Source organism: Rhinopithecus roxellana, chromosome 12 (genome assembly GCF_007565055.1).
Source record: "Rhinopithecus roxellana isolate Shanxi Qingling chromosome 12, ASM756505v1, whole genome shotgun sequence".
NCBI classification, from domain to species: domain Eukaryota; kingdom Metazoa; phylum Chordata; class Mammalia; order Primates; family Cercopithecidae; genus Rhinopithecus; species Rhinopithecus roxellana.
In genome coordinates this window covers 96,459,900-96,604,078 of record NC_044560.1, presented here as the reverse complement: position 1 = coordinate 96,604,078, position 144,179 = coordinate 96,459,900, and positions in this window count along the sequence as shown.

The following is a 144,179-nucleotide window of genomic DNA, read 5'->3' as shown; positions in this document are numbered from 1 at the left end:
TTGGAACCGTTTGATAACTCTGTTGTCGTGGATTCTGCAAAGGTATATTTCGGAGCACATTGAGGGCTATGGTGAAAAAGGAAATATCCTCATATAATAACTAAAGAGAAGCTTTCTGAGAAACTGCATTGCCATGTGTGAATGCAACTCACAGAATTACACGTTTCTCTTCAGTGATCAGTTTGTTAGCACAGTTTTCTGGAAACCTGCATTTAGATACTTCATAGCGCAATGAACCTTACGGTGACAAAGGAAATATCCACAGATGAAAACCAGAAAGAAGCTTTCTTAGAAATTTCTTGGTGATGTGTGAATTCATCTCACAGAATTACACTTATGTTTCGTGAAGCAGTCCATAAACATTGTCTTTGAGGAACCTGGGAAGGGCTTCCTTGGATCGCATTGAGGCCTACGCTGAGAAAGGAAATTTCATCCATTCAAAACGTGAAAGAAACTTTCTGAGAAACTACTTTCTGATCGGTGAGTTCATCTCAAAGACTTTTAACTAAGACATCAGGACATAGTTTGCTAACACTCTTTTCGTGGAATCTGCAAAGTGATATTTGGGAGCCTATAGGGGCCCAAGCTGAAAAAGGAAATATCCTCACATAATAACAACAGAAAAACTTTCTGAGAGATTGCTTTCTGATGTGTTACTTCATCACACAGAGTTCCACCCTTCCCTTCTGGGAACCGTTTGCTAACACTGTTTTCGTGGATCCGGCAAAGGTATATTTGGGAGCACATTGAGGGCTATGGTGAAAAAGGAAATATCCTCACATAATAAGTAAAGAGAAGCTTTCTGAGAAACTGCATTGCCATGTGTGAATGTAACTCACAGAGTTACACGTTTCTCTTCAGTGATCAGTTTGTTACCACAGTTTTCTGGAAATCTGCAATTCGATACTTCACAGCGCAATGAACCTTCCGGTGACAAAGGAAATATCCAAAGATGAAAACTAGAAAGAAGCTTTCTTAGAACCTTTTTGGTGGTGTGTGAATTCATCTCACAGAGATAAACTTATGTTTCGTGGAGCAGTCCATTAACACTGTCTTTGAGGAACCTGAGAAGGGCTTCCTTGGATCGCATTGATTCCGACGCTGATAAAGGAAATTTCCTCCGTTCAAAACGTGAAAGAAGCTTTCTGAGAAACTTCTTTCTGTTCTGTGTGTTCATCTCACAGACTTATAACTTAGACTTCAGGAAGCAGTTTGCTAACACTATTTTCGTGGAATCTGCAAAGTGATATTTGGGAGCCCATAGGGGCCCATGGTGAAAAAGGAAATATCCTCACATAATAACTACAGAGAAACTTTCTGAGAGATTGCTTTCTGATGTGTCACTTCATCACACATAGTTCCACCCTTCCCTTTTTGGAACCGTTTGCTAACACTGTTGTCGTGGATTCTGCAAAGGTATATTTGGGAGCACATAGAGGGCTATGGTGAAAAAGGAAATATCCTCACATAATAACTAAAGAGAAGCTTTCTGAGAAGCTGCATTACCATGTGTGAATGCAACTCACAGAGTTACACGTTTCTCTTCAGTGATCAGTTTGTTAGGACAGTTTTCCGGAAATCTGCAATTAGATACTTCATAGCGCAATGAACCTTACGGTGACAAAGGAAATATCCACAGATGAAAACTGCAAAGAAGCTTTCGTAAAAACTTCTTGGTGATGTGTGAACTCATCTCACAGAGTTACACTTATGTTTTGTAGAGCAGAGCATTAACACTGTCTTTGAGGAACCTGAGAAAGGCTTCCTTGGATCGCATTGAGGCCTAGGCTGATAAAGGAAATTTCATCCGTTCAAAACGTGAAAGATGCCTTCTGAGAAACTTCTTTCTGATCTGTGAGTTCATCTCACAGACTTATAACTTAGACTTCAGGAAGCAGTTTGCTAACACACTTTTCGTGGAATCTGGAAAGTGATATTTGGGTGACCATACGGTTCCATGTTGAAAAAGGAAATATCCTCACATAATAACTATGGAGAAACTTTCCGAGAGATTGCTTTCTGATGTGTTACTTCATCACACAGAGTTCCACCCTTCCCTTCTTGGAACAGTTTGCTAACACTGTTGTCGTGGATTCTGCAAAGGTGTATTTGGGAGCACATTGAGGGCTATGGTGGAAAAGGAAATATCCTCACATAATAACTAAAGAAAAGCTTTCTGAGAACCCGCATTGACATGTATGAATGCAACTCACAGAGTTACACGTTTCTCTTCAGTGATCAGTTTGTTAGCACAGTTTTCTGGAAATCTGCAATTAGATACTTCATAGCGCAATGAACCTGACGGTGACAAAGGAAATATCCACAGAGGAAAACCAGAAAGAAGCTTTCTTAGAAACTTCTTAGTGATGTATGAATTCATCTCACAGAGTTACACTTATGTTTCGTGGAGCAGTCCATTAACACTGTCTTTGAGGAACCTGAGAAGGGCTTCCTTAATCGCATTGAGGCCTACGCTGATAAAGGACATTTAATCCGTTCAAAACTTGAAAGAAGCTTTCTGAGAAACTTCTTTTTGATCTGTGAGTTCATCTCACAGACTTATAACTTAGACTTCAGGAAGCAGTTTGCGAACACTCTTTTCGTGGAATCTGCAAAGTGATATTTGGGAGACCATAGGGGTCCATGGTGAAAAAGGAAATATCGTCACATAATAACTATGGAGAAACTTTCTGAGAGATTGCTTTCTGATGTGTTACTTCATCACACAGAGTTCCACCCTTCCCAGCTTGGAAAAGTTTGCTAACACTGTTGTCGTGGATTCTGCACAGGTATATTTGGGAGCACATTGAGGGCTATGGTGAAAAAGGAAATATCCTCACATAATAACTATAGAGAAGATTTGTGAGAAACTGCATTGCCATGTGTGAATGCAACTCAGAGTTACACGTTTCTCTTCAGTGATCAGTTTGTTAGCACAGTTTTCTGGAAATCTGCAATTAGATACTTCATAGCGCCATGAACCTTACGGTGACAAAGGAAATATCCACAAATGAAAATCAGAAAGAAGCTTTCTTAGAAACTTCTTGGTGATGTGTGAATTCATCTCACAGAGTTACACTTATGTTTCGTGGAGCAGTGTATTTACACTGTCTTTGAGTAAAATGAGAAGGGCTTCCTTTGATCGCATTGAGTCCTACGCTGATAAAGGAAATTTCATCCGTTCAAAACATGAAAGAAGCTTTCATAGAAACTTCTTTCTTATCTGTGAGTTCATCTCACAGACTTATACCTTAGACTTCAGGAAGCAGTTTGCTAACACTCTTTTCGTGGAATCTGCAAAGTGATATTTGGGAGCCCATAGGGTCCCGTGGTGAAAAAGGAAATATCCTCACAAAATAACTACGGAGAAATTTTCTGAGAGATTGCTTTGTGATGTGTTACTTCATCACACAGAGTTCCACCCTTCCCTTCTTGGAACAGTTTGCTAACACTATTGTCGTGGATTCTGCAAAGGTGTATTTGTGAGCACTTTGAGGGCTATGGCGAAAAAGGAAATACCCTCACAAAATGAGTAAAGAGAAGCTTTCTGAGAAACTGCATTGCCATGTGTGAATGAAAATCACAGAGTTACATGTTTCTCTTCAGTGATCAGTTTGTTAGCACAGTTTTCTGGAAATCTGCAATTAGGTACTTCATAACGCTATGAACCTTACGGTGACAAAGGATATATCCACAGATGAAAACCAGAAAGAAGCTTTCTTAGAAAATTCTTGGTGATGTGTGAATTCATCTCACAGAGTTCACTTATGTTTCGTGGAGCAGTCCATTAACACTGTCTTTGAGGAACCTGAGAAGGGCTTGTTTGGATCACATTGAGGCCTACCCTGATAAAGAACAGTTCATCCGTTCAAAACGTGAAAGAAGCTTTCTGAGAATCTTCTTTCTGGTCTGTGTGTTCATCTCACAGACTTATAACTTAGACTTCAGGAAGCAGTTTGCTAACACTCTTTTAGTGGAATCTGGATGGTGATATTTGGGAGCCCATAGGGGCCCATGGTGAAAAAGGAAATATCCTCACATAATAACTACAGAGAAACTTTCTGAGAGATTGCTTTCTGATGTGTTACTTCATCACACAGAGTTCCACCCTTCCCTTCTTGGAACCGTTTGCTAACACTGTTGTCGTGTATTCTGTAAAGGTATAATTGGGAGGACATTGAGGGCTATGGTGAAAAAGAAAATATCCTCACATAATAACTAAAAAGAAGCTTTTTGAGAAACTGGATTGCCGTGTGTGAATGCAACTCACAGAGTTACACGTTTCTCCTCAGTGATCAGTTTGTTAGCACAGTTTTCTGAAAATTTGCAATTAGATACTTCATAGCGCCATGAACCTTATGGTGACAAAGGAAATATCCACAGAGGAAAACTAGAAAGAAGCCTTCTTAGAAACTTCTTGGTGATGTGTGAATTCATCTCAGAGAGTTACACTTAAGTTTCCTGGAGCAGTCCATTAACACTGTCTTTGAGGAACCTGAGAAGGGCTTCTTTGGATCACATTGAGGCCTACGCTGGTAAAGGAAATTTCATCCATTCCAAACGTGAAAAAAAATTTCTGAGAAACTTCTTTGTGATCTGTGAGTTAATCTCACAGACTTATAACTTAGACTTCAGGAAGCAGTTTGCTAACACTCTTTTCGTGGAATCTGGAAAGTGATATTTGGGAGCCCATAGGGGCCCATGGTTAAAAAGGAAATATCCTCACATTATAACAATGAGAAACTTTCTGAGAGATTGCTTTCTAATGTGTTACTTCATCACACAGAGTTCCACCCTTCCCTTCTTGAAACCGTTTGCTAACACTGTTGTCGTGGATTCTGCAAACGTATATTTGGGGGCACATTGAGTGCTATGGTGAAAAAAGGAAATATCCTCACATAATAACTAAAGATAAGTATTCTGAGATACTCCATTGCAATGTGTGAATGCAACTCACAGAGTTACACATTTCTCTTCAGTGATCAGTTAGTTAGCACAGTTATCTAGAAATCTGCAATTAGATAATTCATAGCGCAATGAACCTTACGGCGACCAAGGATATAGCCACAGATGAAAACTAGAAAGAAGCTTTCTTAGAAACTTCTTGGTGATGTGTGAATTCATCTCACAGAGTTACCCTTATGTTTCGTGGAGCAGTCCATTAACACTGTCTGTGAGGAACCTAAGAAGGGCTTCCTTGGATCGCATTGAGGCCTATGCTGAGAAAGGAAATTTCATCCGTTCAAAACGTGAAAGAAGCTTTCTGAGAAACTTCTTTCTGATTTGTGAGTTCATCTCAAAGACTTATAACTTAGACTTCAGGAAGCAGTTTGCTAACACTCTATTCGTGGAATCTGCAAAGTGATATTTGGGAGCCCTTAGGGTCCCATGGTGAAAAAGGAAATATTCTCACATAATAACTATGGAGAAACTTTCTGAGAGATTGCTTTCTGATGTGTTACTTCATCACACAGAGTTTCAACCTTCCCTTCTTGGAACCGTTTGCTAACACTGTTGTCGTGGATTCTGCAAAGGTATATTTGGGAGCACATGGAGGGCTATGGTGAAAAAGGAATTGTCCTCACATAATAACTAAAGATAAGGGATCTGAGAAACTCCATTGCCATGTGTGAATGCAGCTCACAGAGTTACATGTTTCTCTTCAGTGATCAGTTTGTTAGCCCAGTTTTCTGGAAATCTGCAATTAGATACTTCATAGCCCAAAGTACATTACAATGCCAAAGGAAATATACACAGATGAAAACTAGAAAGAAGCTTTCTTAGAACCTTTTTGGTAATGTGTGAATTCATCTCACAGAGTTACACTTATGCTTCATGGAGCAGTCCATTAACACTGTCTTTGAGGAACCTGAGAAGGGCTTCCTTGGATCGCATAGAGGCCTACGCTGAGAAAGGAAATTTCATCCGTTCAAAACGTGAAAGAAACTTTCTGAGAAACTTCTTTCTGATCGGTGTGTTCATCTCACAGACTTTTAACTTAGACTTCAGGAAAGAGTTTGCTAACAATATTTTCAAGGAATCTGCAAAGCGATATTTGGGAGACCATAGGGGCCCATGGTGAAAAAGGAAATATCCTCACATAATAACTACGGAGAAACTTTCTGAGAGATTGCTTTCTGATGTGTGACTTCATCACACAGAGTTCCACCCTTCCCTTCTTGGAACCGTTTGCTAACACTGTTGTCGTGGATTCTGCAAAGGTATATTTGGGAGCACATTGAGGGCTATGATGAAAAAGGAAATATCCTCACATAATAACTAAAGAGAAGGTTTCTGAGAAACTGCATTGCCATATGTGAATGCAACTCGCAGAGTTACACGTTTCTCTTCCATGATCAGTTTGTTAGAACAGTTTTCTGGAAATCTGCAAGTAGATACTTCATAGGGCAATGAACCTTACGGTGACAAAGGAAATATCCACAGATGAAAACTAGAAAGAAGCTTTCTTAGAAACTTCTTGGTGATGTATGAATTCAACTCACAGAGTTACACTTATGTTTCATGGAGCAGTCCATTAACACTGTGTTTGAGGAACCTGAGAAGGGCTTGTTTGGATCACATTCATTCCTACGCTGATAAAGGAAATTTCATCCGTTCAAAACGTGAAAGAAGCATTCTGAGAAACTTCTTTCTGATCTGTGAGTTCATCTCACAGACTTATAACTTAGACTTCAGGAAGCAGTTTGCTAACACTCTTTTCGTGGAATCTGCAAAGTGATATTTGGGAACCCATAGGGTCATATGGTGAAAAAGGAAATATCCTCACAAAAAACTATGGAGAAACTTTCTGAGAGATTGCTTTCTGATGTGTTACTTCATCACACAGCGTTCCACACTTCCCTTCTTGGAACCGTCTGCTAACACTGTTATCGTGGATTCTGCAAAGGTATAGTCGGGAGCACATTGAGGGGTATGGTGAAAAAGGAAATATCCTCACATAATAACTAATGATAAGCGATCTGAGAAACTCCATTGCCAAGTGTGAATGCAACTCACAGAATTGCACGTTTCTCTTCAGTGATCTGTTTGTAAGCACAGTTCTCTGGAAACCTGCATTTAGATACTTCATAGCGCAATGAACCTTACAATGACAAAGGAAATATCCACAGATGAAAACCTGAAAGAAGCTTTCTTAGAAACTTCTTGGTGATGTGTGAATTCATCTCACAGAATTACACTTATGTTTCGTGGAGCAGTCCATTAACACTGTCTTTGAGTAACCTGAGAAGGGCTTCCTTGGATCGCATTGAGGCCTACGCTGAGAAAGGAAATTTCATCCATTCAAAACGTGAAAGAAACTTTCTGAGGAACTACTTTCTGATCTGTGAGTTCATCTCACAGACTTATAACTTAGACTTCAGGAAGCAGTTTGCTAAAACTCTTTTCGTGGAATCTGCAAAGTGATATTTGGGAGCCCTTGGGGGCCCATGGTGAAAAAGGAAATATCCTCACATAATAACTATGGAGAAACTTTCTGAGAGAGTGCTTTCTGATGTGTTACTTCATCACACAGAGTTCCACCCTTCCCTTCTTGGAACCGTTTGCTAACACTGTTGTTGTGGATTCTGCAAAGGTATATTTGGGAGCACATTGAGGGCTATGGTGAGAAAGGAAATATCCTCACATAATAACTGAAGAGAAGCTCTCTGAGAAACTGCATTGCCTGTGTGAATGCAACTCACAGAGTTACACGTTTCTCTTCAGTGATCAGTTTGTTAGCACAGTTTTCTGGAAATCTGCAATGAGATAGTTCATAGCGCAATGAACCTTACGGAGACAAAGGAAATATCCACAGATGAAAATTAGAAAGAAGCTTTGTTAGAAACTTCTTGGTGATGTGTGAATTCATCTCACAGGGTTACACTTATATTTCGTGGAGCAGTCCATTAACACTGTCTTTGAGGACCCTGAGAATGGCTTCCTTGGATCGCATTGAGGCCTACGCTGAGAAAGGAAATTTCATCCGTTCAAAACGTGAAAGAAGCTTTCTGAGAGACTTCTTTCTGATCTGTGAGTTCATCTCACAGACTTGTAACTTAGACTTCAGGAAGCAGTTTGCTAACACTTTTCGTGGAATCTGCAAAGTGACATTTGGGAGCCCATAGGGTCCCATCGTGAAAAAGGAAATATCCTCACATAATAACTACAGAGAAACTATCTGAGAGATTGCTTTCTGATGTGTTACTTCATCACACAGAGTTCCACCCTTCCCTTCTTGCAACCGTGTGCTAACACTGTTGTCATGGTTTCTGCAAAGGTATATTTGGGAGCACATTGAGTGCTATGGTGAAAAAGGAAATATCCTCACATAATAACTAAAGAGAAGCTTTCTGAGAAACTGCATTGCCATGTGTGAATGCAACTCACCGAGTTACAAGTTTCTCTTCAGTGATCAATTTGTTAGCACAGTTTTCTGGAAATCTGCAATTAGATACTTCATAGCACAATGAACCTTACGGTGACAAAGGAAATATCCACAGATGAAAACTAGAAAGAAGCTTTCTTAGAAACTTGTTGGTGATGTGTGAATTCTTCTCACAGAGTTACAATTATGTTTCATGGAGCAGTCCATTAATACTGTCTTTAAGGAACCTGAGAAGGGCTTCTTTGGATCACATTGAGGCCTATGCCGATAAAGGAAATTTCATCCGTTGAAAACGTGAAAGAAACTTTCTGCGAAACTTCTTTCTGAACTGTGTGTTCTTCTCACAGACTTATAACTTACACTTCAGGAAGCAGTTTGCTAACACTCTTTTCGTGGAATCTGCTAATTGATATTTGGGAGAACATAGGGGCCCATGGTGAAAAGGGAAATATCCTCACATAATAACTACAGAGAAACGTTCTGAGAGATTGCTTTCTGATGTGCTACTTCATCACACAGAGTTCCACCCTTCCCTTCTTGGAACCGTTTGCTAACACTGTTGTCGTGGATTCTGCAAAGGTATGTTTGGGAGCACAATGAGGGCTATGGTGAAAAAGGAAATATCCTCACATAATAACTAAAGAGAAGCTTTCCGAGAAACTGCATTGCCATGTGTGAATGCAACTCACAGAGTTACACGTTTCTCTTCAGTGATCAGTTTGTTAGCACAGTTTTCTGGAAGTCTGCAATTAGATTCTTCATAGTGCAATGAACATTACAACGACAAAGGAAATATCCACAGATGAAAACCAGGAAGCAGCTTTTTTAGAAACTTCTTGGTGATGTGTGAATTCATCTCATAGAGTTACACTTATGTTTCATGGAGCAGTCCATGCACACTGTCTTTGAGGAACCTGAGTAGGGCTTCTTAGGATCACTTTCTTTCCCACGCTGATAAAGGAAATTTCATTAGTTCAAAACGTGAAAGAAACTTTCTGAGAAACTTCTTTCTGATCGGTGAGTTCATCTCACAGAACTGTAACTTAGAGTTCAGGAAGCAGTTTGCTAACACTCTTTTCGTGGAATCTGCAAAGTGATATTTGGAAGCCCATAAGGGCCCATGGTTAAAAGGGGAAATATCCTCACATAATAACTACCGAGAAACGTTCTGAGAGATTGCTTTCTGATGTGTTATTTCATCACACAGAGTTCCACCCTTCCCTTCTTGTAACGGTTTGCTAACACTGTTGTCGTGGATTCTGCAAAGGTATACTTGGGAGCACTTTGAGGGCTATGGTGAAAATGGAAGTATCCTCACATAATAACTAAAGAGAAGCTTTCTGAGAAATTGCATTGCCATTTGTGAATGCAACTCACAGAGTTACAGGTTTCTCTTCAGTGATCAGTTTGCTAGCACAGTTTTCTGGAAATCTGCAATTAGACACTTCATAGCGCAATGAACCTTACTGTGATAAAGGAAATATCCACAGATGAAAACTAGAAAGAAGCTTTCTTAGTAACTTCTTGGTGATGTGTGAATTCATCTCACAGAGTTAAGCTTATGTTTCGTGGAGCGGTCCATTAATACTGTCTTTGAGGAACCTGAGAAGGGTTTCCTTGGATCGCCTTGAGGTCTACGCTGCTAAAGGTAATTTCATCCGTTCAAAACGTGAAAGAAGCTTTCTGAGAAACTTCTTTCTGATCTGTGAGTTCATCTCACAGACTTGTAACTTAAACTTCAGGAAGCAGTTTGCTAACACTCTTTTCGTGGAATCTGCAAAGTGATATTTGGGAGCCCATAGGGGCCCATGGTGAAAAAGGAAATATCCTCACATAATAACTATGGAGAAACTTTCTGAGAGAGTGCTTTCTGGTGTGTTACTGCATCACACAGAGTTCCACCCTTTCCTTCTTGGACTTGTTTGCTAACAATGTTGTCGTGGATTCTGCAAAGGTATATTTGGGTGCACATTGATGGCTATGGTGAAAAAGGAAATATCCTCACATAATAACTAAAAATAAGCTTTCTGAGAAACTGCATTGCCATGTGTGAATGCAACTCACAGAGTTACAGGTTTCCCTTCAGTGATCAGTTTGTTAGTACAGTTTTCTGGAAATCTGCAATTAGATACTTCATAGCGCAATGAACGTTACTGTGACAAAGGAAATATCCACAGATGAAAACTAGAAAGAAGCTTTCTTAGTAACTTCTTGGTGTTGTGTGAATTCATCTCACAGAGTTAAACTTATGTTTCGTGGAGCGGTACATTAATACTGTCTTTGAGGAACCTGAGAAGGGCTTCCTTGGATCGCTTTGAGGCCTACGCTGACAGAGGAAATTTCATCCGTTCAAAACGTGAAAGAAGCTTTCTGAGAAACTTTTTTCTGATCTGTGAGTTCATCTCACAGACTTGTAACTTAGACTTCAGGAAGCAGTTTGCTAACACTCTTTTCGTGGAATGTGCAAAGTGATATATGGGAGACCATAGGGGCCATGGTGAAAATGGAAATATCCTCACATAATAACTACGGAGAAATTTTCTGAGAGATTGCTTTCTGATGTGTTACTTCTTCACACAGAGTTCCACCCTTCCCTTCTTGGAACAGTTTGCTAACACTGTTGTCGTGGCTTCTGCAAAGGTATACGTGGGAGCACATTGAGGGCATTGGTGAAAAAGATAGTATCCTCACATAATAACTAAAGAGAAGCTTTCTGAGAAACTGCATTGCCATGAGTGAATGCAACTCACAGAGTTACACGTTTCTCTTCAGTGATCAGTTTATTAGCACAGTTTTCTGGAAATCTGCAGTTAGATACTTCATAGCACAATGAACCTTATGGTGACAAAGGAAATATCCACAGATGAAAACTAGAGAGAAGCTTTCGCAGAAACTTCTTGGTGATGTGTGAATTCATCTCACGGAGTTACACTTATATTTCGTGGAGCAGTCCATTAACACTGTCTTTCAGGAACCTGAGGAGGGCTTCTTTGGATCACATTGAGGCCTACGCTGGTACAGGAAATTTCATCCATTCAAAACCTGAAAGAAAATTTCTGAGAAACTTCTTTGTGATCTGTGAGTTCATCTCACAGACTTATAACTTAGACTTCAGGAAGCAGTTTCCTAACACTTTTTTCGTGGAATCTGGAAAGTGATATTTGGGAGCCCAAAGGGGCCAATGGTGAAAAAGGAAATATCCTCACATTATAACAATGAGAAACTTTCTGAGAGATTGCTTTCTAATGTGTTACTTCATCACACAGGGTTCCACTCTTCCCTTCTTGAAACCGTTTGCTAACACTGTTGTCGTGGATTCTGCAAAGGTATATTTGGGGGCACATTGAGTGCTATGGTGAAAAAGGAAATATCCTCACATAATAACTAAAGATAAGTATTCTGAGATACTCCATTGCAATGTGTGAATGCAACTCACAGAGTTACACGTTCCTCTTCAGTGATCAGTTAGTTAGCACAGTTATCTAGAAATCTGCAATTAGATAATTCATAGTGCAATGAACCTTACGGCGACCAAGGATATAGCCACAGATGAAAACTAGAAAGAAGCTTTCTTAGAAACTTCTTGGTGATGTGTGAATTCACCTCACAGAGTTACCCTTATGTTTCGTGGAGCAGTCCAGTAACACTGTCTGTGAGGAACCTAAGAAGGGCTTCCTTGGATCGCATTGAGGCCTACGCTGAGAAAGGAAATTTCATCCGTTCAAAACGTGAAGAAGCTTTCTGAGAAACTTCTTTCTGATTTGTGAGTTCATCTCACAGACTTATAATTTAGACTTCAGGAAGCAGTTTGCTAACATTCTTTTCGTGGAATCTGCAAAGTGATATTTGGGAGCCCATAGGGTCCCATGGTGAAAAAGGAAATATTCTCACCTAATAACTATGGAGAAACTTTCTGAGAGATTGCTTTCTGATGTGTTACTTCATCAAACAGAGTTCCACCCTTCGCTTCTTGGAACCGTTTGCTAACACTGTTGTCGTGGATTCTGCAAAGGTATATTCAGGAGCACATTGAGGGCTCTGGTGAAAAAGGAAATATCCTCACATAATAACTAAAGAGAAGCTTTCTGAGAAACTCCATTGCCAAGTGTGAATGCCACTCACAAAATTACACGTTTCTCTTCAGTGATCTGTTTGTTAGCACAGTTTTCTGGAAATCTACAATTAGCTACTTCATAGCGCAAAGAATATTACAATGACATAGGAAATATCCACAGATGAAAACTAGAAAGAAGCTTTCTTAGAACCTTTTTGGTGATGTGTGAATTCATCTCACAGAGTTACACTTATGTTTCGTGGAGCAGTCCATTAACACTGTCTTTGAGGAAACTGAGAAGGGCTTCCTTGGATCGCATTGAGGCCTACGCTGATAAAGGAAATTTCATCCCCTCGAAAAGTGAAAGAAGCTTTCTGAGAAACTTCTTTCTGATCTGTGAGTTTATCTCACAGGCTTATAACTTAGACTTCAGGAAGCAGTTTGCTAACACTCTTTTCGTGGAATCTGGAAAGTGATATTTGAGAGCCCATAGGGTCCCATTGTGAAAAAGGAAATATCCTCACATAATAACTAAGGAGAAACGTTCTGAGAGATTGCTTTCTGATGTGTTACTTCTTCACACAGAGTTCCACCCTTCCCTTCTTGGAACAGTTTGCTAACACTGTTGTCGTGGCTTCTGCAAAGGCATACGTGGGAGCACATTGAGGGCATTGGTGAAAAAGATAGTATCCTCACATAATAACTAAAGAGAAGCTTTCTGAGAAACTGCATTGCCATGAGTGAATGCAACTCACAGAGTTACACGTTTCTCTTCAGTGATCAGTTTATTAGCACAGTTTTCTGGAAATCTGCAGTTAGATACTTCATAGCACAATGAACCTTATGGTGACAAAGGAAATATCCACAGATGAAAACTAGAGAGAAGCTTTCGCAGAAACTTCTTGGTGATGTGTGAATTCATCTCACGGAGTTACACTTATATTTCGTGGAGCAGTCCATTAACACTGTCTTTCAGGAACCTGAGGAGGGCTTCTTTGGATCACATTGAGGCCTACGCTGGTACAGGAAATTTCATCCATTCAAAACCTGAAAGAAAATTTCTGAGAAACTTCTTTGTGATCTGTGAGTTCATCTCACAGACTTATAACTTAGACTTCAGGAAGCAGTTTCCTAACACTTTTTTCGTGGAATCTGGAAAGTGATATTTGGGAGCCCAAAGGGGCCAATGGTGAAAAAGGAAATATCCTCACATTATAACAATGAGAAACTTTCTGAGAGATTGCTTTCTAATGTGTTACTTCATCACACAGGGTTCCACTCTTCCCTTCTTGAAACCGTTTGCTAACACTGTTGTCGTGGATTCTGCAAAGGTATATTTGGGGGCACATTGAGTGCTATGGTGAAAAAGGAAATATCCTCACATAATAACTAAAGATAAGTATTCTGAGATACTCCATTGCAATGTGTGAATGCAACTCACAGAGTTACACGTTCCTCTTCAGTGATCAGTTAGTTAGCACAGTTATCTAGAAATCTGCAATTAGATAATTCATAGTGCAATGAACCTTACGGCGACCAAGGATATAGCCACAGATGAAAACTAGAAAGAAGCTTTCTTAGAAACTTCTTGGTGATGTGTGAATTCACCTCACAGAGTTACCCTTATGTTTCGTGGAGCAGTCCATTAACACTGTCTGTGAGGAACCTAAGAAGGGCTTCCTTGGATCGCATTGAGGCCTACGCTGAGAAAGGAAATTTCATCCGTTCAAAACGTGAAGAAGCTTTCTGAGAAACTTCTTTCTGATTTGTGAGTTCATCTCACAGACTTATAATTTAGACTTCAGGAAGCAGTTTGCTAACATTCTTTTCGTGGAATCTGCAAAGTGATATTTGGGAGCCCATAGGGTCCCATGGTGAAAAAGGAAATATTCTCACCTAATAACTATGGAGAAACTTTCTGAGAGATTGCTTTCTGATGTGTTACTTCATCAAACAGAGTTCCACCCTTCGCTTCTTGGAACCGTTTGCTAACACTGTTGTCGTGGATTCTGCAAAGGTATATTCAGGAGCACATTGAGGGCTCTGGTGAAAAAGGAAATATCCTCACATAATAACTAAAGAGAAGCTTTCTGAGAAACTCCATTGCCAAGTGTGAATGCCACTCACAAAATTACACGTTTCTCTTCAGTGATCTGTTTGTTAGCACAGTTTTCTGGAAATCTACAATTAGCTACTTCATAGCGCAAAGAATATTACAATGACATAGGAAATATCCACAGATGAAAACTAGAAAGAAGCTTTCTTAGAACCTTTTTGGTGATGTGTGAATTCATCTCACAGAGTTACACTTATGTTTCGTGGAGCAGTCCATTAACACTGTCTTTGAGGAAACTGAGAAGGGCTTCCTTGGATCGCATTGAGGCCTACGCTGATAAAGGAAATTTCATCCCCTCGAAAAGTGAAAGAAGCTTTCTGAGAAACTTCTTTCTGATCTGTGAGTTTATCTCACAGGCTTATAACTTAGACTTCAGGAAGCAGTTTGCTAACACTCTTTTCGTGGAATCTGGAAAGTGATATTTGAGAGCCCATAGGGTCCCATTGTGAAAAAGGAAATATCCTCACATAATAACTAAGGAGAAACGTTCTGAGAGATTGCTTTCTGATGTGTTACTTCTTCACACAGAGTTCCACCCTTCCCTTCTTGGAACAGTTTGCTAACACTGTTGTCGTGGCTTCTGCAAAGGCATACGTGGGAGCACATTGAGGGCATTGGTGAAAAAGATAGTATCCTCACATAATAACTAAAGAGAAGCTTTCTGAGAAACTGCATTGCCATGAGTGAATGCAACTCACAGAGTTACACGTTTCTCTTCAGTGATCAGTTTATTAGCACAGTTTTCTGGAAATCTGCAGTTAGATACTTCATAGCACAATGAACCTTATGGTGACAAAGGAAATATCCACAGATGAAAACTAGAGAGAAGCTTTCGCAGAAACTTCTTGGTGATGTGTGAATTCATCTCACGGAGTTACACTTATATTTCGTGGAGCAGTCCATTAACACTGTCTTTCAGGAACCTGAGGAGGGCTTCTTTGGATCACATTGAGGCCTACGCTGGTACAGGAAATTTCATCCATTCAAAACCTGAAAGAAAATTTCTGAGAAACTTCTTTGTGATCTGTGAGTTCATCTCACAGACTTATAACTTAGACTTCAGGAAGCAGTTTCCTAACACTTTTTTCGTGGAATCTGGAAAGTGATATTTGGGAGCCCAAAGGGGCCAATGGTGAAAAAGGAAATATCCTCACATTATAACAATGAGAAACTTTCTGAGAGATTGCTTTCTAATGTGTTACTTCATCACACAGGGTTCCACTCTTCCCTTCTTGAAACCGTTTGCTAACACTGTTGTCGTGGATTCTGCAAAGGTATATTTGGGGGCACATTGAGTGCTATGGTGAAAAAGGAAATATCCTCACATAATAACTAAAGATAAGTATTCTGAGATACTCCATTGCAATGTGTGAATGCAACTCACAGAGTTACACGTTCCTCTTCAGTGATCAGTTAGTTAGCACAGTTATCTAGAAATCTGCAATTAGATAATTCATAGTGCAATGAACCTTACGGCGACCAAGGATATAGCCACAGATGAAAACTAGAAAGAAGCTTTCTTAGAACCTTTTTGGTGATGTGTGAATTCATCTCACAGAGTTACACTTATGTTTCGTGGAGCAGTCCATTAACACTGTCTTTGAGGAAACTGAGAAGGGCTTCCTTGGATCGCATTGAGGCCTACGCTGATAAAGGAAATTTCATCCCCTCGAAAAGTGAAAGAAGCTTTCTGAGAAACTTCTTTCTGATCTGTGAGTTTATCTCACAGGCTTATAACTTAGACTTCAGGAAGCAGTTTGCTAACACTCTTTTCGTGGAATCTGGAAAGTGATATTTGAGAGCCCATAGGGTCCCATTGTGAAAAAGGAAATATCCTCACATAATAACTACGGAGAAACGTTCTGAGAGATTGCTTTCTGATGTGTGACTTCATCACACAGATTTCCACCCTTCCCTTCTTGGAACCGTTTGCTAACACTGTGTCGTGGATTCTGCAAAGGTATATTTGGCAACACATTGAGGGCTACGGTGAAAAAGGAAATATCTTCACATAATAACTAAAGAGAAGCTTTCTGACAAACTGCATTGCCATGTGTGAATGCAACTCACAGAGTTACACGTTTCTCTTCAGTGATCAGTTTGTTAGCACAGTTTTCTGGAAATCTGCAATTAGGTACTTCATAACGCAATGAACCTTACGGTGACAAAGGATATATCCACAGATGAAAACCAGAAAGAAGCTTTCTTAGAAAGTTCTTGGTGATGTGTGAATTCATCTCACAGAATTCACTTATGTTTCGCGGAGCAGTCCATTAACACTGTCTTTGAAAATCCTGACAAGGGCTCCTTTGGACCACATTGAGGCCTACGCTGATAAAGGAAATTTCAACAATTCAAAACGTGAAAGAAGCTTTCTGAGAAACTTCTTTCTTATCTGTGTGTTCATCTCACAGACTTATAAGTTAGACTTCAGGAAGCAGTTTGCTAACACTCTTTTCCTGGAATCTGGAAAGTGATGTTTGGGAGCCCATACGGGCCCATGGTGAAAAAGGAAATATCCTCACATTATAACTACAGAGAAACTTTCTGAGAGATTGCTTTCTGATGTGTTACTTCATCACACAGAGTTCCACACTTCCCTTCTTGGAATCGTTTGCTGACACTGTTGTTGTGGATTCTGCAAAGGTATATTTGGGAGCATATTGAGGGCGATGGTGAAAAAGGAAGTATCCTCCCATAATAACTAAAGAGAAGCTTTCAGAGAAACTGAATTGCCATGTGTGAATGCAACTCACAGAGTAACACGTTTCTCTTCAGTGATGCGTTTGTTAGCGTAGTTTTCGGGAAATCTGCCATTAAATACTTCATAGCGCAATGAACGTTACAATGGCAAACGAAATATCCACAAATGAAAAATAGAAAGAAGCTTTCTTAGAACCTTTTTGGTGATGTGTGAATTCATCTCACAGAGTTACACTTATGTTTCGTGGAGCAGTCCATTAACAATGTCTTTGAGGAACCTGAGAACGGATTCTTTGAATCATTTTGAGGCCTACGCTGATAAAGGAAATTTCATCCGTTCAAAACGTGAAAGAAGCTTTCTGAGAAACTTCTTTCTGATCTGTGAGTTCATCTCTTAGACTTGTAACTTAGACTTCAGGAAGCAGTTTGCTAACACTCTTTTCGTGGAATCTGTAAAGTGATATTTGGGAGCCCTTAGGGGTCATGGTGAAAAAGGAAATATCCTCACATAATAACTAAGGAGAAACTTTCTGAGAGATTGCTTACTGATGTGTTACTTCATCACACAGAGTTCCACTCTTCCCTTCTTGGAACAGTTTGCTAACACTGTTGTCGTGGATTCTGCAAATTTATATTTGGGAACACATTGAGGGCTATGGTGAAAAGAAGTATCCTCACATAATAACTAAAGAGAAGCTTTCTGAGAAACTGCATTGCCATGTGTGAATGCAACTCACAGAGTTACACGTTTCTCTTCAGTGTTCAGTTTGTTAGCACAGTTTTCTGGAAATCTGCAGTTAGATACTTCATAGCGCAATGTACCTTACGGTGACAAAGGAAATATCCACAGATGAAAACCAGAAAGAAGCTTTCTTAGAAACTTCTTGGTGATGTGTGAATTCATCTCACAGAGTTACACTTATGTTTCGTGGAGCAGTCCATTAACACTGTCTTTGAGGAACCTGAGAAGGGCTTCTTTGGATCACATTGAGGCCTACGCTGATAAAGGAAATTTCATCCGTTCAAAACGTGAAAGAAGCTTTCTGAGAAACTTCTTTCTGATCTGTGTGTTCATCTCACGGACTTATAACTTAGACTTCAGGAAGCAGTTTGCTAACACCCTTTTCGTGGAATCTGCAAAGTGATATTTGGGAGCCCATAGGGTCCCACGGTGAAAAAGGAAATATCCTCACATAATAACTATGGAGAAACTTTCTGAGAGATTGCTTTCTGATGTGTTACTTCATCACACGGAGTTCCACGCTTCCCTTCTTGGAACCGTTTGCTAACACTCTGGTCGTGTATTCTGCAAAGGTATATTTGCGAGCACATAGAGGGCTATGGTGAAAAAGGAAATATCCTCACATAATAACTAAAGAGAAGCTTTCTGAGAAACTGCATTGCCATGTGTGAATGCAACTCACAGAGTTAGACGTTTCTCTTCAGTGATCAGTTTCTTAGCACAGTTTTCTGGAAATCTGCAATTAGATACTTCATAGCGCCATGAACCTTATGGTGACAAAGGAAATATACACAGATGAAAACCAGAAAGAAGCTTTCTTAGAAACTTCTTGGTGATGTGTGAATTCATCTCACAGAGTTACACTTATGTTTCCTGGAGCAGTCCATTAACACTGTCTTTGAGGAACCTGAGAAGGGCTCCCTTGGATCGCATTGAGGCCTACGCTGATAGAGGAAATTTCATCCGTTCAAAAAGGGAAAGAAACTTTCTGAGAAACTTCTTTCTGATTCGTGAGTTCATCTCACCAACTTATAACTTAGACTTCAGGAAGCAGTTTGCTAACACTCTTTTCGTGGAATCTGCAAAGTGATATTTGGGAGCCCATAGGGTCCCACGGTGAAAAAGGAAATATCCTCACATAATAACTATGGAGAAACTTTCTGAGAGATTGCTTTCTGATGTGTTACTTCATCACACAGAATTCCACCCTTCCCTTCTTGGAACAGTTTGCTAACACTGTTGTCGTGGATTCTGCAAAGGTATATTTGGGAGCACATTGAGGGCTATGGTGAAAAAGGAAATATCCTCACATAATAACTAAAGAGAAGCTTTCTGAGAAACTGCATTGCCATGTGTGAATGCAACTCACAGAGTTACACGTTTCTCTTCAGTGATCAGTTTGTTAGAACAGTTTTCTTTAAATCTGCAATTAGATAATTCACAGCGCAATGAACCTTACGGTGACAAAGGAAATATCCACAGATGAAAACCAGAAAGAAGCTTTCTTAGAAACTTCTTGGTGATGTGTGAATTCATCTCACAGAGTTACACTTATGTTTCGTGGAGCAGTCCATTAACACTGTCTTTGAGGAACCTGAGAGGGGCTTCTTTGAATCACATTGAGGCCTACGCTGATAAAGGAAATTTCATCCGTTCAAAACGTGAAAGAAGCTTTCTGAGAAACTTCTTTCTGATCTGTGTGTTCACCTCACAGACTTATAACTTAGACTTCAGGAAGCAGTTTGCTAACACTATTTTCATGGAATCTGGAAAGTGATATTTGGGAGCCTTTAGGGGCAAATGTTAAAAAAGGAAATATCCTCACATAATAACTATGGAGAAACGTTCTTTTCTGAGAGATTGCTTTTTGATGTGTTACTTCATCACACAGAGTTCCACCCTTCCCTTCTTGGAAACGTTTGCTAACACTGTTGTCGTGGAGTCTGCAAAGGTATATTTGGGAGCAGATTGAGGGCTATAGTGAAAAAGGAAATATCTTCACATAATAACTAAAGAGAAGCTTTCTGAGAAACTGCATTGCCATGTGTGAATACAATTCACAGAGTTACACGTTTCTCTTCAGTGATCAGTTAGTTAGCACTGTTTTCTGGAAATCTGCAATTAGATACTTCATAGCGCAATGAACATTACAGTGACAAAGGAAATATCCACAGATGAAAACTAGAAAGAAGCTTTCTTAGAAACTTCTTGGTGATGTGTGATTCATCTCACAGAGTTACACTTATGTTTCGTGGAGCAGTCCATTAACACTGTCTTTGAGGAACCTGAGAAAGGCTTCTTTGGATCACATTGAGGCCTACGCTGATAAAGTTAATTTCATCCGTTCAAAACGTGAAAGAAGCTTTCTGAGAAACTTCGTTCTGATCGGAGAGTTCATCTCACAGACTTATAACTTAGACTTCAGGAAGAAGTTTTCTAACACTCTTTTCGTGGAATCTTCAAAGTGATATTTGGGAGCCCATAGGGTCCCTTGGTGAAAAAGGAAATATCATCAGATAATCACTATGGAGAAACTTTCTGAGAGATTGCCTTCTGATGTGTTACTTCATCACACAGTGTTCCACCCTTCCCTTCTTGGAACAGTTTGCTAACACTGTTGTCGTGGATTCTGCAAAGGTACATTTGCGGGCACATGGAGGGCCATTGTGAAAAAGGAAATATGTTCACATAATAACTCAAGAGAAGTTTTCTGAGAAACTGCATTGCCATGTGTGAATGCAAGTCACAGAGTTACACGTTTCTCTTCAGTGATCAGTTTGTTAGCACAGTTTTCTGGAAATCTGCAATTAGATATTTCAGAGCGCAATGAAACTTACGGTGACACAGGAAATATCCACAGATGAAAACTAGAAAGAAGCTTTCCTAGATACTTCTTGGAGATGTGTGAATTCATCTCTCAGAGTTACACTTATGTTTCGTGGAGCAGTCCATCAACACTGTCTTCGAGGAAACTGAGAAGGACCTCTTTGGATCCCATTGAGGCCTACGCTGATAAAGGAAATTTCATCCGTTCAAAACGTGAAAGAAGCATTCTGAGGAACTTCTTTCTGATCTGGGTGTTCATCTCACAGACTTATAACTTAGACTTCAGGAAACAGTTTGCTAAAACTCTTTTCGTGGAATCTGCAAAGTGATTTTTGGAAGCCCTTAGGGACCCATGGTGAAAAAGGATATATCCTCACATAATAACTAAAGAGAAGCTTTCTGAGAAACTGCATTGCCATGTGTGAATGCAACTCACAGAGTTACACGTTTCTCTTCAGTGTTCAGTTTGTTAGCACAGTTTTCTGGAAATCTGCAATCAGATACTTCATAGCGCAATGAACCTTATGGTGACAAAGGAAATATCCACAGATGAAAACCAGAAAGAAGCTTTCTTAGAAACTTCTTGGTGATGTGTGAATTCATCTCACAGAGTTACACTTATGTTTCGTGGAGCAGTCCATTAACACTGTCTTTGAGGAACCTGAGAAGGGCTTCTTTGGATCACATTGAGGCCTACGCTGATAAAGGAAATTTCATCCGTTCAAAACGTGAAAGAAGCTTTCTGAGAAACTTCTTTCTGATCTGTGTGTTCATCTCACAGACTTATAACTTAGACTTCAGGAAGCAGTTTGCTAACACCCTTTTCGTGGAATCTGGAAAGTAATATTTGGGAGCCCATAGGGGCCCATGGTGAAAAAGGAAATATCCTCACATAATAACTACAGAGAAACTTTCTGAGAGATTGCTTTCTGATGTGTTACTTCATCACACGGAGTTCCACGCTTCCCTTCTTGGAACCGTTTGGTAACACTCTTGTCGTGGATTCTGCAAAGGTATATTTGCGAGCACATTGAGGGCTATGGTGAAAAAGGAAATATCCTCACATAATAACTAAAGAGAAGCTTTCTGAGAAACTGCATTGCCATGTGTGAATGCAACTCACAGAGTTACACGTTTCTCTTCAGTGATCAGTTTGTTAGCACAGTTTTCTGGAAATCTGCAATTACATACTTCATAGCGCCATGAACTTTATGGTAACAAAGGAAATATACACAGATGAAAACCAGAAAGAAGCTTTCTTAGAAACTTCTTGGTGATGAGTGAATTCATCTCACAGAGTTACACTTATGTTTCGTGGAGCAGTCCATTAACACTGTCTTTGAGGAACCTGAGAAGGGCTCCCTTGGATCGCATTGAGGCCTACGCTGATAGAGGAAATTTCATCCGTTCAAAAAGGGAAAGAAACTTTCTGAGAAACTTCTTTCTGATTCGTGAGTTCATCTCACCAACTTATCACTTAGACTTCAGGAAGCAGTTTGCTAACACTCTTTTCGTGGAATCTGCAAAGTGATATTTGGGAGCCCATAGAGTCCCACGGTGAAAAAGGAAATATCCTCACATAATAACTATGGAGAAACTTTCTGAGAGATTGCTTTCTGATTTGTTACTTCATCACACAGAATTCCACCCTTCCCTTCTTGGAACAGTTTGCTAACACTATTGTCGTGGATTCTGCAAAGGTATATTTGGGAGCACATTGAGGGCTATGGTGAAAAAGGAAATATCCTCACATAATAACTAAAGAGAAGCTTTCTGAGAAACTGCATTGCCATGTGTGAATGCAACTCACAGAGTTACACGTTTCTCTTCAGTTATCAGTTTGTTAGAACAGTTTTCTTTAAATCTGCAATTAGATAATTCACAGCGCAATGAACCTTACGGTGACAAAGGAAATATCCACAGATGAAAACCAGAAAGAAGCTTTCTTAGAAACTTCTTGGTGATGTGTGAATTCATCTCACAGAGTTACACTTATGTTTCGTGGAGCAGTCCATTAACACTGTCTTTGAGGAACCTGAGAGGGGCTTCTTTGAATCACTTTGAGGCCTACGCTGATAAAGGAAATTTCATCCTTTCAAAACGTGAAAGAAGCTTTCTGAGAAACTTCTTTCTGATCTGTGTGTTCATCTCTCAGACTTATAACTTCGACTACAGGAAGCAGTTTGCTAACACTATTTTCATGGAATCTGGAAAGTGATATTTGGGAGCCTATAGGGGCAAATGGTAAAAAAGGAAATATCCTCACATAATAACTATGGAGAAACGTTCTTTTCTGAGAGATTGCTTTTTGATGTGTTACTTCATCACACAGAGTTCCACCCTTCCCTACTTAGAACTGTTTGCTAACACTGTTGTCGTGGATTCTGCAAAGGTATATTTCGGAGCACATTGAGGGCTATCGTGAAAAGGCAAATATCCTCACACAATAACTAAAGAGAAGCTCTCTGAGAAACTGCCTTGCCTTGTGTGAATGCAACTCACAGAGTTACACGTTTCTCTTCAGTGATCAGTTTGTTAGCACAGTTCTCTGGAAATCTGCAATTAGATACTTCATAGCGCAATGAACCTTACGGTGACAAAGGAAATATCCACAGATGAAACATAGAAAGAAGCTTTCTTAGGAACTTCTTGGTGATGTGTGAATTCATCTCACAGAGTTACACTTATGTTTTTTGGAGCAGTCCATTAACACTGTCTTTGAGGAAACTGAGAAAGGCATCCTTGCATCCCATTGAGGCCTACGCTGATAAAGGAAATTTCATTCGTTCAAAACGTGAAAGAAGCTTTCAGGGAAACTTCTTTCTGATCTGTGAGTTCATCTCACAGACTTAGAATTTAGACTTCAGGAAGCAGTTTGCTAACACTCATTTCGACGAATCTTCTAAGTGAAATTTGGGAGCCCATAGTGGCCCATGGTGAAAAAGGATATATACTCACATAATAACTACAGAGAAACTTTTTAGAGATTGCTTTCTGATGTGTTATTTCATCACACAGAGTTCCACGCTTCCCTTCTTGGAACCGTTTGCTAACACTGTTGTCGTGGATTCTGCAAAGGTATATTTGGGAGCACATTGAGGGCTATGGTGAAAAAGGAAATATCCTCACATAATAACTATAGAGAAGCTTTCTGAGAAACTGCATTGCCATGTGTGAATGCAACTCACAGAGTTACACGTTTCTCTTCAGTGATCAGTTTGTTAGCACAGTTTTCTGGAAATCTGCAATTAGATACTTCATAGCGCAATGAACATTGCAGTGACAAAGGATATATCCACAGATCGAAACTAGACAGAAGCTTTCTTAGAACCTTTTTGGTGATCTGTGAATTCATCTCACAGAGTTACACTTATGTTTCGTGGAGCAGTCCATTAACACTGTCTTTCAGCAACCTGAGATGTGCCTCCTTGGATCGCATTGAGGCCTACGCTGATAAAGGAAATTTCATCCGTTCAAAACGTGAAAGAAGCTTTCTGAGAAACTTCTTTCTGATCTGTGAGTTCATCTCAAGACTTATAAATTAGACTTCAGGAAGCAGTTTGCTAACACTCTTTTCGTGGAATCTGGAAAGTGATATTTCGTAGCCCATAGGGGCCCATGGTGATAAAGGAAATATCCTCACATGATAACTATGGAGAAACTTTCTGAGAGATTGCTTTCTGATGTGTTTCTTCATCACACAGAGTTCCACCCTTCCCTTCTTGGAACCGTTTGCTAACACTGTTGTCGTGGATTCTGCAAAGGTATATTTGGGAGCACATTGAGGGCTATGGTGAAAAAGGAAATATCCTCACATAATAACTATAGAGAAGCTTTCTGAGAAACTGCATTGCCATGTGTGAATGCAACTCAGAGAGTTACACGTTTCTCTTCAGTGTTCAGTTTGTTAGCACAGTTTTCTGGAAATCTGCAGTTAGATACTTCATAGCGCAATGAACCTTACGGTGACAAAGGAAATATCCACAGTTGAAAACCAGAAAGAAGCTTTCTTAGAAACTTCTTGGTGATGTGTGAATTCATCTCACAGAGTTACACTTATGTTTCGTGGAGCAGTCCATTAACACTTTCTTTGAGGAACCTGAGAAGGGCTTCTTTGGATCACATTGAGGCCTACGCTGATAAAGGAAATTTCATCCGTTCAAAACGTGAAAGAACCTTTCTGAGAAACTTCTTTCTGATCTGTGTGTTCATCTCACAGACTTATAACTTAGACTTCAGGAAGCAGTTTGCTAACACCCTTTTCGTGGAATCTGGAAAGTAATATTTGGGAGCCCATAGGGGCCCATGGTGAAAAAGGAAATGTCCTCACATAATAACTACAGAGAAACTTTCTGAGAGATTGCTTTCTGATGTGTTACTTCATCACACGGAGTTCCACGCTTCCCTTCTTGGAACCGTTTGCTAACACTGTTGTCGTGGATTCTGCAAAGGTATATTTGGGAGCACATTGAGGACTATGGTGAAAAAGGAAATATCCTCACATAATAACTAAAGAGAAACTTTCGGAGAAACAGCATTGCCATGTGTGAATGCAACTCACAGAGTTACACGTTTCTCTTCAGTGATCAGTTTGTTAGCGCAGTTTTCTGGACATCTGCAATTAGGCACTTCATAGTGCAATGAACCTTACGGTGACAAAGGAAATATCCACAGATGAAAAGTAGAAAGAAGCTTTCTTAGAAACTTCTTGGTGATGTGTGAATACATCTCACAGAGTTACACTTATGTTTCGTGGAGCAGTCCATTAACAATGTCTTTGGGGAATCTGAGAAGGGCTTCCTTGGATCGCATCGAGGCCTACGCTGATAAAGGAAATTTCATCCGATCAAAACGTGAAAGAAGCTTTCTGAGAAACTTCTTCTGATCTGAGAGTTCTTCTCACTGACTTATAACTTAGACTTCAGGAAGCAGTTTGCTAACACTCTTTTCATGGAATCTGCAAAGTGATATTTGGGAGCCCATAGGATCCCATGGTGAAAAAGGAAATATCCTCACATAATAACTATGGAGAAACTTTCTGAGAGATTGCTTTCTTATGTGTTACTTCATCACACAGAGTTCCACCCTTCCCTTCTTGGAACAGTTTGCTAACACTGTTGTCGTGTATTCTGCAAAGGTATATTGGGGGGAACATTGAGGTCTATGGTGAAAAAGGAAATATCCTCACACAATAACTAAAGAGAAGCTTTCTGCGAAACTGCATTGCCATGTGTGAATGGAACTCACAGAGTTACACGTTTCTCTTCAGTGATCAGTTTGTTAGCACAGTTTTCTGGAAATCTGCAATTAGATACTTCATAGCGCAATGAACCTTAAGGTGACAAAGGAAATATCCACAGATGAAAACTAGAAAGAAGCTTTCTTAGAAAATTGTTGGTGATGTGTGAATTCATCTCACAGAGTTACACTTATGTTTCGTGGAGCAGTCCATTAACACTGTCTTTGAGGAACCTGAGTATTGCTTCTTTGGATCAAACTGAGGCCTACGCTGATAAAGGAAATTTCATCCGTTCAAAACGTGAAAGAAGCTTTCTGAGAAACTTCTTTCTGATCTGTGTGTTCATCTCACAGACTTATAACTTAGACTTCAGGAAGAAGTTTGCTAACACTCTTTTCGTGGAATCTGCAAAGTGATATTTGGGAGCCCATAGGTGCCCATGGTGAAAAAGGAAATATCCTCACATAATAACTATGCAGAAACTTTCTGAGAGACTGCTTTCTGATGTGTTACTTCATCACACAGAGTTCCACCCTTCCCTTCTTGGAACCGTTTGCTAACAGTGTTGTCGTGGATTCTGCAAAGGTATATATGGGAGCACATTGAGCGCTAGGGTGAAAAAGGAAATATCCTCACATAATAACTAAAGTGAAGCTTTCTGAGAAACTGCACTGCCATGAGTGAATGCAACTGATACAGTTACACGTTTCTCTTCAGTGATCAGTTTGTTTGCACAGTTTTCTGGAAATCTGCAATTAGATACTTCATAGCGCAATTAACCTTTCGGTGACAAAGGAAATATCCACAGATGAAAACCAGAAAGAAGCTTTCTTGGAAACTTCTTGGTGATGGGTGAATTCATCTCACAGAGTTACACTTATGTTTCGTGGACCAGTCCATTAACACTGTCTTTGAGGAACCTGAGTATGGCTTCTTTGGATCACATTGAGGCCAACGCTGATAAAGGAAATTTCATCCGTTCAAATCGTGAAAGAAGCTTTCTGAGAAACTTCTTTCTGATCTGTGTGTTCATCTCACCGATTTATAACTTACACTTCAGGAAGCAGCTTGCTAACACTCTTTTCGTGGAATCTGCAAAGTGATATTTGGGAGCCCTTAGGGGTCCATGGTGAAAAAGGAAATATCCTCACATAAAAACTAAGTAGAAGCTTTCTGAGAAACTGCATTGCCATGAGTGAATGTAACTTACAGAGTTACACCTTTCTCTTCAGTGATCAGTTTGTTAGCACAGCTTTCTGGAAATCTGCAATTAGACCCTTCATAGTGCAATGAACCTTACGGGGACAAAGGAAATATCCACAGATGAAAACCAGACAGAAGCTTTCTTAGAAACTTCTTGATGACTTTTGAATTCATCTCACAGAGTTACACTTATGTTTCGTGAAGTAGTCCATTAACACTGTGTTTGAGGTTCCTGAGAAGGGCTTCTTTGGATCACATTGAGGCCTACGCTGATAAAGGAAATATCATTCGTTCAAAACGTGAAAGAAGCTTTCTGAGAAACTTCTCTCTGATCTCTGAGTTCATCTCACAGACTTAAAACTTAGACTTCAGGAAGCAGTTTGCTAACACTCTTTTCCTGGAATCTGCAAAGTGATATTTGGGAGCCCATAGAGACCCATGGTGAAAAAGGAAATATCCTCACATAATAACTATGGAGAAACTTTCTGAGAGATTGCTTTCTGATGTGTTACTTCATCACACAGAGTTCCACCCTTCCCTTCTTGGAGCAGTTTGCTAACACTGTTGTCGTGGATTCTGCAAATGTATATTTGGGAGCACATTGAGGGCTATGGCGTAAAAGGAAATAACCTGACAAAATAACTAAAGAGAAGCTTTCTGAGAAGCTGCATTGCCATGTGTGAATGCAACTCACAGAGTTACACGTTTTTCTTCAGCGATCAGTTTGTTAGCACAGTTTTCTGGAAATCTGCAATTAGATAATTCATAGCGCAATGAACCTTCGGTGACAAAGGAAATATCCACAGATGAAAACCAGAAAGAAGCTTTCTTAGAAACTTCTTGGTGATGTGTGAATTCATCTCACATAGTTACACTTATGTTTCGTGGAGCAGTCCATTAACACTGTCTTTGAGGAACTTGAGACGGGCTTCTTTGGATCACATTGAGGCCTACGCTGATAAAGGAAATTTCATCCGTTCAAAACGTGAAAGAAGATTTCTGAGAAACTTCTTTCTGATCTGTGTGTTCACCTCACAGACTTATAACTTAGACTTCAGGAAGCAGTTTGCTAACACTCTTGGTGGAATGTGGAAAGTGATATTTGGGAGCCCATTGGGGCCCATGGTGAAAAAGGAAATATCCTCACATAATAACTACAGAGAACCTTTCTGAGAGATTAGTTTCTGATGTGTTGTTACTTCATCACACAGAGTTCCACCCTTCCCTTCTTGGAACCGTTTGCTAACACTGTTGTCGTGGATTCTGCGAAGGTACATTTGGGAGCACATTGAGGGCTATGGTGAAAAAGGAAATATCCTCACATAAAAACTAAGGAGAAGCTTTCTGAGAAACTGCATTGCCATGAGTGAATGTAACTTACAGAGTTACACTTTTCTCTTCAGTGATCAGTTTGTTAGCACAGCTTTCTGGAAATCTGCAATTAGACCCTTCATAGCGCAATGAACCTAACGGGGACAATGGAAATATCCACAGATGAAAACCAGAAAGAAGCTTTCTTAGAAACTTCTTGGTGACGTTTGAATTCATCTCACAGAGTTACACTTATGTTTCGTGAAGTAGTCCATTAACAATGTGTTTGAGGTTCCTGAGAAGGGCTTCTTTGGATCACATTGAGGCCTATGCTGATAAAGGAAATATCATTCGTTCAAAACGTGAAAGAAGCTTTCTGAGAAACTTCTCTCTGATCTCTGAGTTCATCTCACAGACTTAAAACTTAGACTTCAGGAAGCAGTTTGCTAACACTCTTTTCCTGGAATCTGCAAAGTGATATTTGGGAGCCCATAGAGACCCATGGTGAAAAAGGAAATATCCTCACATAATAACTATGGAGAAACTTTCTGAGAGATTGCTTTCTGATGTGTTACTTCATCACACAGAGTTCCACCCTTCCCTTCTTGGAACAGTTTGCTAACACTGTTGTCGTGGATTCTGCAAATGTATATTTGGGAGCACATTGAGGGCTATGGTGTAAAAGGAAATAACCTCACAAAATAACTAAAGAGAAGCTTTCTGAGAAGCTGCATTGCCATGTGTGAATGCAACTCACAGAGTTACACGTTTTTCTTCAGCGATCAGTTTGTTAGCACAGTTATCTGGAAATCTGCAATTAGATAATTCAAAGCGCAATGAACCTTCGGTGACAAAGGAAATATCCACAGATGAAAACCAGAAAGAAGCTTTCTTAGAAACTTCTTGGTGATGTGTGAATTCATCTCACATAGTTACACTTATGTTTCGTGGAGCAGTCCATTAACACTGTCTTTGAGGAACTTGAGAGGGGCTTCTTTGGATCACATTGAGGCCTACGCTGATAAAGGAAATTTCATCCGTTCAAAACGTGAAAGAAGATTTCTGAGAAACTTCTTTCTGATCTGTGTGTTCACCTCACAGACTTATAACTTAGACTTCAGGAAGCAGTTTGCTAACACTCTTTTCGTGGAGTCTGCAAAGTGATATTTGGGAGCCCTTAGGGTCCCATGGTGAAAAAAGAAATATCCTCACATAATAAGTATGAGAAACTTTCTGAGAGATTGCTTTCTGATGTGTGACTTCATCACACAGAGTTCCACCCTTCCCTTCTTGGAACCGTTTGCTAACACTGTTGTCGTGGATTCTGCAAAGGTATATTTGGGAGCCATTGGGGGCTATGGTGAAAAAGGAAATATCCTCACATAAAAACTAAAGAGAAGCTTTCTGAGAAACTGCATTGCCATGTGTGAATGCAACTCACAGAGTTACACGTTTCTCTTCAGTGATCATTTTGTTAGCACAGTTTTCTGGAAATCTACAATTAGATACTTCAAAGCGCAATGAACCTTACGGTGACGAAGGAAATATCCACAGTTGAAAACCAGAAAGAAGCTTTCTTAGAAACTTCTTGGTGATGTGTGAATTCATCTCACAGAGTTACACTTATGTTTCGTGGAGTAGCCCATAACACTGTCTTTGAGGAACCTGAGAAGGGCTTCTTTGGATCACATTGAGGCCTACGCTGATAAAGGAAATTTCTTTTTTTTTTTAATTTTTTTTTTATTTTTTTAATTTTTTATTTTTTATTATACTTTAAGTTCTAGGGTACATGTGCATAACGTGCAGGTTTGTTACATATGTATACTTATGCCATGTTGGTGTGCTGCACCCATCAACTCGTCAGCACCCTTCAATTCATCATTTATATCATGTATAACTCCCCAATGCAATCCCTCCCTCCTCCCCCCTCCCCCCTCCCCATGATAGGCCCCAGTGTGTGATGTTCCCCTTCCCGAGTCCAAGTGATCTCATTGTTCGGTTCCCACCTATGAGTGAGAACATGCGGTGTTTGGTTTTCTCTTCTTGTGATAGTTTGCTTTGAATGATGGTTTCCAGCTGCATCCATGTCCCTACAAAGGACGCAAACTCATCCTTTTTTATGGCTGCATAGTATTCCATCGTGTATATGTGCCACATTTTCTTAATCCAGTCTGTCACAGATGGACATTTGGGTTGAATCCAAGTCTTTGCTATTGTAAATAGTGCCGCAATAAACATACGTGTACATGTGTCTTTGTAGTAGAATAATTTATTATCCTTTGGGTATATACCCAGTAGTGGGATGGCTCGGTCATATGGTACATCTAGTTCTAGATCTTTGAGGAATTGCCATACTGTTTTCCATAATGGTTGAACTAGTTTACAATCCCACCAACAGTGTAAAAGTGTTCCTATTTCTCCACATCCTCTCCAACACCTGTTGTTTCCTGACTTCTTAATGATTGCCATTCTAACTGGTGTGAGATGGTATCTCATTGTGGTTTTGATTTGCATTTCTCTGACGGTGAGTGATGATGAGCATTTTTTCATGTGTCTGTTGGCTGTATGAATATCTTCTTTTGGGAAAAGTCTGTTCATATCCTTTGCCCACTTTTTGATGGGGTTGTTTGTTTTTTTCTCGTATATGTGTTTGAGTTCTTTGTAGGAAATTTCATCCGTTCAAAACGTGAAAGAAGCTTTCTGAGAAACTTCTTTCTGATCCGTGTGTTCATCTCACAGACTTATAACTTAGACTTCAGGAAGCAGTTTGCTAACACTCCTTTCGTGGAATCTGGAAAGTGATATTTGGGAGCCCATAGGGGCCCTTGGTGAAAAAGGAAATATCCTCACATAATTACTATGGAGAAACTTTCTGAGAGATTGCTGTCTGATGTGTTACTTCATCACACAGAGTTCCACCCTTCCCTTCTTGGAACAGTTTGCTAACACTGTTGTCGTGGATTCTGCAAAGGTATATTTGGGAGCACATTGAGGGCTTTGGTTGAAAATTAAATATCCTCACATAATAACTAAAGAGAAGCTTTCTGAGAAACTGCATTGCCATGTGTGAATGCAACTGACAGAGTTACATGTTTCTCTTCAGTGATCAGTTTGTTAGCACAGTTTTCTGGAAATCTGCAATTAGATACTTCATAGTGCAGTGAACCTTTCGGTGACAAAGGCAATATCCACAGATGAAAACCAGAAAGAAGCATTCTTAGAAACTTCTTGGTGATGTGTGAATTCATCTCACAGAGTTACACTTATGTTTCGTGGAGCAGTCCATTAACACTGTCTTTGAGGAACCTGAGAAGGATTTCCTTGGATCGCATTGAGGCCTACGCTGATAAAGGAAATTTCATCCGTTCAAAACGAGAAAGAAGCTTTCTGAGAAACTTCTTTCTGATCTGCGTGTTCATATCACAGAATTATAACTTAGACTTCAGGAAGCAGTTTGCTAACACTCTTTTCCTGGAATTTGAACGTGATATTTGGGAACCCATACGGTCCAATGGTGAAAATGGAAATATCCTCACATAATAACGATGGAGAAACTTTCTGCGAGATTCCTTTCTGATGTGTTGCTTCATCACACAGAGTTCCACCCTTCCCTTCTTGGAACAGTTTGCTAACACTGTTGTCGTGGATTCTCCAAAGGTATATTTGGGAGCACATTGAGGGCTATGGTGAAAAAGGAAATATCCTCACAAAATAACTAAAGAGAAGCTTTCTGAGAAACTGCATTGCCATGTGTGAATGCAACTCACAGAGTTACACGTTTCTCTTCAGTGATCAGTTTGTTAGCACAGTTTTCTGGAAATCTGCAATTAGATACTTCATAGCGCAATGAACCTTACGGTGACAAAGGAAATATTCACAGATGAAAACTAGAAAGAAGCTTTCTTAGAAACTTCATGGTGATGTGTGAATTCATATCACAGAGTTACACTTATGTTTCGTGGAGCAGTCCATTATCTCTCTCTTTGAGGAACCTGAGAAGGGCTTCTTTGGATCACATTGAGGCCTACGCAGATAAAGGAAATTTCATCCGTTCAAAACGTGTAAGAAGCTTTCTGAGAAACTTCTTTCAATCTGTGTGTTCATCTCACAGTCTTATAACTTAGACTTCAGGAATCAGTTTGCTAACACTCTTTTCTTGGAATCTGCAAAGTGATATTTGGGAGCCCATAGGGGCCCATGGTGAAAAAGGAAATATCCTCACATAATAACTATGGAGAAACTTTCTGAGAGATTGTTTCTGATGTGTTACTTCATCACACAGAATTCCTCCCTTCCCTTCTTGGTACCGTTTGCTAACACTGTTGTCATGGATTCTGCAAAAGTATATTTGGGAGCACATTGAGGGCTAAGGTGAAAAAGGAAATATCCTCACATAATAACTAAAGAGAAGCTTTCTGAGAAACTTCATTGCCATGTGTGAATGCAACTCACAGAGTTACACGTTTCTCTTCAGTGATCAGTTTGTTAGCACAGTTTTCTGGAAATCTGCAATTAGATACTTCATAGCACAAAGAACCTTATGGTGACAAAGGAAATATCCACAGATGAAAGCCAGAAAGAAGCTGTCTTAGAAACTTCTTGGTGTTGTGTGAATTCATCTCACAGAATTACACTTATGTTTCATGGAGCAGTAAATTAACACTGTCTATGAGGAACCTGAGAAGGGCTTCCTTGGATCGCTTTGTGGCCTATGCTGATACAGGAAATTTCATCCGTTCAAAACGTGAAAGAAGCTTTTTGAGAAACTTCTTTCTGATCTGTGAGTTCATCTCACAGACTTATAACTTAGATTTCAGGAAGCAGTTTGCTAACTCTCTTTTCGTGGAATCTGAACGTGATATTTGGGAGCCCATAGGTTCCCATAGTGAAAAAGGAAATATCCTCACATAATAACTACAGAGAAACCTTCTGAGAGATTGATTTCTAATATGTTACTTCATCACACAGAGTTCCACCATTCCCTTCTTGGAACAGTTTGCTAACACTGTTGTCGTGGATTCTGCAAAGGTGTATTTGGGAGCACATTGAGGGCTATGGTGAAAAAGAAAATATCCTCACATAATAACTAAAGAGAAGCTTTCTGAGAAACTGCATTGCCATGTGTGAATGCAACTCACAGAGTAACACGTTTCTCTTCAGTGATCAGTTTGTTAGCACAGTTTTCTGGAAATCTGCAATTAGATACTTCATGGCACAATGAACCTTACGGTGAAAAAGAACTATCCACAGATGGAAACTAGAAAGAAGCTTTCTTAGAAACTTCTTGGTGATGTGTGAATTCATCTCAAAGAGTTACACTTATGTTTCGTGGAGCCGTCCATTAACACTGTCTTTGAGGAACGTGAGAAGGGCTTCCTTGGATCGCATTGAGGCCTATGCTGACACAGGAAATTTCATCCGTTCAAAACGTGAAAGAAGCTTTCTGAGAAACTTCTTTCTAATCTGTGAGTTCATCTCACAGACTTATAACTTACACTTCAGGAAGCAGTTTGATAACACTCTTTTCGTGGAATCTGCAAAGTGATATTTGGTGACCCATAGGGTCCCATGGTGAAAAAGGAAATATCTTCACATAAAAACTATGGAGAAACTTTCTGAGAGATTTCTTTCTGATGTGTTACTTCATCACACAGAGTTCCATCCTTCCCTTCTTGGAACAGTTTGCTAACACTGCTGTCTTGGATTCTGCCAAGGTATATTTGGGAGCACTTTGAGGACTAAGGTGACCAAGAAAATATCCTCACATAATAACTAAAGAGAAGCTTTCTGAGAAACTGCATTGCCATGTGTGAATGCAACTCACAGAGTTACACGTTTCTCTTCATTGATCAGTTTGTTAGCACAGTTTTCTGGAAATCTGCAATTAGATACTTCATAGCGCAATGATCCTTACGTGACAAAGGAAATATCGACAGATGAAAATTAGAAAGAAGCTTTCTTAGAAACTTCTTAGTGATGTGTGAATTCATCTCACAGAGTTACACTTATGTTTCGTGGAGCAGTCCATTAACACTGTCTTTGAGGAACCTGAGAAGGGCTTCCTTGGATCGCATTGAGGCCTATGCAGAAAAAGGAAATTTCATTCGTTCAAAACGTGAAAGAAGCTTTCTGAGAAACTTCTTTCTGATCTGTGTGTTCATCTCACAGACTTATAACTTAGATTTCAGCAAGCAGGTTGCTAACACTCTTTTCGTGTAATCTGGAATGTGATATTTGGGAGCCCTTAGGGGCCCATGGTGAAAAAGGAAATATCCTCACATAATAACTACAGAGAAACTTTCTGAGAGATTGCTTTCTCATGTGTTACTTCATCACACAGAGTTCCACCCTTCCCTTCTTGGAACAGTTTGCTAACACTGTTGTCGTGGATTCTGCTAAGGTGTATTTGGGAGCACATTGAGGGCTATGGTGGAAAATTAAACATCCTCATATAATAACTAAAGAGAAGATTTCTGAGATACTGCATGGCCATGTGTGCATGCAACTCACAGGGTTACACGTTTCTCTTCAGTGATCAGTTTGTTAGTACAGTTTTCTGGAAATCTGCAATTAGATACTTCATAGCGCAATGAACATTACAGTGACAAAGGATATATTCACAGATGAAAACTAGAAAAAAGCTTTCTTAGAAACTTCTTGGTGATGTGTGAATTCATCTCACAGAGTTACACTTATGTTTCGTATAGCAGTCCATTAACAAGTCTGTGAGGAACCTGAGAAGGGCTTCTTTGGATCCCATTGAGGACTACGCAGATAAAGGAAATTTCATCCGTTCAAAACGTGAAAAAAGCTTTCTGAGAAACTACTTTCTGCTCTGTGCGTTCATCTCAGAGACTTATAACATACACTTCAGGAAGCAGTTTGTTTACACTCTTTTCTTGGAATCTGGAAAGTGATATTTGGGAGCCCATAGGGGTCCATGGTGAAAAATGAAATATACTCACCTAATACCTACAGAGAAACTTTCTGAGAGATTGCTTTCTGATGTGCTACTTCATCACACAGAGTTCCACCCTTCCCTTCTTGGAACCGTTTGCTAGCACTGTTGTCGTGGATTCTGTAAAGGTATATTTGGGAGCACATTGAGGTCTATGGTGAGAAAGGAAATATCCTCACACAATAACTAATGAGAAGCTTTCTGAGAAAGTACATTGCCATGTGTGAATGCAACTCACAGAGTTGCACGTTTCTCTTCAGTGATCAGTTTGTTAGCACAGTTTTCTGGAAATCTGCAATTAGATGCTTCATAGCGCAACGAACCTTACTGTGACAAAGGAAATATCCACAGATGAAAACCAGAAAGAAGCTTTCTTAGAAACTTCTTCGTCATGTTTGAATTCATCTCAAAGAGTTACACTTATGTTTCGTGTAGCAGTCCATTGACATTGTCTTTGAGGAACCTGAGAAGGGCTTCTTTGGATCCCATTGAGGAATACGGTGGTAAAGGAAATTTCATCCATTCAAAACGTCAAAGAAGCTTTCTGAGAAACTTCTTTCTGATCTGTGAGTTCATCTCACAGACTTATAACTTAGACTTCAGGAAGCAGTTTGCTAACACTCTTTTCGTGGAATCTGCAAAGTGATATTTGGCAGCCCATAGGGGCCCATGGTGAAAAAGGAAATATCCTCACATAATAACTACAGAGAAACTTTCTGAGAGATTGCTTTCTGATGTGTTACTTCATCAAACAGAGTTCCACCCATCCCTTCTTGGAACCGTTTGCTAACACTGTTGTCGTGGATTCTGTAAAGGTATATTTGGGAGCACATGGAGGTCTGTGGTGAAAAAGGAAATATCCTCACACAATAACTAATGAGAAGCTTTCTGAGAAAGTGCATTGCCATGTGTGAATGCAATTCACAGAGTTACACGTTTCCCTTCATTCATCTGTTTGTTAGCACAGTTTTCTGGAAATCTGCAATTAAATATTTCATAGCGCAATGAAACTCACGGTGACAAAGGAAATATCGACAGATGAAAACCAGAAAGAAGCCTTCTTAGAAACTTCTTGGTGATGTTTGAATTCATCTCACAGAGTTACACTTATATTTCGTGGAGCAGTCCATTAACACTGTCTTTGAGGAACCTGAGAACACCTTCTTTGGATCACATTCATTTATACGCTGATAAGGGAAATTTCATCCGTTCGAAACGTGAATGAAGCTTTCTGGGAAACTTCTTTCTGAGCTCTGTGTTCATTTCACAGACTTATAACTTAGACTTCAGGAAGCAGTTTGGTAACACTCTTTTCGTGGAATCTGGAAAGTGATATTTGGGAGCCCATAGGGGCCCATGGTGAAAAAGGAAATATCCTCACATAAAAAATACAGAGAAACATTCTGAGAGATTGCTTTCTGATGTGTTACTTCATCACACAGAGTTCCACCTTTCCCTTCTTGGAACCGTGTGCTAACACTGTTGTCGTGGATTCTGCAAAGGTATATTTGGGGGCACATTGAGGGCTGTGGTGAAAAAGGAAATATCCTCACATAATAACTACAGAGATACTTTCTGAGAGATTGCTTTCTGATGTGTGACTTCATCACACATAGTTCCACCCTTCCCTTTTTGGAACCGTTTGCTAACACTGTTGTCGTGGATTCTGCAAAGGTATATTTGGGAGCAAATTGAGGGCTACGGCGAAAAAGGAAATATCCTCACCTAATAACTAAAGAGAAGCTTTCTGAGAAACTGCATTGCCATGTGTGAATGCAACTCACAGAGTTACACGTTTCTCTTCAGTGTTCAGTTTGTTAGCACAGTTTTCTGGAAATTTGCAATTAGATACTTCATAGCGCAATGAACCTTACGGTGACAAAGGAAATATCCACAGATGAAAACCAGAAAGAAGCTTTCTTAGAAACTTCTTGGTGATGTGTGAATTCTTCTCACAGAGTTACACTTATGTTTCGTGGAGCAGTCCATTAACACTGTCTTTGAGGCACCTGAGAAAGGCTTCCTTGGATCGCACTGAGGCCTAAGCTGATAGAGGAAATTTCACCCGTTCAAAACGGGAAAGAAGCATTCTGAGAAACGTCTTTCTGATTTTTAAATTCATCTCACAAACTTATAACTTATACTTCAGGAAGCAGATTGCTAACACTCTTTTCGTGGAATCTGCAAAGTGATATTTGGGAGCCTATAGGGGCCCATGGTGAAAAAGGAAATATCCTCACATAATAACTACAGAGAAACTTTTTGAGAGATTGCTTTCTGATGTGTTACTTCATCACACAGAGTTCCACCCTTCCCTTCTTGGAACTGCTTGCTAACACTGTTGTCGTGGATTCTGCAAAGGTATATTTGGGAGCACATTGAGGGCTACGGTGAAAAAGGAAATATCCTTACCTAATAAGTAAAGAGAAGCTTTCTGAGAAACTGCATTGCCATGTGTGAATGCAACTCACAGAGTTACACGTTTCTCTTCAGTCATCAGTTTTTAGCACAGTTTTCTGGAAATCTGCAATTAGATACTTCATACCTCAATGAACCTTACGGTGACCAAGGAAATATCCACAGGTGAAACTAGAAAGAAGCTTTCTTAGAAACTTCTTGGTGATGTGTGAATTCATCTCACAGAGTTACACTTATGTTTCGTGGAACAGCCCATTATCACTGTCTTTGAGGAATCTGAGAAGTGCTTCCTTGGATCGCTTTGAGGCCTACGCTGATAAAAGAAATTTCATCCTTTCAAAACGTGAAAAAAGCTTTCTGAGAACTTCTTGCTGCTCTGTGAGTTCATCTCACAGACTTATAACTTAGACTTCACGAGGCAGTTTGCTAACACTCTTTTCGAGGAATCTGCAAAGTGATATTTGGGAGAACATAGGGGCCCATGGTGAAAAAGGAAATATCCTCACATAATAACTATGGAGAAACATTCTGAGAGATTGCTTTCTGATGTGTGACTTCATCACACAGAGTTCCATCCCTCCCTTCTTGGAACCGTTTGCTAACACTGTTGTCGTGGATTCTGCAAAGGTATATTTGGGAGCACATTGAGGGTTATGGTGAAAAAGGAAATATCCTCACATAATAACTAAAGAGAGGTTTCTGCGAAACTGCATTGCCATTTGTGAATGCATCTCCCAGAGTTACATGTTTCTCTTAAGTGATCAGTTTGTTAGCACAGTTTTCTGGAAATCTGCAATTAGGTATTTAATAGCGCAATGAAACTTACGGTGACAAAGGAATTATCCACAGATGAAAACAAGAAAGAAGCCTTCTTAGAAACTTCTTGGTGATGTGTGAATTCATCTCACAGAGTTACACTTATGTTTCGTGGAGCAGTCCATTAACACTGTCTTCGAGGAACCTGAGAAGGACTTCTTTGGATCACATTGAGGCCTGCGCTGATAAAGGAAATTTCATCCGTTCAAAACGTGAAAGAAGCTTTCTGAGAAACTTCTTTCTGATCTGTGTGTTCATCTCAGAGACTTATAACTTAGACTTCAGGAAGCAGTTTGCTAACACCCTTTTCGTGGAATCTGCAAAGTGATATTTGGGAGCCCATAGGGGCCCATGGTGAAAAAGGACATATCCTCACATAATAACTAAAGAGAAGCTTTCTGAGAAACTGCATTGCCATATGTGAATGCAACGCACCGAGTTACACGTTTCTCTTCAGTGATCAGTTTGTTAGCACAGTTTTCTGGAAATCTGCAATTAGATACTTCATAGCACAATGAACTTTACGGTGACAAAGGAAATATCCACAGATGAAAAACAGAAAGAAGCTTTCTTAGAAACTTCTTGGTGATGTGTGAATACATCTCACAGAGTTACACTTATGTTTCGTGTATCAGTCCGTTGTCACTGACTTTGAGGAACCTGAGAAGGGCTTCTTTGGATCACATTGAGACCTCCGCTGATAAAGGAAATTTCATACGTTCAAAATGAGAAAGTAGCTTTGTGAGAAACTTCTTTCTGATCTGTGTGTTCATCTCACAAACTTATAACTTACACTTCAGGAAGCAGTTTGCTAACACTCTTTTCGTGGAATCTGGAAAGTGATATTTGGGAGCCCATAGGGGCCCATGGTGAAATAGGGAATATCCTCACATAATAACTAAAGAGAAGCTTTCTGAGAAACTGCATTGCCATGTGTGAATGCAACTCACAGAGTTACACATTTCTCTTCAGTGATCAGTTTGTTAGCACAGTTTTCTGGAAATCCGCAATTAGATACTTCATAGCGCAATGAACCTTACGGTGACAAAGGAAATATCCACAGATGAAAAACAGAATGAAGCTTTCTTAGAAACTTGTTGGTGATGTGTGAATACATCTAACAGAGTTACACTTATGTTTCGTGGAGCAGTCCATTAACACTGTCTTTGAGGAACCTGAGAAGGGCTTCTTTGGATCACATTGACGCCTACGCTGATAAAGGAAATTTCATACGTGTAAAACGTGAAAGAAGCTTTCTGAGAAACTTTTTCTGATCTGTGTGTTCATCTCACAGACTTATAACTTAGACTTCAGGAAGGAGTTGGCTAACACTCTTTTCATGGAATCTGGAACGTGATATTTGGGAGCCCATAGGGGCCTATGGTGAAAAAGGGAATATCCTCACATAATAACTACAGAGATACTTTCTGAGAGATTGCTTTCTGATATGTTACTTCATCACACAGAGTTCCACTCTTCCATTCTTGGAACCATTTGCTAACACTGTTGTCATGGATTCTGCAAAGGTATGTTTGGGAGCACATTGAGGGCTATGGTGAAAAAGGAAATATCTTCACATAATAAATAAAGAGAAGCTTTCTGAGAAACTGCATTGCCATGTGTGAATGCAACTCACAGAGTTACACGTTTCTCTTCAGTGATCAGTTTTTAGCACTGATTTCTTGAAATCTGCAATTAGATACTTCATAGCGCAATGAACCTTACGGTGACGAAGGAAATGTCCACAGGTGAATCTAGAAAGAAGCTTTCTTAGAAACTTCTTGGTGATGTGTGAATTCTTCTCACAGAGTTACACTTATGTCTCGTGGAGCAGTCCATTAACACTGTCTTTGAGGAACCTGAGAAGGGCTTCTTTGGATCACATTGAGGCCTACGATGATAAAGGAAATTTCATCCGTTCAAAACGTGAAAGAAGCTTTCTGAGAAACTTCTTCCTGATCTGTGTGTTCATCTCACAGACTTATAACTTACACTTCAGGAAGCAGTTTGCTAACACTCTTTTCGTGGAATCTGGAAAGTGATATTTGGGAGCCCATAGGGGCCCATGGTGAAAAAGGAAATATCCTCACATAATAACTACAGAGAAACTTTCTGAGAGATTGCTTTCTGATGTGTTACTTCATTACACAGAGTTCCACCCTTCCCTTCTTGGAACCGTTTGCTAACACTGCTGTCGTGGATTCTGCCAAGGTATATTTGGGAGCACATTGAGGGCTATGGTGAAAAAGAAAATATCCTCACATAACAACTAAAGAGAAGCTTTCTGAAAAACTGCATTGCCATTTGGGAATGCAACTCACAGAGTTACAAGTTTCTCTTCAGTGATCAGCTTGTTAGCACAGTTTTCTGGAAATCTGCAATTAGAAACTTCATAGCGCAATTAACATACAGTGACAAAGGATATATACACACATGAAAACTAGAAAGAAGCTTTCTTAGAACCTTTTTAGTGATGTGTGAATGCATCTCACAGTGTTACACTTATGTTTCCTGGAGTCGTCCATTAACACTGTCTTTGTGGAACCTGAGAAGGGCTTCCTTGGATCGCATTGAGGCCTACGCTGATAAAGGAAATTTCATCCGTTCAAAACGTGAAAGAAGCTTTCTGAGAAACTTCTTTCTGATCTGGGAGTTCATCTCACAGAGTTATAACTTAGACTTCAGGAAGTAGGTTGCTAACACTCTTTTGGTGGAATCTGCAAAGTGATATTTGGGAGCCCATAGGGGCCCATGGTGAAAAGGGAAATATCCTCACATAATAAAAACAGAGAAACTTTCTGAGAGATTGCTTTCTGATGTGTGACTTAATCACACAGAGTTGCACACTTCCCTTCTTGGAACCGTTTGCTAACACTGTTGTCGTGGATTCTGCAAAGGTATATTTGGGAACACATTGAGGGCTATGGTGAAAAAGGAAATATCCTCAGATAACAGCTAAAGAGAAGCTTTCTGAGAAACTGCATTGCCATGTGTGAATGCACCACACAGAGTTACAGGTTTCTCTTTAGTGATCTGTTTGTTAGCACAGTTTTCTGAATATCTGCAATTAGAAACTTCATAGCGCAATGAACCTTACGGTGACAAAGGAAATATCCACAGATGAAAACAAGAAAGAAGTTTTCTTAGAAATTTCTTGGTGATTTGTGAATTCATCTCACAGAGTTACACTTATGTTTCGAGGAGCAGTCCATTAACACTGTCTTTGAGGAAGCTGAGAAGTGCTTCCTTGGATCGCATTGAGGCCTACGCCGATAAAGGAAATTTCATCCGTTCAAAACGTGAAAGAAGCTTTCTGAGAAACTTCTTTCTGATCTGCGAGTTCATCTCACAGACTTATAACTTAGACTTCAGGAAGCAGTTTGCTATCACTCTTTTCGTGGAATGTGGAAAGTGATATTTGGGAGCCCTTAGGGGCCCATGGTGATAAAGGAAATATCCTCACATAATAACTATGGAGAAACTTTCTGTGAGATTGCTTTCTGATGTGTTACTTCATCACACAGAGTTCCACCCTTCCCTTCTTGGAACAGTTTGCTAACACTGTTGTCGTGGATTCTGCAAAGGTATATTTGGGAGCACATTGAGGGCTATGGTGAAAAAGGAAATACCCTCATATAATAAATAAAGAGAAGCTTTCTGAGAAACTGCATTGCCATGTGTGATTGCAACTCACAGAGTTACACGTTTCTCTTCAGTGATCGGTTTGTTAGCACAGTTTTCTGGAAATCTGCAATTAGATACTTCATAGCGCAATGAACCTTACGGTGAGAAAGGAAATATCCACAGATGAAAACTTGAAAGAAGATTTCTTAGAAACTTCTTGGTGATGTGTGAATTCATCTCACAGAGTTACACTTATGTTTCGTGGAGAAGTCCATTAGCACTGTCTTTGAGGAACCTGAGAAGGACTTCTTTGGATCACATTGAGGCCTACGCTGACAAAGGAAATTTCATCCGTTCACAACGTGAAAGAAGCTTTCTGAGAAACTTCTTTCTGATCTGTGTGTTCATCTCACAGACTTATAAATTAGACTTCAGGAAGCAGCTTGCTAACACTCTTTTCGTGGAATCTGGAAAGTGATATTTGGGAGCCCATAGGGGCCCATGGTGAAAAATGAAATATCCTCACATAATAACTATGGAGAAACATTCTGAGAGATAGCTTTCTGTTGTGTTACTTCATCACACAGAGTTCCACTCTTCCCTTCTTGGAATACAGTTTGCTAACACTTTTGTCGTGGATTCTGCAAAGGTATATTTGAGAGCACTTTGAGGGCTATGGTGAAAAAGGAATTATCTTCACATAATAAATAAAGAGAAACTTTCTGAGAAACTGCATTGCCATGTGTGAATGCAACTCACAGAGTTACACGTTTCTCTTCGGTGATCAGCTTGTTAGCACAGTTTTCTGGAAATCTGCAATTAGATACTTCATAGCGCAATGAACCTTACGGTGTAAAAGGAAATATCCACAGATGAAAACCACAAAAAAGCTTTCTTAGAAACATCTTGGTGATGTGTGAATTCATCTCACAGAGTTACACTTATGTTTCGTGGAGCAGTCCATTAACACTGTGTTTGAGGAACCTGAGAAGGGCTTCTTTCGATCACATTCAGGCCTACGCTGATAAAGGAAATTTCATCCGTTCAAAACGTGACAGAAGCTTTCTGAGAAACTTCTTTCTGATCTGTGAGTTCATCTCACAGACTTATAACTTAGACTTCAGGAAGCAGTTTGCTAACACTCTTTTCGTGGAATCTGCAAAGTGATATTTGGGAGCCCATAAGGTCCCATGGTGAAAAAGGAAATATCCTCACATAATAACTATGGAGAAACTTTCTGAGAGATTGCTTTCTGATGTGTTACTTCATCACACAGAGTTCCACCCGTCCCTTCTTGGAATACAGTTTGCTAACACAGTTGTCGTGGATTCTGCAAAGGTATATTTGGGAACACATTGAGGGCTATGGTAAAAAGGAAATATCTTCACATAATATCTAAAGAGAAGCTTTCTGAGAAACTGCATTGCCATGTGTGAATGCAACTCACAGATTTACACGATTCACTTCAGTGATCAGTTTGGTAGCACAGTTTTCCGGAAATCTGCAATTAGATACTTCATTGCACAATGAACCTTACGGTGTCAAAGGAAATATCCACAGATGAAAACTAGTGAGAAGCTTTCTTAGAAACTTCTTGGTGATGTTTGAATTCATCTCACAGAGTTACACTTATGTTTCGTGGAGCAGTCCATTAACACTGTCTTTGAGGAACCTGAGAAGGGCTTCCTTGGATCGCATTGAGGCCTTCGCTGATAAGGGAAGTTTCGTCCGTTCAAAACTGGAAAGAAGCTTTCTGAGAAACTCCTTTCTGATCTGTGTGTTCATATCACACACTTATAACTTAGACTTCAGGAAGCAGTTTGCTAACACTCTTTTCATGGAATCTGCAAAGTGATATTTGGGAGCCCATAGTTGCCCATGGTGAAAAAGGAAATAACCTCACCGAATAACTATGGAGAAACGTTCTCAGAGATTGCTTTCTGATGTGTTACTTCATCACCCAGTGTTCCACCCTTCCCTTCTTGGAACTATTTGCTAACACTGTTGTCGTGGATTCTGTAAAGGTATATTTGGGACCACATTGAGGACTATGGTGAAAAAGGAAATATCTTCAAATAATAACTAAAGGGAAGCTTTCTGAGAAACTGCATTGCCATGTGTGAATGCAACTCACAGAGTTGCACGTTTCACTTCAGTGATCGGTTTGTTAGCACAGTTTTCTGGAAATCTGCAATTAGATACTTCATAGAGCAATGAACCTTACGGTGACAAAGGAAAAATCCACAGATGAAAACCAGAAAGAAGCTTTCTAAGAAACTTCTTGGTGATGTGTGAATTCATCTCACAGAGTTACACTTATGTTTCGTGGAGCAGTCCATTAACACTGTCTTGGAGTTAACTGAGAAGGGCTTCCTTGGATCGCATTCGGGACTACGCTGATAAAGGAAATTTCATCCGTTCAAAACGTGAAAGAAGCTTTCCTAGAAACTTCTTTCTGATCTGTGTGTTCATCTGACAGACTTATAACTTAGACTTCAGAAAGCAGGTTGCTGACACTCTTTTCGTGGAATCTGCAAAGTGATATTTGGGAGCCCTTAGGGTCCAATGGTGAAAAAGGAAATATCCTCACATAATAACTATGCAGAAACTTTCTGAGAGATTGCTTTCTGATGTGTTACTTCATCACACAGAGTACCACGCTTCCCTTCTTGGAACCGTTTGCTAACACAGTTGTCGTGGATTCTGCAAAGGTATATTTGGGAGCACATTGAGGGCTATGGTGAAAAAGGAAATATCCTTACATAATAACTAAAGAGAAGCTTTCTGAGAAACTGCATTGCCATGTGTGAATGTAACTCACAGAGTTACAAGTTTCTCTTCAGTGATCAGTTTGTTAGCACAGATTTCTGGAAATCTGCAATTAGATACTTCATAGCGCAATGAACCTTACGGTGACAAAGGAAATATCCACAGTTGAAAACCAGAAAGAAGCTTCCTTAGAAACTTCTTGGTGATGTGTGAATTCATCTCACAGAGTTACACTTATGTTTCGTGGAACAGTCCATTAACACTGTCCTTGAGGAACCTGAGATGGGCTCCCTTGGATCGCATTGAGGCCTACACTGATAAAGGAAATTTCATCAGTTCAAAACGTCAAAGAAGCTTTCTGAGAAACTTCATTCTGATCTGTGAGTTCATCTCACAGACTTATAACTTAGACTTCAGGAAGCAGTTTGCTAACAATCTTTTCGTGGAATCTGCAAAGTGATATTTGGGAGCCCATCGGGGCCCATGGTGAAAAAGGAAATATCCTCACATAATAACTATGGAGAAACGTTCTGAGAGATTGCTTTCTGATGTGTGACTTCATCACACAGAGTTCCACCCTTCCCTTCTTGGAACAGTTTGCTAACACTGTTGTCGTGGATTCTGCAAAGGTATATTTGGGAGCACATTGAGGGCTACGGTGAAAAAGGAAATATCCTCACATAATAACTAAAGAGAAGCTTTTTGAGAAACTGCATTGCCATGTGTGAATGCAACTCACAGAGTTACACGTTTTTCTTCAGGGATCAGTTAGTTAGCAGAGTTTTCTGGAAATCTGCCATTAGATACTTCATAGCGCAATGAACCTTATGGTGACAAAGAAAATATCCACAGATGAAAACTAGAAAGAATCCTTCTTAGAAACATCTTGGTGATTTGTGAATTCATCTGAAAGAGTTACACTTATGTTTCGTGGAGCAGTCCATTAACACTGTCTTTGAGGAACTTGAGAAGGGCTTCCTTGGATCGCATTGAGGCCTACACTGATAAAGGAAATTTCATCTGTTCAAAACGTGAAAGAACTTTCTGAGAAACTTCATTCTGATCTGTGAGTTCATCTCATAGACGTATGACTTAGGCTTCAGGAAGCAGTTTGCTAACACTCTTTACGTCTAATCTGCAAAGTGATATTTGGGAGCCCATAGGGGCCCATGGTGAAAAAGGAAATATCCTCACATAATAACTACAGAGAAACTTTCTGAGAGATTGCTTTCTGATGTGTTACTTCATCACACAGAGTTCCACCATTCCTTCTTGGAACCGTTTGCTAACACTCTTGTCGTGGATTCTGCAAGGGTATATTTGGGAGCCCATTGAGGGCTATGGTGAAAAAGGAAATATCCTCACATAATAACTAAAGAGAACCTTTCTGAGAAACTGTATTGCCATGTGTGAATGCAACTCACAGAGTTTCACGTTTCTCTTCAGTGATCAGTTTGTTAGCACAGTTTTCTGGAAATCTGCAATTACATTCTTCATAGCGCAATGAACCTTACGGTGACAAAGGAAATATCCACAGATGAAAACTAGAAAAAAGCTTTCTTAGAAACTTCTTGGTGATGTGTGAATTCATCTCACAGAGTTACACTTATGTTTCGTGGAGCAGTCCAATAACACTGTCTTTGTGGAACTTGAGAAGTGCTTCCTTGGATCGCATTGAGGCATACGCTGATAAAGGAAATTTCATCCGTTCAAAACGTGAAAGAAGCTTTCTGAGAAACTTCTTTCTGATCTGTGAGTTCCTCTCATAGATGTATAACTTAGGCTTCAGGAAGCAGTTTGCTAACACTCTTTTCGTGGAATCTGCAAAGTGATATTTGGGAGCCCATAGGGGTCCGTGGTGAAAAAGGAAATATCCTCACATAATAACTAGAGAGAAACTTTTTGAGAGATTGCTTTCTGATGTGTGACTTCATCACACAGAGTTCCAACCTTCCCTTCTTGGAACCGTTTGCTAACACTGTGTCGTGGATTCTGCAAAGGTATATTTGGGAGCACATTGAGGGCTATGGTGAAAAAGGAAATATCCTCGCAAAATAACTAAAGAGAAGCTTTCTGAGAAACTGCATTGCCATGTGTGAATGCAACTCACAGAGTTACACGATTCTCTTCAGTGATCAGTTTGTTAGCACAGGTTCTGGAAATCTGCAATTAGATACTTCATAGCGCAATGAACATAACAATGACAAAGGAAATATCCATAGATGAAAACTAGAAAGAAGCTTTCTTAGAACCTTTTTGGTTATCCTTGAATTCATCTCACAGAGTTACACTTATGTTTCATTGAGCACTCCATTAACACTGTCTTTGAGGAAACTGAGAATGGATTCCTTGGATCGCATTGAGGCCTACGCTAATAAAGGAAATTTCATCCGTTCAAAACTTGAAAAAGGCTTTCTGAGAAACTTCTTTCTGATCGGTGGGTTCATCTCACAGACTTCTAACTTAGACTTCAGTAAGCAGTTTGCTAACACTCTTTTCGTGGAATCTGCAAAGTGATATTTGGGAGCCCATAGGGGCCCATGGTGAAAAAGGAAATATCCTCACATAATAACTACGGAGAAACTTTCTGAGAGATTGCTTTCTGATGTGTGACTTCTTCACACAGAGTTCAACCCTTCCTTTCTTGGAACCGTTTGCTAACACTGTTGTCGTGGATTCTGCAAAGGTATATTTGGGAGCATATTGAGGGCTATGGTGAAAAAGGAAATATCCTCACATAATAACTAAAGAGAAGCTTTCTGAGAAACTGCATTGCCATGTGTGAATGCAACTCACAGAGTTACACGTTTCTCTTCAGTGATCTGTTTGTTAGCACAGTTTTCTGGAAATCTGCAAATAGATACTTCATAGCACAATGAACCTTGCAGTGACAAAGGAAATACCACAGATGAAAACTAGAAAGAAGCTTTCTTAGAAACTTCTTGATGATGTGTGAATTCATCTCACAGAGTTACACTTATGTTTCGTGGAGCAGTCCATTAACACTGTCTTTGAGGAACCTGAGAAGGGCTTCTTGGGATCACATTGAAGCCTATGCCGATAAAGGAAATTTCATCCGTTCAAAACTGGAAAGAAGCTTTCTGAGAAACTTCTTTCTGATCTGTGTGTTCATCTCACAGACTTATAACTTAGACTTCAGGAAGCAGTTTGCTAACACACTTTTCGTGAAATCTGGAAAGTGATATTTGGGAGCCCATAGGGGCCCATGGTGAAAAAGGAAATATCCTCACATAATAACTACAGAGAAACTTTCTGAGAGATTGCTTTCTGATGTGTTACTTCATCACACAGAGTTCCACCCTTCCCTTCTTGGAACCGGTTGCTAACACTGTTGTCGGGAATTCTGCAAAGCTATATTTGGGAGCACATTGAGGGCTGTGGTGAAAAAGGAAATATCCTCACATAATAACTAAAGAGAAGCTTCTGAGAAACTGCATTGCCATGTGTGCAGGCAACTCACAGAGTTACACGTTTCTCTTCAGTGATCAGTTTGTTAGCACAGTTTTCTGGAAATGTGCAATTAGATACTTCATAGCGCAATGAACCTTACGGTGACAAAGGAAATATCCACAGATGAAAACTAGAAAGAAGCTTTCTTAGAAACTTCTTGGTGATGTGTGATTTCATCTCACAGAGTTACACTTATGTTTCGTGGAGCAGTCCATTAACACTGTCTTTGAGGAACTTGAGAAGGGCTTCCTTGGATCGCATTGAGGCCTACGCTGATAGAGTAAATTTCATCTGTTCAAAACGTGAAAGATGCTTTCTGAGAAACTTCTTTCTGATCTGTGAGTTCATCTCATAGACTTATAACTTAAGCTTCAGGAAGCAGTTTGCTAACACTATTTTCGTGGAATCTGCAAAGTGATACTTGGGAGCCCATAGGGGCCCATGTTGAAAAAGGAAATATTCTCACATCATAACTAGGGAAAAACTTACTGAGAGATTGCTTTCTGATATGTTACTTCATAACACAGAGTTTCACCCTTCCCTTCTTGGAACCGTTTGCTAACACTGTTGTCGAGGATTCTGCTAACGAATATTTGGGAGCACATTGAGGGCAATGGTGAAAAAGGCAATATCCACACATAATAACTAAAGATAAGCTTTCTGAGAAACTGCATTGCCATGTGTGAATGCAACTCACAGAGTTAGACGTTTCTCTTCAGTGATCAGTTTGTTAGCACAGTTTTCTGGAAATCTGCATTTAGATACTTCATAGCGCAATGATCCTTACGTTGCCAAAGGAAATATCCGCAGATGAAAACTAGAAAGAAGCTTTCTTAGAAACTTCTTGGTTATGTGTGAATTCATCTCACAGAGTTACACTTATGTTTCCTGGAGCAGTCCATTATCAATGTCGTTGAGGAACCTTAGAAGGGCTTCTTTGGATCACTTTGAGGCCTACGCTGATACAGTAAATTTCATCCGTTCAAAACGTGAAAGAAACTTTCTGAGAAACTTCTTTCTGATCTGTGTGTTCATCTCACAGACATATAAATTAGACTTCAGGAAGCAGTTTGCTACCACTCTTTTCGTGGAATCTACAAAGTGATATTTGGGAGCCCGTAGAAGCCCATGGTGAAATAGGAAATATCCTCACATAATAACTACAGAGAAACTTTCTGAGAGATTGCTTTCTGATGTGTTACTTCATCACACAGAGTTCCACCCATCCCTTCTTGGAACCGTTTGCTAACACTGTTGTCGTGGATTCTCCAAAGGTATATTTGGGAGCACTTTGAGGGCTATGGTGAAAAAGGAAATATCCTCACATAATAACTAAAGAGAAGCTTTCTGAGAAACTGCATTGCCATACGTGAATGCATCTCACAGAGTTATACGTTTCTCTTCAGTGATCAATTTGTTAACACAGTTTTCTGGAAATCTGCAATTACATACTTCATGGCGCAATGAACCTTACGGTGTCAAAGGAAATATCCACAGATGAAAACTAGAAAGAAGCTTTCTTAGAAACTTCTTGGTGATGTGTGAATTCATCTCACAGAGTTACCCTTATGTTTCATTGAGCGGTCCATTAACAATGTCGTTGAGGAACCTGAGAAGGGCTTCATTGGATCACTTTGAGGCCTACGCTGATAAAGTAAATTTCATCCGTTCAAAACGTGAAAGAAGTTTTCTGAGAAACGTCTTTCTGATCTGTGTGTTCATCTCACAGACTTATAAATTAGACTTCAGGAAGCAGTTTGCTACCACTCTTTTCGTGGAATCTACAAAGTGATATTTGGGAGCCCATAGAGGCCCATGGTGAAAAAGGAAATATCCTCACATGATAACGATAGAGAAACTTTCTGAGAGATTGGTTTCTGATGTGTTACTTCATCACACAGAGTTCCACCCTTCCCTTCTTGTAACCGTTTGCTAACACTGTTGTCGTGGATTCTGCAAAGGTATATTTGGGAGCACATTGAGGGCTATGGTGAAAAAGGAAATATCTTCACATAATAACTAAAGAGAAGCTTTCTGAGAAACTGCATTGCCATGTGTGAATGCAACTCACAGAGTTACAGGTTTCTCTTCAGTGATTAGTTTGTTAGCACAGTTTTCTGGAAATCTGCAATTAGATACTTCAGAGCGCAATGAATATTACAGTGACAAAAGATATATACACAGATGAAAACTAGAAAGAAGCTTTCTTAGAAACTTTTTGGTGATGTGAATTCATCTCACAAAGTTACACTTTTGTATCCTCGAGCAGTCCATTAACACTGTCTTTGAGGAACCTGAGAAGGGCTTCCTTGGATCGCATTGAGGCCTACGCTGATAAAGGAAATTTCCTCTGTTCAAACGGGAAAGAAGCTTTCTGAGAAACTTCTTTCTGATCTGTGAGTTCATCTCACAGACTTATAACTTAAACTTCAGGAAGCAGTTTCTAACACTCTTTTCGTGGAATCTGCAAAGTGATATTTGGGAGCACATAGGGGCCCATAGTGAAAATGGAAATATCCTCACATAATAACTGCAGAGAAACTTTGTGAGAGCTTGCTTTCTGATGTTTTACTTCATCACACAGAGTTCCACCCTTCCCAGCTTGGAAAAGTTTGCTAACACTGTTGTCGTGGATTCTGCAAAGGTATATTTGGGAGCACATTGAGGGCTATGGTGAAAAAGGAAATATCCTCACATAATAACTAAAGAGAAGCTTTCTGAGAAACTGCATTGCCATGTGTGAATGCAATTCACAGAGCTACACGTTTCTCTTCAGTGATCAGTTGTTAGCACAGCTTTCTGGAAATCTGCAATTAGATATTTCATAGCGCAATGAAGCTTACGGTGACAAAGGAAATATCCACAGATGAAAACTAGAAAGAAGGTTTCTTAGAAACTTCTTGGTGATGTGTGAATTCATCTCACAGAGTTACACTTATGTTTCCTGGAGCGGTCCATTAACAATGTCGTTGAGGAACCTGAGAACGGCTTCTTTGGATCACTTTGAGGCCTACGCTGATAAAGTAAATTTCATCCGTTCAAAACGTGAAAGAAGCTTTCTGAGAAACTTCTTTCTGATCTGTGTGTTCATCTCACAGACATATAAATTAGACTTCAGGAAGCAGTTTGCTACCACTCTTTTCGTGGAATCTACAAAGTGATATTTGGGAGCCCGTAGAAGCCCATGGTGAAATAGGAAATATCCTCACATAATAACTACAGAGAAACTTTCTGAGAGATTGCTTTCTGATGTGTTACTTCATCACACAGAGTTCCACCCATCCCTTCTTGGAACCGTTTGCTAACACTGTTGTCGTGGATTCTCCAAAGGTATATTTGGGAGCACTTTGAGGGCTATGGTGAAAAAGGAAATATCCTCACATAATAAATAAAGAGAAGCTTTCTGAGAAACTGCATTGCCATGCGTGAATGCAACTCACAGAGTTACACGTTTCTCTTCAGTGATCAATTTATTAGCACAGTTCTCTGGAAATCTGCAATTACATACTTCATAGCGCAATGAATATTACAGTGACAAAAGATATATCCACAGATTAAAACTAGAAAGAAGCTTTATTAGAACCTTTTTGGTGATGTGAATTCGTCTCACAGAGTTACACTTTTGTGTCGTCTAGCAGTCCATTAACACTGCCTTTGAGGAAACTGTGAAGGGCTTCCTTGGATCGCTTTGAGGCCTACGCTGATAAAGTAAATTTCATCCGTTCAAAACGTGAAAGAAGCTTTCTGAGAAACGTCTTTCTGATCTGTGTGTTCATCTCACAGACTTATAAATTTCACTTCAGGAAGCAGTTTGCTACCACTCTTTTCGTGGAATCTACAAAGTGATATTTGGGAGCCCATAGAGGCCCATGGTGAAAAAGGAAATATCCTCACATAATAACGATAGAGAAACTTTCTGAGAGATTGCTTTCTGATGTGTTACTTCATCACACAGAGTTCCACACTTCCCTTCTTGGAACCGTTTGCTAACACTGTTGTCGTGGATTCTGCAAAGGTATATTTGGGAGCACATTGAGGGCTATGGTGAAAAAGGAAATATCCTCACATAATAACTAAAGAGAAGCTTTCTGAGAAACTGCATTGCCATGTGTGAATGCAACTCACAGAGTTACACGTTACTCTTAAGTGATCAGTTTGTTAGCACAGTTTTCTGGAAATCTGCAATTAGATACTTCATAGCGCAATGAATATTACAGTGACAAAAGATATATCCACAGATTAAAACTAGAAAGAAGCTTTATTAGAACCTTTTTGGTGATGTGAATTCATCTCACAGAGTTACACTTTTGTGTCGTCTAGCAGTCCATTAACACTGCCTTTGAGGAAACTGTGAAGGGCTTCCTTGGATCGCATTGAGGCCTACGCTGATAAAGGAAATTTCATCCGTTCAAAACGGGAAAGAAGCTTTCTGAGAAACTTCTTTCTGATCTGTGAGTTCCTCTCACTGATTTATAACTTAGACTTCAGGAAGCAGTTTGCTAACACTCTTTTCGTGGAATCTGCAAAGTGATATTTGGGAACCCATAGGGGCCCATGGTGAAAAAGGAAATATCCTCACATAAAAACTAGGGAGAAACTTTCTGAAAGATTGCAATCTGATATGTTACTTCATCACACAGAGTTCCACCCTTCCTTTCGTTGAACAGTTTGCTAAAACTGTTGTCGTGTGTTCTGCAAAGGTATAGTGGGAGCACACTGAGGGATTTGTTGAAAAAGGAAATATCCTCACATAATAACTAAAGAGAAGCTTTCTGAGAAACTTCATTGTCATGTGTGAATGCAACTCACAGAGTTACACGTTTCTCTTCAGTGATCAGTTTGTTAGCAGACTTTTCTGGAAATCTGCAATTAGATACTTCATAGCGCAATGAACCTTACGGTAACAAAGGAAATATCCACAGATGAATACCAGAAAGAAGCTTTCTTAGAAACTTCTTGGTGAATTGTGAATTCATCTCACAGAGTATCACTTATGTTTCGTGGAGCAGTCCATTAACACTGTCTTTGAGGCACCTGAGAAGGGCTTCTTTGGTTCACATTGAGGCCTACGCTGACAAAGGAATTTTCATCCTTTCAAAACGTGAAAGAAGCTTTCTGAGAAACTTCTTTCTGATCTGTGAGTTCATCTTACACACTTATAACATACAATTCAGGAAGCAGTTTGCTAACACTCTTTTCGTGGAATCTGCAAAGTGATATTTGGGATCCCATAGGGGCCCATGGTGAAAAAGGAAATATCCTCACATAAAAACTACAGAGAAACGTTCTGAGAGATTGCTTTCTGATGTGTGAATTCATCACACAGAGTTCCACCCTTCCCTTCTTGGAACCGTTTGCTAACACTGTTGTCGTTGATTCTGCAAAGGTATATTTGGGAGCACATTGAGGACTATGGTGAAAAAGGAAATATCCTCACATAATAACTAAAGAGAAGCTTTCTGAGAAACTGCATTGCCATGTGTGAATGCAACTCACAGAGTTACAAGTTTCTCTTCAGTGGTCAGTTTGTTAGCACAGCTTTCTGGAAATCTGCAATAAGATACTTCATAGCTCAATGAACGTTACAGTGAGAAAGGATATATCCACAGATGAAAACTAGAAAGAAGCTTTCTTAGAAACTTCTTGGTGATGTGTGAATTCATCTCACAGAGTTACACTTATGTTTCGTGGAGCAGTCCATTAACACTGTTTTTGAGGAACCTGAGAAGGGCTTCTTTGGATCACTTTGAGGCCTACGCTGATAAAGGAAATTTCATCCGTTCAAAACGTGTAAGAAGCTTTCTGAGAAACTTATTTCTGACCTGTGTGTTTATCTCAGAGACTTATAACTTAGACATAGGAAGCAGTTTGCTAACACTCTTTTCGTGGAATCTGCAAAGTGATATTTGGGAGCCCATAGGGGCTCATGGTGAAAAAGGAAATATCCCCACATAAAAACTATGTAGAAACTTTCTGAGAGATTGCTTTCTGATGTGTTACTTCATCACAAAGAGTTCCACCCTTCCCTTCCTGGAAACGTTTGCTAACACTGTTGTCGTGTGTTCTGCAAAGGTATATTTGGGAGCACATTGAGGGCTTTGGTGAAAAAGGAATTATCCTCACATAATAACTAAAGAGAAGCTTTCTGAGAAACTGCATTGTCATATGTGAATGCAACTCACAGAGTTACACGTGTCTCTTCAGTGATCAGTTTGTTAGCACAGTTTTCTAAATATCTGCAATTAGATACTACATAGCGCAATGAACCTTACGGTGACAAAGGAAATATCCACAGATGAAAACCAGAAAGAAGCTTTCTTAGAACTTCTTGGTGATGTGTGAATGCATCTCACAGAGATACACTTATGTTTCGTGGAGCGGTCCATTAACACTGTCTTTGAGGAAGCTGAGAAGGCCTTCCTTGGATCACATTGAGGACTACGCTGATAAAGGAAATTTCGTCCGTTCAAAACGTGAAAGAAGCTTTCTGAGAAACTTCTTTCTCATCTGTGAGTTCATCTTACACACTTATAACTTACAATTCAGGAAGCAGTTTGCTAACACTCTTTTCGTGGAATCTGCAAAGTGATATTTGGGAGCCCAAAGGGTCTCATGATGAAACAGGAAGTATCCTCACATAATAACTACGGAGAAACTTTCTGAGAGATTGCTTTCTGATGTGTTACTTCATCACACAGAGTTCCACCCTTCCTTTCTTGGAACAGTTTGCTAACAATGTTGTCGTGGATTCTGCAAAGGTATATTTGGGAGCACATTGAGGGCTATGGTGAAGAAGGAAATATCCTCACATAATAACTAAAGAGAAGCTCTCTGAGAATCTGCATTGCCATGTGTGAATGCAACTAACAGAGTTACGCATTTCTCTACAGTGATCAGTTTGCTAGCACAGCTTTCTTGACATCTGCAATAAGATACCTCATAGCGCAAAGAACATTACCGTGAGAAGGGATATATCCAGAGATGAAACCTAGAAAGATGCTTTCTTAGAAACTTTTGGGTGATGTGTGAATTCATCTCAGAGAGTTACACTTATGTTTCGTGGAGCAGTCCATTAACACTGTCTTTGAGGAAGCTGAGAAGGGCTTCCTTGGATCACATTGAGGCCTACGCTGATAAAGGAAATTTCATCCGTTCAAAACGTGAAAGAAGCTTTCTGAGAAACTCCTTTCTGATCTGTGAGTTCATCTCACAGACTTATAACTTAGACTTCTGGAAGCAGTTTGCTAACATTCTTCTCGTGGAATTTGTAAAGTGATATTTGGGAGCCCATAGGTTCCCATAGTGAAAAAGGAAATATCTTCACATAGTAACTACAGAGAAACTTCCTGAGAGATTGCTTTCTGATGAGTTACTTCATCACACAGAGTTCCACCCTTCCCTTCTTGGAACCGCCTGCTAACACTGTTGACGTGAATTCTGCAAAGGTATATTTGGGAGCACATTGAGGGCTACGGTGAAAAAGGAAATATCCTCATAATAACTAAAGAGAAGCTTTCTGAAAAACTGCATGGCCATGTGTGAATACAACTCACAGAGTTACACGTTTCTCTTCAGTGATCAGTTTGTTAGCACAGTTTTCTAGAAATCTGCAATTAGATACTTCATACCGCAATGAACATTACAATGACAAAGGAAATATCCACAGATGAAAACTAGAAAGAAGCTTTCTTAGAATCTTCTTGGTGATGTGTGAATTCATATCACAGAGTTACACTTATCTTTCGTGGAGCAGTCCATTAACACTGTCTTTGAGGAACCTGAGAAGGGCTTCCTTGGATCGCATTGAGGCCTACACTGCTAAAGGAAACTTCATCCGTTCTAAACGTGAAAGGAGCTTTCTGAGAAACTTCTTTCTGATCTGTGAGTTCATCTCACTGACTTATAACTTAGACTTCAGGAAGCAGTTTGCTAACACTCTTTTCGTGGAATCTGCAAAGTGATATTTCGGAGCCCATAGGGGCCCATGGTGAAAAAGGATATATCCTCACATAATAACAACAGGGAAACTTTCTGAGAAATTGCTTTCAGATGTGTTACTTCATCACACAGAGTTCCACCCTTCCCTTTTTAAACCGTTTGCTAACACTGTTGTCGTGGATTCTGAAAAGGTATATTTGGGAACACATTGAGGGCTATGGTGAAAACGGAAATACACTCACATAATACCTAAAGAGAAGCTTTCGAAGAAACTGCATTGCCATGTGTGAATGCAAATCACAGAGTTACACGTTTCTCTTCAGTGATCAGTTTGTTAGCACAGTTTTCTGAAAATCTGCAATTAGATACTTCATAGCGCAATGAACCTTACGGTGACAAAGGAAATATCCACAGATGAAAACTAGAAAGAAGCTTTCTTAGAAACTTCTTGGTGATGTGTGAATTCATCTCACAGAGTTACACTTATGCTTCGTGGAGCAGTCCATTAACACTGTCTTTGAGGAACATGAGAAGGGATTCTTTGGATCGCATTGAGGCCTACGCTGATAAAGGAAATTTCATCCGTTCAAAACGTGAAAGAAGCTTTCTGAGAAACTTCTTTCTGAGCTCTGTGTTCATTTCACAGACTTATAACTTAGACTTCAGGAAGCAGTTTGCTAACACTCTTTTCGTGGAATCTGGAAAGTGATATTTGGGAGCCCATAGGGGCCCATGGTGAAAAAGAAAATATCCTTACATAATAACTATGCAGAAACTTTCTGAGAGATTGCTTTCTGATGTGTTACTTCATCACACAGAATTCCACCCTCCCCTTTTTGGAACCGTTTGCTAACACTGTTGTCGTGGATTCTGCAAAGGTATCTTTGGGAGCACATTGAGGGCTTTGGTGAAAAAGGAAATATCCTCACATAATAACTAAAGAGAAGCTTTCTGAGAAACTGCATTGTCATGTGTGAATGCAACTCACAGAGTTACACGTTTCTCTTCAGTGATCAGTTTGTTAGCACAGTTTTCTAAATATCTGCAATTAGGTACTACATAGCGCAATGAACCTTACGGTGACAAAGGAAATATCCACAGATGAAAACCAGAAAGAAGCTTTCTTAGAACTTCTTGGTGATGTGTGAATTCATCTCACAGAGTTACACTTATGTTTCGTGGAGCAGTCCATTAACACTGTCTTTGAGGAAGCTGAGAAGGCCTTCCTTGGATCACATTGAGGACTACGCTGATAAAGGAAATTTCATCCGTTCAAAACGTGAAAGAAGCTCTCTGAGAAACTTCTTTCTGATCTGTGAGTTCATCTTACACACTTATAACTTACAATTCAGGAAGCAGTTTGCTAACACTCTTTTCGTGGAATCTGCAAAGTGATATTTGGGAGCCCATAGGGTCTCATGGTGAAACAGGAAGTATCCTCACATAATAACTACAGAGAAACTTACTTAGAGATTGCTTTCTGATGTGTTATTTCATCACACAGAGTTCCACCGTTGCCTTCTTGTAATCGTTTGCTAACACTGTTGTCGTGGATTCTGCAAAGGTATATTTGGGAGCACATTGAGGGCTATGGTGAAAAAGGAAATATCCTCACATAGTAACTAAAGAGAAGCTTTCTGAGAAACTGCATTGCCCTGTGTGAATGCAACTCACAGAGTTACACGTTTCTCCTCAGTGATCAGTTTGTTAGCACAGCTTTCTGGAAATCTGCAATTAGATTCTTCATAGCACAATGAACATTACAGTGACAAAGGATATATCCACAAATGAAAACGAGAAAGAAGCTTTCTTAGAACCTTTCGGTGATGTGTGAATTCGTCTCACAGAGTTACACTTATGTTTCGTGGAGCAGTCCATTAACACTGTCTTTGAGGAACCTGAGAAGGGATTCCTTGGATCGCATTGAGGCCGACGCTGATAAAGGAAATTTCATCCGTTCAAAACGTGAAAGAAGCTTTCTGAGAAACTTCTTTATGATCTGTGAGTTCATCTCACAGACTTATAACTTAGACTTCAGGAAGCAGGTTGCTAACACTCTTTACGTGGAATCTGGAAAGTGATATTTGGGAGCCCATAGGGGCCCAGGGTGAAAAAGGAAATATCCTCACATAATAACTATGGAGAAACTTTCTGAGAAATTTCTTTCTGATGTGTTACTTCATCACACAGGGTTCCACCCTTCCCTTCTTCGAACCGTTTGCTAACACTGTTGTCGTGGATTCCGCAAAGGTATATTTGGGAGCACATTGAGGGCTATGGTGAAAAAGGAAATATCCTCACATAATAACTAAAAAGAAGCTTTCTGAGAAACTGCATGGCCATGTGTAAAAGCAACTCAAAGAGTTACACGTTTCTCTTCAGTGATCAGTTAGTTAGCGCAGTTTTCTGGAAATCTGCAATTAGACTCTTCATAGCGCAATGATCCTTACGGTGACAAAGGAAATATCCACAGATGAAAACCAGAAAGAAGCTTTTTTAGAAACTTCTTGGTGATGTGTGAATTCATCTCACAGAGTTACACTTACGTTTCGTGGAGCAGTCCTTTAACACTGTCTTTGAGGAACCTTAGAAGGGCTTCCTTGGATCGCTTTGAGGCCGACGCTGATAAAGGAAATTTCATCCGTTCAAAACGTGAGGCCGGGCGCGGTGGCTCAAGCCTGTAATCCCAGCACTTTGGGAGGCCGAGACGGGCGGATCACGAGGTCAGGAGATCGAGACCATCCTGGCTAACACGGTGAAACCCCGTCTCTACTAAAAATACAAAAAACTAGCCGGGCGAGGTGGCGGGCGCCTGTAGTCCCAGCTACTCGGGAGGCTGAGGCAGGAGAATGGCGTAAACCCGGGAGGCGGAGCTTGCAGTGAGCTGAGATCCGGCCACTGCACTCCAGCCCGGGCGAAAGAGCGAGACTCCGTCTCAAAAAAAAAAAAAAAAAAAAAAAGTGAAAGAAGCTTTCTGAGAAACTTCTTTCTGATCTGTGAGTTCATCTCACAGACTTATAACTTAGACTTCAGGAAGCAGGTTGCTAACACTCTTTTCGTGGAATCTGGAAAGTGATATTTGGGAGCCCATAGGGGCCCATGGTGAAAAAGGAAATATCCTCACATAATAACTATGGAGAAACTTTCTGAGAGATTTCTTTCTGATGTGTGACTTCATCACACAGGGTTCCAACCTTCCCTTCTTCGAACCGTTTGCTAACACTGTTGTCGTGGATTCCACAAAGGTATATTTGGGAGCCCATTGAGGGCTATGGTGAAAAAGGAAATATCCTCACATAATAACTAAAGAGAAGTTTTCTGAGAATCTGCATTGCCATGTGTGAATGCAACTCACAGTGTTACACGTTTCTCCTCAGTGATCAGTTGGTTAGCACCATTTTTTGGAAATCTGCAATTAGATACTTCATAGCGCAGTGAACATACAATGACAAAGGAAATATCCACATATGAAAACTAGAAAGAAGCTTTCTTAGAACCTTTTTGGTGATGTGTGAATTCATCTCACAGAGTTACATTTATGTTTCGTGGAACCGTCCATTAACACTGTCTTTGAGGAACCTGAGAAGGGCTTCTTTGGATCCCATTGAGGCCTACGCTGATAAAGGAAATTTCATCCGTTCAAAACGTCAAAGAAGCTTTCTGAGAAAACTCTTTCTGATCTGTGAGTTCATCTCACAGACTTATAACGTAGACTTCAGGAAGAGTTTGCTAACACTCTTTTCGTGGAATCTGGAAAGTGATATTTGGGAGCCCATAGGGGCCCATGGTGAAAAAGAAAATATCCTTACATAATAACTATGCAGAAACTTTCTGAGAGATTGCTTTCTGATGTGTTACTTCATCACACAGAATTCCACCCTCCCCTTTTTGGAACCGTTTGCTAACACTGTTGTCGTGGATTCTGCAAAGGTATATTTGGGAGCACATTGAGGGCTGTGGTGAAAAAGGAAATATCTTCACATAATAACTAAAGACAAGCTTTCTGAGAAACTGCATTGCCATTTGTGAATACAACTCACAGAGTTACACGTTTCTCCTCAGTGATCAGTTGGTTAGCACCATTTTTTGGAAATCTGCAATTAGATACTTCATAGCGCAGTGAACATACAATGACAAAGGAAATATCCACATATGAAAACTAGAAAGAAGCTTTCTTAGAACCTTTTTGGTGATGTGTGAATTCATCTCACAGAGTTACACTTATGTTTCGTGGAACCGTCCATTAACACTGTCTTTGAGGAACCTGAGAAGGGCTTCTTTGGATCCCATTGAGGCCTACGCTGATAAAGGAAATTTCATCCGTTCAAAACGTCAAAGAAGCTTTCTGAGAAACCTCTTTCTGATCTGTGAGTTCATCTCACAGACTTATAACGTAGACTTCAGGAAGTGTTTGCTAACACTCTTTTCGTGGAATCTGGAAAGTGATATTTGGGAGCCCATAGGGGCCCATGGTGAAAAAGAAAATATCCTTACATAATAACTATGCAGAAACTTTCTGAGAGATTGCTTTCTGATGTGTTACTTCATCACACAGAATTCCACCCTCCCCTTTTTGGAACCGTTTGCTAACACTGTTGTCGTGGATTCTGCAAAGGTATATTTGGGAGCACATTGAGGGCTTTGGTGAAAAAGGAAATATCCTCACATAATAACTAAAGAGAAGCTTTCTGAGAAACTGCATTGTCATGTGTGAATGCAACTCACAGAGTTACACGTTTCTCTTCAGTGATCAGTTTGTTAGCACAGTTTTCTAAATATCTGCAATTAGGTACTACATAGCGCAATGAACCTTACGGTGACAAAGGAAATATCCACAGATGAAAACCAGAAAGAAGCTTTCTTAGAACTTCTTGGTGATGTGTGAATTCATCTCACAGAGTTACAATTATGTTTCGTGGAGCAGTCCATTAACACTGTCATTGAGGAAGCTGAGAAGGCCTTCCTTGGATCACATTGAGGACTACGCTGATAAAGGAAATTTCATCCGTTCAAAACGTGAAAGAAGCTCTCTGAGAAACTTCTTTCTGATCTGTGAGTTCATCTTACACACTTATAACTTACAATTCAGGAAGCAGTTTGCTAACACTCTTTTCGTGGAATCTGCAAAGTGATATTTGGGAGCCCATAGGGTCTCATGGTAAAACAGGAAGTATCCTCACATAATAACTACAGAGAAACTTACTTAGAGATTGCTTTCTGATGTGTTATTTCATCACACAGAGTTCCACCGTTGCCTTCTTGTAATCGTTTGCTAACACTGTTGTCGTGGATTCTGCAAAGGTATATTTGGGAGCACATTGAGGGCTATGGTGAAAAAGGAAATATCCTCACATAGTAACTAAAGAGAAGCTTTCTGAGAAACTGCATTGTCATGTGTGAATGCAACTCACAGAGTTACACGTTTCTCCTCAGTGATCAGTTTGTTAGCACAGCTTTCTGGAAATCTGCAATTAGATTCTTCATAGCACAATGAACATTACAGTGACAAAGGATATATCCACAAATGAAAACGAGAAAGAAGCTTTCTTAGAACCTTTCGGTGATGTGTGAATTCGTCTCACAGAGTTACACTTATGTTTCGTGGAGCAGTCCATTAACACTGTCTTTGAGGAACCTGAGAAGGGATTCCTTGGATCGCATTGAGGCCGACGCTGATAAAGGAAATTTCATCCGTTCAAAACGTGAAAGAAGCTTTCTGAGAAACTTCTTTATGATCTGTGAGTTCATCTCACAGACTTATAACTTAGACTTCAGGAAGCAGGTTGCTAACACTCTTTACGTGGAATCTGGAAAGTGATATTTGGGAGCCCATAGGGGCCCAGGGTGAAAAAGGAAATATCCTCACATAATAACTATGGAGAAACTTTCTGAGAAATTTCTTTCTGATGTGTTACTTCATCACACAGGGTTCCACACTTCCCTTCTTGGAACCGTTTGCTAACACTGTTGTCGTGGATTCTGCAAAGTTATATTTGGGAGCACATTAAGGGCTATGGTGAAAAAGGAAATATCCTCACATAATAACTAAAGACAAGCTTTCTGAGAAACTGCATTGCCATGAGTGAATGCAACTCACAGAGTTACACGTTTCTCTTCAGTGATCAGTATGTTAGCACAGTTATCTGGAAATCTGCAATTAGATACTTTATAGCGCAATGAACCGTAAGGTGACAAAGGAAATGTCCACAGATGAAAACTAGAAAGAATCTTTCCTACAAACTTCTTGGTGATGTGTGAATTCATCTCACAGAGTTACACTTATGTTTCGTGGAGCCGTGCATTAACACTATCTTTGAGGAACCTGAGAAGGGCTTCCTTGGATCGCATTGAGGCCTACACTGTTAATGGAAATTTCATCCGTTCAAAACGTGAAAGAAGCTTTCTGAGAAACTCCTTTCTGATCTGTGTGTTCATCTCACAGACTTTTAACTTAGACTTCAGGAAGCAGTTTGCTAACACTCTTTTCGTGGAACCTGGAAAGTGATATTTGGGAGCCCATAGCGGCCCATGGTGAAAAAGAAAATATCCTCACATAATATCTACAGAGAAACTTTCTGAGAGATTGCTTTCTGATGTGTTACTTCATCACACTGAGTTCCAGTCTTCCCTTCTTGGAACTGTTTGCTAACACTGTTGTCGTGGATTCTGCAAAGGTATATTTGCGAGCATTTTGAGGGCTATGGTGAAAAGGGAAATATCCTCACATAATACCTAAAGAGAAGCTTTCTGATATACTGCATTGCCATATGTGAATGCAACTCACAGAGTTACACGTTTCTCTTTAGTGATCTGTTTGTTAGCACAGTTTTCTGAATATCTGCAATTAGAAACTTCATAGCGCAATGAACCTTACGGTGATAAAGGAAATATCCACAGATGAAAACAAGAAAGAAGCTTTCTTAGAAATTTCTTGGTGATTTGTGAATTCATCTCACAGAGTTACACTTATGTTTCGAGGAGCAGTCCATTAACACTGTCTTTGAGGAACCTGAGAAGTGCTTCCTTGGATCGCATTGAGGCCTACGCCGATAAAGGAAATTTCATCCGTTCAAAACGTGAAAGAAGCTTTCTGAGAAACTTCTTTCTGATCTGCGAGTTCATCTCACAGACTTATAACTAAGACTTCAGGAAGCAGTTTGCTATCACTCTTTTCGTGGAATGTGGAAAGTGATATTTGGGAGCCCATAGGGGCCCATGGTGATAAAGGAAATATCCTCACATAATAACTATGGAGAAACTTTCTGTGAGATTGCTTTCTGATGTGTTACTTCATCACACAGAGTTCCACCCTTCCCTTCTTGGAACAGTTTGCTAACACTGTTGTCGTGGATTCTGCAAAGGTATATTTGGGAGCACATTGAGGGCTATGGTGAAAAAGGAAATACCCTCATATAATAAATAAAGAGAAGCTTTCTGAGAAACTGCATTGCCATGTGTGAATGCAACTCACAGAGTTACACGTTTCTCTTCAGTGATCAGTTTGTTAGCACAGTTTTCTGGAAATCTACAATTAGATACTTCATAGCGCAATGAACCTTACGGTGAGAAAGGAAATATCCACAGATGAAAACTAGAAAGAAGATTTCTTAGAAACTTCTTGGTGATGTGTGAATTCATCTCACAGAGTTACACTTATGTTTCGTGGAGAAGTCCATTAGCACTGTCTTTGAGGAACCTGAGAAGGACTTCTTTGGATCACATTGAGGCCTACGCTGACAAAGGAAATTTCATCCGTTCACAACGTGAAAGAAGCTTTCTGAGAAACTTCTTTCTGATCTGTGTGTTCATCTCACAGACTTATAAATTAGACTTCAGGAAGCAGCTTGCTAACACTCTTTTCGTGGAATCTGGAAAGTGATATTTGGGAGCCCATAGGGGCCCATGGTGAAAAATGAAGTATCCTCACATAATAACTATGGAGAAACATTCTGAGAGATAGCTTTCTGTTGTGTTACTTCATCACACAGAGTTCCACTCTTCCCTTCTTGGAATACAGTTTGCTGACACTTTTGTCGTGGATTCTGCAAAGGTATATTTGAGAGCACTTTGAGGGCTATGGTGAAAAAGGAAATATCTTCACATAATAAATAAAGAGAAACTTTCTGAGAAACTGCATTGCCATGTGTGAATGCAACTCACAGAGTTACACGTTTCTCTTCGGTGATCAGCTTGTTAGCACAGTTTTCTGGAAATGTGCAATTAGATACTTCAGAGCGCAATGAACATTACAGTTTCAAAGGATATATCCACAGATGAAAATTAGAAAGAAGATTTGTTAGAAACTTCTTGGTGATGTGTGAATTCATCTCACAGAGTTACACTTATGTTACGTGGAGCAGGCCATTAACACTGTCTTTGAGGAACCTGAGAAGGGCTTCCTTGGATAGCATTGAGGCCTACGCTGAAAAAGGAAATTTCATCCGTTCAAAACGTGAAAGAAGGTTTCTGAGAAACTTCTTTCTGATCTGTGAGTTCATCTCACAGACTTATATCTTAGACTTCAGGAAGCAGTTTGCTAACACTCTTTTCGTGGAATCTGCAAAGTGATATTTGGGAGCCCATAGGGGCCCATGTTGAAAAAGGAAATATCCTCACATAATAACTAAGCATAAACTTTCTGAGAGATTGCTTTTTGATGTTCTACTTCATCACACAGAGTTCCACCCTTCCCTTCTTGGAACAGTTTGCTAACGCTGTTGTCGTGAATTCTGCAAGGTTATATTTGGGAGCACATTGAGGGCTATGGTGAAAAAGGAAATATCCTTACATAAAAACTAAAGAGAAGCTTTCTGAGAAACTGCATTGCCATATGTGAATGCAACTCACAGAGTTACACGTTTCTCTTCGGTGATCAGCTTGTTAGCACAGTTTTCTGGAAATCTGCAATTAGATACTTCATAGCGCAATGAACCTTACGGTGAAAAAGGAAATATCCACAGATGAAAACCACAAAAAAGCTTTCTTAGAAACTTCTTGGTGATGTGTGAATTCATCTCACAGAGTCGCACTTATGTTTCGTGGAGCAGTCCATTCACACTGTCTTTGAAGAACCTGAGTAGGGCTTCTTAGCATCACTTTCATTCCCACGCTGATAAAGGAGATTTCATCCGTTCAAAACGTGAAAGAAGCTTTCTGAGAACCGTCTTTCTATTCTGTGATTTCATCACACAGACGTATAACTTAGAATTCAGGAACCAGTTTGCTAACAAGCTTTTCCTGTAATCTGGAAAGTGATATTTAGGAGCCCATAGGGGCAAATGGTGAAAAAGGAAATGTCCTCACAGAATAACTACAGAGAACCTCCCTGAGAGATTGCTTTCTGATGAGTTACTTCATCACACAGAGTTCCACCCTTCCCTTCTTGGAACCGTTTGCTAACACTGTTGTCGAGGATTCTGCAAAGGTATATTGGGGAGCACATTGAGTGCTATGGTGAAAAAGGAAATATCCTCACATAATAACTAAAGAGAAGTATTCTGAGATACTGCATTGCAATGTGTGAATGCAACTCACATAGTTACAGGTTTCTCTTCAGTGATCAGTTTGTTAGCACAGTTTTCTGGAAATCTGCAATTAGATACTTCATAGCGCAATGAACCTTACGGTGACAAAGGAAATATCCAGAGATGAAAACTAGAAAGAAGCTTTCTTAGAAACTTCTTGGTGATGTGTGAATTCATCTCACAGAGTTACACTTATTTTTCATGGAGGAGTCCATTAACAATGTCTTTGAGGAACCTGAGAAGGGCTTCTTTGGATCACATTGAGGCCTACGCTGATAAAGGAAATTTCATCCGCTCAAAACGTGAAAGAAGCTTTCTGAGAAACTTCTTTCTGATCTGTGTGTTCATCTCACAGACTTATAACTTAGACTTCAGGAAGCAGTTTGCTAACACTCTTTTCGTGGAATCTGCAAAGTGATATTTCGGAGCCCATAGGGGCCCATGGTGAAAAAGGAAATATTCTCACATAATAACTACAGAGAAACCTTCTGAGATATTGCTTTCTGATGTGTTACTTCATCACACAGAGTTCCACGCTTCCCTTCTTGGAACCGTTTGCTATCACTGTTGTCGTGGATACTGCAAGGGTATATTTGGGAGCACATTGAGGGCTATGGTGAAAAAGGAAATATCCTCACATAATAACTAAAGAGAAACTTTCTGAGAAACTGCATTGCCATGTGTGAATGTAACTCACAGAGTTAAACGTTTCTCTTCAGTGATCAGTTAGTTAGCACAGTTTTCTGGACATCTGCAATTAGACACTTCATAGCGCAATGAACCTTACAGTGACAAAGGAAATATCCACAGATGAAAACTAGAAAGAAGCTTTCTTAGAAACTTCTTGGTGATGTGTGAATACATCTCACAGAGTTACACTTATGTTTGGTGGAGCAGTATATTAACAATGTCTTTGAGGAACCTGAGCAGGGCTTCATTTGATCATTTTGAGGCCTACGCTGATAAAGGAAATTTCATCCGTTCAAAACGTGAAAGAAGCTTTCTGAGAAACTACTTTCTCATCTGTGTGTTCATCTCACAGACTTATAACTTAGACTTCAGGAAGCAGTTTGCTAACACTCTTTTCGTGGAATCTGCAAAGTGATATTTGGGAGCCCCTAGGGGTCCATGGTGAAAAAGGAAATATCCTCACATAATAACTAGAGAGAAACTTTTTGAGAGATTGCTTTCTGTTGTCTTACTTCATCACACAGAGTTCCACCCTTCCCTTGTTGGAACCTTTTGCTAACACTGTTGTCGTGAATTCTGCAAAGGTATATTTTGGAGCACATTGAGGGCTATGGTGAAAAACGAAATATCCTCACATAATAAATAAAGAGAAGCTTTCTGAGAAACTGCATTGCCATGTGTGAATGCAACTCACATAGTTACACGTTTCTCTTCAGTCATCAGTTTGTTAGCACAGTTTTCTGGAAATCTGCAATTAGGTACTTCATAACGCAATGAACCTTACGGTGACAAAGGATATATCCACAGATGAAAACCAGAAAGAAGCTTTCTTAGAAACTTCTTGGTGATGTGTGATATCATCTCCCCGAGTTCACTTATGTTTCGTGGAGCAGTCCATTAACACTGTCTTTGAGGAACCTGAGAATGTCTTCTTTCGATCACATTGAGGCCTACGCTGATAACGGAAATTTCATCCGTCAAAACGTGAAAGAAGCTTTCTGGAAACTTCTTTCTGATCTGCGAGTTCATCTCACAGACTTATAATTTAGACTTCAGGAAGCAGTTTGCTAACACTCTTTTCGTGGAATCTGGAAAGTGATATTTGAGAGCCCATAGGGGCTCATGGTGAAGAAGGAAATATCCTCACATAATAACTCCAGAGAAACTTTCTGAGAGATTGCTTTCTTATGTGTTGCTTCATCACACAGAGTTCCACCCTTCCCTTCTTGGAACCGTTTGCTAACACTGTTGTCGTGGATTCTGCAAAGGTATATTTTGGAGCACATTGAGGGCAATGTTGAAAAAGGAAATATCCTCACATAATAACTACAGAGAAGCTTTCTGAGAGATTGCTTTCTGATGTGTTACTTCATCACACAGAGTTCCACCCTTCCCTTCTTGGAATCGTTTGCTGACACTGTTGTCGTGGATTCTGCAAAGGTATATTTGGGAGCACATTGAGGGCGATGGTGAAAAAGGAAGTATCCTCACATAATAATTAAAGAGAAGCTTTCTGAGAAACTGAATTGACATGTGTGAATGCAACTAACAGAGTAACACGTTTCTCTTCAGTGATGCGTTTGTTAGCATAGTTTTCTGGAAATCTGCCATTAGATACTTCGTAGCGCAATGAACGTTACAATGGCAAAGGAAATATCCACAAATGAAAAATAGAAAGAAGCTTTCTTAGAACCTTTTTGGTGATGTGTGAATTCATCTCACAGAGTTACACTTATGTTTCGTGGAGCAGTCCATTAACAATGTCTTTGAGGAACCTGAGAACGGCTTCTTTGGATCATTTTGAGGCCTACGCTGATAAAGGAAATTTCATCCGTTCAAAACGTGAAAGAAGCTTTCTGAGAAACTTCTTTCTGATCTGTGAGTTCATTTCAAACATTTATAACTTAGACTTCAGGAAGCAGTTTGCTAACACTCTTTTCGTGGAATCTGCAAAGTGATATTTGGGAGCCCTTAGGGGTCATGGTGAAAAAGGAAATATCCTCACATAATAACTACGGAGAAACTTTCTGAGAGATTACTTACTGATGTCTTACTTCATCACACAGAGTTCCACCCTTCCCTTGTTGGAACCGTTTGCTAACACTGTTGTCATGAATTCTGCAAAGGTATATTTGGGAGCACATTGAGGGCTATGGTGAAAAGGGAAATATCCTCATATAATAACTAAAGAGAAGCTTTCTGAGAAACTGCATTGCCATGTGTGAATGCAACTCACAGAGTTACACGTTTCTCTTCAATGATCAGTTTGTTAGCACAGTTTTCTGGAAATCTGCAATTAGATACTTCATAGCGCAATGAACCTTACGATGACAAAGGAAATATCCACAGATGAAAACCAGAAAGAAGCTTTCTTAGAAAATTCTTGGTGATGTGTGAATTCATCTAACAGAGTTACACTTATGTTTCGTTGAGCAGTCCATTAACACTGCCTTTGCGGAACCTGAGAATGGCTTCTTTGAATCACATTGAGGCCTACGCTGATAAAGGAAATTTCATCCGTGCAAAACGTGAAAGAAGCTTTCTGAGAAACTTCTTTCTGATTCGTGTGTTCATCTCACCGACTTATAACTTAGACTTCAGGAAGGAGTTTGCTAACACTCTTTTCGTGGAATCTGGAAAGTGATATTTGGGAGCCCATAGGGGCCCATGGTGAAAAAGGAAATATCCTCACATAATAACTAAAGAGAAGCTTTCTGAGAAACTGCATTGCCATGTGTGAATGCAACTCACAGAGTTACAATTTTCTCTTCAGTTATCAGTTTGTTAGCAGAGTTTTCTGGAAATCTGCAATTAGATACTTCATACCGCAATGAATCTTACGGTGACAAAGGAAATATCCACAGATGAAAACTACAAAGAAGCTTATTTAGAAACTTCTTGGTGATGTGTGAATTCATCTCACAGAGTTACACTTATGTTTCGTGGAGCAGTCCATTAACACTGTCTTTGAGGAACCTCAGAAGGGCTTCTTTGGATCACATTGAGGCCTACGCTGATAAAGAAAATTTCATCCGTTCAAAACGTGAAAGGAGCTTTCTGAGAAACTGCTTTCTGAGCTGTGTGTTCATTTCACAGACTTATAACTTAGACTTCAGGAAGCAGTTTGCTAACACTCTTTTCGTGGAATCTGGAAAGTGATATTTGGGAGCCCATAGGGGCCCCTGGAGAAAAAGGAAATATCCTCACATAATAACTACAGAGAAACATTCCGAAAGATTGCTTTCTGATGTGTTACTTCATCACACAGAGTTCCACCCTTCCCTTCTTGGAACCGTTTGCTAACACTGTTGTCGTGGATTCTGCAAAGGTATATTTGGGAGCACAATGAGGGCTATGGTGAAAAAGGAAATAGCCTCACATAATAACTAAAGAGAAGCTTTCTGAGAAACTGCATTGCCATGTGTGAATGCAACTCACAGAGTTACACGTTTCTCTTCAGTGATCAGTTTGTTAGCACAGGTTTCTGGAAATCGGCAATTAGATACCTCATAGCGCCATGAACCTTACGGTGACAAAGGAAATATCCACAGATGAAAACCAGAAAGAAGCTTTCTTAGAAGCTTCTTGGTGATGTGTGAATTCATCTCACAGAGTTACACTTATGTTTCGTGGAACCGTCCATTAACACTGTCCTTGAGGAACCTGAGAAGGGCTTCTTTGGATCCCATTGAGGCCTACGATGATAAAGGAAATTTCATCCGTTCAAAACGTCAAAGAAGCTTTCTGAGAAACCTCTTTCTGATCTGTGAGTTCATCTCACAGAATTATAACGTAGACTTCATGAAGTGTTTGCTAACACTCTTTTCGTGGAATCTGGAAAGTGATATTTGGGAGCCCATAGGGGTCCATGGTGAAAAAGGAAATATCCTCACATGATAACTACAGAGAAACTATCTCTGAGATTGCTTTCTGATGTGTTACTTCATCACACAGAATTCCAACCTTCCCTTCTTGGAACCGTTTGCAAACACTGTTGTCGTGGAATCTGCAAAGGTATATTTGGGAGCACATTGAGGGCTATGGTGCAAAAGGAAATATCCTCACATAATAACTAAAGAGAAGCTTTCTGAGAATCTGAATTGCCATGTGTGAATGCAACTCACGGAATTACACGTTTGTCTTCAGTGATCAGTTTGTTAGCACCATTTTTTGGAAATCTGCAATTAGATACTGCATAGCGCAATGAACCTTACGGTGACAAAGGAAATATCCACAGATAAAAAACAGAAAGAAGCTTTCTTAGATACTTCTTCGTGATGTGTGAATTCATCTCACAGAGTTACACTTATGTTTCGTGGAGCAGTCCATTAACACTGTCTTTGAGGAACCTGAGAAGGGCTTCCTTGGATCGCCTTGAGGCCTATGCTGATAAAGGAAATTTCATCCGTTCAAAACGTGAAGGAAGCTTTCTGAGAAACTTCTTTCTGATCTGTGTGTTCACCTCACAGACTTATAACTTATACTTCAGGAAGCAGTTTGCTAACACTATTTCCGTGGAATCTGCAAAGTGATATTTGAGAGCCCATAGGGGCCCAAGGTGAAAAAGGAAATATACTCACATAATAACTACAGAGAAACTTCCTGGGAGATTGCTTTCTGATGTGTTACTTCATCACACAGAGTTCCACCCTTCCCTTCTTGGAACCGTTTGCTAACACTGTTGTCGTGGATTCTGCAAAGGTATAATTGGGAGCACATTGAGGGCTATGGTGAAAAAGGAAATATCTTCACATAATAACTAAAGAGAAGCTTTCTGAGAATCTGCATTGCCATGTGTAAATGCAAGTCACAGAGTTACACGTTTCTCTTCAATGATCAGTTTATTAGCACAGTTTTCTGGAAATCTGCAATTAGATACTTCATAGAGCAATGAACATTACAGTGACAAAGGATATATCCACAGATGAAAACTAGAAAGAACCTTTCTTAGAACCCTTTTGGTGATGTGTGAATTAATCTAAAAGAGTTACACTTATGTTTCGTGGAGCAGTCCATTAACACTGTCTTTGAGGAACCTCAGACGTGATTCCTTGGATCGCATTGAGGCTTACACAGATAAAGGAAATTTCATCCGTTCAAAACGTGAAAGAAGCTTTTTGAGAAACTTCTTTCTGATCTGTGTGTTCATCTCACAGACTTATATCTTGGACTTCAGGAAGCAGTTTGCTAACACTCTTTTCGTGGAATCTGCAAAGTGATATTTGGTAGCCCATAGGGGCCCATGGTGAAAAGGGAAATATCCTCACATAATAACTACAGAGAAACCTTCTGAGAGAATGCTTTCTGAAGTGGTACTTCATCACACAGAGTTCCACCCTTCCCTTCTTGGAACCGTTTGCTAACACTGTTGTCGTGGATTCTGCCAAGGTATATTTGGGAGTACTTTGAGGGCTATGGTGAAAAAGGAAATATCCTCACATAATAACTAAAGAGAAGCTTTCTGAGAAACTGCATTGCCATGTGTGAATGCAACTCACAGAGTTACACGTTTCTCTTCAGTGATCAGTTTGTTAGCACAGTTTTCTGGAAATCTGCAATTAGATACTTCATAGCGCCATGAACTTTATGTTGACAAGGGAAATATCCACAGATGAAAACTAGGAAGAAGCTTTCCTAGAAACTTCTTGGTGATGTGTGAATTCATCTCACAGAGTTACACTTATGTTTCGTGGAGCAGTCCCCTAACACTGTCTTTGAGGAAACTGAGAAGGGCTTCTTTGGATCACTTTGAGGCCTTCGCTGATAAAGGAAATTTCATCCGTTCAAAACGTGAAAGAAGATTTCTGAGAAACTTCTTTCTGATCTGTGAGTTCATCTCACCGTCTTATAACTTAGACTTCAGGAAGCAGGTTGCTAACACTCTTTTCGTGGAATCTGGAAAGTGATATTTGGGAGACCTTAGGGGCCCATGGTGAAAAAGGAAATATCCTCACATAATAACTATGGAGAAACTTTCTGAGAGATTGCTTTATGATGTTTTACATCATCACACAGAGATCCCCCTAACCTTCGTGGAAAAGTTTGCTAACACTGTTGTCGTCGATACTGCAAAGGTATATTTGGGAGCACATTGAGGGCTATGGTGAAAAAAGAAATATCCTCACATAATAACTAAAGAGAAGCTTTCTGAGAAACTGCATTGCCTTGTGTGAATGCAACTCACAGAGTTACACGTTTCTCTTCAGTGATCAGTTTGTTAGCACAGTTTTCTGGAAATCTGCAATTAGATACTTCATAGCGCAATGAACCTTACGGTGACAAAGGAAATATCCACAGATGAAAACCAGAAAGAAGCTTTCTTAGAAACTTCTTGGTGATGTGTGAATTCATCTCACAGAGTTACATTTATGTTTCGTGGAGCAGTCCATTAACACTGACTTTGAGGAAACTGGGAAGGGCTTTTTTGGATCACATTGAGGCCTACGCTGATAAAGGAAATTTCATCCGTTCAAAACGTGAAAGAAGCTTTCTGAGAAACTTCTTTCTGAACTGTGAGTTCATCTCACAGACTTATAACTTAGACTTCAGGAAGCAGTTTCCTAACGTCCTTTTCGTGGAATCTGCAATGTGATATTTGGGAGCCCATAGGGTCCCATGGCGAAAAAGGAAATATCCTCACATAATAACTATGGAGATACTTTCTGAGAGATTGCTTTCTGATGTGTTACTTCATCACAAAGAGTTCCACCCTTCCCTTCTTGGAACCGTTTGCTAACACTGTTGTCGTGGATTCTGCCAAGGTATATTAGGGAGTACTTTGAGGGCTATGGTGAAAAAGGAAATATCCTCACATAATAACTAAAGAGAAGATTTCTGAGAAACTGCATTGCCATGTGTGAATGCAACTCACAGAGTTACAACTTTCCCTTCAGTGATCAGTTTGTTAGCACAGTTTTCTGGAAATCTGCAATTAGATAATTCATAGCGCAATGAACATTAAAGTGACAAAGGATATATCCACAGATGAAAACTAGAAAGAAGCTTTCTTAGACCTTTTGGTGATGTGCGAATTAATCTAAAAGAGTTACACTTATGTTTCGTGGAGCAGTCCATTAGCACTGTCTTTGAGGAACCTGAGACGGACTTCCTTGGATCGCATAGAGGCCTACGCTGATAAAGGAAATTTCATTTGTTCAAAACGTGAAAGAAGCTGTCTGAAAAACTTCTTTCTGATCTGCGTGTTCATCTCACAGACTTATAACTTAGACATCAGGAAGCAGTTTGCTGACACTATTTTCGTGGAATCTGCAAAGTGATATTTGGGAGCCCATAGGGGCCATGGTGAAAAAGGAAATATCCTCACATAATAACTATGGAGAAACTTTCTGAGACATTGCTTTCTGATGTGTTACTTCATCACACAGAGTTCCGCCCTTCCCTGCTCGGAAACGCTTGCTAACACTGTTTTCGTGGAATCTGGAAAGTGATATTTGGGAGCCCATAGGGGCCCATGGTGAAAAAGGAAATATCCTCACATAATAACTACAGAGAAACTATCTGAGAGATTGCTTCCTGATGTGTTACTTCATCACACAGAGTTCCAACCTTCCCTGTATTGGGACAGTTTGCCAACACTTTTGTCCTGGATTCCGCAAAGGTATATTTGGGAGCACATTGAGGGCTACGGTGAAAAAGGAAATATCCTCACATAATAAATAAAGAGAAGCTTTCTGAGAAACTGCATTGCCATGTGTGAATGCAACGCACAGAGTTACACGTTTCTCTTCAGTGATCAGTTTGTTAGCACAGTTTTCTGGAAATCTGCAATTAGATACTTCATAGCGCAAAGAACCTTACGGTGACAACGGAAATATCCACAGATGAAAACTAGTAAGAAGCTTTCGTAGAAACTTCTTGGTGATGTGTGAATTCATCTCACAGAGTTACACTTATGTTTCGTGGAGCAGTCCATTAACACTGTCTTTGAGGAACCTGAGAAGGGTTTCCTTGGATCGCTTTGAAGCCTACGCTGATAAAGGAAAATTCATCCGTTCAAAAAGTGAAAGAAGATTTTGAGAAACTTCTTTGTGATCTGTGAGTTCGTCTCACAGACTTATAACTTAGACTTCAGGAAGCAGTTTGCTAACACTCTTTTCGTGGAATCTGGAAAGTGATATTTGGTAGCCCTTAGGGTCCCATGGTGATAAAGGAAATATCCTCACATAATAACTATGGAGAAACTTTCTTAGAGATTGCTTTCTGATGTGTTACTTCATCACAGAGAGTTCCACCCGTCCCTTCTTGGAACAGTTTGCTAACAATGTTGTCGTGGATTCTGCAAAGGTATATTTGGGAGCCCATTGAGGGCTATGGTGATAAAGGAAACATCCTCACATAATAACTAAAGAGAAGCTGTTTGAGAAACTGCATTGCTATGTGTGAATGCAACTCACAGAGTTACACGTTTTTCTTCAGTGATCAGTTTGTTAGCACAGTTTTCTGGAAATCTGCAGTTAGATACTTCATAGCGCAATGAACCTTACGGTGACAAAGGAAATATCCACAGATGAAAACTAGTAAGAAGCTTTACTAGAAACTTCTTGGTGATGTGTGAATTCATCTCACAGAGTTACACTTATGTTTCGTGGAGCAGTCCATTAACACTGTCTTTGAGGAACCTGAGAAGGGCTTCCTTGGATCGCTTTGAGGCCTACTCTGATAAAGGAAATATCATGCGTTCAAAACGTGAAAGAAGCTTTCTGAGAAACTTCTTTCTGATCTGTGAGTTCATCTCCCAGACTTATAACTTAGACATCAGGAAGCAGTTTGCTAACACTCTTTTCGTGGACTCTGGAAAGTGATATTTGGGAGTCCCTAGGGTCCATGGTGAAAAAGGAAATATCCTCACATAATAACTATGGAGAAACTTTCTGAGAGTTTGCTTTCTGATGTGTTACTTCATCACACAGAGTTCCACCATTCAGTTCTTGGAACCGTTTGCTAACACTGTTGTCGTGTATTCTGCAAAGGTATATTTGGGAGCACATTGAGGGCTATGGTGAAAAAGGAAATATTCTCACATAATAACTAAAGAGAAGTTTTCTGAGAAGCTGCATTGCCATGTGAGGATGCAACTCCCAGAGTTACACGTTTCTCTTCAGTGATCAGTTTGTTAGCCCAGTTTTCTGGAAATCTGCAATTAGATACTTCATAGCGTAATGAACTTATGTTGACAAAGGAAATATCCACAGATGAAAACTAGAAAGAAGCTTTCTTAGAAACTTCTTGGTGTTGTGTGAATTCATCTAACAGAGTTACAATTATGTTTCGTGGAGCAGTCCATTAACACTGTCTTTGAGGAACCTGAGAAGGGCTTCTTTGGATCACTTTGAGGCCTGCGCTGATAAAGGAAATTTCATCCGTTCAAAACGTGAAAGAAGCTTTCTGAGAAACTTCTTTCTGATCTGTGAGTTCATCTCAGAGACTTATAACTTAGACTTCAGGGAGCAGTTTGCTAACACTGTTTTCGTGGAATCTGCAAAGTGATATTTGGGAGCCCTTAGGGGCCCATGGTGAAAAAGGAAATATCCTCACATAATAACTATGAGAAACTTTCTGAGACATTGCTTTCTGATGTGTTACTTCATCACACAGAGTTCCCCCTTCCCTTCTTGGAGCAGATTGCTCACACTGTTGTCTTGGATTCTGCAAAGTTATATTTGGGAGCACATTGATTGCTATGGTGAAAAAGGGAAGATCCTCACATAATAACTAAAGAGAAGCTCTCTGAGAAACTGCATTGCCATGTGTGAATGCAACTCACAGAGTTACAGGTTTCTCTTCATTGTTCAGTTTGTTAGCACAGTTTTCTGGAAATCTGCAATTAGATACTTCATAGCGCAATGAACTTTACAATGACAAAGGAAATATCCACAGATGAAAATTAGAAAGAAGCTTTATAGAACCTTTTTGGTGATGTGTGAATTCATCTCACAGCGTTACACTTATGTTTCGTGGAGCAGTCCATTAACACTGTCTTTGAGGAACCTGAGAAGGGCTTACTTGGATCGCATTGAGGCCTACGCTGTTAAAGGAAATTTCATCCGTTCAAAACGTGAAAGAAGCTTTCTGAGAAACTTCTTTCTGATCTGTGAGTTCATCTCATAGAGTTATAACTTAGATATCAGGAAGCAGTTTGCTAACACTCTTTCGTGGAATCTGGAAAGTGATATTTTGGAGCCCAGAGGGGCCCATGGTGAAAAAGGAAATATCCTCACATAATAACTATGGAGAAACTTTCTGAGAGATTGCTTTCTGATGTGTTACTTCATCACACAGAGTTCCACCCTTCCCTTCTAGGAACCGTTTGCTAACACTGTTGTCGTTGGTTCTGCCAAGGTATATTTGGGAGTACTTTGAGGGCTATGGTGAAAAAAGAAATATCCTCACATAATAACTAAAGAGAAGCTTTCTGAGAAACTGCATTGCCATGTGTGAATGCAGCTCACAGAGTTACACGTTTCTCTTCAGTGATCAGTTTGTTAGCACAGTTTTCTGGAAATCTGCAATTAGATATTTCATAACTCAGTGAAGATTTCAGTGACAAAGGATATATCCACAGATGAAAACTAGAAAGAAGCTTTCTTAGTAACTTTTTGTGATGTGTGAATTCATCTCACAGAGTTACACTTATGTTTCGTGGAGCAGTCCATTAACACTGTCTTTGAGAAACCTGAGAAGGGCTTCCTTGGATCGCATTGAGGCCTATGCTGATAAAGGAAATTTCATCCGTTCAGAACGTGAAATAAGCTTTCTGAGAAACTTCTTTCTGATCTGTGAGTTCATCTCACAGACTTATAACTTAGACTTCAGGAAGCAGTTTGCTAACACTCTTTTCGTGGAATCTGGAAAGTGATATTTGGGAGCCCATAGGGGCCCATGTTGAAAAAGGAAATATCCTCTCATAATAACTAAAGAGAAGCCTTCTGAGAAACTGCATTGCCATGTGTGAATGCAACTCACAGAGTTACACGTTTCTCTTCAGTGATCAGTTTGTTAGCACAGTTTTCTGGAAATCTGCAATCAGAAACTCCATAGCGCAATGAAACTTACGGTGACAGAGGAAATATCCACAGATGAAAACGAGAAAGAAGCTTTCTTAGAAACTTCTTGGTGATGTGTGAATTCATCTCACAGAGTTATACTTATGTTTCGTGGAGCAGTACATTAACACTGTCTTTGAGGAACCTGAGATGGGCTTCTTTGGATCACATTGAGGCCTAAGCGGATAAAGGAAATTTCATCCGCTCAAAAAGTGAAAGAAGTTTTCTGAGAAACTTCTTTCTGATCTGTGAGTTCATCTCACAGACCTATAACTTAGACTTCAGGAAGCAGTTTGCCAACACTCTTTTCGTGGAATCTGGAAAGTAATATTTGGGAGCCCATAGGGGCCCATTGTCAAAAAGGAAATATCCTCACATAATAACAACAGAGAAACTTTCTGAGAGATTGCTTTCTGATGTGTTACTTCATCACACAGAGTTCCACCCTTCCCTTGTTGCAACCGTTTGCTAACAGTGTTGTCGTGGATTCTGCAAAGGTGTATAGGGAGCACTTTGAGGGCTATGGTGAAACAGGAAATATCCTCACATAATAACTAAAGAGAAGCTTTCTGAGAAACTGCATTGCCATGTGTGAATGCAACTCACAGAGTTTCACGTTTCTCTTCAGTGATCAGTTTGTTAGCACAGTTTTCTGGAAAATGGCAATTAGATACGTCATAGCGCAATGAACATGACGGTGACAAAGGAAATATCCACAGATGAAAACTAGATGGAAGGTTTCTTAGAAACTTCTTCGTGATGTGTAAATTCATCTCACAGAGTTACACTTATGTTTCGTGGAGCAGTCCATTAACACTGTCTTTGAGGAACCTGAGAAGGGCTTCCTTGGATCGCATTGAGGCCTACGCTGATAAAGGAAATTTCATCCGTTCAAAACGTGAAAGAAGCTTTCTGAGAAACTTCTTTCTGATCTGAGAGTTCATCTCGAACACTTATAACTTAGACTTCAGGAATAAGATTGCTAACACTCTTTTCGTGGAATCTGGAAAGTGATATTTGGCAGCCCCTAGGGGCCCAAGGTGAAAAATGAAATATCCTCACATAATAACTAGAGAAACTTTCGAAGAGAATGGTTTCTGATGTGTTACTTCATCACACAGAGTTCCACCCTTCCCTTCCTGAAACCGTTTGCTAAAACTCTTGTCGTGGATTCTGCAAAGGTATATTTGGGAGCACATTGAGGGCTATGGTGAAAAAGGAAATATCCTCACATAATAACTAAAGAGAAGCTTTCTGAGAAACTGCATTGCCATGTGTGAATGCAACTCACAGAGTTACACGTTTCTCTTCAGTGATAAGTTTGTTAGCACAGTTTTCTGGAAATCTGCAATTAGATACTTCATAGTGCAATGAACCTTACGGTGACAAAGGAAATATCCACAGATGAAAACCAGAAAGAAGCTTTCTTCGAAACTTCTTGGTGATGTGTGAATTCATCTCACAGAGTTACACTTATGTTTCATGGAGCAGTCCCTTAACACTGTCTTTGGGGAATCTGAGAAGGGCTTCTTTGGATCACACTGAGGCCTACGCTCATAAAGGAAATTTCGTCCATTCAAAACGTGAAAGAAGCTTTCTGAGAAACTTCTTTCTGATCTGTAAGTTCATCTCACAGAGTTACAACCTCTGCCTCAAGAAGCAGTTTGCTAACACTCGTTTCGTGGAATCTGCAAACTGATATTTGGGAGCCCATAGGGGCCCATGGTGAAAAAAGAAATATCCTCACATAATAACTATGTAGAAACTTTCTGAGAGATTGCTTTCTGATGTGTTACTTCATCACACAGAGTTACACCCTTCCCTTCCTGGAACTGTTTACTAACACTGTTGTCGTGGATTCTGCAAAGGTATATTTGGGAGCACATTGAGGGCTATGGTGAAAAAGGAAATATCCTCACATAATAACTAAAGAGAAGCTTTCTGAGAAACTGCATTGCCATGTGTGAAGGCAACTCAGAGAGTTACACGTTTCTCTTCAGTGATCAGTTTGTTAGCACAGTTTTCTGGAAATCTGCAATTAGATACTTCAAAGCGCAATGAACCTTACGGTGACAAAGGAAATATCCACAGATGAAAACCAGAAAGAAGCTTTCTTCGAAACTTCTTGGTGATGTGTGAATTCATCTCACAGAGTTACACTTATGTTTAGTGGAGCAGTCCATTAACACTGTCTTTGGGGAACCTGAGAAGGGCTTCTATGTATCACATTGAGTCCTACGCTCATAAAGGAAATTTCATCCGTTCAAAACGTGAAAGAAGCTTTCTGAGAAACTTCTTTCTGATCTGTGAGTTCATCTCACAGAGTCACAACCTCTGCCTCAAGAAGCAGTTTGCTAACACTCTTTTCGTGGAATGTGCAAAGTGATATTTGGGAGACCATAGGGTCCCATGGTGAGAAAGGAAATATCCTCAAATAATAACTATGGAGAAACTTTCTGAGAGATTGCTTTCTGATGTTTTACTTCATCACACAAAGTTCCACCCTTCCCTTCTTGGAACAGTTTGCTAACACTGTTGTTGTGGATTCTGCAAAGGTATATTTGGGAGCACATTGAGGGCTATGGTGAAAAAGGAAATATCCTCACATAATAACTAAAGAGAAGCTTTCTGAGAAACTGCATTGCCATGTGTGAGCGCAACTCACAGAGTTACACGTTTCTCTTCAGTGATCAGTTTGTTAGCACAGTTTTCTGGAAATCTGCAATTAGATAGTTCATAGCGCAATGAACCTTACGGTGACAAAGGAAATATCCACAGATGAAAACCAGAAATAATCTTTCTTCGAAACTTTTTGTTGATGTGTGAATTCATCTCACAGAGTGACACTTATGTTTCATGGAGCAGTCCATTAACACTGTCGTTGAGGAACCTGAGAAGGGCTTCTTTGGATCACATTGAGGCGTACGCTGACGAAGGAAATTTCATACGTTCAAAACGTGAAAGAAGCTTTCTGAGAAACTTCTTCCTGATCTGTGAGTTCATCTCACAGACTTATAACTTAGACTTCAGGAAGCAGTTTGCTAACACTCTTTTCGTGGAATCTGGAAAGTGATATATGGGAGCCCATAGGGGTCCATGGTGAAAAAGGAAATATCCTCACATAATAACTATGGAGAAACTTTCTGAAAGATTGCTTTCTGATGCGTTACTTCATCACACAGAGTTCCACTCTTCCCTTCTTCGAATAGTTTGCTAACACTGTTGTCGTGGATTCTGCAAAGGTATATTTGGGAGCACATTGAGGGCTATTGTGAAAAAGGAAGTATCCTCACGTAATAACGAAAGAGAAACTTTCTGAGAAACTGCATTGCCATGTGTGAGTGCAACTCACAGAGTTAGACGTTTCTCTTCAGTGATCAGTTTGTTAGCACAGTTTTCTGGAAATCTGCAATTAGATACTTCATAGCGCAATGAACATTACAGTGACAAAGGATATATCCACAGATGAAAACTAGAAAGAAGCTTTCTTAGAAACTTCTTGGTGATGTGTTAATTCATCTCAAAGAGTTACACTTATGTTTCGTGGAGCAGTCCCTTAACACTGTCTTTGAGGATCCTGAGATGGGCTTCCTTGTATCGCATTGAGGACTATGCTGATAAAAGAAATTTCATCCGTTCAAAACGTGAAAGAAGCTTTCTGAGAAACTTCTTTCTGATCTGTGTGTTCATCTCACAGAGTTTTAAATTAGACTTCAGGAAGCAGTTTGCTAACACTATTTTCGTGGAATCTTCAAAGTGATATTTAGGAGCCCTTAGGGGCCCATGGTAAAAAAGAAAATATCCTCACACAATAACTATGGAGAAACTTTCTGAGAGATTGCATTCTGATGTGTTACTTCATAACACAGAGTTCCACCCTTCCCTTCTTGGAACAGTTTGCTAACACTGTTTTCGTGGATTCTGCAAAGGATAATTTGGGAGCACATTGAGGGCTATGGTGCAAAAGGAAATATCCTCACATAATAACTAAAGAGATGCATTGTGAGAAACTGCATTGCCATGTGTGAATGCAACTCACAGAGTTACACGTTTCTCTTCAGTGATCAGTTTGTTAGCACAGTTTTCTGGAAATCTGCAATTAGATACTTCATAGCGCAATCAACCTTACGGTGACAAAGGAACTATCCACAGATGGAAACTAGAAAGATTCTTTCTTAGAAACTTCTTGGTGATGTGTGAATTCATCTCAAAGAGTTACACTTATGTTTCGTGGAGCAGTGCATTAACACTGTCTTTGAGGAACCCGAGAAGGGCTTCCTTGGATCGCATTGAGGCCTATGCTGACACAGGAAATTTCATCCGTTCAAAACGTGAAAGAAGCTTTCTGAGAAACTTCTTTCTGATCTGTGACTTCATCTCACACACTTATAACATAGACTTCAGCACGCAGCTTGATAACACTCTTTTCGTGGAATCTGCAAAGTTATATTTGGGGTCCCTTAGGGTCCCATGATGAAAAAGGAAATATCCTCACATAACAACTATGGAGAAACTTTCTGAGAGATTGCTTTCTGATGTGTTACTTCATCACACAGAGTTCCACCCTTCCCTTTTTGAAACAGTTTGCTAACACTGTTGTCGTGGATTCTGCAAAGGTATATTTGGGAGCATTTGAGGGCTACGGTGAAAAAGGAAATATCCTCACATAATAACTAAAGAGAAGCTTTCTGAGAAACTGCATTGCCATGTGTGAATGCAACTCACAGAGTTACACGTTTCTCTTCAGTGATCAGTTTGTTAGCACAGTTTTCTGGAAATCTGCAATTAGATACTTCATAGTGCAATGAACCTTACGGTGACAAAGGAAATATCCACAGTTGAAAACCAGAAAGAAGCTGTCTTATAAACTTCTTGGTGATGTGTGAATTCATCTCACAGAGTTACACTTATGTTTAGTGGAGCAGTCCATTAACACTGTCTTTGTGGAACCTGAGAAGGGCTTCCTTGGATCCCATTGAGGCCTATGCTGATAAAGAAAATTTCATCCGTTCAAAACGTGAAGGAAGCTTTCTGAGAAACTTCTTTCTGATCTGTGAGTTTATCTCACAGACTTATGACTTAGACTTCAGGAAGCAGTTTGCTAACACTCTTTTTGTGGAATCTGCAAAGTGATATTTGGGGGCCCCTAGGGTCCCATCGTGAAAAAGGAAATATCCTCACATAATAACTATGGAGAAACTTTCTGAGAGATTGCTTTCTGATGTTTTACTTCATCACACAGAGTTCCACCCTTCCCTTCCTGGATCCGTTTGTTAAAACTGTTGTCGTGGATTCTACAAAGGTGTATTTGGGAGCACCTTGAGGGCCATGGTGAAAAAGGACATATCCTCACATAGTAACTAAAGAGAAGCTTTCTGATAAACTACATTGCCATGTGTGAATGCAACTCACAGAGTTACACGTTTCCCTTCAGTGATCAGTTTGTTCGCACAGTTTTCTGGAAATCCTCAATTAGATACTTCGTAGTGCAATGAACCTTACGATGACAAAGGAAATATCCACAGTTGACATCTAGCAAGAAGCTTTCTTAGAAACTTCTTGGTGATGTGTGAATTCATCTCACAGAGTTACACTTATGATTCGTGGAGCAGTCCATAAACACTGTCTTTGAGGAACCTGAGAAGGGCTTCCTTGGATCACATTCATTCCTTCACTAATAAAGGAAATTTCATCCGTTCAAAACGTGAAAGAAGCATTCTGAGAAACTTCTTTCTGATCTGTGAGTTCATCTCACAGACTTATAACTTGGACTTCAGGAAGCAGTTTGCTAACCCTCTTTTCGTTGGATCTGCAAAGTGATATTTGGGAGCCCATAGGGGCCCATGGTGAAAAAGGAATTATCCTCACATAATAACTACAGAGAAACTTTCTGAGAGATTGCTTTCTGATGTGTTACTTCATCACAAAGAGTTCCACCCTTCCATTCTTGGAACAGTTTGCTAACACTGTTGTCGTGGATTCTGCAAAGGTATATTTGGGAACACATTGAGGGCTATGGTGAAAAAGGAAGTATCCTCACATAATAACTAAAGAGAAGCTTTCTGAGAAACTGCATTGCGATGTGTGAATGCAACTCACAGAGTTACAGGTTTCTCTTCAGTGATCAGTTTGTTAGCACAGTTTTCTGGAAATCTGCAATTAGGTACTTCATAGCGCAATGAACCTTATGGTGACAAAGGAAATATCCACAGATGAAAACTAGAAAAAAGCTTTCTTAGAAACTTCTTGGTGATGTGTGAATACATCTCACAGAGTTACACTTGTGTTTCGTGGAGCAGTCCATTAACACTGTCTTTGAGGAAAGTGAGAAGGGCTTCCTTGGATCGCAATGAGGCCTACGCTGATAAAGGAAATTTCATCTGTTCAAAACGTGAAAGAAGCTTTCTGAGAAACTTCTTTCTGATCTGTGAGTTCATTTCAAGGACATATAAATTAGACTTCAGGAAGCAGTTTGTTAACACTCTTTTCGTGGGATCTGTAAGGTGATATTTGGGAGCCCATAGGGTCCCATGGTGGAAAAGTAAATATCCTCACATAATAAATGTGGAGAAACTTTCTGAGAGATTGCTCTCTGATGTGTGACTTCATCACACGGAGTTCCACACTTCCCTTCTTGGAACCGTTTGCTAACAGTGTTGTCGTGGATTCTGCAAAGGTATATTTGGGAGCACATTGAGGGCTATGGTGAAAAAGGAAATATCCTCACAGAATAACTAAAGAGAAGCTTTCTGAGAAACTGCATTGCCATGTGTGAATGCAACTCACAGAGTTACACCTTTCTCTTCAGTGATCACTTTGTTAGCACAGTTTTCTGGAAATCTGCAATTAGATAATTCATAGCGCAATGAACCTTGCGGTGACAAAGGAAATATCCACAGGTGAAAACTAGAAAGAAGCTTTCTTAGAAACTTCTTGGTGATGTGTGAATTCATCTCACAGAGTTACACTTATATTTCGTGGAGCAGTCCATTAACACTCTCTTTGAGGAACCTGTGAAGGGCTTCCTTGGATCGCATTGAGGACTACGCTGATAAAGGAAATTTCATCCGTTCAAAACGTGAAAGAAGCTTTCTGATAAACTTCTTTCTGATCTGTGTGTTCATCTCACAGACTTATAACTTTAACTTCAGGAAGCAGTTTGCTACCACTCTTTCCGTGGAATCTGGAAAGTGATATTTGGGAGCCCATAGGCGCCCATGGTGAAAAAGGAACTATCCTCACATAATAACTCCAGAGAAACATTCTGAGAGATTGCTTTCTGATGTGTTACTTCATCACACAGAGTTCCACCCTTCCCTTTTTGGAACCGTTTGCTAACACTGTTGTCGTGGATTCTGCAAAGTTATATTTGGGAGCACATTGAGGGCTATGGTGAAAAAGGAAATATCCTCACATAATAACTAAAGAGAAGCTTTCTGAGAAACTGCATTGCCATGTGTGAATGCAACTCACAGGGTTACACGTTTCTCTTCAGTGATCAGTTTGTTAGCACAGTTTTCTGGAAATCTGCAATTAGATACTTCATAGCGCAATCAACCTTACGGTGACAAAGGAACTATCCACAGATGGAAACTAGAAAGATTCTTTCTTAGAAACTTCTTGGTGATGTGTGAATTCATCTCAAAGAGTTACACTTATGTTTCGTGGAGCAGTCCATTAACACTGTCTTTGATGAACCTGAGAAGGGCTTCCTTGGATCACATTCATTCCTACGCTAATGAAGGAAATTTCATCCGTTCAAAACGTGAAAGAAGCTTTCTGAGAAACTTCTTTCTGATCTGTGAGTTCATCTCACAGACTTATAACTTGGACTTCAGGAAGCAGTTTGCTAACCGTCTTTTCGTTGGATCTGCAAAGTGATATTTGGGAGCCCTTAGGGGCCCATGGTGAAAAAGGAAATATCCTCACATAATAACTACAGAGAAACTTTCTGAGAGATTGCTTTCTGATGTGTTACTTCATCACAAAAAGTTCCACCCTTCCATTCTTGGAACAGTTTGATAACACTGTTGTCGTGGATTCTGCAAAGGTATATTTTGGAGCACATTGAGGGCTATGGTGAAAAAGGAAATATCCTCACATAATAACTAAAGAGAAGCTTTCTGAGAAACTGCATTGCGATGTGTGAATACAACTCACAGAGTTACAAGTTTCCCTTCAGTGATCAGTTTGTTAGCACAGTTTTCTGGAAATCTGCAATTAGATAATTCATAGCGCAATGAACCTTGCGGTGACAAAGGAAATATCCACAGGTGAAAACTAGAAAGAAGCTTTCTTAGAAACTTCTTGGTGATGTGTGAATTCATCTCACAGAGTTACACTTATGTTTCATGGAGCAGTCCATTAACACTGTCTTTGAGGAACCTGACAAGGGCCTCTTTTGATCACATTGAGGCCTACGCTAGTATAGGAAATTTCATCCGTTCAAAACGTGAAAGAAGTTTTGTGAGAAACTTCTTTCTGATCTGTGTGTTCATCTCACAGACTTATAACTTAGACTTCTGGAAGCAGTTAGCTAACACTCTTTTCGTGGAATCTGGAAAGTGATATTTGGGAGCCCATAGGGGCCCATGGTGAAAAAGGAAATATCCTCACATAATAACTAAAGAGAAGCTTTCTGAGAAACTGCATTGCCATGTGTGAATGCAAGTCACAGTGTTACACGTTTCTCTTCAGTGATCAGCTTGTTTGCACAGTTTTCTGGAAATCTGCAATTAGATACTTCATAGCGCAATAAACCTTACGGTGACAAAGGAAATATTTACAGATGAAATCCTGAAAGAAGCTTTCTTAGAAACTTCTTGGTGATGTGTGAATACTTCTCACAGAGTTACACTTATGTTTCGTGGAGCACTCCATTAACACTGTCTTGGAGGAACCTGAGAAGGGCTTCTTTGGATCACATTGAGGCCTACGCTGATAAAGGAAATGTCATCCGTTCAAATCGTGAAAGAAGCTTTCTGAGAAAATTCTTTCTGATCTGTGTGTTCATCTCACAGTCTTATAACTTAGACATCAGGAAGCAGTTTGCTAACACTCTTTTTGTGGAATCTGGAAAGTGATATTTGGGAGCCCATAGGGGCCCATGGTGAAAAAGGAAATATCCTCACATAATAACTATGGAGAAACATTCTGAGAGATTACTTTCTGATGTGTTACTTCATCACACAGAGTTCCACCCTTCCCTTGTTGGAACAGTTTGCTAACACTGTTGTCGTGGATTCTGCAAAGGTATATTTGGGAGCACATTGAGGGCTATGGTGAAAAATGAAATATCATCACATAATAACTAAAGAGAAGCTTTCTGAGAAACTGCATTGCTATGTGTGAATGAAACTCACAGAGTTACAATTTTCTCTTCAGTGATCAGTTTGTTAGCACAGTTTTCTGGAAATCTGCAATTAGATACTTCATAGTGCAGTGAACCTTATGGTGACAAAGGAAATATCCACAGATGAAAACAAGAAAGATACTTTCATAGAAACTTCTTGGTGATATGTGAAAAAAACTCACAGAGTTACACTTATGTTTCGTTGAGTAATCCATTAACACTCTCTTTGAGGAACCTGAGAAGGGCTTCTTTGGATCACATTGAGGCCTGCGCTGATAAAGGAAATTTCATCCGTTCAAAACGTGAAAGAAGCTTTCTGAGAAACTTCTTTCTGATCTGTGTGTTCATCTCACAGACTTATAACTTAGACTTCAGGAAGCAGTTTGCTAACACTCTTTTCGTGGAATCTGGAAAGTGATATTTGGGAGCCCATAGGGGCCCATGGTGAAAAAGGAAATATCCTCACATAATAACTAAAGAGAAGCTTTCTGAGAAACTGCATTGCCATGTTTGAATGCAATTCATAGAGTTACACGTTTCTCTTCAGTGATCAGTTTGTTAGCACAGTTTTTTTTATATCTGCAATTAGATACTTCATAGCGCAATAAACCTTACGGTGACAAAGGAAATATCCACAGATGAAAACCAGAAAGAAGCTTTCTTAGAAACTTCTTGGTGATGAGTGAATACATGTCACAGAGTTACACTTATGTTTCGTGGAGCAGTCTACAAACACTGTCTTTGAGGAACCTGAGAAGGGCTGCTTTGGTTCACATTGAATCCTACGCTGATAAAGGAAATTTCATCCGTTCAAAACGTGAAAGAAGCATTCTGAGAAACTTCTTTCTGATCTGTGTGTTCATCTCACAAACTTATAACTTAGACTTCAGGAAGCAGTTTGCTAACACTCTTTTCGTGGAATCTGGAAAGTGATATTTGGGAGCCCTTAGGGTCCCATGGTGAAAAGGAAATATCCTCACATGTTAACTATGGAGAAACATTCTGAGAGATTACTTTCTGATGTGTTGCTCCATCACACAGAGTTCCACCCTTTCCTTGTTGGAACAGTTTGCTAACACTGTTGTCGTGGATTCTGCAAAGGTATATTTCGGAGCACATTGAGGGTTATGGTGAAAAAGGAAATATCCTCACATAATAACTAAAGAGAAGCTTTATGAGAAACTGCATTGCTATGTGTGAATGAAACTCACAGAGTTACAATTTTCTCTTCAGTGATCAGTTTGTTAGCACAGTTTTCTGGAAATCTGCAATTAGATACCTCATAGCGCAGTGAACCTTACGGTGACAAAGGAAATATCCACAGATGAAAACCAGAAAGAAACTTTCTTAGAAACTTTTTGGTGATATGTGAATAAATCTCACAGAGTTACACTTATGTTTCGTTGAGCAATCCATTAACACTCTCTTTGAGGAACCTGAGAAGGGCTTCTTTGGAGCACATTGAGTCCTGCGCTGATAAAGGAAATTTCATCCGTTCAAAACGTGAAAGAAGCTTTCTGAGAAACTTATTTCTGATCTGTGTGTTCATCTCCCAGACTTATAATTTAGACTTCAGGAAGCAGTTAGCTAACACTCTTTTCGTGGAATCTGGAAAGTGATATTTGGGAGCCCATAGGGGCCCATGGTGAAAAAGGAAATATCCTCACATAATAACTAAAGAGAATCTTTCTGAAACACTGCATTGCCATGTGTGAATGCAACTCACAGTGTTGCACGTTTCTCTTCAGTGATCAGCTTTTTTGCACAGTTTTCTGGAAATCTGCAATTAGATACTTCATAGCGCAATAAACCTTACGGTGACAAAGGAAATATTTTCAGATGAAAACCTGAAAGAAGCTTTCTTAGAAACTTCTTGGTGATGTGTGAATACTTCTCACAGAGTTACACTTATGTTTCGTGGAGCACTCCATTAACACTGTCTTGGAGGAACCTGAGAAGGGCTTTTTTGGATCACATTGAGGCCTACGCTGATAAAGGAAATGTCATCCGTTCAAATCGTGAAAGAAGCTTTCTGAGAAACTTCTTTCTGATCTGTGTGTTCATCTCACAGACTTATAACTTAGACATCAGGAAGCAGTTTGCTAACACTCTTTTCGTGGAATCTGGAAAGTGTTATTTGGGAGCCCATAGGGGCCCATGGTGAAAAAGGAAATATCCTCACATAATAACTATGGAGAAACATTCTGAGAGATTACTTTCTGATGTGTTACTTCATCACACAGAGTTCCACCCTTCCCTTGTTGGAACAGTTTGCTAACACTGTTGTCGTGGATCCTGCAAAGGTATATTTGGGAGCACATTGAGGGCTGTGGTGTAAAAGGAAATATCCTCACATAATAACTAAAGAGAAGCTTTCTGAGAAACTGCATTGCCATGTGTGAATGCAACTCACAGAGTTACACGTTTCTCTTCAGTGATGAGTTTGTTAGCCCAGTTTTCTGGAAATCTGCAATTAGATACTTCATAGCGCAATGAACATTACAGTGACAAAGGATATATCCACAGATGAAAACTAGAAAGAAGCTTTCTTAGAAACTCATTGATGATGTCTGAATTCATCTCACAGAGTTACACTTATGTTTCGTGGAGCAGTCCATTAACACTGTCTTTGAGGAACCTGAGAAGGGCTTCCTTGTATCGCATTGAGGACTATGCTGACAAAAGAAATTTCATCCGTTCAAAACGTGAAAGAAGCTTTCTGAGGAACTTCTTTCTGATCTGTGAGTTCATCTCACAGAGTTTTAAATTACACTTCAGGAAGCAGTTTGCTAACACTCTTTTCGTGGAATCTTCAAAGTGATATTTGGGAGCCCTTAGGGGCCCATGGTAAAAAAGGAAATATCCTCACATAATAACTATGGAGAAACTTTCTGAGAGACTGCATTCTAATGTTTTACTTCATAACACAGAGTTCCACCCTTCCCTTCTTGGAACAGTTTGCTAACACTTTTGTCGTGGATTCTGCAAAGGATAATTTGGGAGCACATTGAGGGCTATGGTGCAAAAGGAAATATCCTCACATAATAATTAAAGAGAAGCATTGTGAGAAACTGCATTGCCATATGTGAATGCAACTCACAGAGTTACACGTTTCTCTTCAGTGATCAGTTTGTTAGCACAATTTTCTGGAAATCTGCACTTATATTCTTCATAGCGCAATGAACTTTACGGGGACAAAGGAAATATCCACAGATGAAACCCGAAAGAAGCTTTCTTAGAAACTACTTTGTGATGTGTGAATTCATCTCACAAAGTTACACTTATGTTTCGTGGAACAGTCCATTAACACTGTCTTTGACAAACCTGAGAAGGGCTTCTTTGAATCACATTCATTCCTAAGCTGATAAAGGAAATTTCATCCGTTCAAAACGTGAAAGAAGCTTTCTGAGAAACCTCTTTCTGATCTGTGAGTTCATCTCACAGACTTATAACTTTGACTTCAGGAAGCAGGTTGCTAACACTCTTTTCGTGGAATCTGGAAAGTGATATTTGGGAGCCCTTAGGGGCCCACGGTAAAAAATGAAATATCCTCACATAATAACTACAGAGAAACTTTCTGAGAGATTGCTTTCTGATGTGTTACTTCATCACACAGAGTTCCACCCTTCCCTTTTTGGAACCGTTTGCTCACACTGTTGTCGTGGATCTTGCAAAGGTTTATTTGGGAGCACATTGAGGGCTATGGTGAAAAAGGAAATATCCTCACATAATAACTAAAGAGAAGCTTTCTGAGAAACTGCATTGACATGTGTGAATGCAACTCACAGAGTTACACGTTTCTCTTCAGTGATGAGTTTGTTAGCACAGTTTTCTGGAAATCTGAAATTAGATACTTCACAGCGCAATGAACCTTACGGTGACAAAGGAAATATCCACAGATGAAAATTAGAAAGAAGCTTTCTTAGAACCTTTTTGGTGATGTGTGAATTCATTTCACAGAGTCACACTTATGTTTCCTGGAGCAGCAGTCCATTAACACTATCTTTGAGGAACCTTAGAAGGGCTTCCTTGGATCGCATTGAGGGCTATGCTGATGAAGGAAATTTCATCCGTTCAAAACGTGAAAGAAGCTTTCTGAGAACCTTCTTTCCGATCTGTGAGTTCATCTCACAGACTTATAACTTAGACTTCAGGAAGAAGTTTGCTAACACTCTTTTCGTGGAATCTGGAAAGTGATATATGGGAGCCCTTAGGGTCCCATGGTGAAGTGGAAATATCCTCACATAATAACTATGGAGAAACTTTCTGAGAGATTGCTTTTTGATGTGTTACTTCATCACACAGAGTTCCACCCTTCCCTTCTTGGAACAGTTTGCTAACACTGTTGTCGTGGATTCTGCAAAAGTATATTTGGGAGCACAGTGAGGGCTTAGGTGAAAAAGGAAATATCCTCACATAATAACTAAAGAGAAGCTTTCTGAGAAACTGCATTGCCATGTGTGAATGCAACTCACAGAGTTACACGTTTCTATTCAGTGATTAGTTTTTGAAACAGTTTTCTGGAAATTTGCAACTAGATACTTCATAGCGCAATGAACCTTACGGTGACAAAGGAAATATCCACAGATGAAAACTAGAAAGAAGCTTTCTGAGAAACTTCTTGGTGATGTGTGAATTCATCTCACAGAGTTACACTTATGTTTCATGGAGCATTCCATGAACACTGTCTTTGATGTACCTGAGAAGGGCTTCCTTGGATCGCATTGAGGCCTACGCTGATAAAGGAAATTTCATCCGTTCAAAACGTGAAAGAATCTTTCTGAGAACCTTCTTTCTGATCTGTGAGTTCATCTCACAGACTTATAACTTAGACTTCCAGAAGCAGTTTGTTGACACTCTTTTCGTGGAATCTGGAAGCGATATTTGGGAGCCCAGAGGGGCCCATAGTGAAAAAGGAAATATCCTCACATAATAACTATAGAGAAACTTTCTGAGAGATTGCTTTCTGATGTGTTACTTCACCACACAGAGTTCCACCCCTCCCTTCTTGGAACCTTTTGCTAACACTGTTGTCGTGGATTCTGCAAAGGTGTATTTGGGAGCACTTTGAGGGCTATGGTGTAAAAGGAAATATCCTCACATAATAACTAAAGAGAAGCTTTCTGAGAAACTGCATTGCCATTTGTGAATGCAACTCACAGAGTTACAGGTTTCTCTTCATTGATCAGTTTGTTAGCACAGTTTTCTGGAAATCTGCAATTAGATGCTTCATAGCGCAATGAACCTTACGGTGACAAAGGAAATATCCACAGATGAAAACTAGAAAGAAGCTTTCTTAGAACATTTTTGGTGATGTGTGAATTCATCTCACAGAGTTACACTTATGTTTCGTGGAGCAGTCCATTAACACTGTCTTTGAGGAACCTGAGAAGGGCTTCCTAGGATCGCTTTGAATCCTACGCTGATAAAGGAAATTTCATCCGTTCAAAACGTGAAAGAAGCTTTCTGAGAAAGTTCTTTCTGATCTGTGTGTTCATCTCACAGACTTATAACTTAGACTTCAGGAAGCAGTTTTCTAACACTCTTTTCGTGGAATCTGGAAAATGATATTTGGGAGCCCATAGGGGCCACGGTGAAAAAGGAAATATCCTCACATAATAACTATGGAGAAACTTTCTGAGAGATTGCTTTCGGATGTGTTACTTCATCACACAGAGTTCCACCTTTCCCTTCTTGGAATAGTTTGCTAACACCGTTGTCGTGGATTCTGCAAAGGTGTATTTGGGTGCACATTGAGGGCTATGGTGAAAAAGGAAATATCCTCACATAATAACTAAAGAGAAGCTTTCTGAGAAACTGCATTTCCATGTGTGAATGCAACTCACAGAGTTACACGTTTCTCTTCAGTGATGAGTTTGTTAGCACAGTTTTCTGGAAATCTGCAATTAGATTCTTCATAGCGCAATGAACCTTAGGGTGACAAAGGAAATATCCGTAGATGAAAACAAGAAAGAAACTTTCTTAGAAACTTCTTGGTGATGTGTGAATTCATCTCACAGAGTTACACTTATGTTTCGAGGAGCCGACCATTAACAATGTCTTTGACGAATCTGAGAAAGGATTTTTGGATCACATTGAGGCCTACGCTGATAAAGGAAATTTCATCTGTTCAAAACGTGAAAGAAGCTTTCTGAGAAACTTCTTTCTGATCTGTGTGTTCATCTCACAGACTTATAACTTAGATTTCAGCAAGCAGTTTGCTGACACTCTTTTCGTGGAATCTGGTATGTGATATTTGTGAGCCCATAGGGGCCCGTGGTGAAAAAGGAAATATCCTCACATAATAACTACAGAGAAACTTTCTGAGAGATTGCTTTCTCATGTGTTACTTCATCACACAGAGTTCCACCCTTCCCTTCTTGGAACAGTTTGCTAACACTGTTGTCGTGGATTCTGTTAAGGTGTATTTGGGAGCACATTGAGGGCTATGGTGGAAAATTAAATATCCTCACATAATAACTAAAGAGAAGCTTTCTGAGAAACTGCATTGCCATGTGTGAATGCAACTCACAGAGTTACACGTTTCTCTTCAGTGATCAGTTTGTTAGCACAGTTTTCTGGAAATCTGCAATTAGATACTTCAAAGCGCAATGAACCTTACGGTGACAAAGGAAATATCCACAGTTGAAAACCAGAAAGAAGCTGTCTTTGAAACTTCTTGGTGATGTGTGAATTCATCTCATAGAGTTACACTTATGTTTCATGGAGCAGTCCATTAACACTGTCTTTGAGGAACCTGAGAAAGGCATCATTGGATGACATTCATTCGGACGCTGATAAAAAAAATTTCAACTGTTCAAAACGTGAAAGAAGCTTTCTGAGCAACTTCTTTCTGATCTGTGAGTTCATCTCACAGATTAATAACTTAGACTTCAGGAAGCAGTTTGCTAACACTCTTTTCTTGGGATCTGCAAAGTGATATTTGGGAGCACATAGGGTACCATGGTGAAAAAGGAAATATCCTCACCTAATAACTACGGAGAAACTTTCTGAGAGATTGCTTTCTGATGTTTTCCTTCATCACACAGAGTTCCACCCTTCCCTTCTTGGAACAGTTTGCTAACACTGTTGTCGTGGATTCTGCAAAGGTATATTTGGAGCACTTAGAGGGCTATGGTGTAAAAGGCAATATCCTCACATAATAACTAAATAGAAGCTTTCTGAGAAACTGCATTGCCATGTTTGAATGCATCTCACAGAGTTACACGTTTCTCTTCAGTGATCAGTTTGTTAGCACAGTTTTCTGGATATCTGCAATTAGATACTTCATGGCGCAATGAACTTTTCAGTGACAAAGGATATATGCTCATACGAAAACTAGAAAGAAGCTTTATTAGAACCTTTTTGGTGATGTGTGAATTCATCTCACAGAGTTACACTTATGTTTCGTGGAGCAGTCCATTAACACTGTCTTTGAGGAACCTGAGAAGGGCTTCCTTGGATCGCATTGAGGCCTACGCTGATAAAGGAAATTTCATCCGTTCAAAACGTGAAAGAAGCTTTCTGAGAAACTTCTTTCTGATCTGTGAGTTCATCTCACAGACTTATAACTTAGACTTCAGGAAGCAGTTTGCTAACACTCTTTTCGTGGAATCTGGAAAGTGATATTTGGGAGCCCGTAGGGCCCCATGGTGAAAAAGGAAATATCCTCATATAATAACTACAGAGAAACTTTCTGAGAGATTGCTTTCTGATGTGTTACTTCATCACACAGAGTTCCACCCTTCCCTTCTTGGAACAGTTTGCTAACACTGTTGTCATGGATTCTGCAAAGGTATATTTGGGAGCACTTTGAGGGCTATGGTGAAAAAGGAAATATCCTCACATAATTAGTAAAGAGAAGCTTTCTGAGAAACTGCATTGCAATGTATGAATGAAAGTCACAGAGTTACATGATTCTCTTCAGTGATTAGTTTGTTAGCACAGTTTTCTGGAAATCTGCAATGAGATTCTTCATAGCGCAATGAACCTTATGGTGACAAAGGAAGTATCCACAGATGAAAACTAGAAAGAAGCTTTCTTAGAAACTTCTTGGTGATGTGTGAATTCATCTCACAGAGTTACACTTATGTTTCCTGGAGCAGTCCATTAACACTGTCTTTGAGGAACCTGAGAAGGGTTTCTTTGGATCACATTGAGGCCTACCCTGATAAAGGAAATTTCATCCGTTCAAAACGTGAAAGAAGCTTTCTGAGAAACTTCTTTCTGATCTGTGTGTTCATCTCACCGACTTATAACTTAGACTTCATGAAGCAGTTTGCTAACACTCTTTTAGTGGAATCTGGATGGTGATATTTGGGAGCCCATAGGGGCCCATGGTGAAAAAGGAAATATCCTCACATAATAACTACAGAGAAACTTCCTGAGAGATTGCTTTCTGATGTGTTACTTCATCACACAGAGTTCCACCCTTCCCTTCTTGGAACAGTTTGCTAACACTGTTGTCGTGGATTCTGCAAAGGTATATTTGGGAGCACCTTGAGGGCTATGGTGGAAAAGGAAATATCCTCACATCATAACTAAAGAGAAGCTTTCTGAGAAACTGCATTGCCATGTGTGAATGCAAGTCACAGAGTTACATGTTTCTCTTCAGTGATCAGTTTGTTAGCACAGTTTTCTGGAAATCTGCAATTAGATACTTCATAGAGCAATGAACCTTACGGTGACAAAGGAAATATCCACAGATGAAAACTAGTAAGAAGCTTTCTTAGAAACTTTTTGTGATGTGTGAATTCATCTCACAGAGTTACACTTATGTTTCTTGGAGCATTCCATTAACACTCTCTTTGAGGAACCTGAGAAGGGCTTCCTTGGATCGCATTGAGGCCTACGATGATAAAGGAAATTTCATCCATTGAAAACGTGAAAGAAGCTTTCTGAGAAACTTCTTTCTGATCTGTGAGTTAATCTCACAGACTTATAACTTAGACTGCAGGAAGCAGTTTGCTAACACTCTTTTCGTGGAATCTGCTAAGTGATATTTGGGAGCCCTTAGGGTCCCATGGTGAAAAAGGAAATATCCTCCCATAAGAACTATGGAGAAACTTTCTGAGAGATTTCTTTCTGATGTGTTACTTCATCACACAGAGTTCCTCCCTTCCCTTCTTGGAACCGTTTGCTAACACTGTTGTCATGGATTATGCAAAGGTATATTTGGGAGCTCATTGAGGGCTATGGTGAAAAAGGAAATATCCTCACATAATAACTAAAGAGAAGCTTTCTGAGAAACTGCATTGCCATTTGTGAATGCAACTCAAAGATTTACACGTTTCTCTTCAGTGATCAGTTTGTTAGCACAGTTTTCTGGAAATCTGCAATTAGATATTTCATAGCACAATGAACCTTACGGTGACAAAGGAAATATCCACAGTTGAAAACCAGAAAGAAGCTTTCTTAGAAACTTCTTGGCGATGTGTGAATTCATCTCACAGAGTTACACTCTTGTTTCGTGTATCAGTCCATTAACAATGTCTTTGAGGAACCTCAGAAGGGCTTCTTTGGATCACATTGAGGCCTACGCTGATAAAGGAAATTTCATCTGTTCAAAACGTGAAAGAAGCTTTCTGAGAAACTTCTTTCTGATCTGTGTGTTCATCTCACAGACTTATAAATTAGACTTCAGGAAACAGGGTTCTAACACTCTTTTCGTGGAATCCGGAAAGTGATATTTGGGAGCCCATAGGGGCCCATGGTGAAAAAGGAAATATCCTCACTAAATAACTATTGAGAAACTTTCTGAGAGATTGCTTTCTGATGTGTTACTTCATCACACAGAGTTCCACCCTTCCCTTCTTGGAACCGTTTGCTAACACTGTTGTCGTGGATTCCACAAAGGTGTATTTGGGAGCACATTGAGGGCTATGGTGAAAAAGGAAATATCCTCACATAATAACTAAAGAGAAGCTTTCTGAGAAACTGCATTGCCATGTGTGAATGCAACTCACAGAGTTACACGTTTCTCTTCAGTGATCAGTTAGTTAGCAGAGTTTTCTGGAAATCTGCAATTAGATACTTCATAGCGCAATGAAACTTACGGTGACAAAGGAAATATCCACAGATGAAAACTAGAAAGAAGCTTTCTTAGAAACTTCCTAGTGATGTGTGAATACATCTCACAGAGTTACACTTATGTTTCGTTTAGCAGTCCATTAACACTGTCTTTGAGGAACCTGAGAAGGGCTTCCTTGGATCGCATTGAGGCCTACGCTGAGAAAGGAAATTTCGTCCGTTCAAAACAGGAAAGAAGCTTTCTGAGAAACATCTTTCTGATCTGTGACTTCATCTCAAAGACTTATAACTTAGACTTCAGGAAGCAGTTTGCTAACACTCTTTTCGTGGAATCTGCAAAGTGATATTTGGGAGCCCATAGGGTCCCATGGTGAAAAAGGAAATATCCTCACATAATAACTATGGAGAAACTTTCTGAGAGATTGCTTTCTGATGTGTTACTTCATCACACAGAGTTCCACACTTCCCTTCTTGGAACCGTTTGCTAACATTGTTGTCGTGGATTCTGCAAAGGTATAATTGGGAGGACATTGAGGGCTATGGTGAAAAAGAAAATATCCTCACATAATAACTAAAGAGAAGCTTTTTGAGAAACTGGATTGCCGTGTGTGAATGCAACTCACAGAGTTACACGTTTCTCCTCAGTGATCAGTTAGTTAGCACAGTTTTCTGGAAATTTGCCATTAGATACTTCATAGCGCCATGAACCTTAAGGTGACAAAGGAAATATCCACAGAGGAAAACTAGAAAGAAGCCTTCTTAGAAACTTCTTGGTGATGTGTGAATTCATCTCAGAGAGTTACACTTAAGTTTCCTGGAGCAGTCCATTAACACTGTCTTTGAGGAACCTGAGAAGGGCTTCTTTGGATCACATTGAGGCCTACGCTGGTAAAGGAAATTTCATCCATTCCAAACGTGAAAAAAAATTTCTGAGAAACTTCTTTGTGATCTGTAAGTTAATCTCACGGACTTATAACTTAGACTTCAAGAAGCAGTTTGCTAACACTCTTTTCGTGGAATCTGGAAAGTGATATTTGGGAGCCCACAGGGGCCCATGGTGAAAAAGGAAATATCCTCACATAATAACTAGAGAGAAACTTTCTGAGAGATTGCTTTCTGATGTGTTACTTCATCACACAGAGTTCCACCCTTCCCTTCTTGAAACCGTTTGCTAACACTGTTGTCGTGGATTCTGCAAAGGTATATTTGGGGGCACATTGAGTGCTATGGTGAAAAAGGAAATATCCTCACATAATAACTAAAGATAAGTATTCTGAGATACTGCATTGCAATGTGTGAATGCAACTCACAGAGTTACACGTTTCTCTTCAGTGTTCAGTTAGTTAGCACAGTTTTCTAGAAATCTGCAATTAGATAATTCATAGCGCAATGAACCTTACGGCGACCAAGGATATAGCCACAGATGAAAACTAGAAAGAAGCTTTCTTAGAAACTTCTGGGTGATGTGTGAATTCATCTCACAGAGTTACCCTTATGTTTCGTAGAGCAGTCCATTAACACTGTCTGTGAGGAACCTAAGAAGGGCTTCCTTGGATGGCATTGAGGCCTACGCTGAGAAAGGAAATTTCATCCGTTCAAAATGTGAAAGAAGCTTTCTGAGAAACTTCTTTCTGATTTGTGAGTTCATCTCACAGACTTATAACTTAGACTTCAGGAAGCAGTTTGCTAACACTCTTTTCGTGGAATCTGCAAAGTGATATTTGGGAGCCCATAGGGTCCCATGGTGAAAAAGGAAATATTCTCACATAATAACTATGGAGAAACTTTCTGAGAGATTGATTTCTGATGTGTTACTTCATCAAACAGAGTTTCAACCTTCCCTTCTTTAAACCGTTTGCTAACACTGTTGTCGTGGATTCTGCAAAGGTATATTTGGGAGCACATGGAGGGCTATGGTGAAAAAGGAAATGTCCTCACATAATAACTAAAGATAAGGGATCTGAGAAACTCCATTGCCATGTGTGAATGCAACTCACAGAGTTACACGTTTCACTTCAGTGATCAGTTTGTTAGCACAGTTTTCTGGAAATCTGCAATTAGATACTTCATAGCGCAAAGTACATTACAATGCCAAAGGAAATATCCACAGATGAAAACTAGAAAGAAGCTTTCTTAGAACCTTTTTGGTGATGTGTGAATTCATCTCACAGAGTTACACTTATGCTTCATGGAGCAGTCCATTAACACTGTCTTTGAGGAACCTGAGAAAGGCTTCCTTGGATTGCATTGAGGCCTACGTTGAGAAAGGGAATTTCATCCGTTCAAAACGTGAATGAAACTTTCTGAGAAACTTCTTTCTGATCGTTGAGTTCATCTCACAGACTTTTAACTTAGACTTCAGGAAACAGTTTTCTAACAATATTTTCATGGAATCTGGAAAGTGATATTTGGGACCCCATAGGGGCCCATGGTGAAAAAGGAAATATCCCCACATAATAACTACAGAGAAGCTTCCTGAGAGATTGCTTTCTGATGTGTTACTTCATCACACAGAGTTCCACCCTTCCCTTCTTGGAACAGTTTGCTAACACTGTTGTCCTGGATACTGCAAAGTTATATTTGGGAGCACCTTGAGGGCTATGGTGAAAAAGGAAATATCTTCACATAATAACTAAAGAGAAGCTTTATGAGAAACTGCATTGCCATGTGTGCATGCAACTCACAGAGTTACACGTTTCTCGTCAGTGATCAGTTTGTTAGCACAGTTTTCTGGAAATCTGCAATTAGATAGTTCATAGGGCAATGAATATTACAGTGACAAAGGAAATATCCACAGATGAAAAGTGGAAAGAAGCTTTCTTATAAACTTCTTGGTGATGTGGGAATTCATCTCACAGAGTTACTCTTATGTTTCGTGGAGCAGTCAATTAACACTGTCTTTGAGGAACCTCAGAAGGGCTTCCTTGGATCGCATTGAGGCCTACGCTGATAAAGGAAATTTCATCCGTTTAAAACGTTAAAGAAGCTTTCTGAGAAACTTCTTTCTCATCTGTGTGTTCATCTCACAGACTTATAACTTACACTTCAGGAATCAGTTTGCTAACACTCTTTTCGTGGAATCTGCAAAGTGATATTTGGGAGCCCATAGGGGCCCGTGGTGAAAAAGGAAATATACTCACATAATAACTACAGAGAAAATTTCTGAGAGATTGCTTTCTGATGTGTTACTTCATCACACAGACTTCCACCCTTCCCTTCCTGGAACCGTTTGCTAACACTGTTGTCGTGGATTCTGCAAAGGTATATTTGGGAGCACATTGAGGGCTATGGTGAAAAAGGAAATATGCTCACATAATAACTAAAGAGAAGCTTTCTGAGAAACTGTATTGTCATGTGTGAATGGAACTCACAGAGTTACACGTTTCTCTTCAGTGATCAGCTTGTGAGCACACTTTTCTGGACATCTGCAGTTAGATTCTTCATAGCGCAATGAACATTACAGTGACAAAGTATATATCCACAGATGAAAACTTGAAAGAAGCTTTCTTAGAACTTTTTTGCTGATGTGTGAAATCATCTCACACAGTTACACTTATGTTTCGTGGCGCAGTCCATTAACACTGTCTTTGAGGAACCTGAGAAGTACTTCCTTGGATCGCATTGAGGCCTACGCTGATAAAGGAAATTTCATCCGTTCAAAACGTGAAAGAAGGTTTCTGAGAAACTTCTTTCTGATCGGTGTGTTCATCTCACAGGCTTGTAATTTAGACTTCACGAAGCAGTTTGCTAACACTCTTTTCGTGGGATCTGGAAAGTGATATTTCGGAGCCCATAGGGGCCCATGTTGAAAAAGGAAATATCTTCACATAATAAATACAGAGAAACATTCTGAGAGATTGCTTTCTGATGTGTGACTTCGTCACACAGAGTTCCACCCTTCCCTTCTTGGAACCATGTGCTAACACTGTTGTCGTGGATTCTGCAAAGGTATATTTGGGAGCACATTGAGGGCTATGGTGAAAAAGGAAATATCCTCACATAATAACTAAAGAGAAGCTTTCTGAGAAACTGCATTGCCATGTGTGAATGCAACTCACAGAGTTACACGTTTCTCTTCAGTGATCAGTTAGTTAGCAGAGTTTTCTGGGAATCTGCAATTAGATACTTCATAGCGCAATGAACCTTACGGTGACAAAGGAAATATCCACAGATGAAAACTAGAAAGAAGCTTTCTTAGAAACTTCCTAGTGATGTGTGAATACATCTCACAGAGTTACACTTATGTTTCGTTTAGCAGTCCATTAACACTGTCTTTGAGGAACCTGAGAAGGGCTTCCTTGGATCGCATTGAGGCCTACGCTGATAAAGGAAATTTCGTCCGTTCAAAACAGGAAAGAAGCTTTCTGAGAAACTTCTTTCTGATCTGTGACTTCATCTCACAGTCTTATAACTTAGACTTCAGGAAGCAGTTTGCTAACACTCTTTTCGTGGAATCTGCAAAGTGATATTTGGGAGCCCATAGGGTCCCATGGTGAAAAAGGAAATATCCTCACATAATAACTATGGAGAAACTTTCTGAGAGATTGCTTTCTGATGTGTTACTTCATCACACAGAGTTCCACACTTCCCTTCTTGGAACCGTTTGCTAACACTGTTGTCGTGGATTCTGCAAAGGTATAATTGGGAGGACATTGAGGGCTATGGTGAAAAAGAAAATATCCTCACATAATAACTAAAGAGAAGCTTTTTGAGAAACTGGATTGCCGTGTGTGAATGCAACTCACAGAGTTACACGTTTCTCTTCAGTGATCAGTTTGTTAGCACAGTTTTCGGGAAATTTGCAATTGGATACTTCATAGAGCCATGAACCTTATGGTTACATAGGAAATATCCACAGAGGAAAACTAGAAAGAAGCCTTCTTAGAAACTTCTTGGTGATGTGTGAATTCATCTCAGAGAGTTACACTTACGTTTCCTGGAGCAGTCCATTAACACTGTCTTTGAAGAACCTGAGAAGAGCTTCTTTGGATCACATTGAGGCCTACGCTGGTAAAGGAAATTTCATCCATTCCAAACGTGAAAAAAAATTTCTCAGAAACTTCTTTGTGATCTGTGATTTAATCTCACAGACTTATAACTTAGACTTCAGGAAGCAGTTTGCTAACACTCTTTTCGTGGAATCTGGAAAGTGATATTTTGGAGCCCATAGGGGCCCATGGTTAAAAAGGAAGTATCCTCACATTATAACAATGAGAAACTTTCTGAGAGACTGCTTTCTAATGTGTTACTTCATCACACAGAGTTGCACAATTCCCTTCTTGAAACCGTTTGCTAACACTGTTGTCGTGGATTCTGCAAAGGTATATTTGGGGGCACATTGAGTGATATGGTGAAAAAGGAAATATCCTCACATAATAACTAAAGATAAGTATTCTGAGATACTCCATTGCAATGTGTGAATGCAACTCACAGAGTTACACGTTTCTCTTCAGTGATCAGTTAGTTAGCACAGTTATCTAGAAATCTGCAATTAGATAATTCATAGCGCAATGAACCTTACGGCGACCAAGGATATAGCCACAGATGAAAACTAGAAAGAAGTTTTCTTAGAAACTTCTTGGTGATGTGTGAATTCATCTCACAGAGTTACCCTTATGTTTCGTGGAGCAGTCCATTAACACTGTCTGTGAGGAACCTAAGAAGGGCTTCCTTGGATCGCATTGAGGCCTACGCTGAGAAAGGAAATTTCATCCGTTCAAAACGTGAAAGAAGCTTTCTGAGAAACTTCTTTCTGATTTGTGAGTTCATCTCACAGACTTATAACTTAGACTTCAGGAAGCAGTTTGCTAACACTCTATTCGTGGAATCTGCAAAGTGATATTTGGGAGCCCGTAGGGTCCCATGGTGAAAAAGGAAATATTCTCACATAATAACTATGGAGAAACTTTCTGAGAGATTGCTTTCTGATGTGTTACTTCATCAACCAGAGTTTCAACCTTCCCTTTTGGAACCGTTTGCTAACACTGTTGTCGTGGATTCTGCAAAGGTATATTTGTGAGCACATGGAGGGCTATGGTGAAAAAGGAAATATCCTCACATAAAAACTAAAGAGAAGCTTTCTGAGAAACTGCATTGCCATGTGTGAATGCAACTCACAGAGTTACACGTTTCTCTTCAGTGATCAGTTTGTTAGCACAGTTTTCTGGAAATCTGGAATTAGATACTTCATAGCGCAATGAACCTTACGGTGACAAAGGAAATATACACAGATGAAAACTAGATAGAAGCTTTCTTAGAAACTTCTTGGTGATGTATGAATTCATCTCACAGAGTTACACTTATGTTTCTTGGAGCAGTCCATTAACACTGTCTTTGAGGAACCTGAGAACGGCTTCTTTGGATCACTTTCATTCCTACCCTGATAAAGGAAATTTCATCCGTTGAAAATATGAAAGAAGCTTTCTGAGAACCTTCTTTCAGTCTGTGATTTCATCTCACAGACGTTTAACTTAGACTTCAGGAAACAGTTTGCTAACAAGCTTTTCCTGGAATCTGGAAAGTGATATTTGGGAGCCCATAGGGGCAAATGGTGAAAAAGGAAATGTCCTCACATAATAACTACAAAGAACCTCTCTGAGAGATTGCTTTCTGATGAGTTACTTCATCACAAAGAGTTCCACCCTTCCCTTCTTGGAACCGTTTGCTAACACTGTTGTCGTGGATTCTGCAAAGGTATATTTGGGAGCACATTGAGGGCTATGGTGAAAAAGGAAATATCCTCACATAATAACTAAAGAGAAGCTTTTTGAGAAACTGCATTGCCATGGGTGAATGCAACTCACAGAGTTACACGTTTCTCTTCAGTAATCAGTTTGTTAGCACAGTTTTCAGGAAATCTACAATTAGATACTTCATAGCGCAATGAACCTTACGGTGACAAAGGAAATATCCACAGATGAAAACCAGAAAGAAACTTTCTTCGAAACATCTTGGTGATGTGTGAATTCATCTCCAGCGTTACACTTATATTTCGTGGAGCAGTCCATTAACACTGTCTTTGAGGAACCTGAGAAGGCCTTCCTTGGATCGCATTGAGGCCTACGCTGATAAAGGAAATATAGTCCATTCAAAACGTGTAAGAAGCTTTCTGAGAAACTTCTGTCTGATCTGTGAGTTCATCTCACAGACTTATAACGTAGACTTCAGGAAGCAGTTTGCTAACACTCTTTTCGTGGAATCTGCAAAGTGATATTTGGGAGCCCATTGGGTCCCATGGTGAAAAAGGAAATATCCTCACACAATAACTATGGAGAAACTTTCCCAGAGATTGCTTTCTGATGTGTTACTTCATCACACAGAGTTCCACCCTTCCATTCTTGGAACCGTTTGCAAACACTGTTGTCGTGGATTCCGCAAAGCTATATTTCGGAGCACATTGAGTGCTATGGTGAAAAAGGAAATATCCTCACATAATACCTAAAGAGAAGCTTTCTGAGAATCTGCATTGCGATGTGTGAAAGCAACTCACAGAGTTACACGTTTCTCTTCAGTGATCAGTTTGTTAGCACAGTTTTCTGGAAATCTGCAATTAGATACTTCATAGCCAATGAACCTTACGGTGACAAAGGAAATATCCACAGATGAAAACTAGAAAGAAGCTTTCTTAGAAACTTCTTGGTGATGTGTGAATTCATCTCACAGAGTTCACTTATGTTTCGTGGAGCAGTCCATTAACACTGTCTTTGAGGAACCTGAGAAGGTCTTCTTTCGATCACATTGAGGTCTACGCTGATAAAGGACATTTCATCCGTTGAAAACGTGAAAGAAGCTTTCTAAGAAACTTCTTTCTGATCTGTGTGTTCATCTCACAGACTTATAACTGAGACTTCAGGAAGCAGTTTGCTAACACTCTTTTAGTGGAATCTGGATGGTGATATTTGGGAGCCAATAGGGGCCCATGGTGAAAAAGGAAATATCCTCACATAATAACTACAGAGAAACTTCCTGAGAGATTGCTTTCTGAAGTGTTACTTTATCACACAGAGTTCCACCCTTCCCTTCTTGGAACAGTTTGCTAACACTGTTGTCGTGGATTGTGCAAAGGTATATTTGGTAGCACCTTGAGGGCTATGGTGGAAAAGGAAATATCCTCACATCATAATTAAAGAGAAGCTTTCTGAGAATCTGCATTGGCATGTGTGAATGCAACTCACAGAGTTACACGTTTCTCTTCAGTGATCAGTTTGTTAGCACAGTTTTCTGGAAATCTGCAATTAGATACTTCATAGCGAAATGAACCTTACGGTGACAAAGGAAATATCCACAGATGAAAACTAGAAAGAAGCTTTCTTAGAAACTTCTTGGTGATGTGTGAATTCATCTCACAGAGTTACACTTATGTTTCGTGGAGCAGTAAATTAACACTGTCTTTGAGGAACCTAAGAAGGGCTTCCTTGGATCGCATTGAGGCCTACGCTGAAAAAGGAAATTTCATCCGTTCAAAGCGTGAAAGAAGCTTTCTGAGAAACTTCTTTCTGATCTGTGAGTTCATCTCACAGACTTATAACTTAGACTTCAGGAAGTAGTTTACTAACACTCTTTTCGTGGAATCTGCAAAGTGATATTTGGGAACCCATAGGGTCCCATGCTGAAAAAGGAAATATCCTCACAAATAACTATGGAGAAACTTTCTGAGAGATTGCTTTCTGATGTGTTACTTCATCACACAGAGTTCCACCCTTCCCTTCTTGGAACAGTTTGCTAACACTGTTGTCGTGGATTCTTCAAAGTTATATTTGGGAGCACATTGAGGGATTTGGTGAAAAAGGAAATATCCTCACATAATAACTAAATAGAAGCTTTCTGAGAAACTGCATTGCCATGTGTGAATGCAACTCACAGAGTTACACGTTTCTCGTCAGTGATCAGTTAGTTAGCACTGTTTTCTGGAAATCTGCAATTAGATACTTCATAGCGCAATGAACCTTACGGTGACAAAGGAAATATCCAGAGATGATAACTAGAAAGCAGCTTCCTTAGAAACTTCTTGGTGATGTGTGAATTCATCTCACAGTTTTACACTTATGTTTCGTGGAGCAGTCCATTAACACTGTCTTTGAGGAACCTGAGAAGGGCTTATGTGGATCCCATTGAGGCCTACGCTGATAAAGGAAATTTCATCCTTTCAAAACGTGAAAGAAGTTTCTGAGAAACTGCTTTCTGATCTGTGTGTTCATCTCACAGACTTATAACTTAGACTTCAGGAAGCAGTTTGCTAACACTCTTTTCGTGGAATCTGCAAAGTGATATTTGGGAGCCCATAGGGGAACATGGTGAAAAAGTAAATATCCTCACATAATAACTATAGAGAAACTTTCTGAGAGATTGCTTTCTGATGTATTACTTCATCACACAGAGTTCCACCTTTACCTTCTTCTAACCGTTTGCTAACTCTGTTTTCGTGGATTCTGCAAAGGTATATTTCGGAGCACATTGAGGGCTATGGTGAAAAAGGAAATATCCTCACATAATAACTAAAGAGAAGCTTTCTGAGAAACTGCATTGCCATGTGTGAGTGCAACTCACAGAATTACACGTTTCTCTTCAGTGATCAGTTTGTTAGCACAGTTCTCTGGAAACCTGCTTTTAGATACTTCACAGCGCAATGAACCTTACGGTGACAAAGGAAATATCCACAGATGAAAACCAGAAAGAAGCTTTCTTAGAAACTTCTTGGTGATGTGTGAATTCATCTCACAGAATTACACTTATGTTTCTTGGAGCAGTCCATTAACACTGTCTTTGAGGAACCTGAGAAGGGCTTCCTTGGATAGCATTGAGGCCTACGTTGAGAAAGGAAATTTCATCCATTCAAAACGTGAAAGAAACTTTCTGAGGAACTACTTTCTGATCTGTAAGTTCATCTCACAGACTTATAACTTAGACATCAGGACATAGTTTGCTAACACTCTTTTCGTGGAATCTGCAAAGTGATATTTGGGAGCCCATAGATGCCCAAGCTGAAAAAGGAAATATCCTCACATAATAACTACAGAAAAACTTTCTGGGAATTTGCTTTCTGATGTGTTACTTCAGCACACAGAGTTCCACCCTTCCCTTCTGGGAACCGTTGGCTAACACTGTTGTCATGGATCCTGCAAGGGTATATTTGGGAGCACATTGAGGGCTATGGTGAAAAAGGAAATATCCTCACATAATAAGTAAAGAGAAGCTTTCTGAGAAACTGCATTGCCATGTGTGAATGCAACTCACAGTTACACGTTTCTCTTCAGTGATCAGTTTGTTAGCACAGTTTTCTGGAAATCTGCAATTAGATACTTCATCGCGCAATGAACATTACAGTGACGAAGGATATATCCACAGATGAAAAATAGAAAGAAGCTTTCTTAGAAACTTCTTGGTGATGTGTGAATTCATCTCAAAGAGTTACACTTATGTTGCGTGGAGCAGTCCATTAACACTGTCTTTGAGGACACTGAGAAGGACTTCCTTGGATCGCATTGAGGCCTACGCTGATAAAGGAAATTTCATCCGTTCAAAACCGGAAAGAAGCTTTCTGAGAAACTTCTTTCTGATCTGTGAGTTCATCTCACAGTCTTATAACTTAGACTTCAGGAAGCTGTTTGCTAACACTCTTTTCGTGGAATCTGCAAAGTGATATTTGGGAGACCATAGGGGCCCATGGTGAAAAAGGAAATATCCTCACATAATAACTACGGAAAAACATTCTGAGAGATTTCTTTCTGATGTGTGACTTCATCACACAGAGTTCCACCCTTCCCTTCTTGGAACCGTTTGCTAACACTGTTGTCGTGGATTCTGAAACGGTATATTTGGGAGCATATTGAGGGCTACGGTGAGAAAGGAAATATCCTCACATAATAACTGAAGAGAAGCTTTCTGAGAAACTGCATTGCCTTGTGTGAATGCAACTCACAGAGTTACACGTTTCTCTTCAGTGATCAGTTTGTTAGCACAGTTTTCTGGAAATCTGCAATGAGATACTTCATAGCGCAATGAACCTTACGGAGACAAAGGAAATATCCACAGATGAAAATTAGAAAGAAGCTTTCTTAGAAACTTCTTGGTGATGTGTGAATTCATCTCACAGGGTTACACTTATATTTCGTGGAGCAGTCCATTAACACTGTCTTTGAGGAACCTGAGAAGGGCTTCCTTGGATTGCATTGAGGCCTACGCTGATAAAGGAAATTTCATCCGTTCAAAACGGGAAAGAAGCTTTCTGAGAAGCGTCTTTCTGATCTGTGACTTCATCTCACAGACTTTTAACTTAGACTTCAGAAAGCAGTTTGTTAACACTCTTTTCGTGGAATCTGCAAAGTGATATTTGGGAGACCGTAGGGGCCCATGGTGAAAAAGGAAATATCCTCACATAATAAGTACAGAGAAACATTCTGAGAGATTGTTTTCTGATGTGTGACTTCATCACACAGAGTTCCACCCTTCCCTTCTTGGAACCGTTTGCTAACACTGTTGTCGTGGATTCTGCAAAGGTATATTTGGGAGCACTTGAGGGCTATGGTGAGAACGGAAATATCCTCACATAATAACTGAAGAGAAGCTTTCTGAGAAACTGCATTGCCTTGTGTGAATGCAACTCACAGAGTTACACGTTTCTCTTCAGTGATCAGTTTGTTAGCACAGTTTTCTGGAAATCTGCAATGAGATACTTCATAGCACAATGAACCTTACGGAGACAAAGGAAATATCCACAGATGAAAATTAGAAAGAAGCTTTCTTAGAAACTTCTTGGTGATGTGTGAATTCATCTCACAGGGTTACACTTATATTTCGTGGAGCAGTCCAGTAACACTGTCTTTGAGGAACCTGAAAAGGGCTTCCTTGGATTGCATTGAGGCCTACGCTGTTAAAGGAAATTTCATCCATTCAAAGCGGGAAAGAAGCTTTCTGAGAAGCGTCTTTCTGATCTGTGACTTCATCTCACAGACTTTTAAATTAGACTTCAGAAAGCAGTTTGTTAACACTCTTTTCGTGGAATCTGCAAAGTGATATTTGGGAGACCGTAGGGGCCCATGGTGAAAAAGGAAATATCCTCACATAATAAGTACAGAGAAACATTCTGAGAGATTGCTTTCTGATGTGTGACTTCATCACCCAGAGTTCCACCCTTCCTTTCTTGGAACCGTTTGCTAACACTGTTGTCGTGGATTCTGCAAAGGTATATTCGGGAGCACTTGAGGGCTATGGTGAAAAAGAAAATATCCTCACATAATAACTAAAGAGAGGCTTTCTGAGAAAATGCATTGCCATGTGTGAATGCAACTCACATAGTTACACATTTCTCTTCAGTGGTCAGTTTGTTAGCACAGTTTTCTGGAAATCTGCAATTAGATACTTCAGAGCGCAATGAACCTTACGGTGACAAAGGAAATATCCTCAGATGAAAACCAGAAGGAAGCTTTCCTAGAAACTTCTTGATGATGTGGGAATTCATCTCACAGGGTTACACTTATGTTTCGTGGAGCAGTCCATTAACAATGTCTTTGAGGAACCTGAGAAGGGTTTCCTTGGTTCCCATTGAGGCCTACGCTGATAATGGAAATTTCATCTGTTCAAAAGGGGAAAGAATCTTTCTGAGAAACTTCTTTCTGATCTGTGAGTTCATCTCACAGACTTATAACTTAGACTTCAGGAAGCAGTTTGCTAAAATTCTTTTCGTGGAATCTGCAAAGTGATATTTGGGAGCCCTTAGGGGCCCATGGTGAAAAAGGAAATATCCTCACATAATAACTCTGGAGAAACTTTCTGAGAGAGTGCTTTCTGATATGTTACTTCATCACACAGAGTTCCACCTTTCCTTTCTTGGAACCGTTTGCTAACACTGTTGTTGTGGATTCTGCAAATTTATATTTGGGAGCACATTGAGGGCTACGGTGAGAAAGGAAATATCCTCACATAATAATTGAAGAGAAGCTTTCTGAGAAACTGCATTGCCTTGTGTGAATGCAACTCACAGAGTTACACGTTTCTCTTCAGTGATCAGTTTGTTAGCACAGTTCTCTGGAAATCTGCAATGAGATACTTCATAGCGTAATGAACCTTACGGAGACAAAGGAAATATCCACAGATGAAAATTAGAAAGAAGCTTTCTTAGAAACTTCTTGGTGATGTGTGAATTCATCTCACAGGGTTACACTTATATTTCGTGGAGCAGTCCATTAACACTGTCTTTGAGGAACCTGAAAAGGGCTTCCTTGGATCGCATTGAGGCCTACGCTGATAAAGGAAATTTCATCCGTTCAAAAGGTGAAAGAAGCTTTCTGAGAAACTTCTTTCTGATCTGTGAGTTCATCTCACAGACTTATAACGTAGACTTCAGGAAGCAGTTTGCTAACACTCTTTTCGTGGAATCTGGAAAGTGATATTTTGGAGCCCATAGGGGCCCATGGTGAAAAAGGAAATATCCTCACTTAATAACTACAGAGAAACTTTCTGAGAGATTGCTTTCTGATGTGTTACTTCATTAAACAGAATTCCACCCTTCCCTTCTTGGAACCGTTTGCTAACACTGTTGTCATGGATTCTGCAAAGGTATATTTGTGAGCACAATGAGGGCTATGGTGAAAACGGAAATATCCTCACATAATAACTAAAGAGAAGCTTTCTGAGAAACTGCATTCCCATGTGTGAATGCAACTCACAGAGTTACAGGTTTCTCTTCAGTGATCAGTTTGTTAGTACAGTTATCTGGAAATCTGCAATTAGATACTTCATAGCGCAATGAACCTTACTGTGAAAAAGGAAATATGCACAGATGAAAACTAGAAAGAAGCTTTCTTAGTAACTTCTTGGTGATGTGTGAATTCATCTCACAGAGTTAAACTTATCTTTCATGGAGCGGTCCATTTATACTGTCTTTGAGGAACTTGAGAAGGGCTTCCTTGGATCGCCTTGAGGTCTACGCTGCTAAAGGCAATTTCATCCGTTCAAAACGTGAAAGAAGCTTTGTGAGAAACTTATTTCTGATCTGTGAGTTCATCTCACAGACTTTTATTTTAGACTTCCGGAAGCAGTTTGCTAACATTCTTTTCGTGGAATCTGGAAAGTGATATTTGGGACCCTTAGGGTCCCATGGTGAAAAAGGATATAGCCTCACATAATAACTACGGAGAAACTTTCTGAGACATTGCTTTCTGATGTGTTGTTACTTCGTCACACAGAGTTCCACCCTTCCCTTCTTGGAACCGTTTGCTAACACTGTTGTCGTGGTTTCTGCAAAGGTATATTTGGGAGCACATAAAGGGCTATGGTGAAAAAGGAAATATCCTCACATAATAACTAAAAAGAAGCTTTCTGAGAAACTGCATTGCCATGTGTGAATGCAACTCACCGAGTTACACGTTTCTCTTCAGTGATCAATTTGTTAGCACATTTTTCTGGAAATCTGCGATTACATACTTCATAGCACAGTGAACCTTACGGTGACAAAGGAAATATCCACAGATGAAAACTAGAAAGAAGCTTTCTTAGAAACTTGTTGGTGATGTGTGAATTCTTCTCACAGAGTTACACTTATGTTTCATGGAGCAGTCCATTAATAATGTCTTTAAGGAACCTGAGAAGGGTTTCTTTGGATCACATTGAGGCCTATGCCGATAAAGGAAATTTCATCCATTGAAAACGTGAAAGAAAATTTCTGAGAAACTTCCTTCTGAACTGTGTGTTCTTCTCACAGACTTATAACTTACACTTCAGGAAGCAGTTTGCTAACACTCTTTTCGTGGAATCTGCTAAGTGATATTTGGGAGAAAATAGGGGCCCATGGTGAAAAGGGAAATATCCTCACATATTAACTACAGAGAAACGTTCTGAGAGATTGCTTTCTGATGTGCTACTTCATCACACAGAGTTCCACCCTTCCCTTCTTGGAACCGTTTGCTAACACCGTTGTCGTGGATTCTGCAAAGGTATATTTGGGAGCACAATGAGGGCTATGGTGAAAAAGGAAATATCCTCACATAATAACTAAAGAGAAGCTATCCGAGAAACTGCATTGCCATGTGTGAATGCAACTCATAGAGTTACACGATTCTCTTCAGTGATCAGTTTGTTAGCACAGTTTTCTGGAAGTCTGCAATTAGATTCTTCATAGCGCAATGAACATTACAACGACAAAGGAAATATCCACAGATGAAAACCAGAAAGAAGCTTTCTTAGAAACTTCTTGGTGATGTGTGAATTCATCTCACAGAGTTACACTTATGTTTCGTGGAGCAGTCCATTCACACTGTCTTTGAGGAACCTGAGTAGGGCTTCTTAGGATCACTTTCTTTCCCACACTGATAAAGGAAATTTCATCCATTCAAAACGTGAAAGAAGCTTTCTGAGAAACTTCTTTCGGCTCTGTGAGTTCACCTCACAGACTTTTAACTAAGACTTCAGGAAGCAGTTTGCTAACACTCTTTTCGTGGAATCTACAAAGTGATATTTGGGAGCCCATAGGGGCCCATGGTGAAAAGGGAAATATCCTCACATAATAAATACATAGAAACTTTCTGAGAGATTGCTTTCTGATGTGTTACTTCATCACACAGAGTTCCACCCTTCCCTTCTTGGAACGGTTTGCTAACACTGTTGTGGATTCTGCAAATGTATACTTGGGAGCACTTTGAGGGCTATGGTGAAAAAGGAAATATCCTGACATAATAACTAAAAATAAGCTTTCTGAGAAACTGCATTGCCATGTGTGAAAGCCACTCACAGAGTTACAGGTTTCCCTTCAGTGATCAGTTTGTTAGTACAGTTTTCTGGAAATCTGCAATTAGATACTTCATAGCGCAATGAACGTTACTGTGACAAAGGAAATATCCAGAGATGAAAACTAGAAAGAAGCTTTCTTAGTAACTTCTTGGTGTTGTGTGAATTCATCTCACAGAGTTAAACTTATGTTTCGTGGAGCGGTACATTAATACTGTCTTTGAGGAACCTGAGAAGGGCTTCCTTGGATCGCTTTGAGGCCTACGCTGACAGAGGAAATTTCATCCGTTCAAAACGTGAAAGAAGCTTTCTGAGAAACTTTTTTCTGATCTGTGAGTTCATCTCACAGACTTGTAACTTAGACTTCAGGAAGCAGTTTGCTAACACTCTTTTCGTGGATTCTGCAAAGTGATATATGGGAGACCATAGGGGCCATGGTGAAAATGGAAATATCCTCACATAATAACTACGGAGAAATTTTCTGAGAGATTGCTTTCTGATGTGTTACTTCTTCACACAGAGTTCCACCCTTCCCTTCTTGGAACAGTTTGCTAACACTGTTGTCGTGGCTTCCGCAAAGGTATACTTGGGAGCACATTGAGGGCTTTGGTGAAAAAGATAGTATCCTCACATAATAACTAAAGAGAAGCTTTCTGAGAAACTGCATTGCCATGAGTGAATGCAACTCACAGAGTTACACGTTTCTCTTCAGTGATCAGTTTGTTAGAACAGTTTTCTGGAAATCTGCAGTTAGATACTTCATAGCATAATGAACCTTACGGTGACAAAGGAAATATCCACAGATGAAAACTAGAAAGAAGCTTTCGTAGAAACTTCTTGGTGATGTGTGAATTCATCTCACAGAGTTACACTTATGTTTCGTGGAGCAGTCCATTAACACTGTCTTTCAGGACCCTGAGAAGGGCTTCTTTGGATCACATTGAGGCCTACGCTGGTAAAGGAAATTTCATCCATTCAAAACCTGAAAGAAAATTTCTGAGAAACATCTTTGTGATCTGTGAGTTCATCTCACAGACTTATAACTTAGACTTCAGGAAGCAGTTTCCTAACACTTTTTTCGTGGAATCTGGAAAGTGATATTTGGGAGCCCAAAGGGGCCCATGGTGAAAAAGGAAATATCCTCACATAAAAACTACGGAGAAACTTTCTGATAGATTGCTTTCTGATGTGTTACTTCATCACACAGAGTTCCACCCTTCCCTTCTTGGAATCGTTTGCTGACACTGTTGTCGTGGATTCTACAAAGGTATATTTGGGAGCACATTGAGGGCGATGGTGAAAAAGGAAGTATCCTCCCATAATAACTAAAGAGAAGCTTTCTGAGAAACTGAATTGCCATGTGTGAATGCAACTCACAGAGTAACACATTTCTCTTCAGTGATGCATTTGTTAGCATAGTTTTCTGGAAATCTGCCATTAGATACTTCATAGCGCAATGAACGTTACAATGGCAAAGGAAATATCCACAAATGAAAAATAGAAAGAAGCTTTCTTAGAACCTTTTTGGTGATGTGTGAATTCATCTCACAGAGTTACACTTATGTTTCATGGAGCAGTCCATTAACACTGTCTTTGCGGAACCTGAGAAAGGCTTCTTTGAATCACATTGAGGCCTACGCTGATTAAGGAAATTTCAACCGTTCAAAACGTGAAAGAAGCTTTCTGAGAAACTTCTTTCTGATTTGTGTGTTCATCTCACAGTCTTATAACTTAGACTTCAGGAAGCAGTTTGCTAACACTCTTTTCGTGGAATCTGGAAAGTGATATTTGGGAGCCCATAGGGGCCCATGGTGAAAAAGGAAATATCCTCACGTAATAACTATGGAGAAACTTTCTGAGAGATTGCTTTTTGATGTGTTACTTCATCACACAGAGTTCCACCCTTCCCGTCTTGGAACCGTTTGCTAACACTGTTGTCGTGGATTCTGCAAAGGTATATATGGGAGCACATTGAGGGCTATGGTGAAAAAAGAAGTATCCTCACATAATAACTAAAGAGAAGCTTTCTGAGAAACTGCATTGCCATGTGTGAATACAACTCACAGAGTTACACGATTCTCTTCAGTGATCAGTTTGTTAGCACAGTTTTCTGGAAATCTGCAATTAGATACTTCATAGCGCAATGAACATTACAATGACAAAGAAATATCCACGGGGGGGCGGAGCAAGTTGGCCGAATAGGAACAGCTCCAGTCTCCAACTCCCAGCGCGAGCGACACAGAAGACCGTTGATTTCTGCATTTTCAACTGAGGTACTGGGGTCATCTCACTAGGGAGTGCCGGACAATCGGTGCTGGTCAGCTGCCACAGCATGACCAGCGAGAGCTGAAGCAGGGCGAGGCATCGCCTCACCTGGAAGCGCAAGGGGGAAGGGGATCCGTTTTCCTAGCCAGGGGAACTGAGACACACAACACCTGGAAAATCGGGTAACTCCCACCCCAATACTGCGCTGTAAGCATACAGACACACCAGGAGAATATATCCCACACCTGGCCGGGAGGGTCCCACGCCCACGAAGCCTCCCTCACTGCTAACACAGCAGTCTGCCGCGATCTATCTGCAAGGCAGCAGCGAGGGTGGGGGAGGGGCGCCCGCCATTGCTGAGGCTTAAGTAGGTAAACAAAGCTGCTGGGAAGCTCGAACTGGGTGGAGCTCACAGCAGCTCAAGGAAGCCTGCCTGTCTCTGTAGTCTCCACCTCTGGGGACAGCGCACAGCTGAAGACCAGCAGGGGAAGTAGCGGGAGCCGGTGCAGACGCGAACGACTCTGTCTGACCGGTGCAGACGCGAACGACTCTGTCTGACAGCTTTGGGGAGAGCCGTGGATCTCCCAACGCGGAGGTTGAGATCTGAGAACGGACAGACTGCCTGCTCAGGTGTGTCCCTGACCCCTGAGTAGCCTAGCTGGGAGAAATCCCCCACTAGGGGCAGTCTGACACCCCACACCTCACAGGGTGGAGTACACCCCTGAGAGGAAACTTCCAAAGGAAGAATCAGACAGATACACTCGCTGTTCAGCAATATTCTATCTTCTGCAACCTCTGCTGCTGATACCCAGGCAAACAGGGTCTGGAGTGGACCTCAAGCAATCTCCAACAGACCAACAGACAGTCCTTCTGACTGTCAGAAAGAAAACTATCAAACAGGAAGGACACCTATACCAAAACCCCATCAGTACGTCACCACCATCAAAGACCAGAGACAGATAAAACCACAAAGATGGGGAAGAAGCAGGGCAGAAAAGCTGGAAATTCAAAAAATAAGAGCACATCTCCCCCTGCAAAGGAGCGCAGCCCATCGCCAGCAACGGATCAAAGCTGGTCAGAGAACGACTTGGATGAGAGGAGAGAAGAAGGCTTCAGTCCATCAAACTTATCAGAGCTAAAGGAGGAATTACGTACCCAGCGCAAAGAAACTAAAAATCTTGAAAAAAGAGTGGAAGAATTGACAGCTAGACTAATTAATGCAGAGAAGATCATAAACAAAATGACAGAGATGAAAACCATGACACGAGAAATACGTGACAAATGCACAAGCTTCAGTAACCGACTCGATCAACTGGAAGAAAGAGTATCAGCGATTGAGGATTTAATGAATGAAATGAAGCGAGAAGAGAAACCAAAAGAAAAAAGAAGAAAAAGAAATGAGGAAAGCCTTCAAGAAGTATGGGATTACGTAAAAAGACCAAATCTACGTCTGATTGGGGTGCCTGAAAGCGAGGGGGAAAATGGAACCAAGTTGGAAAACACTCTTCAGGATATCATCCAGGAGCACTTCCCCAAACTAGTAGGGCAGGCCAACATTCAAATTCAGGAAATACAGAGAATGCCACAAAGATACTCCTCCAGAAGAGCAACTCCAAGACACATAATTGCCAGATTCACCAAAGTTGAAATGAAGGAAAAAATCTTAAGGGCAGCCAGAGAGAAAGGTCGGGTAACCCACAAAGGGAAGCCCATCAGACTAACAGCAGATCTCTCGGCAGAAACTCTACAAGCCAGAAGAGAGTGGGGGCCAATATTCAACGTTCTTAAAGAAAAGAATTTTCAACCCAGAATTTCATATCCAGCCAAACTAAGTTTCATAAGTGAAGGAGAAATAAAATCCTTTACAGATAAGCAAATGCTTAGAGATTTTGTCACCACCAGGCCTGCCTTACAAGAGACCCTGAAGGAAGCCCTAAACATGGAAAGGAACAACCGGTACCAGCCATCGCAAAAACATGGCAAAATGTAAAGACCATCGAGGCTAGGAAGAAACTGCATCAACTAACGAGCAAAATAACCAGTTAATATCATAATGGCAGGATCAAGTTCACACATAACAATATTAACCTTAAATGTTAATGGACTAAATGCTCCAATTAAAAGACACAGACTGGCAAACTGGATAAAGAGTCAAGACTCATCAGTCTGCTGTATTCAGGAGACCCATCTCACATGCAGAGACATACATAGGCTCAAAATAAAGGGATGGAGGAAGATCTACCAAGCAAATGGAGAACAAAAAAAAGCAGGGGTTGCAATCCTTGTCTCTGACAAAACAGACTTTAAACCATCAAAGATCAAAAGAGACAAAGAAGGCCATTACATAATGGTAAAGGGATCAATTCAACAGGAAGAGCTAACTATCCTAAATATATATGCACCCAATACAGGAGCACCCAGATTCATAAAGCAAGGCCTTAGAGACATACAAAGAGACGTAGACTCCCATACAATAATAATGGGAGACTTCAACACTCCGCTGTCAACATTAGACAGATCAACGAGACAGAAAGTTAACAAGGATATCCAGGAATTGAACTCATCTCTGCACCAAGCGGACCTAATAGACATCTATAGAACTCTCCACCCCAAATCAACAGAATATACATTCTTCTCAGCACCACATCGCACTTATTCCAAAATTGACCACATAATTGGAAGTAAAGCACTCCTCAGCAAATGTAAAAGAACAGAAATTATAACAAACTGTCTCTCAGACCACAGTGCAATCCAACTAGAACTCAGGACTAAGAAACTCAATCAAAACCACTCAACTACATGGAAACTGAACAACCTGCTCCTGACTGACTACTGGGTACATAACAAAATGAAAGCGGACATAAAGATGTTCTTTGAAACCAATGAGAACAAAGATACAACATACCAGAATCTCTGGGACACATTTAAAGCAGTGTGTAGAGGGAAATTTATAGCACTAAATGCCCACAAGAGAAAGCAGGAAAGATCTAAAATTGACACTCTAACTTCACAATTGAAAGAACTAGAGAGGCAAGAGCAAACACATTCAAAAGCTAGCAGAAGGCAAGAAATAACTAGGATCAGAGCAGAACTGAAGGAGATAGAGACACAAAACACCCTCCAAAAAATCAATGAATCCAGGAGTTGGTTTTTTGAAAAGATCAACAAAATTGACAGACCGCTAGCAAGACTAATAAAGAAGAAAAGAGAGAGGAATCAAATAGATGCAATAAAAAATGATAAAGGGGATATCACCACTGACCCCACAGAAATACAAACTACCATCAGAGAATACTATAAACGCCTCTACGCAAATCAACTAGAAAATCTAGAAGAAATGGATAATTTCCTGGACACTTACACTCTCCCAAGGCTAAACCAGGAAGAAGTTGAATCCCTGAATAGACCAATAGCAGGCTCTGAAATTGAGGCAACAATTAATAGCCTACCCACCAAAAAAAGTCCAGGACCAGATGGATTCACAGCTGAATTCTACCAGAGGTACAAGGAGGAGCTGGTACCATTCCTTCTGAAACTATTCCAATCAATAGAAAAAGAGGGAATCCTCCCTAACTCATTTTATGAGGCCAACATCATCCTGATACCAAAGCCTGGCAGAGACACAACAAAAAAAGAGAATTTTAGACCAATATCCCTGATGAACATTGATGCAAAAATTCTCAATAAAATACTGGCAAACCGGATTCAGCAGCACATCAAAAAGCTTATCCACCATGATCAAGTGGGCTTCATCCCTGGGATGCAAGGCTGGTTCAACATTCGCAAATCAATAAACGTAATCCAGCATATAAACAGAACCAAAGACAAGAACCACATGATTGTCCCAATAGATGCAGAAAAGGCTTTTGACAAAATTCAACAGCCCTTCATGCTAAAAACGCTCAATAAATTCGGTATTGATGGAACGTACCTCAAAATAATAAGAGCTATTTATGACAAACCCACAGCCAATATCATACTGAATGGGCAAAAACTGGAAAAATTCCCTTTGAAAACTGGCACAAGACAGGGATGCCCTCTCTCACCACTCCTATTCAACATAGTGTTGGAAGTTCTGGCTAGGGCAATCAGGCAAGAGAAAGAAATCAAGGGTATCCAGTTAGGAAAAGAAGAAGTCAAATTGTCCCTGCTTGCAGATGACATGATTGTATATTTAGAAAAACCCATCGTCTCAGCCCAAAATCTCCTTAAGCTGATAAGCAACTTCAGCAAAGTCTCAGGATACAAAATTAATGTGCAAAAATCACAAGCATTCTTATACACCAGTAACAGACAAGCAGAGAGCCAAATCAGGAATGAACTTCCATTCACAATTGCTTCAAAGAGAATAAAATACCTAGGAATCCAGCTTACAAGGGATGTAAAGGACCTCTTCAAGGAGAACTACAAACCACTGCTCAGTGAAATAAAAGAGGACACAAACAAATGGAAGAACATACCATGCTCATGGATAGGAAGAATCAATATCGTGAAAATGGCCATACTGCCCAAGGTTATTTATAGATTCAATGCCATCCCCATCAAGCTACCAATGAGTTTCTTCACAGAATTGGAAAAAACTGCTTTAAAGTTCATATGGAACCAAAAAAGAGCCCGCATTGCCAAGACAATCCTAAGTCAAAAGGACAAAGCTGGAGGCGTCACGCTACCTGACTTCAAACTATACTACAAGGCTACAGTAACCAAAACAGCATGGTACTGGTACCAAAACAGAGATATAGACCAATGGAACAGAACAGAGTCCTCAGAAATAATACCGCACATCTACAGCCATCTGATCTTTGACAAACCTGAGAGAAACAAGAAATGGGGAAAGGATTCCCTATTTAATAAATGGTGCTGGGAAAATTGGCTAGCCATAAGTAGAAAGCTGAAACTGGATCCTTTCCTTACCCCTTATACGAAGATTAATTCAAGATGGATTAGAGACTTAAATGTTAGACCTAATACCATAAAAATCCTAGAAGAAAATCTAGGTAGTACCATTCAGGACATAGGCATGGGGAAGGACTTCATGTCTAAAACACCAAAAGCAACGGCGGCAAAAGCAAACATTGACAAATGGGATCTAATTAAACTAAAGAGCTTTTGCACAGCAAAAGAAACTACCATCAGAGTGAACAGGCAACCTACAGAATGGGAGAAAATTTTTGCAACCTACTCATCTGACAAAGGGCTAATATCCAGAATCTACAAAGAACTCAAACAAATATATGAGAAAAAAACAAACAACACCATCAAAAAGTGGGGAAAGGATATGAACAGATATTTCTCAAAAGAAGATATTCATACAGCCAACAGACACATGAAAAAATGCTCATCATCACTCGCCATCAGAGAAATGCAAATCAAAATCACAATGAGATACCATCTCACACCAGTTAGAATGGCAATCATTAAGACGTCAGGAAACAACAGGTGTTGGAGACGATGTGGAGAAATAGGAACACTTTTACACTGTTGGTGGGATTGTAAACTAGTTCAACCATTATGGAAAACAGTATGGCAATTCCTCAAGGATCTAGAACTAGATGTACCATATGACCCAGCCATCCCACTACTGGGTATATACCCAAAGGATTATAAATTATTCTACTACAAAGACACATGTACACGTATGTTTATTGCGGCACTATTCACAATAGCAAAGACTTGGAATCAACCCAAATGTCCATCTGTGACAGACTGGATTAAGAAAATGTGGCACATATACACCATGGAATACTATGCAGCCATAAAAAAGGATGAGTTTGCGTCCTTTGTAGGGACATGGATGCAGCTGGAAACCATCATTCTTAGCAAACTATCACAAGAAGAGAAAACCAAACACCGCATGTTCTCACTCATAGGTGGGAACTGAACAATGAGATCACTTGGACTCGGGAAGGGGAACATCACGCACTGGGGCCTATCATGGGGGGGGAGGAGGGAGGGATTGCATTGGGGAGTTATACATGATATAAATGATGAATTGATGGGTGCTGACGAGTTGATGGGTGCAGCACACCAACATAGTATACAAATGTAACAAACCTGCACGTTATGCACATGTACCCTAGAAGTTAAAGTATAATAAAAAAAAAAAGAAATATCCACAGATGAAAATTAGAAAGAAACTTTCTTAGAACTTTCTTGGTGATGTGTGAATTCATCTCAAAGAGTTACACTTATTTTTCGTGGAGCAGTCCATTAACACTGTCTTTGAGGAACCTGAGAAGGGCTTCCTTGGATCGCATTTAGGCCTACGCTGATAAAGGAAACTTCATTCCTTCAAAATGTGAAAGAAGCTTTCTGAGAAACTTCTTTCTGATCTGTGAGTTCATCTCATAGACTTATAAGTTAAGCTTCAGGAAGCAGTTTGCTAACACTCTTTTCGTGGAATCTGCAAAGTGATATTTGGGAGCCCATAGGGGCCCATGGTGAAAAAGGAAATATCCTCGCATAATAACTACGGAGAAACTTTCTCAGAGATTGCTTTCTGATGTGTTACTTCATCACACAGAGTTCCACCCTTCTCTTCTTCGAACAGTTTGCTAACACTGTTGTCGTGGATTCTGCAAAGGTATATTTGGGAGCACATTGAGGGCTATGGTGAAAAAGGAAATATCCTCACATAATAACTAAAGGGAAGCTTTCTGAGAAACTGCATTGCCATGTGTGAATTCAACTCACAGAGTTACACGTTTCTCTTCAGTGATCAGTTTATTAGCACAGTTTTCTGGAAATCTGCAATTAGATACTTCATAGCGCCATGAACCTTATGGTGACAAAGGAAATATCCACAGATGAAAACCAGAAAGAAGCTTTCTTAGAAACTTCTTGGTGATGTGTGAATTCATCTCACAGAGTTACACTTATGTTTCGTGGAGCAGTCCATTAACAATGTCTTTGAGGAACCTGAGAACGGCTTCTTTGGATCATTTTGAGGCCTACGCTGATAAAGGAAATTTCCTCCGTTCAAAACGTGAAAGAAGCTTTCTGAGAAACTTCTTTCTGATCTGTGAGTTCATTTCAAACATTTATAACTTAGACTTCAGGAAGCAGTTTGCTAACACTCTTTTTGTGGAATCTCTAAAGTGATATTTGGGAGCCTTTAGGGTTCATGGTGAAAAAGGAAATATCCTCACATAGTAACTATGGAGAAACTTTCTGAGAGATTGCTTACTGATGTGTTACTTCATCACACAGAGTTCCACTCTTCCCTTCTTGGAACAGTTTGCTAACACTGTTGTCGTGGATTCTGCAAATTTATATTTGGGAACACATTGAGGGCTATGGTGAAAAGAAGTATCATCACATAATAACTAAAGAGAAGCTTTCTGAGAAACTGCATTGCCATGTGTGAATGCAACTCACAGAGTTACACGTTTCTCTTCAATGATCAGTTTGTTAGCACAGTTTTCTGGAGATCTGCAATTAGATACTTCATAGCGCAATGAACCTTATGGTGACAAAGGAAATATCCACAGATGAAAACTAGAAAGAAGCTTTCTTAGAAACTTCTTGGTGATGTGTGAATTCATCTCACAGAGTTACACTTATGTTTTGTGGAGAAGACCATTAACACTGTCTTTGCGGAACCTGAGAAGAGCTTCTTTGAATCACATTGAGGCCTACGATGATAAAGGAAATTTCATCCGTTCAAAACGTGAAAGAAGCTTTCTGAGAAACTTCTTTCTGATTTGTGAGTTCATCTCACAGACTTATAACTTAGACTTCAGGAAACAGTTTGCTAACACTCTTTTCGTGGAATCTGGAAAGTGATATTTGGTAGCCCATAGGGGCCCATGGTGAAAAAGGAAATATCCTCACATAATAACTAAAGAGAAACTTTCTGAGAGATTGCTTTTTGATGTGTTACTTCATCATACAGAGTTCCACCCTTCCCTTCTTGGAACCGTTTGCTAACACTGTTGTCGTGGATTCTGCAAAGATATATATGGGAGCACATTGAGTGCTATGGTGAAAAAGGAAGTATCCTCACATAAGAACTAAAGAGAAGCTTTCTGAGAAACTGCATTGCCATGTGTGAATGCAACTCACAGAGTTACACGTTTCTCTTCAATGATCAGTTTGTTAGCACAGTTTTCTGGAAATCTGCAATTAGATACTTCATAGCGCAATGAAAATTAGGGTGACAAAGGAAATATGCACAGATGAAAACTAGAAAGAAGCTTTCTTACAAACTTCTTGGTGATGTGTGAATTCATCTCACAGAGTGACACTTATGTTTCGTGGAGCAGTCCATTAACACTGTCTTTGAGAAAACTGACAAGGGCTCCTTTGGACCACATTGAGGCCTACGCAGATAAAGGAAATTTCATCAATTCAAAACGTGAAAGAAGCTTTCTGAGAAACTTCTTTCTTATCTGTGTGTTCATCTCACAGACTTATAAGTTAGACTTCAGGAAGCAGTTTGCTAACACTCTTTTCCTGGAATCTGGAAAGTGATGTTTGGGAGCCCATACGGGCCCATGGTGAAAAAGGAAATATCCTCACATAATAACTACAGAGAAACTTTCTGAGAGATTGCTTTCTGATGTGTTACTTCATCACACAGAGTTCCACCCTTCCCTTCTTGGAATCGTTTGCTGACACTGTTGTCGTGGATTCTACAAAGGTATATTTGGGAGCACATTGAGGGCGATGGTGAAAAAAGAAGTATCCTCCCATAATAACTAAAGAGAAGCTTTCTGAGAAACTGCATTGCCATGTGTGAATGCAACTCACAGTTAGATACTGTTAGTATAATAGATACTGTTAGATAATCTGCAGTTAGATACTTCATAGTGCAATGACCCTTACCTTGACAAAGGAAATATCCACAGAAGAAAACCAGAAAGAAGCTTTCTTAGAAACTTTTTGGTGATGTGTGAATTCATCTCACAGAGTTACACTTATGTTTCGTGGAGCAGTCCATTAACACTGTCTTTGAGGAACCCGAGAAGGGCTTCCTTGGGTCGCATTGAGGCCTACGCTGATAGAAGAAATTTCATCCGTTCAAAATGGGAAAGAAGCTTTCTGAGAAACTTCTTTCTGATTTGTGAGTTCATCTCACAATCTTATAAATTAGACTTCAGGAAGCGGTTTGCTAACACTCTTTTCGTGGAATCTGCAAAGTGATATTTGGGAGACCATAAGGGCCCATGGTGAAAAAGGAAACATACTCACATAATAAATACAGAGAAACGTAGTGAGAGATTGCTTTCTGATGTGTTACTTCATCACACCGACTTCCACCCTTCCCTTCCTGGAACCGTTTGCTAACACTGTTGTCGTGGATTCTGCAAAGGTATATTTGGGAGCACATTGAGGGCTATGGTGAAAAAGGAAATATCCTCACATAATAACTAAAGAGAAACTTTCTGAGAATCGGCATTGCCATGTGTGAATGCAACTCACAGAGTTACACGTTTCTCTTCAGTGATCAGTTTGTTAGCACAGTTTTCTGGAAATCTGCAATTAGATATTTCATAGCGTAATGATCATTACGGTGACAAAGGATATATCCACAGATGAAAACTAGAAAGAAGCTTTCTTAGAACCTTTTTGCTGATGTGTGAATTCATCTCACAGAGTTACACTTATGTTTCGTGGAGCAGTCCATTAACACTGTCTTTGAGGAACCTGAGAGAGCTTCCTTGGATCGCATTGAGGCCTACGCTGATAAAGGAAATTTCATCCGTTCAAAACGTGAAAGAAGCTTTCTGAGAAACTTCTTTCTGATCTGAGAGTTCATCTCACAGACTTATAACTTAGACTTCAGGAAGCAGTTTCCTATCACTCTTTTCATGGAATCTGCTAAGTGATATTTGGGAGCCTTAGTGTCCCATGGTGAAAAAGGAAATATCCTCACATAATAACTATGGAGAAACTTTCTGAGAGATTGCTTTCTGATGTGTTACTTCATCACACAGAGTTCCACCCGTCCCTTCTTGGAACCGTTTGCTAACACTGTTGTCGTGGATTCTGCAAAGGTATATATCTGAGCACATTGAGGTCTATGGTGAAAAAGGAAATATCCTCACATAATAACTAAAGAGAAGCTTTCTGCGAAACTGCATTGCCATGGGTGAATGGAACTCACAGAGTTACACGTTTCTCTTCAGTGATCAGTTTGTTAGCACAGTTTTCTGGAAATCTGCAATTAGATTCTTCATAGCGCAAAGAACATTACAATGACAAAGGAAATATCCACACATGAAAACTAGAAAGAAGCTTTCTTAGAACCTTTTTGGTGATGTGTGAATTCATCTCACAGAGTTATACTTATGTTTCGTGGAGCAGTCCATTAACACTCTCTTTGAGGAACCTGAGAAGGGCTTCTTTGGATCACTTTGAGGCCTACGCTGATAAAGGAAATTTCATCCGTTCAAAAAGTGAAAGAAGCTTTCTGAGAAACTTCTTTCAATCTGTGTGTTCATCTCACAGTCTTATAACTTAGACTTCAGGAAGCAGTTTGCTAACACTCTTTTCGTGGAATCTGGAAAGTGATATTTGGGAGCTCACAGGGGCCCATGGTGAAAAAGGAAATATCCTCATATAATAAATACAGAGATCCTTTCTGAGAGATTGCTTTCTGATCTGTTACTACATCACACAGAGTTCCACCCTTCCCTTCTTGGAACCGTTTCCTTACACTGTTTTCATGGATTCCGCAAGGTGATTTGGGAGCACATTGAGGACAACGGTGAAAAAGGAAATATCCTCACATAAAAACTAAGGAGAAGCTTTCTGAGAAACTGCATTGCCATGAGTGAATGCAACTCACAGAGTTACACCTTACTCTTCAGTGATCAGTTTGTTAGCACAGCTTTCTGGAAAGCTGCAATTAGACACTTCATAGCGCAATGAACCTTACGGGGACAAAGGAAATATCCACAGATGAAAACCAGAAAGAAGCTTTCTTAGAAACTTCTTGGTGATGAGTGAATTCATCTCACAGTGTTACACTTATGTTTCGTGAAGTAGTCCATTAACACTGTCTTTGAGGAACCTGAGAAGGGCTTCTTTGGATCACATTGAGGCCTACGCTGATAAAGGAAATATCATTCGTTCAAAACGTGAAAGAAGCTTTCTGAGAAACTTCTTTCTGATCTCTGAGTTCATCTCACAGACTTAAAACTTAGACTTCAGGAAGCAGTTTGCTACCACTCTTTTCCTGGAATCTGGAAAGTGATATTTGGAAGCCCATGGGAACCCATGGTGAAAAAGGAAATATCCTCACATAATAACTATGGAGAAACTTTGTGCGAGATTGCTTTCTGATGTGTTACTTCATCACACAGAGTTCCACCCTTCCCTTCTTGGAACAGTTTGCTAACAATGTTGTCGTGGATTCTGCAAAGGTATATTTGGGAGCACATTGAAGGCTATTGTGAAAAAGGAAATATCCTCACAAAATAACTAAAGAGAAGCTTTCTGAGAAGCTGCATTGCTATGTGTGAATGCAACTCACAGAGTTACACGTTTTTCTTCAGCGATCAGTTTGTTAGCACAGTTTTCTGGAAATCTGCTATTAGATAATTCATAGCGCAAAGAACCTTCGGTGACAAAGGAAATATCCACAGATGAAAACCAGAAAGAAGCTTTCTTAGAAACTTCTTGGTGATGTGTGAAATCATCTCACAGAGTTACACTTATGTTTCGTGGAGCAGTCCATTAACACTGTCTTTGAGGAACCTGAGAAGGGCTTCTTGGGATCACACTGAGGCCTACGCTGATAAAGGAAATTTCATCCGTTCAAAACGTGAAAGAAGCTTTCTGAGAAACTTCTTTCTGATCTGTGTGTTCACCTCACAGACTTGTAAATTAGACATCAGGAAGCAGTTTGCTAACACTCTTTTCGTGGAATCTGGAAAGTGATATTTGGGAGCCCATAGGGGCCCGTGGTGAAAAAGGAAATATCCTCACATAATAACTATAGAGAAACTTCCTGAGAGATTGCGTTCTCATGTGTTACTTCATCACACAGAGTTCCACCCTTCCCTTTTGGAACCATTTGCTAACACTGTTGTCGTGGATTCTGCAAAGGTATATTTCGGAGCACATTGAGGGCTGTGGTGAAAAAGGAAATAGCCTCACATAATAACTAAAGAGAAAATTGCTGAGAAACTGCATTGCCATGTGTGAATGCAACTCACATAGTTATACTTTTCTCTTCAGTTATCAGTTTGTTAGCACAGTTTTCTGGAAATCTGCAATTAGATACTTCATAGCCAATGAACCTTACAGTGAAAAAGGAAATATCCTGAGATGAAAACTAGAAAGAAGCTTTCTTAGAAACTTCTTGGTGATGTGTGAATTCATCTCACAGAGTTACACTTATGTTTCGTGGAGCTGTCCATTAACACTGTCTTTGAGGATCCTGAGAAGGGCTTCTTTGGATCACATTCATTCCTACTCTGATAAAGGAAATTTCATCCGTTCAAAACGTGAAAGAATCTTTCTGAGAAACTTCTTTCAGATCTGTGAGTTCATCACACAGACTTATAACTTAGCCTTCAGGAAGCAGTTTGCTAACACTCTTTTCGTGGAATCTGGAAAGTGATATTTGGGAGCCCATAGGGGCCCATGGTGAAAAAGGGAATATCCTCACATAATAACTAAAGAGAATCTTTCTGAGAAACTGCATTGCCATGTGTGATTGCAACGCACCGAGTTACACGTTTCTCTTCAGTGATCAGTTTGTTAGCACAGTTTTCCGGAAATCTTCAATTAGATACTTCATGGCGCAATGAACCTTACGGTGACAAAGGAAATATCCACAGGTGAAAACTAGAAAGAAGCTTTCTTAGAAACTTCTTGGTGATGTGTGAATTCATCTCACAGAGTTACACTTATGTTTCCTGGAGCAGTCCATTAACACTGTCTTTGAGGAAATGAGAAGGTCTTCCTTGGATCGCATGGAGGCCTAAGCTGATAGAGGAAATTTCATCCGTTCAAAACGGGAAAGAATCTTTCTGAGAAACTTCTTTCCGATTTTTAAATTCATCTCACAAACTTATAACTTAGACTTCAGGAATCAGTTTGCTAACACTCTTTTCGTGGAATCTGCAAAGTGGTATTTGGGAGCCTGTAGGGGCCCATGGTGAAAAAGGAAATATCTTCACGTAATAACAATGGAGAACGTTTCTGAGAGATTGCTTTCTGATGTGTTACTTCATCACACAGTGTTCCCCCCTTCCCTTCTTGGAACTGTTTGCTAACACTGTTGTCGTGGATTCTGCAAAGGTATATTTGGGAGCACATTGAGGGCTATGGTGAAAAAGGAAATATCCTCACATAATAACAAAAGAGAAGCTTTCTGAGAAACTGCATTGTCATGTGTGAATGCAACTCACGGAGTTACACGTTTCTCTTCAGTGATCAGTTTTTAGCACAGTTTTCTGGAAATCTGCACTTAGATAATTCATAGCGTAATGAACCTTACGGTGACAAAGGAAATATCCACAGGTGAAACTAGAAAGAAGCTTTCTTAGAAACTTCTTGGTGATGTGTGGATTCATCTCACAGAGTTACACTTATGGTTCGTGGAACAGTCCATTAACACTGTCTTTGAGGCACCTGACAAGGGCTTCCTTGGATGGCATTGAGGCCTACGCTGATAAAGGAAATTTCATCTGGTTAAAACGTGAAAAAAGCTTTCTGAGAAACTTCTTTCTGATCTGTGAGTTCATCTCACAGACTTATAACTTAGACTTCATGAAGCAGTTTGCTAACACTCTTTTCTAGGAATCTGCAAAGTGATATCTTGGAGAACATAGGGGCCCATGGTGAAAAAGGAAATATCCTCACATAATAACTATGGAGAAACATTCTCAGAGATTGCTTTCTGATGTGTGACTTCATCACACAGAGTTCCATTCCTCCCTTCTTGGAACCGTTTGCTAACACTGTTGTCGTGGATTCTGCAAAGGTATATTTGGGAGCACATTGAGGGCTATGGTGAAAAAGGAAATATCCTCACATAATAACTAAAGAGAAGCTTTCTGAGAAACTGCATTGCCATTTGTGAATGCATCTCACAGAGTTACAAGTTTTTCTTAAGGGATCAGTTTGTTAGCACAGTTTTCTGGAAATCTGCAATTAGATATTTCATAGCGCAATGAAACTTACGGTGACAAAGGAACTATCCACAGATGAAAACAAGAAAGAAGCTTTCTTAGAAACTTCTTGGTGATGTGTGAATTCATCTCACAGAGTTACACTTATGTTTCGTGGAGCAGTCCATCAACACTGTCTTCGAGGACCCTGAGAAGGACTTCTTTGGATCACATTGAGGCCTACGCTGATAAAGGAAATTTCATCCGTTCAAAACGTGAAAGAAGCTTTCTGAGGAATTTCTTTCTGAACTGTGTGTTCATTTCACAGACTTATAACTTAGACTTCAGGAAGCAGTTTGCTAACAGTCTTTTCATGGAATCTGGACAGTGATATTTGGGAGCCCATAGGGGTCCATGGTGAAAAAGGGAATATCCTCACATAATTACTAAAGAGAAGCTTTCTGAGAAACTGCATTGCCATGTGTGAATGCAAGTCACAGAGTTACAGGTTTCTCTTCAGTGTTCAGTTTGTAAGCACAGTTTTCTGGAAATCTGCAATTAGATACTTCATAGCGCAATGAACCTTATGGTGACAAAGGAAATATCCACAGATGTAAACCAGAAAGAAGCTTTCTTAGAAACTTCTTGGTGATGTGTGAATTCATCTCACAGAGTTACACTTATGTTTCGTGGAGCAGTCCATTAACACTGTATTTGAGGAACCTGAGAAGGGCTTCTTTGGATCACATTGAGGCCTACGCTGATAAAGGAAATATCATCCGTTCAAAACGTGAAAGAAGCTTTCTGAGAAACTTCTTTCTGATCTGTGTGTTCACCGCACAGACTTATAACTTAGACTTCAGGAAGCAGTTTGCTAACACTCTTTTCGTGGAATCTGGAAAGTGATATTTGGGAGCCCATTGGGGCCCATGGTGAAAAAGGAAATATCCTCACATAAAAACTACAGAGAAACTTTCTGAGAGATTGCTTTCTGATGTGTCACTTCATCACACAGAGTTCCACCCTTCCCTTCTTGGAACCGTTTGCTAACACTGTTGTCGTGGATTCTGCAAAGGTATATTTGGGAGCACATTGAGGGCTATGGTGAAAAAGGAAATACCCTCACATAATAACTAAAGAGAAGCTTTCTGAGAAACTGCATTGCCATGTGTGAATGCAACTCACAGAGTTACAGGTTTCTCTTCAATGATCAGTTTGTTAGTATAGTTATCTAGAAATCTGCAATTAGATACTTCATAACGCAATGAACCTTACTGTGACAAAGGAAATATCCACAGATGAAAACTAGAAAGAAGCTTTCTTAGTAACTTCTTGGTGATGTGTGAATTCATCTCACAGAGTTAAACTTATGTTTCGTGGAGCGGTCCATTAATACTGTCTTTGAGGAACCTGAGAAGGGCTTCCTTGGATTGCCTTGAGGTCTACGCTGCTAAAGGAAATTTCATCCGTTCAAAACGTGAAAGAAGCTTTGTGAGAAACTTATTTCTGATCTGTGAGTTCATCTCACAGACTTTTAACTTAGACTTCCGCAAGCAGTTTGCTAACACTCTTTTCGTGGAATCTGCAAAGTGATATTTGGGACCCTTAGGGTCCCATGGTGAAAAAGGAAATAGCCTCACATAATAACTATGGAGAAACTTTCTGAGAGATTGCTTTCTGATGTGTTGTTACTTCATCACACAGAGTTCCACCCTTCCCTTCTTGGAACAGTTTGCTAACACTGTTGTCGTGGATTCTGCAATGGTATATTTGGGAGCACATAGGGCTATGGTGAAAAAGGAAATATCCTCACATAATAACTATAGAGAAGCTTTCTGAGAAACTGCATTGCCATGTGTGAATGCAACTCACAGAGTTACACGTTTCTCTTCAGTGATCAGTTTGTTAGCACAGTTTTCTGGAAATCTGCAATTAGATACATCATAGCGCAATGAACCTTACGGTGACAAAGGAAATATCCACAGATGAAAACCAGAAAGAAGCTTTCTTAGAAACTTCTTGGGGATGTGTGAATACATCTCACAGAGTTACACTTATGTTTCGTGTATCAGTCCATTGTCACTGACTTTGAGGAACCTGAGAAGGGCTTCTTTGTATCACATTGAGGCCTACGCTGATAAAGGAAATTTCATCCGTTGAAAACGTGAAAGAAGCTTTCTGAGAAACTTCTTTCTGAACTGTGTGTTCTTCACACAGACTTATAAATTTCACTTCAGGAAGCAGTTTGCTAACACTCTTTTCGTGGAATCTGCAAAGTGATATTTGGGAGAACATAGGGGCCCATGGTGAAAAGGGAAATATCCTCACATAATAACTACAGAGAAACGTTCTGAGAGATTGCTTTCTGATGTGTTACTTCATCACACAGAGTTCCACGCTTCCCTTCTTGGAACCGTTTGCTAACACTGTAGTCGTGGATTCTGCAAAGGTATATTTGGGAGCACAATGAGGGCTATGGTGAAAAAGGAAATATCCTCACATAATAACTAAAGAGAAGCTTTCTGAGAAACTGCATTGCCATGTGTGAATGCAACTCACAGAGTTACAGGTTTCTCTTCAATGATCAGTTTGTTAGTATAGTTATCTAGAAATCTGCAACTAGATACTTCATAGCGCTATGAACCTTACGGTAACAAAGGAAATAGCCACAGATGAAAACTAGAAAGAAGCTTTCTTAGAAACTTCTTGGTGATGTGTGAATTCATCTCACAGTGTTACACTTATGTTTCGTGGAGCAGTCCATTAACACTGTCTTTGAGGAACCTGAGAAGGGCTTCTTTAGATCACATTCATTAGTACGGTGATAAAGGAAATTTCATCCGTTCAAAACGTGAAAGAATCTTTCTGAGAAACTTCTTTCTGATCTGTGTGTTCATCTCACACTCTTATAACTTAGACTTCAGGAAGTAGTTTGCTAACACTCTTTTCGTGGAATCTGCAAAGTGATATTTGGGAGCCCATAGGGGCCCATGGTGAAAAAGGAAATATCCTCACATAATAATTACAGAGAAACTTTCTGAGAGATTGCTTTCTGATGTGTTACTTCATTAAACAGAGTTCCACCCTTCCCTTCTTGGAACGGTTTGGTAAGACTGTTGTCATGGATACTGAAAAGGTATACTTGGGAGCACTTTGAGGGCTATGGTGAAAAAGGAAATATCCTCACATAATAACTAAAGAGAAGCTTTCTGAGAAACTGCATTACCATGTGTGAATGCAACTCACAGAGGTACAGGTTTCTCTTCAATGATCAGTTTGTTAGTATAGTTATCTAGAAATCTGCAATTAGATACTTCATAACGCAATGAACCTTACTGTGACAAAGGAAATATCCACAGATGAAAACTAGAAAGAAGCTTTCTTAGTAACTTCTTGGTGATGTGTGAATTCATCTCACAGTGTTACACTTATTTTTCGTGGAGCAGTCCATTAACACTGTCTTTGAGGAACCTGAGAAGGGCTTCTTTGGATCACATTGAGGCCTCCGCTGATAAAGGAAATTTCATATGTTCAAAATGTGAAAGAAGCTTTCTGAGAAACTACTTTCTGATCTGTGTGTTCATCTCACAGGCTTTTAACTTAGACTTCAGGAAGCAGTTTGCTAACACTCTTTTCGTGGAAGCTGGAAAGTGATATTTGGGAGCCCATAGGGGCCCATGGTGAAAAACGAAATATCCTCACATAAAAACTACAGAGAAAATTTCTGAGAGATTGCTTTCTGATGTGTTACTTCATCACACAGAGTTCCACCCTTCCCTTCTTGGAACCGTTTGCCTACACTGTTGTCTTGGATTCTGCAAAGGTATAATTGGGAGCACATGGAGGGCTATGGTGAAAAAGGAAATATCTTCACATAATAACTAAAGAGAAGCTTTCTGAGAAACTGCATTGCCATGTGTGAATGCAACTCACAGAGTTACGCGTTACTCTTCAGTGGTCAGTTTGTTAGCACAGTTTTCTGGAAATCTGCAATTAGATACTTCACAGCGCAATGAACCTTACGGTGACAAAGGAGATATCCACAGATGAAAACTAGAAAGAAGCTTTCTTAGAAACTTCTTGGTGATGTGTGAATTCATCTCACAGAGTTACACTTATGTTTCCTGGGGCAGTCCATTAACACTGTCTTTGAGGAACCTGAGAAGGGCTTCCTAGGATCTCTTTGAAGCCTACGCTGATAAAGGAAATTTTATCCGTTCAAAACGTGAAAGAAGCTTTCTGAGAAACTTCTTTCTGATCTGTGAGTTCATCTCACAGACTTATAACTCAGACTTCAGGAAGCAGTTTGCTAACACTCTTTTCGTGGAATCTGCAAAGTGATATTTGGGAGCCCTTAGGGTCCCATGGTGAAAAAGGAAATATCCTCACATAATAACTATGGAGAAACTTTCTGAGAGATTGCTTGCTGATGTGTTAGCTCATCACACAGAGTTCCACACTTCCCTTCTTGGAACAGTTTGCTAACACTGTTGTCGTGGTTTCTGCAAAGAAATATTTGAGAGCATATTGAGGGCTATGGTGAAAAAGGAAATATCCTCACATCATAACTAAAGAGAAGCTTTCTGAGAAACTGCATTGCCATGTGTGAATGCAACTCACAGAGTTACACGTTTCTCTTCAGTGATCAGTTTGTTAGCACAGTTTTCTGGAAATCTGCAATTAGATACTTCATAGTGCAATGAACCTTACGGTGACAAAGGAAATATCCACAGATGAAAACTAGAAAGAAGCTTTCTTAGAAACTTCTTTGTGATGAGTGAATTCATCTCACAGAGTTACACTTATGTTTCGTGGAGCAATCCATTAACACTGTCTTTGAGGAACATGAGAAGGGCTTCTTTGGATCACATTCATTCCTACGCTGATAAAGGAAATTTCTACCGCTCAAAACCTGAAAGAAGCTTTCTGAGAAACTTCTTTGTGATCTGTGTGTTCATCTAACACACTTATAACTTAGACTTCAGGAAGCAGTTTGCTAACACACTTTTCGTGGAATCTGGAAAGTGATATTTGGGAGCCCATAGGGGCCCATGGTGAAAAACGAAATATCCTCACATAATAAGTACAGAGAAACTTTCTGAGAGATTGCTTTCTGATGTGTTACTTCATCACACAGAGTTCCACCCTTCCCTACTTAGAACTGTTTGCTAACACTGTTGTCGTGGATTCTGCAAAGGTATATTTCGGAGCACATTGAGGGCTACCGTGAAAAGGCAAATATCCTCACACAATAACTAAAGAGAAGCTTTCTGAGAAACTGCATTGCCATGTGTGAATGCAACTCACAGAGTTACACGTTTCTCTTCAGTGATCAGTTTGTTAGCACAGTTCTCTGGAAATCTGCAATTAGATACTTCATAGCGCAATGAACCTTACTGTGACAAAGGAAATATCCACAGATGAAAACCAGAAAGAAGCTTTCTTAGAAACTTGTTGGTGATGTGTGAATTCTTCTCACAGAATTACACTTATGTTTCGTGGAGCAGTCCATTAACACTGTCTTTAAGGAACCTGAGAAGGTCTTCTTTGTATCACATTGAGGCCTACGCTGATAAAGGAAATTTCATCCGTTGAAAACGTGAAAGAAGCTTTCTGAGAAACTTCTTTCTGAACTGTGTGTTCTGCACACAGACTTATAAATTTCACTTCAGGAAGCAGTTTGCTAACACTCTTTTCGTGGAATCTGCAAAGTGATATTTGGGAGCCCTTAGGGTCCCATGGTGAAAAAGGAAATATCCTCACATAATAACTATGGAGAAACTTTCTGAGAGATTGCTTGCTGATGTGTTAGCTCATCACACAGAGTTCCACACTTCCCTTCTTGGAACAGTTTGCTAACACTGTTGTCGTGGTTTCTGCAAAGAAATATTTGAGAGCATATTGAGGGCTATGGTGAAAAAGGAAATATCCTCACATCATAACTAAAGAGAAGCTTTCTGAGAAACTGCATTGCCATGTGTGAATGCAACTCACAGAGTTACACGTTTCTCTTCAGTGATCAGTTTGTTAGCACAGTTTTCTGGAAATCTGCAATTAGATACTTCATAGTGCAATGAACCTTACGGTGACAAAGGAAATATCCACAGATGAAAACTAGAAAGAAGCTTTCTTAGAAACTTCTTTGTGATGAGTGAATTCATCTCACAGAGTTACACTTATGTTTCGTGGAGCAATCCATTAACACTGTCTTTGAGGAACATGAGAAGGGCTTCTTTGGATCACATTCATTCCTACGCTGATAAAGGAAATTTCTACCGCTCAAAACCTGAAAGAAGCTTTCTGAGAAACTTCTTTCTGATCTGTGTGTTCATCTAACACACTTATAACTTAGACTTCAGGAAGCAGTTTGCTAACACACTTTTCGTGGAATCTGGAAAGTGATATTTGGGAGCCCATAGGGGCCCATGGTGAAAAACGAAATATCCTCACATAATAAGTACAGAGAAACTTTCTGAGAGATTGCTTTCTGATGTGTTACTTCATCACACAGAGTTCCACCCTTCCCTACTTAGAACTGTTTGCTAACACTGTTGTCGTGGATTCTGCAAAGGTATATTTCGGAGCACATTGAGGGCTACCGTGAAAAGGCAAATATCCTCACACAATAACTAAAGAGAAGCTTTCTGAGAAACTGCATTGCCATGTGTGAATGCAACTCACAGAGTTACACGTTTCTCTTCAGTGATCAGTTTGTTAGCACAGTTCTCTGGAAATCTGCAATTAGATACTTCATAGCGCAATGAACCTTACTGTGACAAAGGAAATATCCACAGATGAAAACCAGAAAGAAGCTTTCTTAGAAACTTGTTGGTGATGTCTGAATTCTTCTCACAGAATTACACTTATGTTTCGTGGAGCAGTCCATTAACACTGTCTTTAAGGAACCTGAGAAGGTCTTCTTTGTATCACATTGAGGCCTACGCTGATAAAGGAAATTTCATCCGTTGAAAACGTGAAAGAAGCTTTCTGAGAAACTTCTTTCTGAACTGTGTGTTCTGCACACAGACTTATAAATTTCACTTCAGGAAGCAGTTTGCTAACACTCTTTTCGTGGAATCTGCAAAGTGATATTTGGGACAACATAGGGGCCCATGGTGAAAAGGGAAATATCCTCACATAATAACTACAGAGAAACGTTCTGAGAGATTGCTTTCTGATGTGTTACTTCATCACACAGAGTTCCACGCTTCCCTTCTTGGAACCGTTTGCTAACACTGTAGTCGTGGATTCTGCAAAGGAATATTTGGGAGCACAATGAGGGCTATGGTGAAAAAGGAAATATCCTCACATAATAACTAAAGAGAAGCTTTCTGAGAAACTGCATTGCCATGTGTGAATGCAACTCACAGAGTTACAGGTTTCTCTTCAATGATCAGTTTGTTAGTATAGTTATCTAGAAATCTGCAATTAGATACTTCATAGCGCAATGAACCTTACGGTAACAAAGGAAATATCCACAGATGAAAACTAGAAAGAAGCTTTCTTAGTAACTTCTTGGTGATGTGTGAATTCATCTCACAGTGTTACACTTATTTTTCGTGGAGCAGTCCATTAACACTGTCTTTGAGGAACCTGAGAAGGGCTTCTTTGGATCACATTGAGGCCTCCGCTGATAAAGGAAATTTCATATGTTCAAAATGTGAAAGAAGCTTTCTGAGAAACTACTTTCTGATCTGTGTGTTCATCTCACAGGCTTTTAACTTAGACTTCAGGAAGCAGTTTGCTAACACTCTTTTCGTGGAAGCTGGAAAGTGATATTTGGGAGCCCATAGGGGCCCATGGTGAAAAACGAAATATCCTCACATAAAAACTACAGAGAAAATTTCTGAGAGATTGCTTTCTGATGTGTTACTTCATCACACAGAGTTCCACCCTTCCCTTCTTGGAACCGTTTGCCTACACTGTTGTCTTGGATTCTGCAAAGGTATAATTGGGAGCACATGGAGGGCTATGGTGAAAAAGGAAATATCTTCACATAATAACTAAAGAGAAGCTTTCTGAGAAACTGCATTGCCATGTGTGAATGCAACTCACAGAGTTACGCGTTACTCTTCAGTGGTCAGTTTGTTAGCACAGTTTTCTGGAAATCTGCAATTAGATACTTCACAGCGCAATGAACCTTACGGTGACAAAGGAGATATCCACAGATGAAAACTAGAAAGAAGCTTTCTTAGAAACTTCTTGGTGATGTGTGAATTCATCTCACAGAGTTACACTTATGTTTCCTGGGGCAGTCCATTAACACTGTCTTTGAGGAACCTGAGAAGGGCTTCCTAGGATCTCTTTGAAGCCTACGCTGATAAAGGAAATTTTATCCGTTCAAAACGTGAAAGAAGCTTTCTGAGAAACTTCTTTCTGATCTGTGAGTTCATCTCACAGACTTATAACTCAGACTTCAGGAAGCAGTTTGCTAACACTCTTTTCGTGGAATCTGCAAAGTGATATTTGGGAGCCCTTAGGGTCCCATGGTGAAAAAGGAAATATCCTCACATAATAACTATGGAGAAACTTTCTGAGAGATTGCTTGCTGATGTGTTAGCTCATCACACAGAGTTCCACACTTCCCTTCTTGGAACAGTTTGCTAACACTGTTGTCGTGGTTTCTGCAAAGAAATATTTGAGAGCATATTGAGGGCTATGGTGAAAAAGGAAATATCCTCACATCATAACTAAAGAGAAGCTTTCTGAGAAACTGCATTGCCATGTGTGAATGCAACTCACAGAGTTACACGTTTCTCTTCAGTGATCAGTTTGTTAGCACAGTTTTCTGGAAATCTGCAATTAGATACTTCATAGTGCAATGAACCTTACGGTGACAAAGGAAATATCCACAGATGAAAACTAGAAAGAAGCTTTCTTAGAAACTTCTTTGTGATGAGTGAATTCATCTCACAGAGTTACACTTATGTTTCGTGGAGCAATCCATTAACACTGTCTTTGAGGAACATGAGAAGGGCTTCTTTGGATCACATTCATTCCTACGCTGATAAAGGAAATTTCTACCGCTCAAAACCTGAAAGAAGCTTTCTGAGAAACTTCTTTCTGATCTGTGTGTTCATCTAACACACTTATAACTTAGACTTCAGGAAGCAGTTTGCTAACACACTTTTCGTGGAATCTGGAAAGTGATATTTGGGAGCCCATAGGGGCCCATGGTGAAAAACGAAATATCCTCACATAATAAGTACAGAGAAACTTTCTGAGAGATTGCTTTCTGATGTGTTACTTCATCACACAGAGTTCCACCCTTCCCTACTTAGAACTGTTTGCTAACACTGTTGTCGTGGATTCTGCAAAGGTATATTTCGGAGCACATTGAGGGCTACCGTGAAAAGGCAAATATCCTCACACAATAACTAAAGAGAAGCTTTCTGAGAAACTGCATTGCCATGTGTGAATGCAACTCACAGAGTTACACGTTTCTCTTCAGTGATCAGTTTGTTAGCACAGTTCTCTGGAAATCTGCAATTAGATACTTCATAGCGCAATGAACCTTACTGTGACAAAGGAAATATCCACAGATGAAAACCAGAAAGAAGCTTTCTTAGAAACTTGTTGGTGATGTGTGAATTCTTCTCACAGAATTACACTTATGTTTCGTGGAGCAGTCCATTAACACTGTCTTTAAGGAACCTGAGAAGGTCTTCTTTGTATCACATTGAGGCCTACGCTGATAAAGGAAATTTCATCCGTTGAAAACGTGAAAGAAGCTTTCTGAGAAACTTCTTTCTGAACTGTGTGTTCTGCACACAGACTTATAAATTTCACTTCAGGAAGCAGTTTGCTAACACTCTTTTCGTGGAATCTGCAAAGTGATATTTGGGACAACATAGGGGCCCATGGTGAAAAGGGAAATATCCTCACATAATAACTACAGAGAAACGTTCTGAGAGATTGCTTTCTGATGTGTTACTTCATCACACAGAGTTCCACGCTTCCCTTCTTGGAACCGTTTGCTAACACTGTAGTCGTGGATTCTGCAAAGGAATATTTGGGAGCACAATGAGGGCTATGGTGAAAAAGGAAATATCCTCACATAATAACTAAAGAGAAGCTTTCTGAGAAACTGCATTGCCATGTGTGAATGCAACTCACAGAGTTACAGGTTTCTCTTCAATGATCAGTTTGTTAGTATAGTTATCTAGAAATCTGCAATTAGATACTTCATAGCGCAATGAACCTTACGGTAACAAAGGAAATATCCACAGATGAAAACTAGAAAGAAGCTTTCTTAGAAACTTCTTGGTGATGTGTGAATTCATCTCACAGTGTTACACTTATGTTTCGTGGAGCAGTCCATTAACACTGTCTTTGAGGAACCTCAGAAGGGCTTCTTTAGATCACATTCATTAGTACGGTGATAAAGGAAATTTCATCCATTCAAAACGTGAAAGAATCTTTCTGAGAAACTTCTTTCTGATCTGTGTGTTCATCTCACACTCTTATAACTTAGACTTCAGGAAGTAGTTTGCTAACACTCTTTTCGTGGAATCTGCAAAGTGATATTTGGGAGCCCATAGGGGCCCATGGTGAAAAAGGAAATATCCTCACATAATAACTACAGAGAAACTTTCTGAGAGATTGCTTTCTGATGTGTTACTTCATTAAACAGAGTTCCACCCTTCCCTTCTTGGAACGGTTTGCTAAGACTGTTGTCGTGGATTCTGCAAAGGTATACTTGGGAGCACTTTGAGGGCTATGGTGAAAAAGGAAATATCCTCACATAATAACTAAAGAGAAGCTTTCTGAGAAACTGCATTGCCATGTGTGAATGCAACTCACAGAGTTACAGGTTTCTCTTCAATGATCAGTTTGTTAGTATAGTTATCTAGAAATCTGCAATTAGATACTTCATAACGCAATGAACCTTACTGTGACAAAGGAAATATCCACAGATGAAAACTAGAAAGAAGCTTTCTTAGTAACTTCTTGGTGATGTGTGAATTCATCTCACAGAGTTAAACTTATGTTTCGTGGAGCGGTCCATTAATACTCTCTTTGAGGAACCTGAGAAGGGCTTCCTTGGATTCCCTTGAGGTCTACGCTGCTAAAGGAAATTTCATATGTTCAAAACGTGAAAGAAGCTTTGTGAGAAACTTATTTCTGATCTGTGAGTTCGTCTCACAGACTTTTAATTTAGACTTCCGGATGCAGTTTGCTAACACTCTTTTCGTGGAATCTGCAAAGTGATATTTGGGACCCTTAGGGTCCCATGGTGAAAAAGGAAATAGCCTCACATAATAACTATGCAGAAACTTTCTGAGAGATTGCTTTCTGATGTGTTGTTACTTCATCACACAGAGTTCCACCCTTCCCTTCTTGGAACCGTTTGCTAACACTGCTGTCGTGGATTCTGCAAAGGTATATTTGGGAGCACATTGAGGACTGTGGTGAGAAAGGAAATGTCCTCACATAATAACTACAGAGAAGCTTACGGAGAAACTGCATTGCCATGAGTGAATGCAACACACAGAGTTACACGTTTCTCTTCAGTGATCAGTTTGTTAGCACAGTTTTCTGGAAATCTGCAATTAGATACTTCCTAGCGCAATGAACATTACGGTGACAAAGGAAATATCCACAGATGAAAACCAGAAAGAAGCTTTCTTAGAAACTTCTTGGTGATGTGTGAATTCATCTCACAGAGTTACACTTATGTTTCGTGGAGCAGTCCATTAACACTGTCTTTGAGGTCGCTGAGAATGGCTTCCTTTGATCGCATTGAGGCCTACGCTGATAAAGGAAATATCATCCGTTCAAAAAGTGAAAGGAGCTTTCTGAGAAACTTCTTTCTGATCTGTGAGTTCATCTCACAGACTTGTAACGTAGACTTCAGGAAGCAGTTTGCTAACACTTTTCGTGGAATGTGCAAAGTGATATTTGGGAGCCCATAGAGTCCCATCGTGAAAAAGGAAATATCCTCACAGAATAACTACAGAGAAACTCTCTGAGAGATTGCTTTCTGATGTGTTACTTCATCACACCGAGTTCCACCCTTCCCTTCTTGGAACGGTTTGCTAACACTGCTGTCGTGGATTCTGCAAAAGTATACTTGGGAGCACTTTGCGGGCTGTGGTGAAAAAGGAAATATCCTCACATAATAACTAAAGAGAAGCTTTCTGAGAAATTGCATTGCCATGTGTGAATGCAACTCACAGAGTTACACGTTTCTCTTCAATGATCAGTTTGTTAGTATAGTTATCTAGAAATCTGCAATTAGATACTTCATAGTGCAATGAACCTTACGGTGACAAAGGAAATATCCACAGATGAAAACCAGAAAGAAGCTTTCTTAGAAACTTGTTGGTGATGTGTGAATTCTTCTCACAGAGTTACACTTATGTTTCGTGGAGCAGTCCATTAACACTGTCTTTAAGGAACCTGAGAAGGGCTTCTTTGGATCACATTGAGGCCTACGCTGATAAAGGGAATTTCATCCGTTCAAAACGGGAAAAAAGCTTTCTGAGAAACTTCTTTCTGATGGGTGAGTTCATCTCACAGACCTGTAACTTAGAGTTCAGGAACCAGTTTGCTTACACTCTTTTCGTGTAATCTTCAAAGTGATATTTGGGAGAACATAGGGGCCCATGGTGAAAAAGGAAATATCCTCACATAATAACTACGGAGAAACTTTCTGAGAGATTGCTTTCTGATGTGTGACTTCATCACACAGAGTTCCATGCTTCCCTTCTTGGAACCGTTTGCTAACACGGTTGTCGTGGATTCTACAAAGGTATATTTGGGAGCACATTGAGGGCAATGGTGAAAAAAGAAATATCCTCACATAATAACTAAAGAGAAGCTTTCTGAGAAACTGCACTGCCATTTGTGAATGCAACTCACAGAGTTACATATTTCACTTCAGTGATCAGTTTGTTAGCACAGTTTTCTGGAAATCTGCAATTAGATTCTTCATAGCGCAATGAACATTACAATGACAAAGGAAATATCCACAGATGAAAACTAGAAAGAAGCTTTGTTAGAACCTTTTTCGAGATGTGTGAATTCATCTCACAGAGTTACACTTATGTTTTGTGGAGCAGTCCATTAACACTCTCTTTGAGGAACCTGAGAAGGGCTTCCTTGGATCGCTTTGAGGCCTACGCTGATAGAGGAAATTTCATCCGTTCTTAACGTGAAAGAAGCTTTCTGAGAAACTTCTTTCTGATCTGTGAGTTCATCTCACAGACTTGTAACTTAGACTTCAGGAAGCAGTTTGCTAACACTCTTTTCGTGGAATCTGCAAAGTGATATTTGGGAGACCTTAGGGGCAAATGGTGAAAAAGGAAATGTCCTCACACAATAACTACAGAGAACCTCCCTGAGAGATTGCTTTCTGATGAGTTACTTCATCACACAGAGTTCCACCCTTCCATTCATGGAACCGTTTGCTAACACTGTTGTTGAGGATTCTGCAAAGGTATATTTGGGAGCACATTGAGGGCTATGGTGAAAAAGGAAATATCCTCACATAATAACGAAAGAGAAGCTTTCTGAGAAACTGCATTGCCATGTGTGAAAGCAACTCACAGAGTTACACGTTTCTCTTCAGTGATCACTTTGTTAGCACAGTTTTCTGGAAATCTGCAATTAGATACTTCATAGCGCAATGAACCTTACGGTGACAAAGGAAATATTCACAGATGAAAACTAGAAAGATGCTTTCTTCGAAATTTTGGTGTTGTGTGAATTCATCTCATAGCGTTACACTTATGTTTCGTGGAGCAGTCCATTAACACTGTCTTTGAGGAACCTGAGAAGGGCTTCATTGGATCGCATTGAGGCCTACGCTGATAAAGGAAATTTCGTCCGTTCAAAACGTGAAAGAAGCTTTCTGAGAAACTTCTTTCTGATCTGTGAGTTCATCTCAAAGACTTATAACTTAGACTTCAGGAAGCAGTTTCCTTACACTCTTTTCGTGGAATCTGCAAAGTGATATTTGGGAGCCCATAGGGTCCCATGGTGAAAAAGGAAATATCCTCACACAATAACAATGGAGAAACTTTCTGAGAGATTGCTTTCTGATGTTTTACTTCATCACACAGAGTTCCACCCTTCCATTCTTGGAACCGTTTGCTAACACTGTTGTGGTGGATTCTGCAAAGGTATATTTGGGAGCACATTGAGGGCTGTGGTGAAAAAGGAAATATCCACACATAATAACTAAAGAGAAGCTTTCTGAGAAACTGAGAAACTGCATGGCCATGTGTGAATGCACCTCACAAAGTTACACGTTTCTCTTCAGTGATCAGTTTGTTAGCACAGTTTTCTGGAAATCTGCAATTAGATACTTCATAGCACAATGAACCTTACGGTGACAATGGAAATATCCTCAGAAGAAAACTAGAAAGAAGCTTTCCTAGAAACTTCTTGGTGATGTGTGAATTCATCTCACAGAGTTACACTTATGTTTCGTGGAGCAGTCCATTAACACTGTCCTTGAGGAACATGAGAAGGGATTCTGTGGATCGCATAGAGGCCTACGCTGATAAAGGAAATTTCATCCGTTCAATACGTGAAAGAAGCTTTCTGAGAAACTTCTTTCTGAGCTCTGTGTTCATTTCACAGACTTATGACTTAGACTTCAGGTAGCAGTTTGCTAACACTCTTTTCGTGGAATCTGGAAAGTGATATTTGGGAGTCCATAGGGGCCCATGGTGAAAAAGGAAATCTCCTCACATAATAACTACAGAGAAACTTTCTGAGAGATTGCTTTCTGATGTGTTACTTCATCACACAGAGTTCCACCCATCCCTTCTTGGAACCGTTTGCTAACACTGTTGTCGTGGATTCTGCAAAGGTATATTTGGGAGCACATTGAGGTCTATGGTGAAAAAGGAAATATACTCACATAATAACTAAAGAGAAGCTTTCT